The sequence below is a fragment of the Acanthaster planci genome, linkage group LG04 (assembly GCF_054643075.1).
Source record: "Acanthaster planci isolate LZ-2023a linkage group LG04, COTS_SCS, whole genome shotgun sequence".
NCBI classification, from domain to species: domain Eukaryota; kingdom Metazoa; phylum Echinodermata; class Asteroidea; order Valvatida; family Acanthasteridae; genus Acanthaster; species Acanthaster planci.
In genome coordinates this window covers 18,331,000-18,459,581 of record NC_141780.1, presented here as the reverse complement: position 1 = coordinate 18,459,581, position 128,582 = coordinate 18,331,000, and the positions used below count along the sequence as shown (strand labels likewise).

The window sequence follows — 128,582 nt, the reverse complement described above, 5'->3', positions numbered from 1 at the left end:
TCAGTTATGTATACCATTGTTGATTCAGTCCAAACCTATAGTTATTTTTCCCACTTATTACTCGGGGGTACCATTCCGCATCAGTTGGATCCATTGAAATTGCCTTGCAATTACTTGGTATACCGACCTGCATCAGTTCATTAGATTGAAACAGAAGGTATACCTGGACCATATTTCTTGATTGCTTTGATTACAATCATAGCCCCTAGAATCTCCGAGAGTGTTGTGGGTCTCGCCAACGATGTAATTAGCTCCCGCCTGCACCGCCCATTCTATCTGCTCCTGTATGCAGAGAAGAATCAAAATCGCATCTTCAAATTGGAGTAGTCTCACGTGAACGACTTGCAATAAGATCATGCGGAATGTGAGACGAGTTTTTCGGAGAAAATTAATTTCTAATGGTTCACCTCACCGGAGTGACAAGAGGGATTTTGTTGCCAATTTCGGTATTTTATCTCGATTTTACAGTTTTGTTTGGAAACTCTCTGAAAACAGTTTCCTTATTTGATGGAAATTTGGAAGGAAAAGGATTGCCGGTGTGTGCAAGTGATATGTCATAAATAGAACCACTTTAATGTAGTTCTTTTCAAGTCTAGTGTTAACAACGGATCCCTTTCAATAAGGGCCCTATTGATATAACATCCTGCTTGCTATACGATCAAAGTTTGTTTTATTCCTGATAGCAGATGCGCTCTGTTATATAATATGGTACCTGGTATGGCTTTGGATTTCTCTAGGGGTTAACATCCTTACCTTGAACATGGTGTCAATTTCTGATATGCAGGCGGGATCGTCGGTATCGAGTACGCCGGTGTTGCTGATGTTTCCGGCCATGAGCAAACCGGCCTCCTCGGCCACTTCTGTGGCGATACGCAAGGCCTGTCCGCTCCAGGTCCCCTTTCCGGCCGATTAAGGCCAGCATTTTGTCGGTGAGCGTAATGCTGGAAAACAAGTTCAAACGCAGTAGAGGCCTCAAATGAGTTGTATTTTAACACCTTAAAAATACTGCGCTGAATATTATTTTTAAAAATGTACTTGGTAGCATGACTCCACGCTCCTTTTGTTGTCCTCGTGACATGAGAGTTCTCCATCCTCCTGGTTGGACAAACATCAAACTTGACACGATGACAAAGTTGTACTTCGAAGACGAAGGACTAAATCTTGTCATTTTGGCTATATGTAAAGTTCTCTAGGGAGGGAGGGGCGTATTATTGGTTTATTTGCTTGTATTTACTTCAAGGGGGTATAGGCTGGGGGTAGGGACACCCCCCGCCAGCAGAAGGGAGTTCCACTTGAGGTGTTCATATTTTTATTAAAAAAAACAAACAAACTTGAATCTCTCCCCATTTTTTTACGATTTTCATGGGTCACATTGGTCTGTAGAAAAGAGACTAACAGGAAAATTCAAGAATTTATACGAAGAAACACACTGAATGTATTCACATCAATATTTCACACAACTGATAATACCACAAATGAAGGTCTACACTGTTCGAAACGAATTATAATATGACAGGAAATTAGCTAGTTCAACCGCATCTTTACAGAGAAGGAATTTGCTGCAAAAAGAATCTCTCTACAGGACAATGTATCCGGAGAGCTATATACCACACATCAGATCCACCACACAGCACGTTATTTTGCAGAACTATTGGATTAGGCTGTCATTTCATGCTAGTTAACGGAAACGAGAGAAACTCCCACCCCCTCGGCCAAAAATGGCGTGTCTTTCACACAGCACTGTCAAAGAGTTGGGACACAAAGACAGACACGTATATAAAATGGGACGTCACTTCAGTTTAAACTGGGCCCACGGAACATGCACTGCACATGGGCTTACATGCATTGCTCGCTGTTACCATGGAACTGGAAGTTAACGCGCAATTTCAACTAGGCCCCTATCGTCGAATGGGAGCCTGCAAATCGTGACGCATCCGCGTGTATGACAAAGTTACTCATGAACCGGATAGACGTGGTCTGGGGACTTGCTCATGTTGATTCGGGTTCATTTAAGAGAAGCTGTCAGGGAGAGCATTTAATATTGACGACCATTGTTTGTGTGAAAGTGTATTTTCGCTTCGTGGTTTTTGTATTTCTGATGGCTTTCATAATTTTTGGATGGATTTTTTGATCTATTTTCTGTACTCATTCAGGTTAATTTTCTCATCAGTTGGGACCCCAATGGAAATAAGTTGGCGTTATCCCTACTTTTTCCACTTTGGGAAATATTTGAGCTTGCTTCTCCCTTCTTTATTTTTTGTAATAATATTTTGCCGAAATATTGAATAAATCCAATCAAATGCACTATTATCCAGCAGGAACAAAAGAGGTCGTGTTTTGAAATGAAATTGACATTCCTTTGGTACTCACGCACCAGATAAAGGTGCATTCCACTAAATGGTTGTATCTCTGCGCACGAGTTCATTAACCCTAACCTTCCTCAATCCTTCACCTGTTGGAGGATTGAGGAGGGTTAGGGTTAATATTTGGTGATCCACGGGGTTTTTACAGTAAGACATGCCATAACCAGGAGGTATCATAGAAATATTCGCGGTTCGGGGTATGTCTTTCACAAAAAAACCCAAATTGCGGGTCTATTTTAGATAGAGGCGGGCTGCCAGAATCAGAAATGAGCACCTAGTTTTACTGCTGTTTTGGGGCTTGAAAGGCGAATAAAAAAACATTTTAATGGCTAACCCGCATGAAATTGAAACGAAAAGTGATCTTCTGGCCATAATCTTGAATTTCCAGTTAAAAACCGAGGTCAACCTCTTCACGAGAGTCAACAGGCAGCTCTATTTCGGTCCGATTTTGCACTGTTTTCTATGGGCGCGTATTTGGTGTAATACAACCACAGGTGCACACGTTTAGAGGCGTTTGACGCGGAGCACGCTGAGTGCGCGCAACGATTTTATTTTAGAAAGTGTGGTCTTCGTGTGCACGCCGAACACGTGCTAGAACCCGGTTGGAAAACTTAATGCCATCCGTCTTTCTTTCGCCGGTGAGGGTGCACTTCGGCTCAGGGCGGATAACGTTTAATCACTCAGTATTTACACAGTAACATTCTGTGCATTAAGTTGAATGACTTTGTTATCTCCTTAATTAATAAGAACAACAAAAAGCAGTATCTCAGAGATGGCCGAGTGGTTAAGCTCGCGGTTGTCAGTTCGTTAGACGGTGGGTTCGAATCCCAGTGTGATTTTTTTATTTTCTTGAAGTTTGCTGTCCGCCAGTAGCTATAAGACACACCAATTCACCCCCTTCAAATACCAGCAGTACCTTAGCCTAACGGGTAAGCTCTGCGGCTGGCACTCTCCGCGAAGTCCAGGTGAGCGCCTTAGTACAGGTTCGAGACGTTATGGCCCACTCGGCGGCCAGGGCTTAGGGGCCTGTCTCGTTTCCTCCCTTGCATGGTCGCTCGAACCCTTTTGGGGGTTAAATGGATGGGCAGGGAGGAAGTGCGGTGGGCCGGGAACCCCGAGATCCCAGAAGAGTCCTATATGGAAGCCGGTAACTGCGATTCCTAGCGAATTTCAGGAGTCCGTGCGCCTGAATGCTTGGTCAACACCGCATAACTTTTGCATTTTTCCCTCAGCACATTTTTTCGTGTCCCTGGCGTAGAACCCACAAGGCAATTTTCAGGTTTGAATACAATGAGCTAAAGGATTGATGTTTATTTTCATTAATTTCCAAAATTTCGACAGTGAAACCGATCCCGACCGTGTTGGGTCCATTTCTTCTCAGTGATCTCAGTATAAAAGCTGTCCGGCGTATAATGTTTATTATTGTTGATTCAATAGTAAGAGATCCAGGGGTGGCACAGTCGGGCGGCACTCGCCTTCCTATTTTATTGATGGAAATATATTTTCATTTGTTATAACAACAGATTTCGTTCGCTTCCTACTGCAGAGTAATTTGACATTTTCGAGAGAAATTCCCACAAAAGATACGTCCCATAATCTTCTTTGGTTACCCCAAAGTTGCAACAAATGCGTTGCATCTGCCACTCTGCTGCTTGTGAATGGTTGATCCATCACTTACTCTAGTCAGACAGGTCTGCACGAAAAATACAAGCAGGAAAATATTGAAAACGACTGGAAAGAAAGGAACAATCCCTAGTTGCTAGAATTTCCAGAACAGAAAACAACATCGAGATTGCAACGGATGTCAAATCAGTATTAGCTTTTGGTTTTACCCCATTGTCGCCTGGAAAGACGCCTGGGCCATCCTGTCCCCCCACGGTAACCCACATTAGATTTAATTTTGGTCAGGCTGACTAAAACATAATGTTGTCATTTAATTAATCTGTGCCTTATTGTCAATAAGTTTAATATCGGAGTTTGGAGTTACAAAAATGGCACCACAAAAAGTCACCGTTACATAGTCAAGTGGATCCCTTCTCTAACTCAAATAGAATACTGCCAAATTGTACCTGTCATTTCTCAAAAGTTTATAAAAATCAATTTCAAGTATTGGCCATTCCATAGTTCCCTAGCTGCTTTGCGCGAAAACGGCACGATGGCCACCGTACGTTTTTTCTGTTCTCAAATGGGTCCTTCATATTGACAAAACACATCAATGAGCTTTGCACAGTTATGGGCTGAAATGTGTTTATAAGTCTGTGGTTGCAGAACACCATTACGTGCCAATAGAAAACAGCTGAAAATCAGACCGAAATAGCGCCACCTGTTGACTTTTGGGAAGAGGTTAGTCTCCCTTTTTTCACTAGAAATTCAATTATGGCAAGAACAGCACTTTTCGTTTCAACTTTACCGGGGTTAGCCACGTGAATTCTTTTTAATCGCATTTCCCCGAAGAAACCCCCCAATTGCAGTAAAACTATGTGCTCAGCTCTGAATGTAGCCGCCCGCCTCTATCCAAAATGGGCCCACAATTTGGGGCCTTTTGTGAAAGAAATACCCCGAACTGGAAACTTCCAGTCCCGATTTCGGGATTTATAGAAATATTTCTATGGTCCCTCCTGATTAAGGCATGTGTTATTGTACAAAATTTCCTGTGGGATGACAATATATTAATAAGCTCGCGCGCAAAAATCCAACCATTTGGCGGAATGCACCTGTAGGGAAGACATTTTAGGTTGCACCACACTAAATAAGGTAAGCGCCCATAGAAAACAGTACAAATCGGAAACAGCGCCTCGTGGTGCTTCTCAAGGAGAGGTTGGCCTCCCACTTCCCTTTTGAAATAAAGATTATGGCCAGCAACCCACAGTGGCAACAAAACCTCACTTTGGCATCCAGTATGATCAACAGCAACAAACCATGCAACTGGACACACTGATCCAATTTAATACCTACATAATTCAAGATGCATAGCAAACCCAAGACAAGTAGGCCTCGGCTTACAGGTACGGAGCTCCGAGTAAACCTCTGTGACTACTAGCAACAAGGCCAACAGGTTTCCCTGCAGCAACCCAATTCCCACACCGGGAACACTGCTGCACAAACCACCCAGCCAATGCGTCTCCCAGCAACTACTGCTCAACTCACATCCCAGCTCACTCCCACTTTAAGATAAGTGAACTAGCTTGCTAACAAGTACTCTAAACGTCTCACCATTTGGCACTCGGTAGAGCTGCTCGCGTTTTTTTTTTCTATACAGGTTAGGGGTAATTATACTGAAATGGGCGTATCTGAACCATTGTGTATGCCTTTTTTGTGGGAAGGTTGGGGCAATTATCATAAATGAGGAATACAAACTTCTAAGTATAAAACACAGCAAAATTGCTTTACTGGCAAACTTCTATGTTAGCTCTGTTAGAAGAGCGTTATACTTAGAACCAACAATCCGAGGGTTTGAGTCTATGTAGTAATATTTTTCTTGGTATACTAGGAAAGTAAAGCCTGACATGTACCTTAGCACTTCGGTTTTTAAGTGTCCACTAAATTGATCGAGCCTGCCCGTTTACCACGCCCATTTTATGATAATTGCCCCTGACTCTCCTGCACAATTGCTTGAGAGGCTGACTACGGAAACATCCGTCTCGACTCAACACTGCTGACTGCACGACGTCTGGAGACGAACTAAGAAAACTGACTACGCGCTAGTATGTGCTCGTGATGTTGGGGAACCAGGCACATCTAGACAAACTTGCCCCAGTCCACTGATTGTTTCGCTACGCTTGTCAGTCCTAAGTCATGTTTGATCTCAAAAAAAAACCAAAAAAAACCCCCCAAAAAACAAGTCAGCACACATCATGAAAAAACAAAATAATCTGTGATATGCAGAGTTAAATCTTTTTATAAATCTCAACAAATTAAAACAAATCATGATGCCCTACCTTTTATTAAATTCCAATGCGACTACCACGAGAACGAAAACTCTGGAGTTTGGTAGTACAAAGACCTGTCACAGACAGACCCGAGAACCGCTCTAGGGTGGCTATGCAGCCTGCGTATTTTTTTCCTAGGACGGTCAGGGGCAATTTTTATATATGGGCGTAGTTAACTGCAAGCTCAATCAAGTTAGTGGACACTTAGAAACTTAAGTTTGAGGGTAAGTTTCTTGCTTTACTTTCTTATTATAAAACCAACCAATTAATTCCGCGCCTCGGGAAAAACTTTAACTGCATATACATGTAGACTCGAGCCCTTGCCTTCCTACGTGCATGTCGAGTGCTCTTCTAACTGAGGTACTGTGCAACTGGCAGAAAAGGCAATTTTGTTGTATGTTGGGTTATGTTAGGATTTGTCCACCCCATTTGTGATATTTGCCCCCAACCTTCCTACGAAAAACGCCCATTTTTTATCATAATCACCCCTAACCCTCCTAGGAAAAAACTACGCGCACAAAAATAAACCCACCGCGCTCATAACCCAAAAGGCACCAGTCGGTCTACGAGCGCAACCGCTCCCGGCTTTCTTCCCACGACTGTTATGTTTACTGTTGGCTAAACATGTCGATATAGGCCTTTTAGAAGCATGGCGGGCACAATAGGAGGGCGCTATTTGGTTTGGGTAAAATCTTTTGTGATTGCTCCAAATTTACCCACTTCAAACAGCGCCCTCCTATTGTGTCTGCCATGCCTCTAATAGTTACCCATGATAATGTCGGAACAAAGCGTTGACACAGTTAAGTATAGATGAGTTTGGTTCTTTCGAAAATAAACAATTGCTTATAAATATTATTATATGGCATTAAAACTTTCTGGCTAATGCTCAAATCCCTTGCTTTCTACATTGCATTATAATAATCCCTCGGTAGAGGAAGCGGCCTCTTTTGGCGAGTCCATTGGAGCTAATTAACGTTTAATTTTTTTTTTCGTCAAAATGCAACGACTATTTATCATATCCTACCCCTGTACATGCTGAACAGCCTGGTTTAGTCACTTTACAGCTAGGGCCTCCCCTAGCCAGAAAAAAAATGAAAAAAATCCAGCCGGCCTTAAGCCAGCCTCAAGCCAATTCCCATAGGACTGCTAAGTGGTCCCTTGTGTACAATTTCAAGGGTTGTTTACAAAACGGTGCCTGGGGCAGGCAGTGGAATGTTTTTTATCAGTGACAGCTGTCTGGAACTTGTCAGAGGCCTCTTTCAGCTGTCTTTGAAGTGTTATTTTGGTTGGGGGGTGTTGTGGTGGTGGTATGGCTTGGCTGGCGCGTGGGGAGGCGCCCCCCCTTTCAAATCGGGATAGTTTGGGAAATCGACCCCCCCACGGTACTGTAATGTACTTTTGGTGGTTTGTAAGAGCTGTAGAGGCTAGGGGACAACCACTGAAGCATTAATATACCTTTAGGACGGACTCGGGGCTCTGCAACCCTGAAAAATGAAACAGACTCAACGGAATAGTCCACTCCAGCCACTGTGTGAAAAAAAAATCGTACTGCCTCGCAGGGTAATTCATGTGCAAGCTTGATTATGAAGTTTTTAATATCACTTTTTGCATTTCAAACACAACTTAATTAGGGAGCGTCCACGTGACATTTTGCCTTTCAATGTATGGCTGTATATGGAAGGTCGGACTATCGTAAGCACCTCATGATTAATTGAGAGTCGAATAACCCTCAGTGTAAACCTGTTTGATAAAATCGATCCAGCCTTAGCTGATGCCAAATGTTACCGGTCCTTGATTTCCTGATTATAAGTATTTTATACTAAAAAGTGCTATGATTTATGAATTTTCTCTTTTTTGAACAATCTACATCAAATTTTCTCATAATTACATCAGCTTTGAGCCCCCCCACTTTTTCATATATACTTGTGATTTTTGGAATATAGATGGCGCTTTTGACCTTCTCTCACTGACATGCCATTTGAAATCATTGAGCACAGTTACTGTAAAACAAAAAGGTCCAAAGAAAATCTTCATCTTTTTCATCTCACAACCCCTAACCTGGTAACAGAAATAAAGACGGAGTAAAGAGATTCAGTTTTGAGGCGTTGTACTGAACATGCGTTGAAACAAGGGCACCTTTTCAACTTTGGGCACTCCTTTCCTGTCACAAACATTCTCGACTTTCGTTGCAAAGTCATTAGTAATTAAATTTCAAATGATAAGGACGTGAAAGCTTGAGATTTCCCCAAGGATTCTCTTTTTAATGTCTGTCATTTTCCCATCAGTTTTTACGCATTGAGTTTTATTTCTGAATTGAACGTATGTATGTATAAGCATAATTTTGACATTCTTGGTATTTTTCAAAGAAATCTCAGAAAGTAGCACGAGATCAAATTAAACCAAATATACTCTCTTTTTGGGGGGAGGATAATGAACTAGCAAAGTGAACCAGTAAAGACACAAAATAGACAAAATAAAAAAAAAAAACTTATGCCCGCCTTAAAACGCCCGCCTTATAAGTCTGCACATATTCTAAACCCCTGCTTCATAGACAAAAATGGGTTACTTTCGACTGGAAATTGAATGCTGATTTTTTTTTATTTTCACCAATATCCAAAGTTTACAAGTCATGGAGTGATTTCTTTTTAGGGCAAGGGAAGTTAGGGAACCACTGGATTTTTAAAACTACAAAATTATTAATTGTGAAATGTCAGCTTTGGAAAGATCAGTATTTTTTGCTCAACTAATTTGCTTATACACGACACCATAAGTGATGTACAAGAGGAGAATGCTTTCGAGTTAGCATTTCTTGCCTTTTTTAATTCTTTGAACACTGCAAAATACCACTCCCATTTCGTCACTTTCCTTCTGATAACAATTTGAGGATGTACAAGCAGATAGCAATTAATTACCAGCGCTAATAATAGGCCTGTCATGCTCTATACACCAGTTACAATTTTAAAATCTATTTATTAAAAAAAAGCTCAGGCTAAAGAAACTAGCGCGCGGTTCATTCAAGGTAAAGTGTATTATGCGGATAATTATGGGTTTTTATACAATCGTCAAAGGATTCTTAACAAGAAGATTTGTAATTTGTGTAATGGGGGTGGGGGTTTGTGACCCTTGATTGCTGGCAGGCCAAAAAGGAGAGAACACAGACAAGGTGGTTGGAATAGGTAGTGAATGGTACAGCACTGAAGCATGTTCAACAACAAATCCTCATCAACAAAAGAACTTAGTCTAAGAATCATTACTACAAAATTAAACAAAGCATAAAGTGAAAAAAGTAAAACAAAAGTATATGTATAAACTCTCGAGATCTCATACACACACAAAAGTGAACTTCATCTGTCACTGGAGTCTTGCAAGGACCGTGCAAGTCTAATTAAAGATGGAGCCTACTCCACAAGCCAGAATGATAAAAAAAACCTTCTGGACCGTGCCCTAGCAGTGGCACCAAATCTGTTCACAAATCCAAACAAAACCCTGATAGATAAAAACATAAGACTCTAACCTCGAAACACTGGTGGGACTCCAACTTCCCAAGATTAACAATCCAGACACTGCGTAGCCTGGCACTTGCCTCTTGTTCAATCAGACAAAAGGGAAGCAGCAATTTCCATAATCAATGACACCGTCCCAGGCTAGCCTGGCCACTACCAGCTACCCTACACAAGCCCCAAGGCTATAAGCTAATTGGACTGGAATGTCCACCCAGGGGCTGGGCCATGTGGCCTGTGGTCAGTGTTTTACCATAAGGCTACAAGTAAATTTAGGATTCACAAAATGAAAAGAAAAACTTCTGAAATGATAGCTCGATGACACTAAGACTATTAAAAAGTAATAATCAAGAAAACCAATATAAAAGTAATCTATACATTATAATCTGCATGAAACTGGGGCTACCAAGGCAAAACATCATATGGTTTCAATTAAAAATCCAGAAGTAAATGCACTCTCTGGACCAGAATATGGTCAGATTTTGGTCGAGAGTGACCTGCATGTTACATACAAGCAAAAAGTATAGTTGAGCAGAGCATGGGTAACAACTGACAATAAAACTCGATTAACAAAACCCAACAAAAAATCCAAACTTTAAACAAAAGATTCTTAACTATCATTGGGATTCATCAAACTTCTAAATGATATCAAAAAGAGAGGAAATTTCCTTACCTGAAAAGGAGAGAACACAGACAAGGTGGTTGGAATAGGTAGTGAATGGTACAGCACTGAAGCATGCTGGATCACACCACCCAGACCAGTGCACCACCCCATCCAGGGTCACTCAACTTTCAAGAAGGGGATCTAACTGTCTACAGTAAGCACAGGTGTAGTGGGCTAAATCAAGTTGAAACTCCAAAAGCAAAAACAAAAAGTGGTTAGGGGTGTATCATACAAAAGAAAGAAAACAAAAATGAGTAAAATTTTAAAGGGGACTAGTAAATAAAAAAGAGGGGGGGCACACCTCTTACATCCTCCAACGCTTCTCTATTGGCGTCCCTGCCAATACATGTCTGAAGAATAATTTAAATGTTCACTAGTGTTCTTTGATTTCTTCAGTACACTAAACGCTCTGGAGCTTTACCGCGGGTGGAATTCGTGGATCTCCGCCTGGTTACAGGTTCTGGCATGGGGGAGTCCGCACGTATTGGTACCGGGGTCAGCAACTTTGCTGGGGGCTGTACACTTGCCTGAGAGGTGGGGTCGGAAGACGTCTTCGGGGAACTGGAAGCTGCTGATTTGGCGATGGTGGGACGTGTAATGGGGGTGGGGGGGACGGCATCAGTGCTGAGCTGTGTGTGCGGTTCTCGAATTTTCACTGGTGAGACAGGTGGCAACATGCGCCCAGTTGGTGTACTGGCCATCGGTATGAGCCAACCGTGGGCGCGGAAGACTGGAGCATCCGGGTTCAGGTTGTTTGAGGGGAGAGAACTATTTGTTTCCTTGGGGGCATCATGTGAAGAAAGATGGGACGACTCTGGGGAAGACTTGAATTTGCATAAGCCCAGTGCATTGCGATGAAGGATCTTGCTCTTCCTGGTCTGCTCCTGCTCCACCTCATAGACAGGAATGGCCGGATGAGGTTGTCGGGCAACTATGTAGGGAACAGACTCCCGTCGGTCACTCGTTTTACACCGCCCTCTCAGACCTCTATTGCGAACAAGGACGCGTTCTCCGGGGAGAAGGGGTAGATCTTTCGCCCTCTTGTCAAATGCCTTCTTCTGGTTGTCTGCTGCCGACTCCAGTGACTTCCTAGCAGTCTCATGGGCTATCATCAGACGATGATGATGTGCAGCAACCCACCCATCAGGACTCTCTTCTCCTTGTTTGTCGGGAAGGCCCATAGTCATGTCTATGGGGAGCCTGCAATGCCGGCCGAACATCATATAGTGAGGTGTGTACCCTGTAGAAGAATGGACCGAGTTGCAATAATAATAACAAAGCTCTGGGAGATACTCCGCCCAACGCTGTTTCTTCTCTGCTTCCATTGTCCCAATGAGGTCAAGTAGTGTGCGGTTAAACCGCTCACAGAGGCCATTCCCAGCAGGGTGATACGGGTTGCTCGGCTTTCTGTCACGCCATACAAATCGCACATCTCCTGGATTGTCACAGACTCGAAATTGGCACCTCTGTCAGAATGAATGCGCCTCGGCACTCCATAGTGGAGAATGAACTTTGACCACAGGGCCTTTGCAGTGGTGGCGGCAGTTTGGTCTCGGGTTGGGACAGCCACTGTGATCTTCGTGAAATGGTCGGTCATAACAAGAACGTGCTCATAGTCTCCTGATGACCTTTCTAGGGTGAGGAAGTCCATGGCTCTAGGGGAGCAGTTGTCTTGATGGAGACCAGAGGAGCTTTGTTTGTTGTCACCCGTTTCCTGAGGGAGCATCTCTTGCAGCTCTCACACCAGTTTCGCACCATGGATGCCATCGTAGGCCAGAAAAATCGAAATCGAACTGCCTCCTGTGTTTTCTCCACTCCCATGTGCCCAGCCTTATCATGCAGCTCTGTCAAAACATCTCTTCTAAGACACTCGGGTAACACCAACTGACTCCTCTCTTCAAGCTGTTTGGGATCTGTGGTGACTCAAAATAGAGTGTCGTTGATGAGCTGAAGTTTCTTCCTCTCTCCAAAAAGTATTCAGGTTTTTGGACTAAACATGCCCCGCTCTGAGCCACTCGGACACCTGTTTTCTTTGACTAGTTGCCACACAACTCCAATGTCATGGTCCTCCTGCTGTAGCCTAGACATATCAACAGCACTCACCCCAGTCAACATCTTGGTGGCACCAACTGTACAACGAGACACCTCAGACTCAGATGTACTCTCTGCAAAAGCCTCACAACATGCTCTGACAACAGCAATTGTGACATCAAAGCTGCTTTCGTCAGGTTCCTCAATCTCATCGGGTGCAGTGGGCCTCTGAAGCCTGGAGAGGGCATCTGCATAATCATTCTTCCTTCCAGGCCGGTATTTGATATCGAAGTTAAAACTCGACAACTGTGCTAGCCAGCGTTGTTCAACTGCTTGCATATTTGCTGTATTCAGGCGGACCAAAGGGTTGTGATCTGTGTACACTGTGAATCTGCCGCCCATCAAGTATTCCCGGAATTTCTCAGTGATGGCCCACTTCATCACTAGCAGCTCTAGTTTGAACGCACTGTAATAAGCATCATTCCTCTCTGCCGTCAGATGACCACGACTAGCATAAGCTATCACTCTGTCTCTGCCACCCTGCTCTTGAGAGAGAACAGCCCCAAGGCCCTCGTTGCTCGCGTCAGTGTAGAGGAGGAATGGCTTGGAGTAGTCAGGGTAGGCAAGAACCGGTGGGGACATCAGACACTAGCGAAGATGGTCAAATGCTTCCTGGCATTCTGCGGTCCAGACAAACGGCGGGGCCTTCTTCGTCTTCTTGGAATCCTTCTTGGGCTGCGATGTCAGAGCATACAGGGGCTTGGCAATCTTTGAAAAAACCTTCACGAACCTCCTATAATATCCTGCAAAGCCTGGGAATTGCCGTACAGCTTTGGCCCAGGTTGGGACAGGCCACTCCTCCAACGCTGAACATTTGACCGCGTCATTTTGGATGCTTTCTGCTGATGCCACATGCCCAAGGAAGTTGATGGAGCTCTTGAGCAGGTGACACTTGGAAGGTTTTGCCTTGACACCATGTTCTGCTAAGCGAGAGAAGACCATGTTCAACCCTTCAAAATGTGATGTGAAGTCAGCAGAGAATACAATAATGTCATCACGGTTAAACATCAGCGTCTCACAGGACTGATCTCCAAAACACCGCTCCATGAATCGCTGAAAAGTTGCCGGTGCATTACTCAAGCCAAATGGCATCCTGTTAAACTCATACAATCCCATAGGAGTTGTGAAAGCCGTCTTAGCCCGGTCAACTGGGATCCATTTCAATCTGCCAGTAGCCGCTCATCAGGTCAATGGTGGAGAAATATCAGGGGCCACGGAGGGCATCCAGGGACTCATCAATTCTGGGCAATGGGTAGGCATCAGAGGTGGTGACTGCATTAAAGCGTCGGTAGTCAACACATAAACGCAAGTCTCCACACTATTTCCTTACCAACACGATAGGAGAAGCCCAAGGGCTGGAGCTCTCCCTGATGACGCCGTTGCTCAAAAGGGCCTTGAGGTGGTCTTTCACCTCCTGGTACAGGTGTGGGGGGACTCGCCGATACCGTTCCTTGATGGGTCTATTCGTCTCAGTGGGGATCTTATGTTTTACTGTGGTGGTCTTCCCAAAATCGTGGCTGTCTTTGGAGAAAACATCCTGGTGTCAATGAAGAAGAGAGCAAAGCTGCCCGAATTCATCTGTGGTCAAATCCTCTCGACCAACATTCACTGGCACTGGCAGCTCCTGTGGTGTGATCTTACACCCATCCTCTGTCTGCTCCCGAAGACTCACTTTCACCTTATGTAACCCCAGTTCGACCAGCTCCAGCTTGTCCACAGATGGTGCACTCTGCAGCACTTCAGTCACACCACTCACTTGTGCTAGCCTCATTCCACTGTGTACCTTGACATCCCACTGATTAGGGTTGGCTACTCGAACAGGAACAAGGCCCTTTGTGGTTGTACAGACACTCTTGGCAATCATGAGATGTTTGGGCAGGAACTTCGCAGGGGTTGACTCAATCAGGACTGCACTCTCATGCACATAAGAGGGGTGGCATCGCCCAGGGATGACCATTTCTGTGCCGGCAGGTATAACTATGGGGCGCTGGTTGGCTGCACGGACGATATCAGATGGTGGCCTGGAGCGCCAGGACCAAGGCTCTGTCTGCATCGTTCTTGAAAAGAAAGACGCTGACTCCTTGAAAAGCAAATCTTGACACCTCCGCAGCACGTTCATACCAAGAATGGGTCTGGTTGGGGTCTCAGTCGGCTTGAGAATGAACAAGACGGCCTGCTCAACCTGACGGCCCATCAAGTGCACATCTAGCTCTACCACACCTTGGTATGGGATCTGCAGGCCATTGGCGGCTACTAAACGGATGTAAGGCTTTGCAAGGCTAATCTCCTCGATGTTAGTCTGGAAGTATTCCCTGAAGACCTCGTATGGTATTGTAGAAACCTGGGACCCAGTGTCCAGAAGACAGGTGACCTCCTGACCTCCCAGAACAACAGCGATGTAGAGGCAATCCCCGACGGCCTTACTAGAGTGTTCCAGTGTCTGGCCCTCGACACAGGAACATTGTAGTTTAACGGAGCCAGTCGCTGCCTGGTGTCACACTCCTTCGCCATGTGCCCCGGCTTGTCGCATCTCAAGCAGATCGGGTTTCCTTTGTCGTCCCATCTGGGTTGCAGTCGCGGGGGTCTCCTTATATTGGCAAATGAGGAACTGGAACGAAGCTGGTTTAACTCCAACCTCATGACTGCCATCATCTCTGCCATTTTCCGTTGCTGCTGGACAGTCCTCTCAAGGGTGGCGTGGAGGATTTGCATTTGAGAGGGGTCCTGGGGGATCTGCATCGGGGAGCAGGGTTGACGTTCTGCTTCAACCCTGCAAAGACATTGACCTTAAGGTCAATCGGCACGAAGCTGATGTGGTGGGCTGCAGGTGCCGGTGCAGCTCCACCATTAACCACATTCTCTCCTTCCATGATGTAGGTGCCAACAATCCCACTACTGACACATGTAATGGGGGTGGGGGGTTGTGACCCTTGATTGCTGGCAGGCTGAAAAGGAGAGAACACAGACAAAGTGGTTGGAATAGGTAGTGAACGGTACAGCACTGAAGCATGTTCAACAACAAATCCTCATCAACAAAAGAACTTACTCTAAGAATCATTACTACAAAATTAAACAAAGCATAAAGAGAAAAAAAAAGTATATGTATAAACTCTCATACAGGGACCTTCATCTGTCACTGGTCTAATTAAAGATGGAGCCTACTCCACATGCCAGAATGATAAAAAAACCTTCTGGACCGTGCCCTAGTAGTGGCACCAAATCTGTTCACAAATCCAAACAAAACCCTGATTGATAAAAACATAAGACTCTAGGCTCTAAACACTGGTGGGACTCTAACTTCCCAAAATTAACAATCCAGACACTGCGTAGCCTGGCACTTGCCTCTTGTTCAATCAGGCAAAAGGGAAGCAGCAATTTCCATAATCAATGACACCGTCCCAGGCTAGCCTGGCCACTACCAGCTACCCTACACAAGCCCCAAGGCTTTAAGCTAATTGGACTGGAATGTCCACCAAGGGACTGGGCCATGTGGCCTGTGGTCAGACAGTGTTTTACCATAAGGCTACAAGTAAAATTAGGATTCACTAAATGAAAAGAAATGATAGCTCGATGATACTAAGACTATTAAAAATTAACAATCAGGAAAACAAATATAAAAGTAATCTATACATTATAATCTGCATGAAACTAGGGCTACTAAGGCAAAACATCATATGGTTTCAATGGAAAATCCAGAAGTAAATGCACTCTCTGGACCAGAATATGGTCAGATTTTGGTCGAGAGTCACCTGTATGTTACATACAAGCAAAAAGTATGGTTGAGCAGAGGATATGCAACAACTGACAACAAAACTCGATTCACAAAACCCAACAAAAAACCAAACTTTAAACAAAAGATTCTTAACAATCAAAACTATCATTGGGATTCATCAAACTTCTAAATGATATCAAAAAGAGAGGAAATTTCCTTACCTGAAATGGAGAGAACACAGACAAGGTGGTTGGAATAGGTAGTGAACGGTACAGCACTGAAGCATGCTGGACCACACCACCCAGACCAGTGCACCACCCCATCCAGGGTCACTCAACTTTCAAGAAGGGGATCTAACTGTCTACAGTAAGCACAGGTGTAGTGGGCTAAACCAAGTTGAAACTCCAAAAGTAAAAACAAAAAATTTTAAAGGGGACTAGTAAACAAAAAAGGGGCAAGGCACATCTCTTACATCTGCACCAAACGCTCCAGGTTTTAATTAAAAATGTAGGCCCAAGTGCTTGTAAGCAAAAGCTTCATCTACACAGATTCCTCTCTGGTACCATTGAGTGGTCTCACAGCCTCGCAGTCCTGAGAGGTGTCAGCACAACGGCCGTTAAATTCTGGAAGATCAAGGTTTGGAATTTCTGAACAAAGTGTTTTACAAAGTCATTTAATCTCCATCATTAATTGAAAAACAGAGTGCACAGTTTGGGCACACAGAAACATAAATGACTTGGAAAAAATGAATCAAATAGTGTGCTTAAGTTTACTAAACAAAGGTCACGCAGACGAATAACTGTAATGTGCAGAGCGCTGCGTGGGCTCTGTTTTTTTTTCGCAAGTAAGTCAGTGTTCCCACATGGTTTCTGGCGATCTATTCCTCTGTGAGTGATTCCCATTTCCAACTTCCACTGTTGGAAATATTGCTGATGGTGCATCCATCACGACCTTAGGCACATGTTTTTTGGAGGGAGGGGGTAGGGCTGCATAATTTCAAATGGCTAGGACGAGAGGTTAATTCACAATACTCAAAGTCAGCGTGCATGTTGTTGACTTAGTAACGCAAGCTTAGTTTAATACCTTCATTTTCTGCAAATTTCTGAGCGTCTTTCTTACTCTGCAAAAGAAAGAGAACTTGATTTCAAAATTTAACCCTACGACATTGACAAAATTATACATAGATCTTCAAAAGTAGTTTAGGTCTCCTACACACAATTTTCCCAGATCTCTTATCATGGGTTTCGCCACAGTTTTCATGTGGGGAGGGGGAAAAAATCTTTTCCCAAGATGGACAGATCCGGAAAGGGCAGAGCAAGCACTCAACAGCAACGAAACAGTACAGAAGGAGTTTGCCGATTTTTAAAGGCAAATTGGTGATAATCGTACTCCTTTTCCTCCCTCTCCTGACATCTGTTTCTCAAATAGATTTTTCAAATCTAATGTGAATGATTCCACCCGTTTTAAAACCCTATTGCAAACAAATGTGGGCTAGTTTGTGGGCGGCAAACAGTAAAAGAGGCGAATCCCATTTGCCCTTACTCGACCAATCGGGTTAGCAGAGCTTTCACGACAGCTGCATGCCTTTGGGCTAAATGTCATTTTTGTCTCCTCGTGCCTTCCCAAAAGCCTCATATCCCCTCTGTGTTGATGAGATGGGGGTGGATGCGGGAGTCTTGGATGAGGTGTTATAAGACAGCACTGCGGTCACTGCTTCGAGGGATAAACCAAACTTATACCTTCTTGAGGGGATCTCGTGACCGTTGCCAAAGCTAAAGTCCGTCAGTGGTCATACTCATTATTGAAAGTGCCGAAAGATGTAGCTCTAACAACAGATGTTAAATGTTACTGTCAGAGTATGCTACAAGAAGAAGTAGTACAAGAAATCAGTAGCATGCACTAGTTTCTAGATCGCGATAAAATATAATTCACGACCCACATCTTAACATTCATGGGATATTGTATATGGGACTTAGTTTGAATCTGGGTTCTGAAACTAAGGCATATGCAAAACGTATTTCGTTGTTCTCGTACCTTTGTTTCATTTTTTCGTCTGGTGCTTTTAATCTAAAACAACAGAAAATAGGAAAACTAGTAAGTGTTTTTTTCAGTTACAGCCATATAGTTTTGTCATACACAAGTAAGTTGAGTTTCGTAGTTTTCGGTTTTAATTTTATATCGTACTCCATTCGTTTTCAGTGCCAAATATAGATTCTGAGGACAGGAACATTTATTTCTTTATGTTTAAAATGACGATATCTCAGACTTTTACACAAGTTTGACAATTAAAGTAAATGTCTCAAATAATACACATATTTTATCTCAAATATATAACATAAAGGAATGGCTGGAGTAATAGTGATGTTTTGTATCCCATTGAACTATTGCGTCTATGAACTCCAGGCTCAAACCCACCTTGCAAATGGCCATGGCCAAGAAAATGTTGACAGTGATTGACAGAGCAGCAGTAACTGTGACTGCAATCAAAGCATTTGCAATGCTGTCTGGCTTGTCGGTTGTTGCCGATATAAGACCCATTGCTTCCCTCATGACAGCTGTGGTCGTTTGAAGTGATGTTAAATCTGCATATCCAATCAGAAATTCGTTATAAAGTGACTCAAAGTGTGGCTAAACCAATCCTACTAACCGTCATTGTCATGTTTCCCACTGATAACAATTATCTCCACTGTTGTTGCATCGCTCCCATTTGTGTGCAGAAGTAAGACGTAACCCATATCACACATTTTGCACACAGACAAATTTTAAAAGAAGTGCAATTTCTAGGATTTATTCTTACAAATGGGTCATTAGCGAGACATTTTGTGGAAAATTTGTCAACCTTAGGGAAACATCGGTCACATTGAAATGTCTCCCTAATGCTCTAACTACCAGTAGGAGGCCGAATTTTAGCGTCCAAATTTTGAGAGATGATAGATTACGGTCTAAATTGAAAACATACAAAGTTTGGTTCAGATCAGATTAGGGAATATTTAATTATGGGGCAGTAAAGTTTGTGCACGTTCCCATGGGAATGTCTCCCAAGTGACTCATTTTCGGTAAAACAGTATTTCTGCAACTATTAACAAACTTTTCAGTGCATGCATTAAACATCATTGGTGTGAATACCATGACCCATCCTTTCTGAGCTTAGTGAGTGACAGCAAAGAACGCCTAGAATTTGTCCACTGTGTAGCAAAGGGCAGTTCAGGCTCAAAGAAAGCATAGGGATTGAGACTATCAGATAAAAAGCCGCTAAAAAGGTACGATCGGGACCGTCAATGCAAACCTGGGACGCTGGCAGCCAAACACAGAGGCAAGGGAAAAATTCAAAGTTGGGAAGCAGAAAAATTTCCATGTAGACTTTAAGGAGTGCCACAGTCAATATTTCTAACTTAAACCACACAGGACAACAATTGTACTTTCGACGACTGAAGAAATCCTTTTGTGGCTATGCGCCTGAGTTTGCGTTAAATCTTCTGATATATTAAATTGATTTATTAAAGAAGTTCAAAGATTTGACATATAAGATTTTTATTTTTAGGGCATCAACGGCAATTAAAAATGAGCAAGATTCAGAATTTTGACTTTTAGAATTCACCCTTGTGTTCCTGATCTCCAGTTCGAGTTTTGCATTGCTTAAAGTAGTAACAAAATTATAAGTTGAATGAAAAATGACCCAATTCTAAACTAAGTAATTTCTTCAAATATTGCCCCATTTGTGCTATTGGCTGGTTCACTGTTCAATAGACATAGGGTTTTTGTGCTATTGAACTCTTCGTTGTTCACAAGCGTCAACAACCTGAGTAGTAACACGTACCACTTTTCTTTGAAAAGAGACTTCTTTAAAAAAGTATGGAAGACAAAAAAGGATGATGAGACTGCACTGCGTTTAAAGATGCTGGAGATCTGCAATGTACTTTGAACAACCAGACAGACCATCCTAAAGCACAGATGGTGATAATACCAAACGAATAAGCTGTGAAATTTGACCGTGTATAAAAGGACTTCGAACCCACCACCATATAGCCTGTCACCACTGCCTACATTTAGAACAAATGTACAGGCTCACGTGGCGTTGTTTGGAGTACCGGATATTCCATGACAGTTGCCGTCACACGACTGCCATTCGTGGCTCCAAGTGCTTCCCCATACGCTTCACATCTAAACTTCTTGTCATTCACTTTGGTTGATGAGAGGGGAAGAGATGTTGAGGTCGTGAAAGTGTTTTCCAAAACCTCACCTGACGACAAAATAAGCCACAAGCTATCAGTGTTAGCGATGACAGCGTCTGAAGCTTAGATTACAAAATGTGTTGATGAGTAAGTCAACTGATTAACTATGGACAAAAATTGGACTTTTGCTTCCTCTCCAGATAGTGTTGACTAAATTAATTCTGTTTCGCATTAATTCATCTAGATCTATCATGAGCAACATGAAACATGGCGTTTCATTTACAGCATATCGATTACCCTAATCCATACTCTCTTGATCTAAACCAAACGGGGACAACTAACAAGGCATTTGCACACTGGTGTAATCAGTGAGGGCTAGGGCAACGCTGTACGTTGATTGCTTTTCGGTAACGCAGTAAACCCCCTTTTCAGAGAACATTCCTCACCCAACCCTGCACTCAAAATTGGATACACCACTGGCCTTGGTAAGAACTTCACCCGATACTCACTCTGTTCTACATCAAACCTATCGCTAAGAAGTTCTATCCCGCCGTCACTATATACGAGAAACCATCGAAGAACCACAGCTGGCTTGACGTTCCGTACGGAGCATGTCAACCTCGGTTTCATGACGTCGTGCGAAAACACTGCCTTGCATTCAGACTTTGGGGCTCCTCGGGTGCACTCTGTTACCTCTGGAAAGGGTTCCTTAGGAGAAACTAGAAAATGAAGAGACCAAAAAATAACTGGAGACCAATGCTAGGAGACGCCATTAACGCAGTGACACTGCATAGCGAGCGTAACACCGGTGTGCGAGTGCGGTGTCACCGCAATAATGACTTCTCTTTCTGGTTGCCAGATTGGCATAGACACACCTTATAACTACCCATGAGCAAATTATAACGCGTCATTTGTCGATTTTGCCTCGCGACCAGGAAGCAGAACAGACACGCGCCCATGGGTGGCGCTCTTCCCGGTGAGTATCCAGCTGCCTGCCGTGCGGTAGCTTTTTCAGGCAAGCACCAAAAATTCTCTGTGGTGCCTGCCTCGTAGACTTGTATTCTGTGGCATATACTTTAATTTTAACAGAACCAGTCCGTTACACTTCTTGCGAGACACACGGAGCTCTGCAGCTGCGAAAAAATTCTATGCTGACCTGGAATTTAATATTTTGTCAAGTTTGCTCACGAATGAGATGTAGCATTACAAACAAAACTTTGGGGGGGGGTCGTATTGGGAGGTAGTCCAGTCGACTTTCACCTCTGGACTAGCAATTCCTACTACCCTCAAACCATGCTGTTTTTGTATAATACCAATCAAGGACACAGCTTCAAAATTCGCCACATTTCAAAATTTCATTTTAAAATAGCGAATACGATGCAAAGTAACCAGCTGCAACAAATTTTAGCCAAAGAGAGACAAAAGTCAGAGGTAACAGAGCTGCCTAAGATAACCCTAAATGTAGTGCAAGAACATAACAATGTAAGAACAAGAAATTTTTCTTTTACAAATCCCCAATAAAAGCGGGGCGAGCGGTAGCCTGTATAGCCAATCTCAACATTACCAAGGAGCCCTTATCCCGCACAGCGAAATGCAAACCTAATGAAATAACCACACACCTTTGACAGCCACGGTGACGTGGCCGTCGACGACCATTCTCAGTCTCGGCTTGGCTTTGTAAAAGTAGATCCCCTCATCGGAGTCGGTGACGTTTTCGATGACCAAAGAAAAGTTACCGTCGATATTGTAGACACCCTCAGGGATACTGTTTTGTGGAGCAACCCTACCCCTGAAGGATGAGATTAAAAGGTTTCCGTCTTGCACTCGGGTGACGTACCAGTACTGAGCGGTGATCTCATGCAGCGGGAGTTGTCCGGACGTGACGGGAGGACACGGAATGACCCCACGGCTCCCTCGCTCAAGGAAGAGGGTCGAGGATGTGACTGGAATGAAAAGAATTTGTGTTATTAAAAATTCAGATCTATCTCAGGAAACCGCTGCCAGAAGTAAACAAATAAATGTATCGAAAACCAAATAAAGTCATTGAAACATCGGTTTTGTTTTTTTTTTATTTTGTGTATCCCTTGTAAGTAAAAATGTAAAAAGGACAACAGCCTCCACCAGCTAACAACACAAAACAAACCACCACCAATGAGAGAGACCAGAAAATAACAATTAAGATTATAGGAAAAGAAGCGGATATAATGGAAACATTGGGTTGGAAACTGCATATGAACTGAAACAGATAAACTCATTAAAGATCTGTCAACCTCTTAATTTGGGGGGGGGATTTGGTTCTCTTTTTAGATGCAAGATCAGGCAAACATAAAATGTATACTATCAGTCCGATACTTTGTTTAACTACATTGCAGGTCTGCAAGGTGTCAGGAAAAACTAAGTACTGAATCCAGTATGGCCAATTCAGTATTCAACTGCGCCTTGCAAATTGTATTTCCCTCTTTTACTTGAGCGGCCTTCCCCCGCCCCGGTACGCGTAGCCAACAGAGAGGGAAGAGAACAGAGGTAAAAAACGACACTCTAACGTACCATGCTAGACGAGTGAGGACTTCTAGGTTGAGGGTACAGACCCAAACACAGGGAAGTGTGGCGGTGACAGCGGATCCCTTTGCGACTTTCATTGTGATGAATGTCTTGTGACCCGAGTGAGTTTTACAAAAGAACGGCTTTGAATACAAAATATCTTGGCTGTGATCACGATTTAGCTTATCCAGAAGATTTGGATATAATGCCATAAATAAATGTTACAGACATTAGGTGATCACTTCTACTGCTTTTTAAATCGGTTTCTTCTTTATGGGAGGTTTGTGAACCGTATTTCAAGTGAGCGACATGTGTCTTATCGACCTAAAGAGAAATAAGTTCATGTGCACCAAGTTCTTTGCCGCCTGCTGTTAATACGTAACACATCTTTCACACCTATACATTTAGATTTATCCCCAGTCATCGCTCTTTTCCACCTACATCCCACGGTTCTCTACTTACACTCATTTATTGCCATTGATCAACTTCAGGTTTGTCATTTTGTCTAAACGTTTGGCTGACCTAACACTCTTATTTTTGTGTGAATTCAATGTAATGCGAAGGTCATCTGATGATAAGACAATGTGTGCTAATTTCTTTCCCTCCTGATCTCATGATCACCGATAACGAACAAGGACAATTTGTCGAAGGCGGAGGGATATCCTGCAGATGTGGCATAGATGCCACCTGTTTGCCAGCAAAGGGTCGGGAAGGCTAGAAACTGGAACCCTGATTCTGATCACTTCCACACCTCAATTCATGCAGCGATGTGCTTTATAGGATAATGCTTAAAATGAAGAATTCCGGAATTCAGTGGGAAGCTTTCTGACTAATTGACCTTGATGATAAGGACATCCACATGAATTATGACAGCCGTTCACCACGCTCGATTGAGGAAACTTGGATATACAAGCAATGAATCGTGCCTAATTTTCAATATGTAACAGCGGGCCTACGGTTGTGTGCACATTTAATTTTGTTGCAAGGGTTGTTATTATTTCTTTATTATTGCAATGTTTCTAAATGCACCGTGTACCTTCTAAAATTCAACCAAATGTTCAGTGATGTATAGTCGAGTACTTTTTGAGAACCAAGTTCTCTACCAAATATTTAACTAGTTAGGAGGGAACAAATCTGAAGTACATCGTCATTTTAAGGTACATGCATAAAGGTAAGATTACAAAGCAACATAATGACTTCAGACCATCACTGTTTGATTAAAATTAACTTTTTTAGGACAAAAGTACTCGGCCGAGTACTTTTCTCCTTAAAACTTAAATTTTACACAACTGGGAGTGTCTGAATTCTAACATTTATTTTGTAATCTTACCTTTGCACATTTACCATGAAATGCCAGTGCACTCTGGCTTTATTCCCTCTTACCCAGTTCAGTATTTTGCGGAGAACGTCGGTACTCGGAAAGTACTCAACTACAACACTGCAAATGTTGACATTTGTGGGCTACAGCCTCTGTCAGTAATACGTCGGCTGATCCATAATACACATTCAAATTAAAAGGAATCACTTGCAAGCAAATGGATACATGCGCACACAAGCGAAAAGCCCGTTTGATTTCGGTTGTTGATTCATACTCCTTGATATCAACAGCACTGCTGTAAGAAGCCTTAATCCGGAATGTTTCTGTGGGGAGGAAAGATATAACAATATGACAGTTCAGCGGGAAAATGAAAGTAATAATCTGCTCATTCACCTTATCTTACATTGGAACAGTAATTTCTCAGCTAACCAATTCTCTTTTATAGATGTAACTTGATATCCGCAGTGACATATGGCCACAACAGTGACATATGGCCACAACAGTGACATATGGCCACAACAGTGACATGTGGCCTAAGGGAACAGGCTCAAACTGTAGCTCAAAATCACTGCTACAAATGTTAATCCTTGCTACGTCGGTTGAAGTACCCTTTGTGTAACACTGAAGCCGTCTGCTCAAAGTGTCGTAGTTTTTCAAAATCACCACCCTTTAATTTCTTCTCTAGCCCATGAAATTGTTCAGAGTTACAATTGTCATTTTTTTGCACTCATACATAGTTGGCCTACCTCCCCCGGTGGCATCTTCGAATTCTGCGCTGTTCAGAAGTCGTTTTCGGACGTTGATTTTGCCCCATTAAATGAAACATCTGTCCCACACTGCCTTGGATGACCACAAATCGCCTTTTCCCAAAAAAAAGAAAAAAGTTCAGTAAGAAACAGCTAGTTTCTTTAAGCTACAGTAATCCCTCCTGCGGAAAGTAATCATATTCAATGAAAATGACACTATAAAACATTTTAAAGCTCAAAATGTAACAAATAGGTGTTGAAAGTTATTCATTTTATTTCTTTTGTACTCTTACATTTCGTCGCCGTTTTCACGAAGAGACAAAAGTATTGAAAATGTAAAATTCAGGTGTCGAGAAAATCGCATTTCTTTATTTGTCAGTACTACTGAATACATTTTGGTTGTCCGAAACAACACCTCTCACCATAAGTGGTGGATGCTTGTGAGGGGATCATCCAATATCCCACCCACTGGTCAAAACATGTGGGAGGGTATGTACACCCCCGGTAATCCAGGATTTTCTACGCCCGTGCTTCACGGAGTAGGCATATTATTAGGATTTATGGAATTGTCATAAACAAGAAAATGTTTCACTGAAAATCTCGCGTGTAACGCTATACAAACATTAAACGAAATACGTGTGGTATTTTTAAAATTATGTTCATTTAGCAAGTGCTTAAAATAACTCGTTTCGTGCATAAAAATACATTTATATTTATGAGTACATGTAAATGTTGTCCGAATACACCCTGGGAACGGCGTTGATATCACAGACCTTTGAACTTGACACTGCATTTTTTCTCATATTGCCTAGCCTGGCAATTTCATACGGCACGGTAGTGCAATCAAAGATTACGCATAGTGTCTACACCGGAGCTGTTACACGCTACGGTAGAATGAGTCTGGTATTGCTGACGTACATTGCACAGCCCGACATGTTTACATTATTACCTGCGTGGCAGTTCTGGCTCTATGCCAAATGACAGGGTTAGGCTTTTTTCGAGCTTCACAATTAGGTTGTTCACGTACAGCAGTTACATGACGGCACACGTACTTGCTTCCGCTGGCATAAAGCATTATGGACATGAACGGAGCGCTTAGTGTATTTAATTTCAATGCATTACTAAGTGATTAATTACATCGACGTTAGTTCATAATTTGATTATTAATTGTTTCGATATAGTTTATACCAATATATTGGTCCTGAAAAATATATGAAAACAATTAATAATCAATTGATTCCCCCCCCCCATTTTTTTTCTGACGAGAGAGGAGAACTTATTTTCCTTCGATATTTCTAACCCATATAACAAATTTAATTCAAGGTGTCTTCGTATTAGCTCCATGACCAGAATCGACGTCAAGGGCATAGTTTCGTGTTAGAAAGGGGTCAAATTTATTCAGCACCACTTGGCAAAAAGTCAATTTCAAAAACTGATGGTATTTTGAAGATGTTTCGGGGAGCTGGGATTTGTCACAAAAATTTGAACTCAACTGAGGCCTTATTACTCATTTATTTTTAAGTGTGAGATCGTTTGCATAGATTAATGGCAAGAATAGTTAAATTACACCATTTTCCTGTTCGAACAAATTGACTTCATTGAAACATCCATGATCTTTTTTTTATTCGTGGTCGTTTGGAAACTATCGTCGTGATAATAGTTTTTTAACCCAAGAAGTCAAGTACACACTTTTTTAATCGTTTAATTAAGAGACAAGAAGGTATACATATTTTGACGAACCTTTGGTTTAGCGCCTTTTGGCAACAGATTTTGTAAAGGACATCTTGAAGAAAAACACCAAGCCCTTTCCACTAAATGTCAAATGTTAAATGTAAAAAATGGCGAAAAAAAGGAGGTCGGATGATTTGCCGGGTAGCCAGCAGCTACTAAAATAATGTGTAACATCACTTTTAGGGTGTATATTGTATTGGTTGCAATGTACATATGCCAGTTAGTTTTAAAACAGTCGATGTCGAAGTGGTGCAACAGTGCAGGTCAGAAAATAAAGATCTCCAGAAAGAAATGGTACCTTTTGGTCAGGAAACCCAATTATGAAATTGAATGATGAGATTGATGACGTCCCACATTATATGACGGCTGTTCTTAATCTATTGGGTTAAATGTCTTTGAAAACGACGACTCAGTGAAAGCCGAAAAAATTCCTCTTTTGTAATCGCACATACCAGCAGTGTATGCTAATTTCAAGTTGTGTGCACTTGCGTAGCTACAGGTATTACACTTCCAGTACGGAAGTGTAAATCATGTTTCATAATAACACAAAAACTTATTACTCTTACGTTTTGCATTGTGGGAGTTTAATTTTCCAAAGAACGTCAACCCGGAGCAAATTTCTCTAGAGCTCTGAACGCACAACCAGTCCCTATTTATAGGCCTTTATTGTATTTATTGTCCCAAATCCGAATTAAAGGAAAATGGTAAGGCAACTTTAACGATGGCTGAAATCAACGTGTTGCAACTGGGCCACCGTATATTTATGATAACATGTTGGTTGACCTCCAACATCGGAAGCGTGAACATGAGCGTACATGTAAAGCGCCAGCAGTTCTATTGTATGATATACACGCTCAGCCAACTCAGCCGAAGTAGTCCTGTACATGTGCATGTACTGTATGTATATGTACACACGATTGGGTTTCTACAGTATTCGACATTGGCAAGTACTGATACCAACATTAATTTCAGAACAAAGCGATGGAGCCTCTCATTTTATGAGGATACAACAACTTATACGCTGCACAGGCTAGTTTGAAACATCCCCAAAATTACTTTAAAAAAGTGTACAAAACCTCTAAGTCTATCTGTTTCAATTAAATTGTTGGGTATTTCTGATCAGGCACCAATTTTTCTGCAGGCATTCGAGTTATCTGTGTGATCAGTATCCATTGTGTCTATCGGATATTCCGATTGTCAGGGTGTGTCATAAGTGAGACAGTATCTCTGTGTCAGAAAATTAGGACGTGTTTTATTTATTATTACAAATCGTATGTAGTCCAAAATATGTTCCAGGCTGCGAAAAGTGCAAGCAACAGAACGCGTTCGGCGTATGGTAGTCAGTGTTGCGCACCCACAAATCTTGGAAGTCTAGCGCCCCCTAGTTTTACTCGTTCTCGGTCCTTGCATTTCTCAGGGTCTCTTATTTAGCTCAGCTATGCATTATGGACATATAGCAGAGAGGCTAATTTTGTATTAAGATATTCATGCTGTACTCATGCATGTTCCTTCTCTCCTTTATCCTTGTGTTTTCTCTGCTCAGTTTGGCATGTCGAAATTCCCCTCCATGTGGCTGCGTGGTTGGGCATGGCAAGGTTCCCTGAAATGCTAATGTTCAGAAAACCCCAAACTTTGTCACTGTCAATCATTTGCCACAGATGACCGGGTAAGCACTTTCATGCGCCCGGCTTTACCCTTTGTACACGTGACTTCTTATTCTGTATTTATCTTTTTACACACGACACTGAGATTCTTGCACACGACTCTGGCAGGAAGTCATGTGACCCTTTGAGATGGAAGATTTTCATTGGTTGAGCTGTTCAACGACGCTCACGTTTTATTAATTCCTAAGCCTCTAGAATCCTAAAAATAGAGCAGACTTTCCTTAGCTCGTCGGTCAGGTACGGCGGACCAAACCCTTATTGCAAAAGCGGAACTCAACGTAGTGCGGCGGTTGGACCCTTTCCGAGAGAAGTGCGATAGTAACCCTTATGGCAAAGAAATGTAACCATATGAATGGCCAGCTAGCTTAGATTGGACCAATGCGAGAGCGGTACGAATTAGCCCAGGGTGCTAGTGAGAGTCGTAGCGGCCCGTCACCGCTACGTCCGAACAGATTGCCGGGCAAGGCACCCCCGTGTCCCTCGCCACCCTTGTCCTGCTAACTAGCCCAGTCCTACCCGTCTCTACGCTGAGCCAATGGTACACAGTGCGGCGATCTTATCATTGCGCTCAACTCATTGCGGTCTGGGCGGCAGTGCGGTCGGTACATACCGGCGCTGGCCCCGTTCAGCCCTTGCTAGTCACCGCGGTGGTCCGGGACAGCTCCCACGACGGCCCGGCCCGATGAGTGTAGCCTAGCTTTACGATGCTACACACACGTACCGTAACCCACTCCTAGTTAAGTTACACTCGTACACAACTTCCCTTTTCTGTAACTTTGCCTTTTGTGTGTTGTATGATGTTAAGCTACACCTTCTTCAAACCCACATTGAACTTTGATGAAGAGAAGTGAGAGCGATAAACCAACAATACAGTCTGACTGTCACCCAAACCCCTTGTTTCACGTCCACCTTTTAATAAATTGTTGACCCCAAATATCACATCCCGTAGACACTTATAAAGTCCATGCTACCATCGACTTGATATTTAGGGAACGCAACAGTACCCAGGACTGACCTGGAAACGATACAAAGGCTGTAAACGTAATGCACATAGCTAAGCTGTGGTAAGTCATTGTGCGTGGAAAGGGGAACGTATGAATCCTCGCGAGAAAAGGACTATTTATGGAGTCGAGGTTGAGCTGCAAGTAGCTGAAAATAATAAGGTGTTGCTTATGCTAACCCTGATAATAAAATAACCTGTGTAACACACGTACCTTGCTTATAACTTGGGAGATTGGTAACAGTTCCGTTTGAGGTTTGTCAGTATATCTGCGCATAAAATCACCCTACTTTGATGACCGAGAGGTGCCTAGATACAACCTCGTTTCCTTTTTTTTGCTATGCTATAGCCTTTGTTCGTGTCGCTTCAGTTTATTTCCAGGCCTTTTCATATACATTTTTATGATTTGTCTAATCAAGTTGTAGTATATCTCAACCGTCAAAAGAAAAAGGAAAACAAAAAACAAAACAACAACAGAAAAAGGCCAGTGGTCGTTAGTGGCGCAGCTGGTATTTTTGCTTTGTATTTAGCTGAAAACAGCTAAAACTAACAATTAGGTCCCTTACGCTCTATAAGCGTTAGTCCCAGGGTGGACTGTTTCCGCTGTTTACAATCTTCGTAGCATTGAAAAATAAAGGACAACATAGTCAATATTATTGGCTCCAAGTCCTTCATCTATGGTGTCTGGTGGAATATTGCTCTGTGAGGGTGTAATGATCCACCTTAGTATAGGATCGGAACCGAGTAAAGGTCATATTCTTTTTTCCGTGTAGTGGAGTTCTAAGACTCCATTTATTCACACCATCCAACGTTATACATAAATCACTCACATTCAAAATTTTACATCGATTTCCTGTTCAAAAATACGTCACAAAGATAACATTCAAACATTTACATCCAATATAATGGAAAAATATTTTTTTACAAATACGAATTTACAATATAAAACATCCAAATTTTCCTACTTTTGGAAAGTCATGTTTGTTCTCACAGCAAAAGCTCTCTTTGCTATTTGAAAATTACCCTAGATCACGAGCTTTGATTTGAGTGTTACATGAGCCTTCTCCCATGAAAATTGGGCACTCTGGCGCTATTTTGAAAACTCTACCCTTATCACTAAAATCCAACGAAGTGATTGAGTGGTACTGCCAAACTGTTTTGTATATTATGATAAAAGCACCTATTGTGTTACAGAATCCGACTAATGTAAGACTGAGTATTGAAACATAACTGGACCGGGGCGACTGTTGCAAGCATCTTTAGAAAAACGCCCACTTGCACAGGGTCAGAACTTTTTGTTACAATTTCAAGTGATGCATCTATATCCCCCATCTCTACAGTACAGTTATGTGCTTTGATAAAATGGCAGAATTAATGTAATAATTAATGTATCGCTTCAAAATCATTAGTATTCTTTGTAGTAAGGATGTACATGTAGGCCCTACATTCATTGGAATTCGTAAAGAGTTACAAATTGGAGTGCTGGCACGGGTAATTCTTCCCGACCATCATGTTCGTATCTGCCTTTGAGACGAGAGCCTTTGCATGGCCTTTGCATGTATTCTCTCGACCTAGGCATTCAGTATGTCGTTCTGTGCAGCGTCACCGCCCCCAAACTTCAGTGTCTCAGTGGGTCAGCAACCCTTGGCCTTGAACCCTGAGATTAGGTTTGTACTTTGGGTTTGGCGATGTAGACAAGGTACACAAGTACAACGTGGAGCAAGTCCAGAATGCTGTGAAGTAAAATACCAACCTTTGGGTAGTGCCATTGTATTCTGAAGGGCTCATATATTCTGGATGTACATGTAGTGATAGACATGTAAAGATAGACACCATGCGACTTGTGTAGATTATTGTGGATCATTTTTATAGAGCCTGAAAGTAGAAGGTCACGCAGCGAGCTTCCAGACCCCTCGCGCGGTCTGCGTATGGGGAGATTACATGGGGCCGTTTTATATTGTTCGATAATTTTAGGAAGGATTTCTGAATTAAACCAGCCCAAGAAATAGTTTTTGTTTTATAAATTACCCATATAAATTATTCCATATCGGAATTTTCCGTTTGTCGTCCTCAAGTAATATAATTTGGAAATGTCACATGGAGATGAGTGAAAACGATTTTCATTAGCGACATTTCACTTCCGGCAATATCTTTCCTAGGTTTCCTTGTTCGTGCACGTTTGTTTTCATTCCCTGTGCTTTCGTAAAAACGAGATGGTAAAATGTTGCAAAGATTTATCTACCGGTAGTGGATGGGTTCTACATTCAGTCGAGTTGACCTGACACAGTTCTTGTCAGCAACAGTGATATTAAACATTAGAGTTTTCTGTGAACGCGGAATATTGTATTAAGTTTATTTCCTTCTAAGTTACAAATTAGTTCAAATATTTTTGGTCTGTTTTTATTTTGGCTATTACCAACAGACTCCCATAAGGTATAATTCCGTAACTGTTCACCTGCGTAAAAGACCACAGCATTGGACTATTCATATATTTTACATTCTCGAAAGTGATAAGGTCAGAATTTAGCAGGATATTTCTCGTTTAGGTTAAGTAATGTTTCTATAAATTGATACGCGCGCTACCAAATACTCTACAAAAGGCCCGTTTACAAGTTGAGATTTTAATAAGGAACTGAACATAGATTTTACTAATTCTAAACTCTTTTACATGTTGTTAATCCCAGGGTTCTGGAAGTGCGCCATCAGGGGTTAACTTCCAGGCTCTTTTCCGGCCGTCAAAACATCCATGTTTGTGATACGGATCATTTGGAATAATTGTTATTAATTTGAAGATGTATCTAGTTTTTCTTTTTAGATTCGTTTCGTTAATCGATTTTTCTGTCAAAACTTATAGAGTTATTACAGTAATAAATCTTCAAATGTACATGTACTGTCCATTATCACGTAGTACGTGCAAAACATGTTACATTACATTTCATGATTACTTTTTTCCCCAAAAATATCGCAACAGGTTCAACCAACACCTAGCTAGCCATGATGTCTAAAGAATTAAGAATAACTGGATACCCATTTGTATCACTGTGAAGAGAGATGTACTCAATGAGTCATTCGTTGGTTTGCTGTAAAAAAAAGGTGACTTTTGCAGTTGAGTTCGGACTTAAGCCTAGTTTCCTGTGTAGTAGTAATAACGACCACACAATTAATCTTAATTTAGATGCAGACAGTGACGGAAGAGACAGTTATTTGACCAAAAATACTAACAAAGTGGCGTCCGAAATACTGGCACACAATGCCCATTTTGTGTTGTACCACTAAACTTAGCTAAACTGGGTACATGTACTTCAGAATCAAGGTATTTACAGTAACAATCGGAGTCTGATTTCTTGGTCATAGGGAATCAAGAGACTGAATATGTGGTACTTTAGCGGGAGACACAAGCTTGTTTGTGGCTTGTGGACCTATATTCGAGACAAACGGTAAAACTGCGCATGCTTAATCGAGCTTTGCCAACTGTGTATTCGTTATCGTGGTAACAGGGAACTTTGTGACCAACTCAATACAGGACACCTCGTTAATGGAATTCAGTTAATACAGCTTCAATGTTTGCCGACATGAACAGTAAAAAATTCCACTTGATCGATCGTACACTATAAAAAAACACAAAGTTCATACAATTTCAGTTCCATTCGTTTCAGTGTAGTGTTCCCACACTGCAGCTCCTTGTAAACTGCACCCTGCTTACAGCCAATAAAATGTCTGTAAAATCAGGTATGTGCAAGTACATAATTATAAGCTTGGGTTATAATTATTGTTCTGCCTCAGGGGGACCTCGTTGTTGACTGTGTGGAGTAATCGAACCCGGCCACGGCGTAAAAAACGCATACTGGGTCTTATTTTTATATAACAGGTTTTGCCCTTACCCAACGTATATCAGTAAGCACTGTATGCTCAGTGCTTGTCCGAGAGCTTGCGAAAAAAAACCTCACAAGCTTACTCGGGTGGGACTCGAACCCACGACCTTCTGCTTACTAGTGCAGATGTCTTAACCACTCGACCACCGAGCTTGCCGGGGTCGGCTGACCGGTCCGAGTCAAATGAAGCAGCGGGTACCGCGAACTATACAGGGTCAACGGGCAGTCGTACTTGACACGTACAGAACGAAGTTCATTTTAAAAGTAATAATTACGGTTAATTGACATTACTTCGCCACTACAGGATTGAAAGGTACGGGCTGTCCCGATTTGTTTTAAAATCGATGCACAGGCCTTTTATGTACTTTACTTTTCGGTGTTCATGTTCAAATACCAAAATACACATGACAAGTATTTGAAACTGAAAGGATTTGCATCATATTTTTGTTGGACGCGGCAAAAGAGTCACAAGCGTGGTGTATATCATACAAGTGGTACGACGCTATGTAAGGCGCTACGCTAAGGTGATGAACCTGTTAGGTACATAAACTATTATACTAATAACCTCAATAATAATTCCACTTGCGCCAATCGTGATTAATAGAGGGCATGAAAAGGATGCACCCGGTCATCTACCGAGATTGGTCATAATGTGCCGTCTCAGCAAGGTGTCTTTGAAAAACTCTTCGCAGGTTTCTAAAATTACAGATTCAGATTTTTTTTAACACTCCGAAGTCTTTGCCTGCGTAATTGGCCGTTAATTGTTGTTAATAGACGTACGTGCACGGTTGCGCTACTCACGCAACTGAAAGGGAACATTGAACATGCTGCTCGTACGAGATGGGTATGAGATTTCGAAAAACTTGCAGCAATGGAATGAGTTCTCATCATCTGATCGGTGCAATGAAAACACAGCCTACCTTCATAATGTCAAAGAAAAGCCCGGCATACTCCAAGCATTTTTGGAAACTTTGGGAGGAGCAAATAAGACACAGGAAAACTGGTTTTTGCATACCTGCTGTTATATCTACAGGGTTGCGGTCAAAGTCGGACGTAGTTCAACCTGTAAATTTGTTCTCTCATAAATGACTTTTGATGAACACACAACGGGCGATGCATCGTCATGTTTTGCCTCTGCAAAGGGAAGTTTTGTAAGTGCGTACTGCCTCATTCAGTGCTCTTTCTTGTCCATCATCCCAGGACTTTTAGAGCGATTGAGCCATGGAGGGCGAGTCATCTGCGCTGAGGGATACCTGTTTGTGTTTGAGCGTCGTGGGTACCTCAAGGCAGGCGCCTTTGTTCCAGAGGTTGTCCTGGAACACCCAGAGCTCGTCCGTCAGCAGTACCGGGAGTTTGTTCATGCCGGGAGCGATGTAGCCCTTGCCTTTACGGTAATATTAAATTCAGTGGCGGTTCAGTGTTACTGCTGTTGTATCATTTCTGGTATAAGCCAAGGATCTGTCTTTTAAAAAGTGCACTCTACATGTAGAATGTTGCTGAAATTGTTTAACAATGTATTCAAACCGTGAGTTGCTTTATCAAAAGTTGTTGGCCAGCTGGGACAATCTTACCACAGTGGGGAAGATTTACCTAAAGTCAGAGCTCAGTCCATTCTGAGTCACTACAAGGCCTACACAAGCCACCCATCCTGGGGACCTAGGCTACAGACTATACGCGTGTATGTTTAAAAGAAATATGAACCAAAAGTTATAATTTTTTCCTACTTCACTACAGGGGTACTGTCCTCAGAATATTAACATGCTTCCCCTCAGTATAAAAACAGTGCTTACCGGATGATTGCATCTCAATCTGTATGTTTATCATGCTGCAAAGCACTGAGATGGGGGCCTTTCCTATCTGATGCATAAGTTTCAACACCAAATAACCTGCTACAGAATATTTACTGGGTGCATTTAATAAAAATGAATCATGCCAGCGTGAACGCTTCAGATCCGGTACAATGCATTCTAGGTGTTAAAATATGCTTTATTTGAGAGTTTCCTTTGGACTTGTTTTCAAGTACTACGCTCATCGTGAGAAGCTGGCTCCTATCGGCTGAGAGGCGGACCTGGAGCGGATTAACCGACAGGCATTACGTATCGCCAGAGAAGTGGCCGACGAAACCGGTTCGCTCATGGCAGGAAACATCAGCAACACCGAGGTATTCGACCCGGACGATCTGGACTGCATATCAAAAATCGACGCTATGTTCAAGGTAAGGATCTTTAAAGTGTAGCTCCAATGATTTTTTTCTTAGACACAACTTCTCTGCAACTTCGTACTCTTCTTCAACGTATAATGCTCTTTTAAACTCCTATTTGATTTAATGCATCGAGAAGTGCACTTTTAAAAATTTAAAATAGAGATGTTTTCCAGTACAACTTAGGGTGCTGTTGCTGTGTTGCTATCCAAGGAAGACATAACTCAGTGCATAGGATTGTCTGTTTAAATTGCAAACCCAGAATATACTTACTGAAAACATTTCTGAGAAAGGGATTGATGTTTGCTATGCGAATATACAATGAATCAGCAAAGAAAAGAAAATTTAGTCCAGCAAAATGTATATGCAGGACTTTTTGTGTACAAACCAATGTAACACTAAATCTTTCTTCATATAAAAGGACCTCAAAGTTTTGTTCATGAATATGGAAATACTCAGCGAAAAATCTAAATTGGCAACAAAATACTATTCAAAATAGTGACAACAAAATAGTCAAACAAATTTTGACTGTAAGGTTAGATGCATTTTGAAAGTACGCATTAAAAACAAAGTGCAGCTACCTTTAACATACCAAAACGCCTTGACAACCTCCGTGAGGCTTTCCAAACTACATGGACTTAATTCCTCTTAATTCTTCGTTAATGTACAGGAGATTTTGTATAAGGATTCTTTTATTAATGGGCTTCAGCTACAAGCATTTTATCATGCACTAGGCTTGGTCAAATTTACCCGGAATCCGGTCCCTTCCGGCCTTTCTGGGTGATTTTGGCCCTTTTCGACCCAGAACAGTTGATGTTTTTGTCCCAGAAAGGAGTCAGGCTCTAAAATACCGGATTCCAAGTCAATCTGACCTGGGAGTCTAGTTGTGGTGTAGGAGAAACAACATTATGTCGGACACTAGCGTTGTTCAGTTTCCTGATGTATTTACGTATTCCGCAAATAATAGCTACATCATGGATATATTTGCATTCTATTTTCTTTTTTTTTTTGCATTTTCCTTTCATTAAAATGGAGATTCTTCACAAATTAACACTGCAGTATTTTACCTAGAGAGTCTTTTATTAACCAACGAGATTTATACTCAAACTGACATTTCGAAGAGATAAGCTTCAGAAACTAATCTTCTGTGGATCTGCTACACCCTTAACAGTCCTGTAAGCCGCAATATCTCGTACTTTGTTCGTGGTTTGGTGATCGCCTTTTTTCAATAGCATAATGATGAGAAACGAATTACCTGTCACTCAAACTGTAAGACTCTTCTTCTAACAACAGGAGCAGGTGGAATGGGCAGTGCAAGAAGGGGCTGATTACATTGTAGGAGAGACATTTGGAAGTTTTGGGGAGGCCATGATCGCGCTGAAAGCAATCAGGAAATATGGCAAAGGTACCTTATATTAAACCCACGTAAGGAGCTTAGACGTGTTAATGTGAAACAAGTTGAATTTATATCTAAACTTGAGACAGAAAGAATTTAAAGTGTCACCAATCGGAATAAACCAACGTAAAAAGCTTGGATCGTAACTGAAATATGGACGTCAAGGCGCCACAAATTTACTCATCCAAGCGTATTCCTCGAAAGTGACTCACTACTGTTTATTAATTATGATTGTATTACAATAGACAAAACCTGCACAGTCCCCATGCCAAAGGAGAACGTTTTTAGCACAGAAAGCGGTTCTTCCAAGAATGTGACTGCTTCTTAGGAACTTCCTGCTGTGTATTCTTGCATCTGACGGATGCAAATAAGGTGCCGTTACTGACACGCGTGTAGACTTGACTCCAGTCGAGATCCTCCATCCGCGACGTTGTGCTCGTTTATGCTTTGGATATGGAAGCTGCCCGGCGTTAGTTGCTTTGCGCCTTCTAATTGTGTCCAGAAATCCCGACTTTACGAATCTGCCCACTGAATGTACACAGCGAGTTAGCTCATCTACTTAAGGAGGTACCGGCCAATCAAATGGGCAGGCTTGTTTTTAAATCGTTCATACATTCATTATAATGAACGAGTCAACAAGTCTGACCATTGGGATTGGTGGAAATTACATGTACATTATGCCAGATCATCTAGTTCATATGTAATAACGAATAACTTCATTTCACCGACGAAGGGTCTGATTGTCTTATCTGTCTAGTCAGACTTACTTACCGATGACACACGTTGTATCTGTGAAATTTAGGCTGTCAAAATGAGGGCGTCTTATAAGAAGTTATGCAAGCGGCTGAGCGCGATGACTGTCTACTGCTAGTGACGGGTGGTCTGAGTTGGAGGCGAGGAGCAACGTCATTACGACTTGATTTAAGTCTAAAACGTGTGACGTAATATACAAAGGGCAAAGACCGCGGCGTCTAAGGTGCTAGAGAATTAGCAATTAAGCCTTTGAAGTATTTTGAAGCATTAATATATGGCGAAAGTTGTCAGAACAACGTGGTGCCAGCAACCAGTGCTAGATATTAATACAACAACTGCACACTGTTTGGGTGTAGGCCTTCCCGCCGTCATTACTCTTTCCCTATGCCACAATGTTATCAATGGTCAATTGTGCACTTTCGACGGTGTGGAGATGTACTCTGCCTTCCAGCAGTTGGAGGAAGCGGGTGCCGACGTTCTTGAAACTCAACTGTGCCCGAGGGCCTGAAACCACGGTACCTCTTCTGAAAGATATTAGGAGAGTACTAAAGGTAAATGACTGGCTTTGCATAGGGCATCTATAGCTTTAAGTAAACGTCAGATAATGAGTAACTATCCCACTCTTGTTTAAAACGGTCCCATTTACAGCAATTTTCCAATACAAGTTCAAATTCCTCTTCAACACTAAGAGTGCAAAACTAAGTTGGTTATCACATTTTCCCTTGTGAGGCTTCGGATCGTTAGTTAATCAGAGTGACATATATAAACACATATGATAGTGCTTTTGAAAAATCCGCTAGAATGCAATAGAACCTGGGTACTAAAATGTAAACTGACTCGATTCCTCTATAGAGATAGAAATATTTAGTTGACCAAGACTGTGTCGACAGTTGCGAAAGTACTGCGTCATTGAATGTGTGCACCAGGTTCTCCCCCGGCTGAGTTACACCACTGGCAGCCAGGCTGTACAAATAGATCATCAATTGGTATTTTTCAGGTCCCAATTGCTGCCCTACCAGTGGTATATCGAACAACCGAGGCTGCCCCTAACATGCATGCATTGAAAGATCCATTCACAGGTACCGTACTCTCTTTGACTGGGTAGTGGTTACTTAATGTCTCTCCCTATATTGGTATAAATAAACACATATATTTACTTCAACTTTTTTGGATAAAAAGTCCTTTTTAGGATGGGTTAGACTATAACTAAATAACCAAAAAATGTGGTAATTACTTAACAAGTTTTGATTGTAATAGTAACACTGCAAAGCATGGGCTCCGTTTTGTTTCATTTTTTACTGAGGAGAATTCTTTTAAAAAGTTCTTCACTGGCAAAATAAATGCAACCTTGAATTGAGTCTTAGACGTTACCAAATCCTGCATACACTGGTTAAAGAGCACTTATACATCTTTCATTAGAGCATCACCGAATGAAAAGTTTTTTATATAGGTCTTTGTTGACATTCCCCTGTGCTGGGATCGCAAATTAGTTTGTGTAAATACCAAAAAACTAAGTTTGAGACACCGATTTTCAAAAACATTGTATGTCGGGAGGGGGTCTTATGTTTTTACATTTTTTGCTATTAACTCTTGTGGGCCTACGAAGTTTCTGGAAAGGTTACATAACTAAACTATTCCAGATAATCTGGAAAACTTTTAGTTATTGTAACATTTCCAGGTGATACTGCTTGCTGCCACGTGGTATTTATTTATTTATTTATTTATTTATTTGGAGGGGGGCATTGCTCCAAAACTTCCCTCTTACCAGCTCTTACCAGACACGCAGTACCCCGCAGCTCAGAAACAGATTTTATGTTGCCATTGAATTTGTTATTTAGCCATTGCTCATTTTATGAAGTGTAGAAAAACAAATACAGCATGGTTTACTTCTGAAAAGTAGTGGGAAATACTCGTCACCTTGGGACCAGTATAATACAGAAGCGAAACATAACCTTGGTGTTGACTCTAAGCTGTTTTGCTTTGCATCACTTCACAGGTAAGCGACTCTTCCCGACCAACTTGGACTGTGCGGCCTGCTCTCGAGACGGCATAGTGGCCTTTGGTAACCAGTGTCTCGAGCTAGGCATTCAGTATGTCGGTCTGTGTTGCGGTAACGCCCCACACTATACCCGTACTCTCAGCCATGCATCGACACCCAGCATTGGGGGAGGAGGGCCCAACGAGATTTGGCAAGGATTTTCCAGATCCCGTCCACGGGTTTGAATCCAAAACCTTAGAGCGAGCAGTCTTTCTATTGTACCGTAGAACGAATGATGGATTAACCAAAAAAAATATTTCAAATGTTAGGTAATTCTAATTCCTTAACCTGTATGTGTGAAGAAATTGTATGGTCAACATATTTAAGAAAATCAAATAATTAGAAGAAAAACCTTGAACAAATTTCGAATTCGGGCAATATTTATAATCGACTTCAGTTCAGGCGTTGTTCTGGAGCTAGACCCTCTACTGTGAAGCTACATTGTACCTTTTGCTACTGCTCTTTCTCTTTGGGAGAAAAATAATGTATTTCTTGCATAATGAACCTGAACATTAATAAAAGAATACTCATTTAAATTATTTTGAAAAGGTTATTAATGCATAGTTGCAAATCCAATATTTAGCAGCTTTTTTAAGGGGGACCCTCCAGAACTGCGCTTTGTTCAGTTATACATCAAGTGGAAAGACAAAATACTACGAGAGCTTTCATCGTTTGTTTATTGAACATTGTTTGATTTTTTTTTGCGCAGTACAAGTTTCATCTAAAGCGACTACTTCCCTGCATAATTCACATTACAGGTTATTACAAATTTTAGCAGTCAGTTATCTTTTCACACAGTAAGCTTTTAAGGGAAAGTCGAATTAAAGTACATGTAAATTAATTTTGAGACTGTTATTCTTAACGCAAGTGTTACAGTACAAAACAATTAATAAGCAAATCTTTATTTCAATTGGTATACATCTGCGCATTAAGATTTCATTGTATATGAACATAAATATTTATTGTGTATCGTTTAATATATTTGTATAAAATATTTTGGTTGCATTGGCATATCATGAAAATACATGTAATAAGATAAAAAAAAACTTGAATTAAGTGGAGTAATATGCTCAAACCCAGTCACATTGTCAGTGTAAAATCAGCTAAACTGCTGATTAATTCACTGTAGCAGTTAAAGTAGCAGTTTTACAAAGTGAACAATAATCATCTGCTTCATACGATGAAAATTCTTCAAATTAGTAGCCCCAGGTCTTTTAGGGTTGATCCTGACAACTGTAAACAGCGCCCTCTAGTAATCGCAGTTTAAGTGGCGAATAACGTACTCTCTTCGTGCTCTTGGAGGCTGCCACTCTTACCTACCCTTAAGTTGCAACTGCTACTTTGTAAATGGGCCCAGAATACCCTCCGCTGCACTTGACCTACCTTTTAGGGTTAAGGTCGGACAGGATACAATTGTGATCCCGTCGTTATAGCCCTCTTCCCAAATCTACATTCCCTTCTACCGGCATTTAAATTGATCAGAGGGTGTCCCCAAGTGCCTACAAATAAAAAAACCCGCTTAAAAAAAGGTCAGAGTGCAGTCACGGTACCCTTTTTCCAGTCAAAGGGGGGGGCCCACCACAATCAACAAAGATTTGACACCCCCCCAACGCAGTGAAACTACTCAGACAGCTGTCTAGACAGCTCAAAGACACATCAGAGAGACTGACCATTGATATAAGACAGGCCCAGGCTTGCCCAGGCACTTGGTTTGTCAAGAACTATAATCAGCACGTGGCTCAGATATTTACATACAATCCCCATGGGACCTGGCTGGAGGCAGGCTCTGGAAAAGAATTACTCGGCTCGGGGGAAGTCCCCATGTTAAAAGTGACTAAACTAGGCTGTTCAGCATCTACAGAGAGACAAATTAACAGAAGGTTTTTGCATTTGGCCGATTTTTTTTTTAATTACGTCATTAGAAAAAATTGGATCCCCATGGGAGCCACTCCGCTCTACGTCAGGTTTATTTAGTTACAGTAACCTTTGTAATGCTTACGGAAGCATTATTTTTCTGACTTTTATCTCTGAGGAACAGATTAGAAAAAAGTCCCGCCGTTTTACAATTTCTGTTCAACCTCTTAGTAGTTATTTCAAGAATGACTCCTGTAGGAAGTATACCAACTCTGTTATTATCTTTCCACATGCATATACAGATTCCAGACAGTTTACTACCGTGTCATAAACAATGAATCCACCTATATGCTCAATTTAATCAGAGTTTTTACGACATTTCGTTTAAATATTACAAACTGTAAGACTTGCACAAGCGGAAGTTCATGTACAAAAAAAATTGTAGGGACAGAGGTTTAGGCAAGTACATCGTGATTTAATTAGCGGTCTTGAGCTTAGGCTTAGCTTAACTGAGACTTGTGCATAGAGCTGAATTACTTCCGCCCGTGGTTTTATCATCGGTTTAGTCGGATGTTGTCATCTTCACTGTATCCAGATGGTGATTTCAATATTATTGCGCAAGTGTATGTTTTTCTCAGTTTCGTTTTGGCATACAGGCTATATATACTGTGACGCCGCGCCCCTCCGACGAAGGCAAGGGCGCCCTCCTCGAGGCGCGGCGCGTCGGACGGCACGCATGAAGAGTCCCTGAGCGGCTAGAGACGAGTCCGTTGGGACCGAAGTATACCGTCCCCCAAGAAAGTTGGTCTTCATCGAGACTCTAATTGGTCGAAACTTAATGACGTAACCTAGACAGACCTGACTTGAAATAAACTTCGCCTGGACTCCTGACTTATATACATACAATATATACTTATATATACAATTAATAAGCGGCTGGTTTATTCATCAACACATTCAACCAATACACCAGTAGAGGGCACTATTGACGGGGAGACTGTAATTATACGTGACCGGACTTCGCCCAGAGCAGCGAACACCACAATTAGTTGTGTGCATCCAGTGCCGAGTCAGGAACTTTAGCAAGTCTACGGGGCTTATTGTCAGGGCTGCGCTAGCGCTACACGCAACTCACGTCACGAGATAGCAATCTGCCCTTGCATCGACCGCAAGCTCCTATCAGGAACTATACCGCACCACCAATCAGCCCCTCAACCTACCGAGCCCCTCAACAGCACACGCACCACTCGGACTTAGGCACAGTCACACTAGGCTAGGTGACTTTAACCCTTGCACAGGATTCCCGACTCTTACCCTCAGGACCAGCCCTTGATCAGCTCGACTAGGCTTAGCCTACGCGCGCCTTTTATAGCTTTCGCGCTGCCCTGACCACGCCCGCGCACGCGCTCACGTGACCAAGCATTGACTTCCGTTACTCTATCGCACAACGCACAAGGCGGAGCCTATGCGCTGCGCTTGCTTAACACACAGCTATGGGCGCCTAACATCTGCCTCTGTTACTGGGCAGAGTGCCAGCTATAACTTTGCACCCGTGCCTAGTGACTAGCGCCCTCTGTCACGTCACAATACCAAGCAAGGAACGGGCTACAAAGAGGTAAGAAACAGAAAACCACTCGAAAGCATCGCTAGGCTGTGGCTTGTAAAGTGCTAAGAACAAGTGTCCCTGGTGAACCTGAAAGTTCAGCCTTTCAACGCCTGAAAGTTGCAGCAAACATGAACGGTCCTTATGGGTCAGTCAATTGGAAAATAAAAGGTGCGTTTTCAAATTTGAAATAACAACCTCATTCGTAGCTCATTAAGTCCACTGCCTAACCAGTTCTGTTATAGGGCAATGTTTTACATGTATCATCCCTAAAATTTCAGTTTTTGAAATGTTTTCCTTTCAACTGAAGCACTTGAATTTTTAAAGGGACTGTATATGTAACACCTCACTTGCTGAAAACGCTGTTTTCTTTTACGGATGATGTAGATCTGACGAAAAGGGGTCTAGGGTAAACGATTCAATCTACTTTAGTCCTTTATACGCACATGGAGCACGAAAAGTATTCACTGTGGGAAAATGTTTCGTTCAGAGAAATATAATTGGGAAGTCATTGCCTATTTCAGAATTGTGAAGATAAACTTTACATCAACATCTGCTTTGCTGCAAATCTAACGAGGAGTAATAATTGCAATTCCGTTTCTTGTTACATTATAAAGTCAAATGTGGTCAACATCTGTGTGAAATCCTATTTGGAACACTGTATCATGTATGACATTTTCCCACCTCTGTTGTTTTTTTTAAACGGCTAAACCTAGGTCGCGAAATGGAACTAGCAGGACATCTGTTTTCAGAATAAAACGGTTTGCAATTTGAGGTTTTTAATTAAACATTCTGTAAGACCAGAAGGTACCGAAACCCCAAGGTGTTTTGTACTAGGTACAGATCACGGTGGGAAATTAACCAGCTACGATTATCCCCTAAAATTCGAAGTCGTTAACACAAAACAGTTTGTGTGTCTTATTAATGCTTCGAATGGGAGACTTTTCAGACGCTTGGCTGCGACAGACATACCGTCCAAGCCTTAGCTTCCTGGGTTACATGAACAAACCTTTCGGGCACATTCCACTATATGGCAAGATCCCTGCTCCCATATGTTGTCTACAATAATAAAGCCAGCTTTCAGGACCTTTGGCTTCCACTGAAGTCGGTGAATTTCACAAAGTCCTCCAACTTGTTAACCTATTTTGCAAAGTGGCTACATTCAGACCTAATTAGCCTGGAAGTTGAATACTGTTTTAGGTTTTTAAGAATTACACAGTCAACGCTTGTAAAGTTACAAAGAAAATTGTCCTCGAGGTCGTGATCTTGATTCTCAAGTGACGCTCTTGCGACAACAATCTTCCTGAACGACACCAGGTGGTACAGTGTCTCTCTCCGATTTTGCGTTGTTTTCTATGTGCGCTTATTTTGTGTATTAATGTAACTTTCATAAAGATTGCGAAAGGCATGGTGGAAATAGCACCGCAAGATCATACCAGTAGGGAACGAGGTTGGACAGGTCAAATGTCACCTGCGTCTTTTTGCTCATTAGTGCGAGAAAGATTCAAAAAGAAGCGAGCCGTTCACATTGAAGGAGAATATTTCCCGCAACCAAGCCCCCAGAGTCTCATGTCATGGTGTATGAGGTTTAGGGGTTGTTGTTTAAACAGACAAAAAGACGCACACCGCAGCAGACACAGCTCTAACCTTCTAAGTCACACTATAACACAACTATTACAAAACTTAGCCAAAAGGACAAACCAAAAATTGAACTCCAACTTATACAACAAGACCTGTTCGTTTTTATAAAGTATATTTTCAGCTTTGTTCAACGAGAAACGTTTTTCCAAAGTTCGTTCTTATGGGATCAATTTTTAGAATTGTGTCTTTTATAAAGAATAAATCATTTTTCGCCAAGTTTTGGTATCACGTTTGTTAGAGACATTTTGTCGAAGTTATCTGATAAACATTTTCAAGTTTGAATTTATTGTAAAAAAAATTCAAAATAATAACAACAAACTTCAAAAATATATTTTCTGACGAGGAACTTGCAAAAATAATTTTCCTGAAAACCAACGTGAAAAATTTATCCCCTTCGACAAAATATACTTCACTTTTTGGAAATATTTATGCATGACACTTAGGGCTTTCAACATAACGATCAATGAAGGACATAATTAAGTTAGATAAACTCGACGATTCAGGTTATGCTTATGGAAATATGCAAGGCTTTTGCTTTTGAGGTATTGGAAAACCATACTTCAGACGCACCAAAAAATGAAGCTTTTCCAAATGAGATTAAAAAAAAAGTTGTCAACAGAGCTTGAAAGGTAGTAACCCTTGACGGTGCATTTCAGTTACTTTTAAAATTCCAACTGAGAAAAGGACCTTTCAAAAATATTTGCCAGTATATCAATTTATTGAAACTGAAAAATTACCTGATTAAAAAAGTAATATCCTGCCAAAAATTGAGCCATCACTTCAAAAAATTAAAAAAAGGGAAGAAACAATTCAATGTAGCGGTCTCGTATACAGGTAAAAATTTACAGTTTAATTTTGTGGTAGTCTGTCGGTAAAGCCAAAATAAAAACAGAAACCTTTTTAATTTATAAGGTAATGTAGCGGTCCGGCCCCCTGGCCGATCGCTCGGGGGCGGCGGTCCGTCCGCCACTGAAGGGGGAATTGGAGGCCAGGCAGACAAAAAGAAAGTTCAGCAGACACTGAAAGACTTGGGTGTTCAAGCGGACAGGATTTCTTTTATAATCACAACTGCTTGGACAATTAAGCCGGTGCTTATCTATGTGATTCCCGGCCGAGCCATCACAACGTCCATTCACCCAGTCGTCTCCCACAGCACCTCCCGCTTTCCCGAAAAAACCTTGGGAAACTCGCCCAACTTCAATGCCGCCAAAAAGTATCACATTGTAGGCCACTTCCGGCCGAGAGGCAAGACTTACAGAGAATACTTGTACTGTACATTCTGTGCACCCACGTGGGCCAATCACGCCTTAAAGACGTGCACAAGGTTCAAAGGTCACACAATTCGCTAAATTAACGGGGAATTCCCAGATCCCTACAGTAATAAACTTATAATTTACTTTTACGAAAATTCGAATATTTTATATAACCTTAACTGACAACAACTGCGTGATGTCAACTTAACGGAATCCATCAACCGCAGGTTGCGGAAGTGAAAACAAACGAACATCAACAAGGAGGCCTTGGTACGATATCGTCCAAAAATCATTCTAAAGGTCCAAAATATTACTTGAGGAAGATAAAGCTAAAATCCCAACATGAGTGTCTCATGGGGTGGTTTCAGCTGGGAATTATTTTCCCAAAAATTATCGAACGTGATAGGATGGCCTAAAGTAGAATCCCCATAGGCGGGAGGGTTCCAAAAGCTCGCCGCTCACCTTTTATTGTCAGGCCCTATTCCTGAAAATGCCTTTCTATAAAATATGTGCACTATACCAACAAGAACCACACAGTCAATTGACAGTACTACAAACCACACTGGTTTGAAAGAGTTTATTTGTATGACATGCATAAAGCCTATCAACATGTTTAGAAATGTTAGAGATCATTGTCAAGTGACGTGTAAGTATCGAGGCCCCGCGCACACAAACGGTAACCTAAAGTTAAAAGTCGTCCCGTATCAAACGTTTATTCCAGTGATTTTACACAATTTGGAGAAATACGACGCACATTTAATCATGCAGGGAGCCCACGAGTTTAAAGGGGAAGAAATAAAATTAATCGCTAAAAACTCAGAAAACTACATTTTGTTTTTGTTTGGTCAACTTAGGTTCTTAGACTCGTTTCATTTCATGGCGGCTTCGCTAGATCGACTGGTTAAAAATTGTTCACCAGAGGGTTTTAACTTACTTCGCGAAAGGTTTCCAAATAACACCATGCTTTTAGAAGAGGGAATTTACCCGTACGAATACATAGACTGGTTTAATAAATTTGAAGAACCACAACTCCCTCCCCAATCGGGTTTTTACAGTTCTCTAAAGCAGTCTACCATAACCGAGAAAGAACACGCCCGTGCCCAAACAGTGTGGCGCACTTTTGGTTGTAAAACCGTAGGCGACTACCACGACCTAGGCCTACATGTGGAAACGGACGTGTTACTACTAGTGGGTGTATTTGAGAACTTCCGCAAAGTCTGTAAACAGAACTACGGCCTTGACCCAGTTAACTAGTACACGTCACGAGCTGTCGTGGGAGGCTCTGTTGAAGCACTCTGGCATAACATGAGAACTATTGACAAATATAGACAAGCGCTTGTTCTTTGAAAGGGCCAAACGAGGCGGTATACCAAGCGTTGGTGCCAAGCGCTATGCAAAGGCGAACAATCCGAGCTTACTAGACTACAACTCAAATCAACCAGAGTCGCACATCATGTACCTGGACGCCAACAATTTGTACGGCTGCACCATGTCACAATCGTTACTCTGGCATAACATGAGAACTATTGACAAATATAGACAAGCGCTTGTTCTTTGAAAGGGCCAAACGAGGCGGTATACCAAGCGTTGGTGCCAAGCGCTATGCAAAGGCGAACAATCCGAGCTTACTAGACTACAACTCAAATCAACCAGAGTCGCACATCATGTACCTGGACGCCAACAATTTGTACGGCTGCACCATGTCACAATCGTTACTCTGGCATAACATGAGAACTTTTGACAAATATAGACAAGCGCTTGTTCTTTGAAAGGGCCAAACGAGGCGGTATACCAAGCGTTGGTGCCAAGCGCTATGCAAAGGCGAACAATCCGAGCTTACTAGACTACAACTCAAATCAACCAGAGTCGCACATCATGTACCTGGACGCCAACAATTTGTACGGCTGCACCATGTCACAATCGTTACCCGTGGGTGAGTTTCAGTGGCTTTAAAAGTTAGACAAATTTACTCCCGAGTTGATTCATAAAATTCCACCAAATTACACGCGTGGATACCGTGTTTGAAGTCACTTTAGACCATCCGCAAGACTTGCATGACAAACACAACGACTTCCCGTTGGCACCCGAAAACTTGAATGAAAAGCTACATCGATAAAAACACTGAGCTGCGCAAATTAGTCAAGTCTGATTTGAGAGAGACTTCTTCAAATTAATGATTAACTCGGTTTTTTGAAAGACTATGGAAAATGTCAGATTCCGAATGGACCGTCATTTATTGAGGGATTTACAAGACGCAGATAAGTACAAAAAATTTACCTTTAAACCGAATTACAAATCGACGGTACCATTTAAAGAGTGCAACCTTTCATTTGTGGAAATGTATCGAGTAAAGACCAAATTAAATAAGCCCATTTACTGCGGTGTAAGCGTCCTCGACCTATCCAAAACCTTAATGTATGATTTTTACTACAACGAACTAAAATCCAATTTTGACGATAAAGTAATTTACGGATACGGAGAGTTTACTCGTTCAGATTCAAACTGACGATTTAAACGGCTACTTGAGTAAAAAGCGTAAACTATTTGACTTTAGCAATTACTCACCCGATCAGAAACTTTACGATTCCAAAAACAAAAGTCATAGGCAAGATGAAAGACGAATTTGGAGGTAGGGTCATTTCGGAAGTCGTTTGCATTAGGCCTAAAATGTACTCGATCTTAACGGAAGACCAAAATTTAAAGAAGGCAAAAGGCGTGACAAAAGTCGTCACCCAAAAAAGGCTTACCCACGAGAGGTATAAAAGCTTGCCTATCTGAGCGGGTGCAGCATTTTAAACAGCAGCTATTTAGATCAGATAAACATCAAGTGTACACAATTACGCAAAATAAGCTGAGTTTGTCACCGATAGACACAAAGCGCTACATATTATCAAATGGCATAGACACGTTAGCTGACGGGCATTGTCAATCGTTAATTCGCGGTTTTAAGGCGACTGACCTAGAGCGCGCCAAGCAAGCGTTACCCTCTGCACATAAGTCAAAATCAAAACGCCCACCCCTACAAACAGAGTCCACACGAGCGAAGCGGCCGAAAGAACCCTGCGATTCATTCATAGATGAGTTGGTGAACAACTCAAATTTTAAAGACAAAGAAAAAGCTCTCAATTCGGTTTTTGCGCAGTTACGTTTAAAAAGCTTTCTTGGGTGGTAATTCCGTGTCATCGGGTACAACCTGAAGCTCTTCTTTGACGAAACTTCTATTTGGCCCGTTTAATAAATAATATAAAGTGGGACCTGTTATTACCCACCTTCCATTGACTCGTTTAAATTGGCTCGTGCGTTTGTCAATTTGATACACGTCAACGGACCAGACGGGATCTGTTGCCCTTCTGACGGTTCCACCCTCTTGCTCGCCCGGGTAACAAAGGTGGTGAACGCTAACGAATTTACTGTAGCTCCTCCTACCATCATTAAAGCACTCGCCATTTTATTTTATATTACTTTAGAATGGAGCGAGAATTTTCAAAATTATTTTACAGCCCACAAGGCTAATGGCGAGGTGAAAGTGCGGTCGACCATTTACACGAAAATACCGGTGCAGACAAATCAGTTATTAGAAACTGGCTAAAAAAGCAAGCCGTTTGGCAAATATATTTACCCGCACCTGCGTACTACCCGGCCTATGACGTTGCAATCGGAATCTGTCACCCCTAATTACGCCCACCAAATGGATATATTATATTTACCCTGGGATCGCGTTAGAAGAAAACCGTTTAAATACACTTTGACCGTAGAAGACGTCGGTTCGCGATATAAAGAGGCAGAACCGTTGACCAGTAAAACGGCTTAGCAAACGTCTGAAGCCAGGAACAAAATTTATAAAAGGTCACCTCTGACTTGGCCTAAAATTATAATGATAGACTCGGGATCAGAATTTAAAAGCGATTTCAAAAATTTAATGACGAAACACGGAACCCAAGTGGGCGAGCTGGGCGTTCATAGGTCGCAGGGCATTGTGGAGCGATTTAATCGTACATTGGCCTAGCGTTTATTTTGTCATCAATACGCGGAAGAAATGTTAAATGAAGGCGTTCGAAACGTGGAATGGGTAGAACGTTTGCCTCGAGTCGTAAAATTGTTAAACGAGGAAAACGCGTTTAATTGACAAAGAGCCCACAGAAGCTATCAAATTAGACCGAGTGAAGCAAACACCGAGTGCACCTCCAAGAGCAAGCGAGCGAGAATTACCTCCAAGCGTGGTCGTTAGGTAGCGTTTGTGAATTTATACCGACGACGATATTTTTCTATGTGACCTTGATCGTGAAAGATTTGAATTGAACGAGGCGATTGATTTATACCAAAAGCTTGTTGACGGCGTGAATACTTTATTTATTATCGATGATTGTGCCTCGGATCAAATTATTGAATATGGCAAGAAATCTAAAGGGAGCAATATATGCAATTTAAGTAGGATGGCCTTCAGTGGGCGTCATTATAACCATAGTTGTTGGTTACTTACACAGAAGTATAATTCGGTGTTAAAAGACGACAGAGAGAACACGGCATAGACCGCTTTGTTCCATTGTAAAGATCGAAATTCATTTGATCAATGTTTAACCGAGAACGATGTGGTATCCGATGAAAAAAGAGAACAGATTAAAAAACATTTACGTGACGTTAAATTTAGTAAGTTGATTTTAAACACAGAACCGCCAGTAAATTATTTCATTCAAAAACCGAAAAATTTTAGATATGGAATAAATGTTAAAATACTGAATAATAAAAATGAGTAACGCTAAATCAATCGACGTAAACGGAATCGCAAACACGGTTTATCACGGTGTCGTGGTCTCAGCCATTTCCATGGGTTACGCGATGTTGTCGAGTAAGCTATTTGAAATTAAACCGCCAGATCTAAATAAATTTACAGTTAAAGACGCGTTGAAATTGACCGTGGTGTCTAGCGGCGCCTTGGCTACCCAGGGTTGGTTAGTGTCAATGAATTAATTAAAGACGTCGATCCTCTACACGAAACGGAACTGGAGAGACAAGTAAACTTAATGGAGCTTAGGCAATTGTTACGCGAAACTAAAGTGAACGATTTTTACTCTGCTATTAGGAAAGAAACTGGTTACGAAACAGCAATTAAAGACCCAAACATTTTAATTTAGATAGTAAAGATTACCTGTACGTAAAGTTCAAACGTAAAAAAAGTTCTCTTAACCTGGGAAAACAATAGTGAAGTATTTCGTAGCCTAAATACTATCAAGCAAAAAACAAATACCTTACGCGACTACGTTTCTGGTAAAACAAAAGAAGAAGCCGCCCTTGTGTCTCCTAAACTCGCAGAACTTCGTCCCGAGAGCATAGAATTAGTAGAACTGCCCCAAGAAGCAGATCTAGCGAGCGACATCGCAGAAGACCTCACACGAGGTGTAGACTTCAACAGAAGGGTTAAATTACAGAGAACTCGTCGCTTTAGATAAATCGTTACAAACGGTAAAAGGAGAATTAATTTTAAATCAAGGTAAATAAGATCAGTTAGACGCGAAAATTCAATAGGTTGAAACACCAATCAATTAAGGAGCCAAATTAATCGCATTAAGGAAACAATTGAAAAGGTCATGAATTCGCATTTGACATTACGTTGTTAAGGGAATAAGGCGTCACGATAGTAAGCATTTTAACAGCTTTTTCACTAGCCGTAAGTACGATCGTCAGTAGTATCGTAGCTAGCGTCAGGGCTGCCGGAACGCCTACGCAAGAACCCGCGCCATAACCTCCTGAACTACCGTCCAAAGGTTGCGTAACCGATTGGATCAAAAGGCAATCGCAAAATTTGTCAAACGTGTTGAAGAAACTCGGGTTGAAAGCTTTAGGCGCTTTGCCCGGAATCATTGGTAGCGTTTTAAGTTGGCTGTTCAACGTAGCTAGTAAAGCGGTTGGATGGGTAGCAGATCACGTGTGGACTTTGTTTTTAGCGGTAGGTTATGTAATTTTGACTTTTGTACAAAAAACAAAAAAAGGTTAATAAATAATTTTAGGCAAAAAAAAACCCTTCTCAAATTTGCGAAGGGGTTTTCTAAGTTAATACTTTATACAACATAAAATCGAGACCACCTACGGAATGGCTCCGATAGTTTTTCTTCGTTGTGTACGTCTAAAGGTTTTTATCTGGTACCAGTTGCTTTGGTTGAGTGGGTAAAAGTTCTGATTGCCTTGGTTCAGGTACTTTTTCTTCCACTTCACCGGCAAAATCATCTTTAACCTCAGCCTTCAAATTAAAATTCTTTACGTAACCTGCCCTCATATCTGCAGTCGCGATTTGTAAATTATTCTAGTAACCTTCAAAAGTGCCGATGAGTAAGTCCATGTCCGAGGGCACTAGGTATAACCCCGGTGCGACTACAAAATTTAAAGGCGTTTTGGCGTATTGCAACGAATCTTGAAATTGGTCAATCGACTGTTCGAGATCGGGGCTGAATTAATTAAAGATTCCACGATCGTAATAAATTGCCGTTGCGCGTCTGATCCGGTGCCAGTGGCCAAAATGCTAGTCTTTTTTGTGCTTGTGCACCGAGTAACGCATACACGTAAGCCATAGTAGACTCATTTACCTTTGTAACGCCCTCGTCCGTCAAGCTACTCTTTTTTAGGAATGAAATCCCACCAGACCAAAGTGACCGCGTCCGACTGTGAAATCCAATTGACCGTGTAAGTACTCGCGTGACCCGAGCCTTTAGGTTGATCAGCCCAGCCAAAGCCCATCTAAGTAGACCCCGCGTATTTACCATTGGTGACGTATAAATCATGTGCATCATAATTTTTATTAGGGACAGGTACGTAACCGTTGTCGTAATAATAAGCAGTGCCTAATCCGTTTGATACCTTATCGCGAGTTTGTTTATACGATTTACTCAGATCGACTCCGTATAAAAGACACGTGTCTGTAAACTTCCAATGATCGTAATTGTTGTGTAACGCGTCAAATACGTCGTCGCTTGGAATGGGCATTACGCAGTCGTAAAATATTTTTCCTACCGTATAATATACGTGAAAATTAATAAAGCCGACACGTATGGATTGGAATCAGACAGCAAATCAAAACCTACACCGCAGGCCATCGTCGCGCAATAGTCGTCGCCAGTTGTTGACAAAAAGTGCGCCGGGGCCAAAGGTCAAGGTGAGTGAACTGGGAAACCTCGGCAGAGAGGAGGAGACAGAGTGGAAAAGGGGGTGGCGTAGAACGGTGGCGTTGAACCGACTATTTCCTTACTACTAACCCCTCAGGTGTTTGTGTAGAAGTATTGAGGTACCAACTTCTACGACAGTGTGCTGGTAATGTGTTTTGAGATACATTGTTAAAAGGAACTACCATAATGTAGCGGACCAGCCCCACGTCAGTTGGACAGTGGGAGGAAGGAGGAACGGTCCCCTAATTAAAGCAGACGAGCACTTGAAGAACACGTGAACAATAAATGATGTCTAACTCCAGAACTACAATTTATTAAATATGAAAACAGTTGGTGTGGTGTAATGGCTAGACGGCACCGTAGATAAATATAAAGGCTAACACTGCTAGCTAACCACTACACTGTGGCACGTTGTAGAGCAGAAAGCAGTTACCACATTGGGCCCCGTAAATCGTACAATTTCTCCGACAGAAGATCGTGTGAAGTATTTATACAATGATAAGAATTACTTGGGGTTTCTAGCACTAACTCTCTCCCACACTTAGTAGTATGGCCAAAGCCATGCTCCCTGCAAAGTAATAAAAGCAAAATGCAGAGAGTACAGTTCTACATTCGAGACCAAAAGCAAAGAGATTACATTCACACGGCGTGCTCGGGAAGCCTATGTGACAAAAGTATCCACTTTATGTTAATTACCTCCGTGACGCGTATTGGAAGGATGAGGGCGCCCTTACTCAGGTACGGTTCCCTACAATAAAATTTAGGGATACTTTTACTCTCTCAAAACGGCATTTTTTCCATGGATAATGCAGTTTTTAAGACAAAAGACCGTAAAGGCCTACAGTAAATGACTCATTAAGGACTCTGATATAAATGATTGCGTAGAAAACAACATAAGCATCCACACGGAAACTGACTTTGTTCTACGAAAAGATTCGAACAGACTGCGTTATTCTAAAAATATGGAGATTAACTGTGGATTTACATCTGTTTTGCTGTGTACTGGGGGAGAAATAATTATAGTGACATTTTTGATAGGCCTATTACAAAGTCAAACTTATTCAACATCTGTATGAGATCTATATTTTATGCATTATTCAGAGATAGTTCGTGCCCCCAAAATAGCCAAAATTGATAACTTTCCCAAAATTTATCAACTGTTATTTTCCCCGTATTCAGTGTTGCACCCAGGGGAAGGGAGGCTCTAGTATCTGTTGCTTGCTTTGCGTTTAATTAATGTGCACATGCGTATGCTTCTGCTGTAAATTTATTTATTGTATTCTTTTATTTGTTCGGATGGTGGTGCCCATAATGCAGATAAGGTACTAGATGTACTGCGATTGTTGTGTAAAGTGCACATCAGAACGACGAGCCTTTAACGCGATCAGTAGCACTTGGCAGCAACAGAGACAGAATCTACTCACGGGCAGTGTATAACGGGCAGTGTACAACGGAAAATGTTATCAACATCGAGCTCTTAACTCCCAGGTATCTGCTTGCACAGTTGGCTTCCTTTGGTGTGAGACGCAGAGATTCTCATATTATAGAGAATTATAGCCTTGCTTCCCCAGAGTAAGTCAGTAGCTATATAATTTAACGATCCAGATTATTTGGGCAAGGTCATTGGAATGTGGAGACCTGGGTGTCCTGAGAAATGAAATAATCCGTCTTAGCAGTAGCGTCCGTCGGACGGTTTGCATTTTTGGGTTCATTGGAGTAGTTTTTCAGATAAACCCATCTCTTCCCCTTTCAGCCACCTGTGAGACACACCATACCACCAGACTGCCATTTAAAAAAGGGCATTTTGCTCGGTCGCACAACGAAGTGGGGCCGGAGCAGAATTACCTCCTTTATCCTCGATACACATTGTCAGAGCGAAAAAAATATCGGGTTTTTTACGGAGATTTTCGCCTCTCCCAGGATTGAGTCCTTGAATTTTGCCGAATTGTTTTCTTGACACCAGAATAGACCTCGGGCGAGGTTTCTTTGAACCCAAACTTACTGTATTTATTGTAATGTGTTCTTCTAATCGCTTACTGAATTAGGGTATTGTCTGATATTAATTTTGCAATCGATTTTCCCGAGGGAATTTAGTTTGATATTCGTTTCTGGTCCAGATATGCATGGCATGAAATATTCAGGATGTGGCAACATGTTTTATGTGGCACTCTTCCGCGGGGGCTAAAAGACGGGGAACTTAAATTGATTATAAATGATTAGTATGGATTATAACTTATGAAAGTGTTCCTCGGGGAGTATGACAACAGGGAACATAGTTATATCATGACTTAATATGTGTCGCTGTTCCGCGGGGGGCTTAACAACCGGGAACTTGCCATAATTTTGACTGGTGCTGTTGTTCCGTGGGGGACATCACGACCGGAAACTTAAAACAGGTCCGTGAGGGCTTTACGACGTTGAACATACATTGCTATGTATGGAATATCATGATTTCGAGTTTGTGCTACTGTTCCGTGGCGGCGCAACGACCAGGAACATACTGAGCTATGTATTTTATTGTTAGAGTTGTTTCGAGGGGGGCATAACGACCGGAAACAAACTCATTATGGTCCAACCTGTATGACAACAAAACTGCTTTAGCCTAAAGTAAACAAATTAAAATTCAGAAGTCAGTGTCCCTGTCTTTGCTGTATGTGTATGTGGCAACGATTCACTACGGTTGCCACCAGAGTTGGACATGTTTTCTTGGCGAAGGGTAACACTTGTCTTTCGCTGACACCAGGTATTTATTCTATCACTTTTTAGAACGAAGGAAAGGAAGCCCATCGAACATTGCTCAACAGGTGGTAGGCTTATACTGAGTCTCAGGATTTTCTGTCGTCCCAGACTCTCCTACAGTTTGGGGAATAGATTTGAGTTTAAGGAGTTTTCCAGTGGGTGAGTTTGTTAATCATCTGCGTCTTCTCTTTTTTCACGGCATACTATGTTTACCATTTGTCGCGTAGTGCAAAAGGTTATATTATAGTAGTTACATGAGATTTTAGGTAACAACACGGGCTATTCACAATAGTGCGCCACCAAGAGTTTGCAATATGTTGGCCAATCATAACGTGCGAAATTTGTCGACCCTTTCCAAACGCGCATTGGGTCGACAAATTTCGCGCATCGTGATTGGCCAACGCGTTGCAAACTCTTGGTGGCGCTCTATTGTGAAACGGCCGTATTACTTGTACATGTGTAGATTTCAAGTTCATATATTCCTTGGGTGGTAAACAATAGCTGCAGGTAATTACCACATTCGTTCGTGCATTTTATTTGAAACAACTTTTTTCCAGTATATATTACAAAGCAGTCATCCCTATTTATTTGGCCAAAGCCATCTCACCATTTGTATGCATATGTTTGTGTACCTTGGTCCAGAGGTAATGACAACAAATGGAAACATTGGAAGTTTAATGACCAAGTCACCATGTGGTATTTTCTGGCCAACAGCTTTGGGAAAGCTGCCTTCAGGCAAATATCGCATTAGCAAAGTCGTTAAAATTACTCCACATTATAGCAAGAACAATCACGCGGTTACTGCCATAAACGCACTTAAGTTTTGGGCCAACTCATTCAAGTTTGGATGTCAGAATCGATGCTTCCATTGTTTTTTCTTACCGGTATTACTTTACGCCATAATATTAATCAGGCTTTTGTAATGTCTCAGTCTGAGGGAGATTAAAGTATTTGGCAAAGATTTTTCTATATAATGTCGTGTTTGTGTTCACTCAAACATGTTAATGTTACTCGAAGTTCCTTTACTGTCTGCCCACTCACTTTTCATTACTGTACCTTTAAAGGGGATGGGCCATGTAGGGCAAAACTGATGTTATATGATAGTTTTCAACCGTATTATATACAATAAGTTAGACTAACCCATCTTTTATTTTATTAAATCAGCAAAAATTGGCGTTTTTTGTGCTTTTTTCAGTCTTCGCCTGGGCTCTTCGCAAAAACTTATCGAAATTGGTCGATGAGGGCAGCAGACAAATCTAGGCAAAAATGTGACGTCATTGGACAGACTTGACTTTCCAGATAAGAATGCATAGTTCCGGCAAGACAGTTGATCGGTCCGCGCAGGAATAATCTTCTCTGCTCTGACGCGTAGTCGGGTACGCAACTTCTACGTGTCAAGTCAACCACATTTGGTCTTGTTTCCCCATGCCCTTCCCTTAACACGAGGCAGAGCTATTGGACAACTAACTTGACGCGTCACGTTTATGTTGTTTTGCATCACATCGTACATGTGTAATAATTTCTATAGTGAATTGAGAATTTCGAAAGAATGCCGATAAAGTGTATTGTCGGTGGTTGTTGTCGCAATCAAAACAATTCCCGGAGAGCAATTTTTTGTTGATTACCAAGCAACTTTTCACACCAGCGTTTGTAGGTTAGATTTGTGGATAACACACAATCAGATTTTTACGAGGACTCAAAATTCCCAAATACATGTGCATGTTTACATGTATGTACACGTACCAGTACTGACATGTACATGTACACCAATACATGTACTACGCAAAAACGATGTCAAATGGGACTATATTGCACTGGCGCACATAGACTACTTTCTGGTGCAATTAATGCCGTACGGTCTTCACGCGTTCGCGTCGATGCCAAACAAGTGACTTGCAGTGCACGGTGAAAAGATTGTCGGAATTGAACACCAACTTTGGCGAAATAGGCTAGTCTATAACCATGGACCAAAAAACAATTCTTCTACTATACAGCTATCGAATCGCCGATGGTGGAACAATTCCTTCTTTTCAGAAAGACAAATTTCTATTACGGTGCAGGAAAAATAAAATGATGACCATGCAGTCAGTGCTTGGTTGTTGATCATCCGGGTCGCCGCCATGCCCGTGGCCAACAGCCTCGAATTGCAAAATCTCTTCTCGAGTGTATTCTGGTTCGAACTGACAAGACAATATTTCTTGTTCCTCATCAGCTCCTTCGCTTTCTTCGTCAAATAAATAAGACAAACATGACAACTGATTGCTGCCATGATCGGAAAAAGCATCGATGCTGGAATTATCGTCGCTTGAGTCTGACACACGCTGACGCTACTACATAACGCACATGTCGACGCTTCGTTGCGTAACAGTAAACAGTCACCGGATAAAGGACTGCGTCCTATGACGTCACGATTCTAGGAAATTTCTTCATACAACTTTCTGTACCCAACGGCTGTTGTTTAGCTTTTGCTCCCAGAAGGGAGTGAAAGAGGGTCGTGAACACAATAATTTTTTTAACATATTTCCGCGCATTTTGAAATTATGCAGATGTGTTTTCTTGTTCTATATATTTGCTTAATGTGTTCACGCATGTTTTACAAGATATTTCCCCAGCACGGCCCATCCCCTTTAATGTCTCATATGTTTAGGTTTTATTTGAAGTGGCGTAAAACTGTGTTAGTGGGTGGGGGACGTGCGTCAACCACTGAGAGTGGAGGGTGGAGCTGGAAACTGTGCGAGACCCAAAACGTATGCCTGAGCAAACCTGTAAGGATTTTCATTTTTTTTTTGCTCAGGGCAAAAAGGGGGGGGTCTACATTGCCCATCATCTCTTCCAAAGGTGGAGAGGGGACATGGCGTCTATACGTCACTGGAATTTTCGCCGATGGGACTTAGATTAAATGTTGCCGTTTGTACCGCACTAAGCCTTGCCCGAGGCGGTCCCTGCAGTCCATTAATCAGGGAAGAGAATTGACCCATGGCGGTGGAATCACCTGAGCAAAATATAGTGAAATATTTTCAATTACAGTGATACACAAAATGGACGCTAGGTGTGTAAAATCTAGGTGACCAATGAACCTCAATTGAGGCCTTCAATGTTGTTGTCTACGGGGCCTGGCTATGTCCAGCCTGTCCGGCGACAGGTCAACTTGGCCGTAGACACATACATCACAGTAACACAAGGCAAGTCCGCATCGCGGGTTGGTCAGCGCATGGAGGAAACACATGTAACGTTGCGAGTATTATTGGAGATCTTTTTTTATAATCGGCAGGTCAACAGCTTTTATACGCAAGCAGACAAGGCCAACACCTTAATCAAAGTCTCCCTGTTCTCTGTGTGCACAGCTCAGTGCTCACCATACGTGCGGGTGTTGTGTGTGGGAGAAAGTTCAGTATATTCTCATTCCGAATTTGGGAGAGAGGTTTTCTTTTTCCACCGCGTGGACAAAATGACAAATGCCCTCTGATACGCCTCACTCACTTAAAAATTTTGTCCAAATGTGTAGCGGAGTCGAGTCTTTACCTGTCAACACAACACCTTGTCCAACCTGTCAGTTTTCCGTAACTCATAATGGAGGAGCAGACCGCAGCGCATTTTCACCACCCCTGGCGTTGGATGATATTGTTCTCTCGTTTCTTCTGGACCTTCATGTGCCTTGGTAGCTTCAAGTCCATGGGGGTGTTGATCCCCCACTTTGTAGACAGCTTTTCCACCAGCACCACAGTAGCTGGCCTCGTCAGTAGCTTCCTTCTCGGCTTTGGCCTTCTGACCTTTGGTGAGTCAAAACTGGCACCTGCCGTTACTATTCGTCCGAGATGGGGATATAGTTTTAATAGCCCTGGAGGTAGTTATTTGAAAGCAGTGAATTTTGTTCACAATGCTAGTAACGAGACTCTTGCTCAGATAATTAAAGCCAAATCCCTAGACAAATCACTGAATAGGTCTTCCCAGCCGAATTTGTCATCTTCACAGTCAAATTCATTATTGTTCATTCGTATTCCAACGTTTTTTTCAGCTCGTTGTTCCCTTGTTTCTTTTTCTTACAGTAGAGCCTCAAATTCGGTTCCAGGCGTCGAATAGCCTGTAGCAAATTCAATTTAGAACTAATTTCATTCAGTTGAACAGTGCAAAACTATCATTCGATTTCCCGCTGGGTGACTGGAATGAGAAATTCCTCCCAAATTTTACTTTCGTTTTCGTCAATATATGGGCAATTATCATATTCGCATCTGAAGCCTTCAAAATGGAAAACTTCAAGGTAACAGGGACATACGACAATTAAGATGCGTATATAACAGAAAGAAAGATGACAAAATTAAAAACACGTTAGAAGTATGTCCCACGTATTGACTCAATGTACATTTTCATATATCTCAAACAAATTACACATCAAAAATACGGTGCATTTGCTCCAATACTTATTGCCTGTTTAATCGAAATGTAGAAGCGAAACTCTCCCTGGGCCTTCATCACGGATGCTGAAAGAAAAATCCTTTAGATGCAGTTTACTGATTTGTAATTTCTTTATTTTATACCAAACAAGAAACAAACTTTCTCTCCGTAAATGTGCATGTATGCTAAGACTTTTAGAATTGTCTTAAACAATGGCTTATTTTGTTCTATTTTTCACATTTTTAAAGCAATGTGTTTGGCTTTCATGTTTAATTCTATTTTTCTCACCCTTTTAAGAAATTTCCCCATTTTGTCAATTTGCGTGATATAAATAAATTTACCTTGCTGTTATTCATTCTTTTCATTTAATAATTCAAACAGAAAATACATATTAGCAAATTAGCAAATAAACATTGATAAATCATTATTTTTATAGAAATCTCTATCCGTGAGCCAAACGTTTTCTTTCACGAAATATTTTGCATAAATTAGTCGTAAAGAAAAAAGAGTTAGAGGATTTAACATTGCATTGAACAGCAATGCACGAATCTCACAAATGCTTGCCGATTCACGAAATTGAACGCCAAAACACATACCGCAGGAGTATCCACACGAATTTGAATGGTTTTTGCTTGTTTTTTCAACTGAATGCTGACCCTTCACTTTTTTAATAAAACGATTGTGCAATCGCATGCTCTTAGAATGAAATTGAAAGATCAGTTTTGCTCTTTGAAAGGTGATGTAGATCGTCAATTTATTTCGTGCTAATTTGAATGAAACTGTTGCTAATTCGTGTGCGAAGATGATAAATTCGGCCAGCAAAACCTGTATTTAACAAAAGCAATTTTCCACTTAGGCCTATCCTTTTTATTATGTCTGTCTCGGTATGACATCCTTTGCGAATATATTTTTTTGAGTATATATATATATATCTGAAGTAACAATTGGTGTACAAATTCTCAAACCGTTCAGGTCTTAGCCTTTGAATGTTTTGTTGTCAATATCACTTACGGCGTCTTCGTGTGCGACCATCACACTCGAGCAATGGTATCAATGCCTACAGACCCTCTCCGCACCCGAAAGTGTCATTGAGTACATATACACCTGCATATACCCTCAGAAAGTGAAGCATATTGTAAAATAGATCTCGTATAAGAACGAACTGGAGAATAAATCGTACAAAAGAACGAATGTTTTTCACAAACGAAATTAAAAACTTCTTCATAAAAACAAACTTTAAAAAATGTATTATACAGGGTGTCTACATAAAAGTATACCCAGACAAAAAAATGTTAGATGTGCATATTTGACAGGAATGGCGGCCATGTGGAGGGCAAGGTACATTAAACGTATGAGGTAAGTAGCGAAACCAAAGCAGAATAGATTGATTTAGGTACATTCTTTGTTTTCAGGAATGTGCAAAGGCATTTGGTATTCTGCTCACTTGCATGGTTGAGCCTTGTTTCAAACATGCAAACCTGTCACAGTGCCGATTCCAGTACCATTCAGTTCACTTATCTGTGTCAATAACATTACAAGCCGTATACAGTGGCATTCTTCCCATTCTAGAGATGCATGTATATATCTCTTTCCCATTAAACACGTATCAAATAGTTTTGCTTTTACAGTAATTGTTATCTCGGTATATGTTTTTATATGGACACCCTGTATATCACCTTTTGAAAACATAGACTGTAGTTGCTGGCACTATAGGGCTTTCGTATTTGATGGATATAATCTTTCCAACTGATAAACACAACTATAACCTCATTCCTCTATTGAAATTCAGCATTATTCCCTGACCTCGCGCCCACAGTAAGCTGGTATTCAAACCATAAAAGCATGCATCGACCTCGAAACAACTAAAGAAAAGCTAGTCAAACTTTGCCTTCGATGAGCTGTTCCGGTAGATTAGCCTCCACAGGCACGGCGGGCTAACCATATCAAGTAAGATGGGACGGAGAGCCCCCCCACCTTTGTGTTGGTCATTGTTTGATCGGAAGCTCAGGAATTCTGTACAGACATCTGGGGGGGGGATGAGATAGGTAACGATGATATTCTAGAGTGTGTATAGGGATTAGACATGTGGGGGAACCCCTCCGTCCCATATCTTGCTGGAGCAATCGGTATATGTAACCGTGTCGACCATGGGGAGCTACTCAAACCATAGCACGCACCCTTTGCGATAAGCTACTCAAACACATCCGCTGAAACTATTGTTTCGAGTGAGGAGGCTGACGCTCTGCAAACAATAGCACAGGCATGCAGTTTGCAATACCTTTGGCATTTCTTTGGGAAATGGTCTGAAAACGAAAACTGTGGTCAGCCTTTTCAATTTCAATCTTACGTACATACGGAGGATAAACATCGAATAAAGTTCACTCCTTTGTGTATTGGAAGAAAATACAAACCAAACGTGTTTATGAGTTGAACACCACGACTCCCTTGAAATGTTCATAACACGTTCCACAACTTCACGGGGAGCATACAGCGTAAATGAACCCTACGTGGTAGAACCAATTTTTGGCTAATATCTTTGTTTATTATTTGTCATACTCGTCAGCATGCTGGGTTGGCGCAAAAATACAGATCCAAAAGAACAACGTAGGAGTACATGTTTCAATTCTATACCACTTAATTTCGGTGATGTTTCATTTGTTGCGACTCAATCTAGTTATTTCTAAAATATTCCAATTTTCCGGCTGTGAGAGACGAAAGGATGATGTGATTAAACATTTTACTGCTCCCGGAACCGTGTCAGCACGCCATGAAAGCTCTGTATCAAGAGATTTCAATTTGAATACCCGAGATGTTACTAGTGCCATCCCAACGCGCTTACAAAGTTCAGACAGTTGTTCAAAGCTGGTTGAATCTGGTAGGGGCAAACATGGTGGTCCAAAATTTCCTTTCTTTCAGTGGGCCACTTCATGCAACTAAACTGCGGCATTGAGTATGGGTTGAGTTTGCTTCACGTGTTACCTCTGCCTTGTCTGCAACACTACATTCAAGAAATTCTCAACCTTGTGCTTCCATCTGATTGATCTGTAGGTCCTTTCATTGGCGCCATGATGAAGGTGTGGGACTGCAGGAAGCTTTTCATCGTCGGCGGGTTACTGGTCGGTATCTGTATGACAGCTGCGCCTTTCTCGAACACCATGACTGTTATGGGAGTGTTCTTTGCCCTGATGAGTATGTCCAACATAGTGGGATTTAACATGGAAATAATACACTTCGAGAAAGAGCCAATTGATAAACTTCACTATAAGACGACGATTTGTTTCATTACGTCCCAGGCCAAAATTGAAAATGAAAACGGCAGTAAAAATTAGTTAGCCAACAACGTAATGGAACCATTCCATTTCACCCCTAGATAAACCGTATTGCATTTGTCGTGGGGCACACATTAAATACTGTAATTTGCCCTTAATGAATAGTATTCAAGTCCCGGCTTGGCCCAGGCTTTAAGTGCATTTGGTTTCCAGTCCATACTCGCTCTCGCAGGTTTTCTCCGGGTACTCCGGTTTCCTCCTGCCCCTAAAACTGGACTCTCTTCCGAACTCCGTAATGTGGTGCTGATTAATAAAGTGTATGAATAAACGTACAGTTATTGGCGCAAATAGCCTGAGTTGCTGAAAGCGCCATTAAAGCAAAACAACAACAACAAACAACTAATAAATAGTAGTCCCAGTGTTAGCAGTTCAAACATGGTCTCTACAAAGTATACAGAGCTGTTTTGGGAGGCACCTTGCAAAACCATCCTCAAACGCCCATGTTATGGACAGGGCTACAGTAGAGAGTCTGGGATTTTTCTTTCTGAAAAGCGAACTTCAGTTTTTCTTTATGACTCACAGCTCTATAAGCTCCAGGAAATTGAAACCCCTTAATCACAGTGTTAGCAATTTTAACACGAAGTTTATTGTTATTAGCCAAATTGGGTAATATTACAGCATCACACAGCAGAGTGAATCTCCCCCGTCCAAGTGGACAGATTTAGCTCAAGGTTAAAAAAACAATCCTGGAATTTGGATGATTCCAAGCACCTTAGCCAAAGGATCAAGCATCCTTTGGTTTCACTGGACCAGTTAAACAGAAGGAAATCCGCTCACACTCCATCCTGTAGGCATATATAAACTGGATTCGATAGACTTTGAGGATTAAGCGTTTAGTTTAGATGCGATGGTTCAAGTGTCTGCCCTGAGCTCCCTTACTATCCCTCTGCTATGCAAATAGCAAGTACCACCACTAAATGTATACCAAGCACAGTGTAATGTCAACGAAGACGCAATGATTAATAGGCAGAGTACGCTGAATAAATCTATAAAAAGCAACATCTTGCCCAATTTTAAAGTACTTAACGGACCACAACAGTGAATAAAACACTTGAATAGGAATGATGATTGGGTTAAAGTTTATAGAGCAATAAAATCACAATTTTGTTGTGATAACTTCTGTTGTTCTGGTGCTGAAATTACTATTTTAAAAAAGAATAATTGAGTGATTTTCCTCTTCCGTTCTGTATTTAGGTATTGGTTTCGCTTTCATCCAAGTGTCGTCTGTCAAGCCTCTGATGGACTACTTTCCAGACACTTTCGCCACTGCCAATGGTGTGTCTCTTTCCGGGGGCACAATTGGAATGATGATAATTCCACCGTTGATGGAATATCTCGTGGAGTGTTACGGATGGCGATCCGCCCTTGCACTTCTGGGTGCTTTTTCCTTCAACCACGTCGTGTGTGGGGCACTTCTGAGACCACTACATAGTAAACCAAGAAAGTATGATCTGTTGCCTAGTCACAATGATGACGTGGACCCAAAATATTTGAAGTCCAGTAGCCAGTCCTCCAACAGTCAACGAGAGAGAATGACGAGTCGAGTGAGCGTCAAGAAGATCTGCTCCATTCTCCTGGAGTTCCTCCGAGATCGTTTTGACACCGAGGTCCTGACAGAGCCAGTGTTTGTTCTCTACCAGTTAACCACTATACTGAACGGAATGGTTTACAGCATGTGGCACTTGTTCCTTATTCCCCAAGGCATAGAGCTGGGCTTCGGGGATAGACCAGCAGCTTTCTTAGCAACGTACGGTGGGCTGGGATCTCTGGTTGGTCGCTTGGGCCACGGGACTGCAGTTGATCGTGGCCTCATCAAGGCGTCCACGCTACTGGCTTTGTCCGCATTGCTTTTTGCAGTTACCTGCGGGCTCAACCCACTAGCTACGTCTTCCTACACAACCCTGGCTATTTATGCTGTCGTATCAGGGATTGCAATTGGAGCTATCTATCCGCTGTGTTTTGTGGTGATGAGGGAAATCACAGGAGATCAGCAGACATCAGCCTACAGCTGGCTTTTCCTCTCACATGGTGGAGGCCAGCTACTTGGTGGTTTCTTCGCCGGTAAATTTATATTTAGTTGTACTGTACTGCGTTTCTTTATCCGTGCTAAAGGCAGTAGCGGAAATGTGTACTGGAAAGGGGGATGGAAAAAGGTGGGTATATATGGGGCGGAAGATTTTAAACACGACAAGTGACACAAAGTGACTCTATCTAAAGATGATTGTTCTTGGTATTAATGTACATGTGTAATGTGTATTCTGAGAATGGCATATTTATGGCTGTTTTATTTGTTCTTCCTTTTTGAATGATACTAAATGCAATTAGACGTTGGAAGTCTACAAAGTTCTTTACCATCCACTTTAACTTTTTTGCTCACCACAAAAAACGGGGGGATGATTCAATATTCCATCCCCACCTCAGAACGGGAGGGGGGACAAATTTCTCCATCCCCCAGGATTTACAGCCATGGCGAACGGCTTTCCCTATTCATTATTGTCACACTTTAACCTGAAACACTACTGCAAGCCTGATCGACTATGCTAAAATAATGGTTCGTGTAATATGTTTCCATCAATTTTATCAGAGCTGTTGTGTACAAAACAACATGTGTCTCTGATCATCAGGTTGATGCAAATTTCGTGGCTCAAAAGTTATTTAAAGTACAAGCTTTTTGGTTTTGAAGTAAAGTCCCACAAAATGCATGCTAAACGGGGGATTAAATACATAAGTTGAACTAAAACATATGGTCTTGGTTTTTACCTTAAAAATCTAAATTGAGTTTTTTTTATTATGACAATTCATCAATCAAATTAGGATTGAATCGTTTCCCTTTGTTTTGGTACAGTAAATTAATTTAGGATCAATCGAATTCTTTGAGACACGTAATCAAATGAAAAAATAATTATATTGATTTATTGTTGGTTCAACAGGTTGGATCCATGACGTAACTGAAAACTACGAATTCGACTTCTTGGGAATGGGAGCACTTGGTGCGCTCATGGTTATCAATTTGGTTTTGACCCGATGCCTTACGCATTGCTGCGAAGCACGTGACTGAGATGCGTGGAGTTGACCCCAGTATACGGAAGGTTTAACAGTCACATCTGAATTAGAGTGGATTGGTGTTTATTAATACGAGTTGATTATTTAATGTTCAGACAGATTCTTACTTTTTTCCTCAGAGCCCAAACAATTAAGTGCAAACATTCATGCTGCACCGTAATCAGTGTACTCACTGCGTCAGCAGTTTTATATTCGTAAGTTATGAATATTTATGCCTGCAGCGGTGAGATTAATTATTCTAGGAGACAATAGATGCAGTGTCCCTATTGCTCAATACGAAAGATTTCATTTATTTAAAATAAATGGCCGCCTGCATAGTTTATTACACTTCCAACGAGCGCAAAAATGTCATGTGAATATTTGACTTAGTTCGCATTCACCGATGGCATTTGAAACTTCTGTTCTGTTTCTGCTGTGAGACTGCGTCATATTTGGGATCCATCATTCGTCAACATGCAAGCGATGATTTGATGAGGGAGGCTATATTTAGGCGTAGGGGCTATATTCAGGCGTAGTCGGATCTGTATGTACCGTTATTGCGGGCCAATATTCGTCTATATGCTTATTTCTTGTTTGTAGTTCATTTCATTTAGAAGCATTAAGTTTCCATGTAATTGAGATTACGTGTAACAAGTAAGAAATATGGGCTTCTCTTTTTATGGTGTAAGGATTTACCGTGCGGGGCTCCTCAAGGATCCCCATGGGGAGCACGCAGTTTTTTCTATACCTATATTACTGCATGATTGTTACCGTACATAATGATTGTGACAGGATTCAAGGGATCATGCCGTATGTGTTTATTTGCTCACGATTTCAACTTCTTTCATTGTCTTATGAAAATTTGATCACAATGGTAAACACGGTCACAATTTAGATCTCGTTGGTGTTTCCAAATGGATTAAAGCCAATAAATAGAATTTACCCTTTGGTAATCTGAATTCTGGGTCTATTACATAATGTTAAATTACCATGGAAAAGTCATGCGAAGTATATATGTAAATTTATTTCCAGGACTACAGGTATTACTAACAAATTCAGATAAATTTTCATTCTTTGATATATTTACAGTGCATTAATTCTGTCCTCGGTGCTGTATGGTATTTGCTTAGGACAATATGAGTTACTTGTAGTTAAAACAGAATTCTTGTTTGTTGTTTAATGAAAGGCCCTGCATATCTTTGAGCCAGCAGATTGTAGGACTCATTACAATACATTAGTAAAAACCATGATACCCTTAAGGATAATGACATTTATCATCTCCGGCTTGGAATCTTTATGCATCAACTTGTGTACTAATTCATTTGAAAGAATGTTCCATATCGATATTTATATTGTTATCTACTGACATCAGACTAGACAGTACAGACAGCTCTTATTTAAGAGCTTAACCCTGAGTGCTTGCTCACATACTGTAATGTTTAATCTGCACTGATTATACAGTGAGTATATTCCTATAATGATGTCTCTGTAGGTTTTTACGCCGTAAATTGTTTTAAATTTGTTTTGTCTTTCCTGTTCGTGCTTGTCCTGTGTCAGATGTGTTACGTAAAGTTTAATTCTGTGTGCAGGGTAAGGAAACTATTGTAATAGCTTTCATCAAGATTTTCTTCCTACATGGACTTCCCTATCGACAAGGTTGCTTTAGCATTCTTGTAACATTTCTATTTAGATTATATTAAGTAGAAATAAATCTGAATGAAAGACAGAATCGAGGAGGCTGCCAGTCTACGGCAGTAACTTCACCGCTATGTTTATACAAATTATAGGGTCGCCTGTTTTCTTTACATTCAAAAATATTGTTTTTTAACCGTCTAAGCAATCCTTCTTAAATCATCGATCGGCCATGCCATACAAACTGGATCCACAACATGGTTTAAGAAGAAAAAGAAGTTGTCCGTAAAGCAGAAAATGTTTAACTCCCGTGGTGATCCGTGCGACGCCACAGCGGGCTAACGACGACAAAGAGGTCCAATGATTGATTGGGCAACCGGGATTGAACGCCATTACTGCTGTGACACATTCTTACTGAATTTGGAAATTTAATGACCAATAAACCATGCTGTTGAAGTTTCTCCCCTTTACTGCTTCAAGGAAGGTGTAAAATAGTGGTAATGTTGCAATAACGTTTCAGACATGAATGTAAGTCATGCAAGTCCAAATTTGTGTCTCCTTGATCGTGCGTTTGCATACCCATGGCAATTTGCATACCCATGACCTTTCACACTTTGCGCGATTATTTTCCATAAGACAATAACTTGGTCGCGCCTGTAACACGCTTGGCACACAACACCACATACAAAAACAAGTCTGATGACAGAGAGATACTTATTTGTTTAGCTTTGTACAAAATCGACACCAGTAAGAGGCTTAGCGTCTGAATAAAGTTCGCTGAATGTAACGAGGCAAAATTGACTACATTTACAATTTTAGGTTTGCGAAGATAATTTAGATTGATGAAATAGCAGAGGTGTACACAGGCTGTACACTAGAACTGCTAGTTACGATATCATTCTAAAATCAAGACTACATGACTCGGGTCAATAGGCCATGTTTGTTATCATCTGATCTGTTAATTCACTTCAAAATTCAGTCTAATTATTTCTGTTATAAAAAGTACAGTGGTCTCATGATCATGGTTGCATGAAATACACTATCTGTCGTTTGCTCGCTGTTGTACATGTAAATGTATTCCTGCAACGCGTACACTGAGAAAATGCTGTGAACGACACGTTTTATATTGATAGTTCATCAACAAAGGTTTTGTAATATCATTGCTGGTAGTTCCTGAAACTTGCAAATTTCAGCTGCACTCAGGAATAGTTATGGCGCGTGCACACGCCAGTACGGGTTGGCAGTGGCTCTGTGGAATAAACTCTACAGACTTGGATAGCTCGGGAGGTTTCAAGCTCGTCAACGGGCACGACAACACTTGTTTTGTAGACGCATTGGACTTCATTCCTCACCCGGGATTTATCCTCCTGTCTTCTGTCGTCCTATTCTTAGGATGCTGCAGCAAAGGTAGAAGTTCGGACTACCTCATCCGGTTTCCCGGTCATTCCGCAAGATGGTCTGTGTCCATCCTCCTGCTATTCCTCCTCCTTGCCTCCTTAGCTGAAGGCATCCTGACAGATGAAACTTATATCCAGAGTCTAGGGGCTACTCAGCCCCATCTGTATGCTCCGTCAATCTGCGCACTAGTCGCTGTGATCGTCTCTCTGGTCTTCTGCCAACAAATGGAGATTTGGCAAGTTGGTGGCATGGCCTTCCTCCTACTTTTCTACTATGCAGCGGTGGCTCTGACAGAGATTGGAAGGCTCTTAAACTTACTTGAGCTGGACCAAGGATCAGTGACGATTACCCGGTTTGACCTGGTGGTACTAAAACTGATTTGCTTTGTGGTGCTTCTCATGTTGGAATTAAATGTCATCCGGGTAAAGATGAGACACTTAAGGGTGCGAAATCAAATTAACAAAATTAAATAGGGACAAAGTTGCACTTTGTGTTACACTGTACAACGTGAAATTATTAAATGATTAATAATGACAGGGACGAAAATAGTTAATTAAGGTATTAACCAAATATTACTTCACTTCAAGCTTTTATCTATCGGGGATAGAGAATGTACCCCTCCAAGATAACATGCTGTACTTATGTTCCGTATAACTATAGCATGCAGGGCCGTATTAACCAGCATAACTGTGCCAAGGGCCTACAAATATTTTGAAAAAATTTGAAAAAGCTTCAAATTAGCTAGGTCATACAGGCTCACTAGTATAATTATCAATGTAAAATGCAAAGTGCCAGCGGTAAGTTAGTGTCGGTGCATATGATTCAGTAGGGTCCGCGGAACACTAGTGTTTAAGGCCTGTACAAAATACCTCTATAATCTGGCTATAGTTGCTGATATTGTCAAGTATAATTATAGTTTGTCTCTCGAAACTGACAGGCGTCATGTCGCAGATGGCGTAGGATGGACGAAACACCTGAGGACATATCTCCCCCATGTCCACTCTATCGAAGCGGCTACGTCAGCTTCGCTTCACAGCTGGTCTTCTGGTGGCTGGATTGGCTTTTTTTCTTGGGTTACCATCGGTCAATAGAGATAGACGACTTGGGCAGGTTGCTGGAGGGAATGAGCGCCGAGCATCTCCAGCAACAGATCAAGAAGGAGTTCCAAAGAGAGCAGGTATTGTCTTTCTGACGCAATAGTATAGGCTCATATTTTCACCACACCAGTAAAATTATGAAATTTATATATAATCCATCAACTATGCATTTTATAACATTCCAAGAATGGTATAACTTTGGGTACTTGTGCATATGAACGTCAAAATTTTACTTTCTGTAATGTGGGCATGCAGCATAGAGTCAAGTGTACTTACGATGCAATTACAGATGAATTTTAACTGTACAGTGTATTTCTTTGTGATGTCAATCACTCTATATTTCCCCGAGCGAACAATCTAACAGTTTAATTCTGACTTGCAAAACTGCGTCCCGTATAATGTCACTCAGGCATTTTGATAGCAATACATATCAGTTGTTTTAAAAAAATTGTTTAACGTAGTGAATGTGCTTTGGATACTAAGTCATTCATTTGTCAGGGGATTTCTTCAGCAAGCAACAAACAGAAAAGATATTTTAAGAAGCTGTGTTGTGCTGACCAAGCATTCAAGTAAACGGACTCTGTAAATTCGCAACGAATCGCATATTCCGACTTCTTCCTGCCTTTCCATGTGACCAAAAGGGAACGAGCACAACGTGCGGTAGGACGACGATCAATGGGGTTCCCACTTAGGGCATTGGAAAGTTTTACACATGCAAATAATAAAATATACGATTACCATTGCCTTCAATCTTGGTGTGATGTTGCAACTGGTTTTAGCTTTGCAAATTACTTCAAAATTGCCAGTTCTCCCTCCCATTTCCCACGTCAGCACAAGGCAGTGGTCAAAGGTCACCAGCCCTCGCTCGGTAAAGTCATCTTCCGTATCTGCTTCCTTAAGATGGTTTGGGTTGGGATTATGAAACTGGCCGGCGACTTCGCTCGCCTTATCGGCCCACTCTGCGTGTCTGGTATAGTTCTGTATGTGGCTAAAATTTACTACAAACAGGACACCGGTGAAAAGGTAGGTCATTGAGAATTATACGAACAGAATTACCCGAATTCGTTGCCAAATAATCCCTTCCAATTAGAAAACAGCAAATTTGAAGGGCTCCTTAATTCAATTTTGTTTTACCAGATAAGTCTCTACATGTACCAATATTTGCAATAACAGTAGCTTTTAACTTCTAAGTAACACGTAACGGTAGCTTTTTCTAAAGCTTAGTTATAGTACTAAAGAGCAATAAAAAAATCAAATAAATAAAAATTGTCAACATAAAAAGAATGCAACTACAGCACAATTTCAGGTAATTACAAAGACTCAATTTGATAAGCCAAAGTGCATCTCAGGAAATTCATGTAACGCTGTAGCTGGCAGCCCCGTCTCCCCTTTTTGAGGCACATCCTCCCCTCTTCATCTGTTGTCTATTGGTAAGGGTGAGCAGTCAAATGATTCTCACACCAAGTATCCAGATGATTTGTAATTTTTCTAGATGGCTTATCCAGTTGCTATGTCCGTCCAATGCAGTTCGGGTTTTATTGCCACTGTGCACCCCCTCCCTTGGTAAATACTGGATCCGCCTCTAAAAGCGCGTATAACTTTATGGCGTAACTGGGAAGAAACTTCTTAAGGTGCCTTGAGATTGCACACATTGTTTTCAAGGGGCACTGGAATATGGACTGTGGCTTGTACCCTAGGCCAGCTGTGTACATTTCAAATTTTAATTTCATGACACTCCCACAAGCACGGCAATTTCTGAGAAAGGGTACGTTCCCATGACCCCCTCCCCCACCGCCAGCCGCCCGCCACTGGAACGTACCAATAAAGAGCTGGTAGAATATGCATGTTTCATACACTGTTTCCAGCTAACTGATTGAATTCCTTTTTTTTATTCAAGTAAATCGTCATTTTATCGATATTTCCGAATTTGCAGCCAACAGTTTCGTCTTAATTTGCATCACATTTATTGCTACGTCTTTCCAGTTCATAGCATTCAATAATTCACTTTTCTATTCCATATTTTACGGTATGTGTCTGCGATCAAACGTGCAGGTAGGTAGGATTTATTTTTATTCTAGCTTTTTTACTTTTTTATTACGGTTTTAGAATTTTGGACTTAACAAAGCGTCGCTCCGAGCGTAGAAATGCGTTAAATGTTAAGTACATTGTATTCTGTGGTACACAATGGGCGATTTGAGGTGAAAATACAAACGTATACTTGGTCGATCCTTCTCAGCAAACGTTTTCACTCGCAATCGAGCACTGTGTAATAAAGAATATAATAATAATTCCTGGCAGTCCCCCAGGAATCGGGATGACTGCACCGAAGAAGTGTAGGAGGTCTCTCTTAACTCTTTCTGTTAAAAACAAGACAGAGAAACTACTTCATGTAAATTATGTACAAAGACTGCAATAATATTGTAAATGTGGAAATTGGTCGGGTTAAAATTCTGCCGCAGTTAAATTTTTTGTATGAATGAAATGAATACGTGTATATATACGATAGGTTTAAAGGTACAAAGTTTAGTATGCGTGACCTTTGTGGAGTAATGTATAGGGCATGTACAGGTATGTGATTGGTTCAGGTTGACGAGTGCTGAAGGTATAGCAAGCATGGGAAGGAATGGGCGGAGGGTCGATAATCCCTGCACAATAACAATGGTCGAGAGGTGGTGGGACATGGTAAAAGAAAAAAAATAAGAAAAAAGGCTCGATTTATTCATTGAGAGATTAACCTTCAAAGATTGACAAGGAATGTTATTTCCTGCAGTCAAACCTTTTGCTTGTAACCAGTGTGAAAAAGATTTGGACGGAAACGATTATCAGCTTCAGTTCAATAGCCACTCGCTTCAGGGATTTTCCATCCACTGTTGTTTCCCATGCTATCGGACTATCACTTGCAATACCTTCATTACTTAAGTCAATGTATACCGGTAGTACCATTTTCCAAGATCAAGACGAACCCTGCGCTGTAGTTTACATCACAACATCATACCGTTATTAACAAGTATCATCATACATCTTCAACGTCAAACATGTTACGTAATGAGAGGAATATAATGTACAACGCCAGTCAATACAACTTCTTTTTATTTATCTTATCCAAATACCCCCTTCTTGATTTTTCTTCATCGCCCAACGCCAAGATAAAAAGGACGACAACTAATTAGGCGCAAATTTATCTGCACGTTGATTGATGTAAATTGCCATATGCAGCAAGGTACGAGACGGAGAGAACCCCCCTTGCTTTGTGTTGGTCATTGTCTCGCAGGAATCTGGGGAATTCCTTTCAGACATCTTGAGCGGATGTGTTAAGTAACAATAGTCTGGAGTGTGTATGGGGATTGGACATATTTGGGGGGGGGATACCCCTCGGTCTCATTTCTTGCTGGGTATATAAATTGCGCATATATGGAATAGCCGGGTTCTGCTGCACCTTTGCCATTTGTATGTCACGTCAAGACTTAAATGTAAGACAATTTAGACAAACAGTACAAAGGCGTTTAGTGCAGTACTAACTGAATTAGTTAAAACAGCATTCAAATTCATGAAAGTGCATTTACATTCGAGCGATTTCTCGAAGCCCGTTATTCCCATGGTTGATTGATTTTCCAAACTTTGCGCATTCAGTTTCGTTTGTGGACGTCCAATCATGCACTTTCAGGGATTCAGTTTAGTAATAGTATCATTCAATTTCACGATGCACAAGCGTCACTCTATTTCGCTCTGGGTGCCTGGGAGGTGGATTCCTACCCAAATTTTACTTTAAATCATCACGAGAAATCACAACGTGCGCAATAAATTTATACAAGTCTGCAAGCCGCGCACGAGGCACCAGTTTGCTGCTGACCGTTGCTATCGACACATCGTAGGTTTCACCTTTTATTTAAAAGCAGTTTGTTTTACGTATCAAGTTCTAGCGTTTTGATGCCTGGAGAGTCATCCCAGAATACCTAATTATTTTATTTCATCCCTTTCAATTTCGCAGATATCTCATTCGTGGTGGTCTGCAGAAGGAGAAGAGGGTTGTGCAAATAGCTGGAAGTACCATTTCATCAAGACATAACTCAGTTAGAAATGTATCCTTTAAATCAATCTCATGAATTAATAAATTAATAATGCTTGATTCAGAATTGATTATGAACATGATATTGATGAAACTACAAGTGCACAACCAATCGCACTACATGTAGTTGCGTATTCTTTCGTGCATTAATATTGTGAATTGAGAAATATATGTCAATAAACGCATGGTTTCCCTTTATGGCCTGCTAAACACTTTTATGCCACTTTCATTCTTTTATTTTGAGCGTCGACCTTAACTTGACGATGCATCTTGTTCCTTCACAGATGTTTTCTTGCGACATTTGCAACAAAGAATTCCATTTTCGTGGCAACTACAACCGCCAAGCAGCTCAGCATAGGGATGCCAACAATGCGGCGAATGCGGCAAGGTATTTGCTAGACGAGACAATTACATTTGCCACCTCAACAGTCATCATGGTGGGGGCTTAGCTACGCAGAAAGGTTTCGGGGACGTCGATGATGCCTCTACGTAGGAACCAGCACCAAAACGCCAAAATATATCGGGCGATGTGCGTGACCCCAACCGCGTGACGATGGTCCGGGAAGTGAACATGAAGAAATTCAAGACAACGGGGCAAGAATACACCATTTTAATGACGACCCCGACATTTACGGTCAATCTACCGTTATGGAAACATTAAATCAAGAGTTTCAGAGTCTTATCGACACATTAACAGAGGGGGCAGAGCCTCAAGATTTGATACGCATGGTGGTCGCGTGTCCAGAGCTGGACTATCCCAACACGTTCACCCTTTATGCACAAATCTCGATTAACGGCCGAACGATTCCTGTATAGGGTGGAGACGGTGCTACAGTCTTACGAAGAATTCACCATCAATGGAACCCTCGAAATTCAAATGAAGCAAGTTGCCATGCAACAAGGTGGTAAACGTCGACGCAAAATGTACGCTAATTTGGAAAGGTTTTTAAGAGAAAAGCAATGTATCATTCAGATCGTGAATAAAGATAAGCTGTGATGTGCTCAAGCCATCGTCACGACCAAAACTCGACTCAAAAAACACCAAAAATGGGATGCCGTCCGCAAAGGGTACAAGCTGCAAAGTACAGTCGCTTCAGAATCGCACCGTCAGGTAGGGGTACCATTAGCGAATCGAGGAAATAAAACTGTTTCAGAAGGTCCTCCCTGGCTTTCAAATCATCGTAGCATCCAAAGACTACACAAACGCTGTGATCTGCAAAGGCCCCTCTGCCGATGAACAGATTTACCTCTATCATCATGATGAGCACTATGGCGTCATAACCAGCATGCCGGCCTTCCTGAACAGAAGTTATTTCTGCGTGAGATGTCTCAAAGGTCACGACCATCCGGAAGACCACAAATGTCAAGGCTCTCCCAAACTTTGTTTCCAATACAACTGCGAGGAAGGCGAGTCAGTATATTGCGCAGACTGCAACAGATACTTCAGAAGCGGCTTGTGCTTCGAGAACTACCAGAAACGAAACACACGAGGTTCGTCCATTTGCAAGTCCCATTTCAGATGCCAAAATTGCGGTCAGTTTGTCAGCTGTAGACATCTCAGAGGCAACGACCACAGATGTGGAGAACGGCATTGCAACGTATGCCGAGAGTTTGTCCTTTCCTGTGTTATATGCGACCGGCTGCGGGTAATAAAAAACAAATCCAATGACTACTGTGGGGAGGCTGAGGAAGTAGGGGATTAAGAAGCCGCAATTACAGTAGGAGCTGATGATGACAGTGGAGATGATGACGCCATGAGTGAATTCTTCTTCAATTTCGAATGCGTGCAAGAAACGGGTGTCCACCAGCCAAATCTCTTCATCACCCACAAAATTTGTACCAAATACTTGACTGATGAAGACCTGGCATGGTGCTCACAATGTGGACAGCTCGAGCGACTTTTCACTGGGCCCACCACGGGGCAAGAATTTTGCCATTGGCTTTTCAGCAAAGAGAACCCGGGTGCCATCGTTCTCTGTCACAGCTTCGAAGGGTACGATTCCTATTTCATCCTGCGGTATTTGTACGACAATGCCGTCCTACCCGAGGTTATCTTAAATGGACCCAAGGTGGTGAGCATTATTGTACCTGCGACGGCTACCAATTTCATAGACTCTTTCACCTTCTGCCCATAGCCCTCTCCAAACTCCCCGGTGCTTTCGCTTTGAAGGAATTGGCGAAAGGTTACTTTCCTCATCTGTTTAAAACTTGGGCCAATCAGAATGTTGTATTGGATCACTTTTCCGACATGCATTATTACAATCCCGATTCCATGAAGCCGGCAGACAGACAGGTCTTTGGTCAATGGTATCAAGAACAATATAATGACTCCTTCGACTTTCAAAGAGAAATCGTCAAAATTGCCGTTCTGACGTCGACATTCTCCGTCAATGCTGTCTCAGCCTTAGATCTCTCTTCATGAACATGACTGCCGACGATTCAACTCTCGGTATTGACCCGTTTCGTCATTGTATTACAATAGCGCCTACTTGTACTCTCGTGTAGCAGACCAAGTATTTGGCTTCAGATACCATCGCTATCATCCATCCTCAGGGATATCCTGCTAACGATTGTCAATCGGTCAAGGCTCTCAAATGGCTCAAATGGATGGCCGATGAGACTGGCCGCCACATTCAGCATGCAGACAATGGCGGTGAGAAACACATCGGTCCCTATAAATAAGATTGACGGTTACTACGAGTCGAACGGATTGAAAACCGTACTCGATTTCACGGTTGTCTCCATCACGGTCATACTTGCCTGGCTCAGGATACCAAACATCCCCGAACGGCTTCACAATGGAAGGGCTTTACCGGAAGACCATTCACAAACGTCGGTACATCACGGGTTGTGGGTTTACTTACATCGAAAAATGGGAATGCGAGTTCCATACAGAACTTTTGCAGAACACAGACATGAAGGCGTTCGTGTCCTCGCTTGAGATTCAGACACCTCTCGTGCCACACGATGCTTTCTGTGGAGGTTGCACTAATGCTACTCGACTGCATTACGTGACAGGGACTGGTGAAAAGATGAAGTACGTTGACTTTACCCCCTTGTACCCCTAAGTCAACAAGTAGGCCTATGGGCGGTATCCCATCGGCCATCCCACAGTAATCACCGACAATTTTGGCGATGTCAGCGAGTACGAGGGGCTGAACCCTGGGACGCGGTATGAATTTTTTACACGGTCTCTGAACCGGCCTCGCCAGGTGAGTCCATATCATTTCTCAGGGTTGCAGAGCCCTGGGTCCGTCCAAAAGGTATATTAATGTTTCAGTGGTTGTCCCCTAGCCTCTACAGCTCTTACAAACCACCAAAAGTACATCACAGTAACTGAGGGACGTTTCCCCAGGCTATCCCGATTTGAGGCGGGGCCTCGCCACGCACCAGCCAAGCCATACCACCACCACAACACCCCCAACCAAAATAACACTTCAAAGACAGCCGAAAGAGGCCTCTGACAAGTTCCGGACAGCTGTCACTGAAAAGAAACATTCCACAGTCTGCCCCAGGCACCGTTTTGTAAACAATCCTTTAGATTGTACACAAGGGGCCACTTAGCACACAGTCCTATGGGAATTGGCTGGAGGCTGGCTGGAGGCCGGCTGATTTTTTTTCTTTTTTCTGGCTAGGAGATACCCTGGCTGTAAGGTGACTAAACCAGGTTACTTTTCTGGTGCACTTCATGTTGTTATTTAAAAAAATTTAGAAGCGCTTTCGATTTGTAATTTTCTTCCTCTTTCTTTGAGAATTTGTTAAGTGTTTTTTTATAATGTAGTATTTTTGTGACATAGAGTAGTACATTTGCTTAACCACTGTTTTAAACTTGAATAGTTTGTGAACTTTTATCACCTTCATCTCCACGAGAGTTTGATGTGTGTTGTATTACAATATACAAATAAGATATGACGTGGTCGAACTTCCTACTTTGTGTCAAACGCTTCTTTCTTCTGGCTTGTTTTCAAATTATAGCAATGTTGAAAAACAAATTATGTTTAACAAATTCATAAATGTCTACACACTTGAAGTTAAACATTTATGGATTCATTGCATTCATATAAAGTCTAAATTTCTAATCGAATGCGAAATGGGAAAAACGTAAGTCTTATAGGACTGCAGTCCGGATGGAAAACAAAAGCACGACCTCATCTGAACCTTACAGGGATATTCACACAGTCCACGCACCAGTAACCACACTCAAAAGTCTCACAAGACTGCATAACTGTTTGCTGATTTGGGGCTGAAATCGATAGGTTAACACTACCGTAATGTCTTTTATTTCTGCTTCTTTTGTGAACTGGGAATACAACGGAATTGTAAGGTGAATCGGGTACGGTTTGTAAGTTATCGTGGTCGGGGATGAGGGTGACGCTTTCTTTAAACTGCACACTGTACGCACTTGCATGAACTCTGAAGTGTATAAAAAGGGTAAAGTGTTAACTTCTTAGTAGAAAGAACCAGTTGTTTTGGCACAGCTTGAAAACTTTGGACCAATAACGTGCGGTAATTCAATGCGGAAAAAAACGCTTGAATGTCTGACCCTCCTGCGGCATGCTTGACATCTCCGATCGGACTTGTTCTCCAGCTGTTTGCGACCATCGATGACTCAGCACCGTGACGTCACGTAATCGCCCATTGAGTATACCACAAAGGCTACTGTATTTGCGCGCAGTGGGGGTACCCTTTTTGCATCGTAGGTTTGTGTGTACATACGTTTCGGTGTATACACATGTAGTAGTAGTAGTACGCCATTCTCTTTGGTACTTTTTTGGCTGTGTTAAAAATGCACACCCAAGTTGTGCTTGACATACAAAACATACCGAGTACATATGTAAAAGCAAGAAAGTACTTACGCTGCATACAACAAAACGGATACAACGTTAGACCTGTATTGAAAACGATACCACGCCAACAGATGTTTCACCATGATTGCACCAGACTTTCGGTTGTTCAGTATTGAGATGTTTAACCTTAAAGAAACAACGGTATTACTGTCATTGGTGCTGGGATCCTTTTTAATAACCCTTCATGATTGTTTTATGAGAAATTAAATTTACACGCACATTTCTGTAATGTAAATATGCAGATTCGCGCCTATTGCAACCAGGTCGAGTTTTCGTATTCTTTACTCTTATCCGACACCGGTTCCTGCCAATTTTTCTTCTGTTCTTAGTCCCGCCCCACCTTTCTGTACGTGTACGCTGTAGTGCATGTACTGTGTGCGGCGGCGCTTCTTTCTCAATCGCTTGCGCGCAAATATTTATAGCGCCCTCTAGCGATAAATAAACTTTTTGTTGTCACTGCGCGTGTCTCCAAAATTTAAGAATGGTGTTCTTTTGTTTAAATTCAATACTGGGCATTTTGGGGTGTCAGCTGCGTACCGGGCATTCTAGGGCGTCGTTTAGTTAACTTGTAACTTGTAAAGTGGCGCAGTAGCAGAAGGCTGATTTCGATCCAGCTACCGTACGTCGACCTGTTTGCTCGTGCATCTACACAAATGTTGTGCAACACTTGCTATCATTTCCGCCGCACTTGAATAAAGCCATGAACGGCCAGTCCGGGTGGTAAGTAGGACCTTTGAATAAAATACTTGTACATAATTTTTTATGCCGTTTCTTATGCCATAGCTTAGTTTAATGCATTTGCCTTTTCAACTTGTGATTATGGAATGACTTAACATGTGCACTCTATTATAATGTCAAATTTTCTTCAATTCCAGGAGACTGGTATTGATAACATCTCATTGATTTGTCTCTTGAGATGGGTAAACTCTTGTGGCTATATGCTCTTCTTCAGAAACTCTTCTGTTTGAAGAAATTACTGGCTTAAATTATCTAGTAAATTAAATTGGCTATTGGATAGCATAAGTTATTGATTATTTAATTTTCTGTATTAATTCTCTGTATTTTGTCTAGGTGATCGCCATTCAAGCCACCACGCGTCTGTCGTTTTTTTATACCCTTTGTACATAGAATAAAACACAGTACATACGAGACAGAAAACTCAAAAAACTTCACCCAGAGTTTTTATTAGTGAAGCCACCCGGTCAAACTATAAAGAAATCTTACCTTATCCTATTGAGCTTATATCGATCACACAACCTACCACAGTGGTACCATCCAGTATTAATCGACACCATCACTATCCCCTCACAAATTTCCTTCACCCCTGCGGGGAATGGAATATTCCCAGCCCTCATTTTATGCAAATGAGGGTCACGTGGGGCCAAATTCGGCCTTCTGATTGGTCGAGAGCCATGCAAAATATCCTGGTTGAGTGAGACGGGCTTCACAACTGACAATCGTTTTTTAAAGGACAATTTCAAAGGCCATTTTACACTATTGTTGTTTCGGAAAAAAATTGCAAGGGAGGTTACCTCAGAAGGCCTATATTCAAAGTAGATGTATAAAATACTCATTTCAATGATCCGTAAGACTGGCTCCTAGACGCTACAGAATGTATCAACAATGCTGTTGTTTACGTCGTTGTCAAAAATACAACGCGCCTGCTTTTACTTCCATTGTGTGGATAGATGAAATGTCAGCTGTCTACAGCTAATGCATGTACACATACGGCCATGAGCATTATCTTCATACAACGTATACTGTGTATGTACATGTACGTTATGCATGTGTTTGCTTGAGCAAACGGACAAGGATTTCTGTTGCACATTTGAGTAAAACGTATACGGCAAAAACTATAGGTGTGTGGGTAAAAGTTGTAGACTCAACGACATCTACAATCTGTGTGGAGATAGACAACTTACCCTGGGGAGGCAGGTTTTGCAGGGGAATTCACGTGGTTTGAGGATTTTCCCACGCAGTGGCCCTGTGGCTGTGCACGTTGGCAACTTTCTACAAACTTTTCATAGCCACCGCATGACAGGCTTACGAGACATTCCTCTCGCAAGAAAGTAAAGGCCTTGTGAATTATTCATAAGTGAGCTATAAAGGGTTTTGTGTTGTGCTTAAATCTTAGTTATATTGTCCCTCAAAAAATCAACTTCACTGGTTTCCACTGTTATCAAAAAACGTCTGCAACTGTGCAATATCAAGTTATAAATTATAAGTAATACTTTTCAAAAGAAGCAAAAGGCCTGTTGTTTTTATTTAAAAAAAACTACGAAATTGATTACAGTTAACGCAATTATGACAGCCATTTGTTCCCGCTAAAATAACGAATTAAAACTGTTCACCTTCGGAAAGTGACCCTTAATCTGAGCTGAGCACGTGAAGCCTTGGTAGAAGGGACTAGAATTATGCCCAGCGCTAGCGTCACGAATGACCAAATCTTCGAAACAAATTCAGCACACACTCAGTTTACGCTATCAGTCAAGAATGAATTTTGACGATCAGATGCCTGTAGTGTGCGGCAGGATCAGAGCAGGAAACGGGGTTCTTTGGGATAGTGATTTTCGGGCCGGTGTAGGACATGTAGTGATTATTTTGAACACAGCTCTATGTTAGTACAGGTTGTAGTGAACTTTTGACTTTATGCACAGTTCTATGGTGTAGTGATTTTCGGCCAGTGTTGGAACGTTCGGTGATATTTTAGTGCACGGTACTACGGTGTAGGGCTTGTAGTGATTTCATCTCCTGCAGGAAAGACTTTTTTGACTTGTGTGCACTTTTCTTCGAAGTAAGGATTTTCTGCCATTGAAGGGACATGTAGTGATATTTTTGTACACGGTTCTATAGTGTAAGGGTTCTCCTTCAAAAAGGCCACTGATACACAAGCCACAGAGATTGCCACAACAGCAGATTTTGATTCTGAGCGGTAGCTTTGATTTTTGAGTTTGATGACAGCGGCCGCTTTCGAAAATGTTCAAATGGCAAAAATAGCTCAATCTTCCCACTTTGATGGTTACAGTACTTGATTACACATCTACACTTTTATCACTTTTCTGCTGCATATTTGAAGCCTTCCAAACTTGTCATGGGAAAGAGAAAGATCGTGACCTTTCCCGATAAGCAAGAAATCATCAAGAGGATTGATGGTGGGGCCCACATTGCTTTAATTTCCTCTTATTATTTCCACCCTCCTGAGGCCCACTACAGTCTCTGAGTAGAAACAAATCGCACAATGACACACCCTCAACGTGTTTCATTCGAAGGCACTCAAAGTTTATTCGTCAAATCAATCTATAAATACGAGAGAGGGTCTCTGAATGGGCTAGAGCCATCACTTCTTATCGACTACAGATGTGTCTCCACCTTGTTAGATGAATTATGCCCTTAAGGTTTTATTAAACGGTTATTGATTAGTGTTTCTTTATCCCAAATGTAATCCTGATTATTGTAGTAAATGTAATGCTATTGACTGTAGATCTTGAGTGTTACATTTTGCGAAAATATTTCATCATGGTTGGGATATACAAAACTTGTTTTGGATTTCCCATGCACACAGTGTTACATGTTTATCCCACAATAACTAGATGGTCTTCACGACACAGTGTGTTTTGGTTTTTGCTTTTTATATTTATAGTCAAATCTGAGCACCAAGACTTCCAATAAACTGTAAGGCATCGGTGCCGGATGACCAGTGTTAGCGTGAGCAGGGATCCACGGTAGAGCCATGTGGTGGGCCCCTACAGGTAAGCCTGGGAGACCCGTTGCCCGGGCGCCTGCGCAGTAGCATTTTCTGAGTCGGATTGTCTGGGGCATGTTTTGGAGTTATGCCAGACAAGAATGGCGAAGTGATAATAAACGGCCAAAAGCCAGAAAACCCAAGTAGAACTTTTTGAGGAAAGCCCTTGGAGGCGGTCGGCGTTACAATACTGTGTTGTCAAGTTACTGAGAGCTAGTGCTACTACTTGGAAACCATGATATATGCTGCACTAGACCAATCAACCTAACACAAGCAACTGCACAAGCAATAAATTTAATGTTGCTGTGAGACTATACCAAGCACCAACAGATTCATAATATTCAATTTCCTATACTTCAATACACAAAGTTTTACAGATGCAGATTACCAGCGAAAAGTTGCCGCGGCGATCATGGGGTATAATTATATTCATCGCGGTTGTGAAACAGAGTAAGTGCGTAGTAAGTGCTCGCTGTGCTATGATTGTGGACATACTGAACATGTTAGAAAGCGGTAATTGGTAAGATTTTAAACCCTTGGCAGCTCAATCTCCTTCCGTGTCGTTCCTGTATGGTATCAAACGCCAAGACAATAATTGCTCGTATTGAGGTTCGAGAATATGGTCCGTCACCCAGACCCACCCCCACCCCTTTAACTTCCTGTCTTTTCAAGGCCTCGGTTGCGTGAGAACGCGAACAAAAGTTTTCACTTACTTCGTCATCTGTGCACTTTGCCAGAAAAGAAAGCAATGTATGAAAAGGTTATCTGGTCATGCATTGCGATGACATGCATTTGATTCGCATGCATTTTCCATGCATTTAAAAACTCGACCTGCATGCATCATAGTTTCGGGCAACTTAACAGTCCACGCATGACAACACACCACCCCGACAACAAAGGACATTTTTACACATAAAGGGAGGCGTTGGGGAAATCTTTCGTTTGCACTGCCGTTCGCTTCTTTTGTTATGGAAGCTGTCACTACAACATGAAATTCTGCAGGGGGAAATGCCATGTCAATTTCTATTGAACGCGACCAGCAAATCTAAACCTTAAACCCAATGAAAACAAAGGACAATCCTAAAACACAAACTAAATTGACTAAACCAATGACTCTAAACTGATCTTTCAGGGAAGGGACTGATTATGCAAATCCAATGGTTTCCCTGTCAGTCCATTTATAATACTTAGTATTTATTCTTGGAAAAAATAAAACATTTTGATTACTAAGAAAACCAATCCAATGGCCTCCAACCCCTAGTCGTTTTTGCTATTGTTTTCATTAAACAAAGGTTTCAACGCAATCACCTCCCATTTCATCCTACCTCTCATGCCGAACAGCTTAGTTTAGTTGCCTTCATCGTCAGGGATTCCCCTGAGCAGTGAAAAGAAAAAACACCAGCCGGGTCTGGCAAAGTGTCACTCAACCGTGCACAAACAACTCACCCAAGAGCCCCCCATGGCATTATTTACACAGCTGGCCATAATTTTCGACCAGTGCCGTGCAAGATTGTACCAGACTATTGTGCAACCTCATCGTGGCTGTTAAAGTGTATTCCCGTGCGTGAACAGAATCGGAAGCACCTGCATTCGTAAGTAATGCATGCACAATTAGTTTCCCCCAATTGGTGGGGGGGGGGGGAATTTGACCATCATCCAAGATGTTGCTGGCAGGGCCAGTTGTTTTTTGTGCGTTCCAGCTATTCGTTTTGTGAGCGCCCTGTTGCGTATCAAATAACACATGTACAACGTACGTTTTGACCAAGACCAAGTTTAAACCTGATGCCTAAAAACTATAAACCAAAGTCTGTGGAAGTACTAAAACAATACATTAAACCACTATGACCGTAAGCACATGGCCTGAACCATAAATGGAAATGTGGGGAGTTGCCCGTATATTTATCATGTATAATCTACATGCACATGGTATACGCCTTTAAGATCCTTTCAATGTTTACGTTGTTGCATAGCAACTGAGAGGGTCCCCTCACCCTTCACGTTGACGTGGCCTTGCGCCTCTATTGGAATTAGCTCCATTTAATTTCTATCGTGATAACATAAGATTTAGCCGGAATACCTTCCGCCGACTTCATTATCTGTTTAAAAACGCTTGGATTCGTTTTTATTGTAATTACGGGCATTGTCAACATTTTTACTATTTATACCGCGCTTGGATATGCCGGTCTGCCCAGTGTGCGTTACCGACCCTTCGACCACGTCTAGTCCTTTTTCTTTCCGTGGCCATCTCGGTGGAGACAGCGCAACATTTCGGGACCATTTCGGACAGTTTTCAGCCTGTTCCCTTGGAGTTGCTGGGCCCTGCAGACCACTGTAGGTCTCACAACCCGTGGTGTCTGGGTGAGTCGGGGTTTGGGGGGTATTTGGCATATCCTAGCGCCGGTATTTTGTAATTTCATCCATTATACGTTGCCATTTATGGTCACTTATAAACGTTCGACATGTACATCGTCTTCGCGCTGTACCGTCACGTGGTCAGTGCATTTGCATAAAGCCCCAAAGCCACCGTGAATAGAAATTTGGGTTGTGCTGTTAGCTTAAATAGCATATTCGCTTCCATGTATTATGTGTGCTATGTATAAGCAGTACGCACTCATGCCATTGCAGAACACCATTGCATTTGATGTCATTGTTGTTTAATTATTGTCCATGAATCAACTAAAGCACTTATGTAATTAATTAGGGTTCATGCCTTTTGTATTAATTTATAGGGTTTTCTTTCCATTGACGAATAAATTGGAGGTGATTATTTGACGACCTGTGTTACAAGCTGATCCAATCCATCCCTTACCGGGAGACCAGTCTCCCCCCTCCGGATCGTCAGGGTCCGCCCCCAGCGGGCGCGCAAGCGCTGCCGCTACAAGTTCTTGGCGTCGTAGACAGGATTGGATGAATGTGGAGCTTGATGTTACTGTACCCCAGATACCGTCGTGTGATGAGGGACGAGACTGCTTTTTGTTAAGACACGCTGTGGTTATAGTTTGTTATTATTATTGTGTAATAACACCTTTTTGCTTAAATGCACTTTCTACTGTAAAGGTAATCACATGTGAGTGCCTGCCTTTTTTTTAATCCTGTGCGTGTTCTTAAGGCAATTTCCTGATTTAATTGTCATTTTTGTTACATGTTACATGTTTATTGGAGTACTTGTATATCTCATTTTTCTTGTAACTGCCCGGGGTGCCCAGCAGTTTGTCAGCACATGTATTTTGATACCATAGTGCTTGTATTAGTACGTAGCTCTGTTGGTGATTGCATTTTAAGAGGTTTTGCCTCTCTTGTTATTTTTGGTGGCCCGTACGTGGTTTGTTTGTCACTCTGACGTTTTGACTTTAGTTGACTTCAGGCTAGAACCATGGCGACACCTGAGGGTTTGGCTGATGTAATAACAAGGTCGAACCAGGCATTGGCAGAAACTCTGGCCAATGCTTTTAAAGGGCTCAAATACCAGAGGGCCTCGACGGTTAAGCTCTCGAAATTTAACGGGCGCCCAAGGAAATCTGGGGACCCGACCCTGACTGAGTGGCTTGACGATCTTGAAACTTATTCCCGTCAATTGGGCTTGTCTGAGGACGAGAAGTTGTCGGTAGCAATAGATCACCTCGGCGGTGACGCAAAAGAAGAAGTTCGCTGCTGTCCAAAGACCGAGAAAGACCAGTTTAGCAAACTTCGGGCTCTTCTTAGGTCTAGATTTGGCACCAAGGAGACAGTGCAGTCACTGAACTGCACATTTTACTCCCGAAATCAACTAGAGGGAGAGAGCCTGGAGGACTATAGTAGGGTACTCATGCGACTATATGACCGCATGGAAGCGGCTTCCACAGACCAAAGTGAGAAAGAGGCACTGGGTAAACTCAAACAAAGTGCTCTTAAGGAACAACTCACGCGTGGTGCGCGTGATGTGTTAACGAAGCGCGAGCTTCGTCGACTTATACATGAGAACCCTGAACTCCCTTTCTACAAGTTTAGGGAGCTTGCTTTGAACATCTTGCGCGATGTTGATGGTGAACCAGCAAGAACATGCCCACCGACATGTTCTGTGCCTGACATGAATGGTGCGGCTCCGCATGTGGATGCCGTGACCTCTTATTCGAAGACTGCGCGTATAGGGGGCGATCACGAGTTACTTACTGCATTGATCGAGGGCCAGAAGCATCTGCGCGAAGCAGTGGAGCGCCTCACGCAACAGCAAGCGGAAACCTTAAAGCAGATACAAAAGTTGACAAACACAATTGCTTGTCAGAGTACTGCTGACCAAGCAAACCAGAAACAAATTCCGAAGAATCGGAAAACCCCTGTGCAGTGTACTTATTGTAAGAAGAGCGGGCATTCAGTTGAAAAGTGCTTCAAGAAAGAGTACGACTTGAAGGCTAGCGCAGAGAAAGAGCAAACTGGTAGCCAGGCAAAAGCATCTGACAGACATGTTCAGGAAAACATGTCGCCTCCGTCGTAGAGGGCGAGACGTCGGAGGAAAGTGTTAATGAAGAGCCCACATTCAGTCCCATTACTTCTGATACAAGTAGGGTTTGTGTAGAAGCTGACAGGCGTAAGCTTTTTGCCAGCAGTCCTACTGCTGTGATTTTGATCAATGGAGTTCCGGCAAGGTGTATTTTGGACACCGGAGCCGAGACTTCGATGATATCATCACAGTTCTACCATGGCCATTTGGCTAAGGTAGTTGGGGGGTTGGATGATGTGGGTGGGTTCTTCAAATTGATGGGTGCGAATCACCTCGAAATACCACTTGAGGGTTACTTGGAGACACAAGTTGAGATTTTAGGCCAGAGGTTCTGTGCCAGTTTTGTAGTCTCTAGTAGTAAACTCTGTCCCGATCCTGGGGACAAGAGTAGTAAATACCCAGTTTTGCTGGGGTGTAACATTCTTAGGAAGGTCGCATCCAATGCAAAGTTTCTGGAGGTCTGTCGGCCAAACTCGGACTGGGATTTGGCCATTCGTTGGTTCCGATCCATGACGTCTGCTGGTGCAGATGAAGGGGTAAGGGAACCTGTGACCACCATTTTTGATGTCTTGACACGTGGTGAAGAGACAATCCAACCACGGACCGTGAGAGAAATTCACTGTGTACTAGGTGGGTCAGTAGTCGACCCGCAAGGTAGACTTATGTTAGTCCAACCTTACCCAATTAGTTCATCATTGGATGAAATTCATTGTGGAGTACGTGATCTAGAGGGTGCGTGCCACATTGTTGAGGGTCTGCAGCAGGTGGATGGACCTCATTTGTCATTGTTGGTCGCGAATACAAGCCCCAATCCATTGGTAGTTCCACCTTCCACTAAAATAGGTACTGTGAGTGATGCTTGTTTGACAGAGCAGGTTGTGGTTGATTCTATTGATAACTGCTTCCATGTGTCCGTGCACAATGTTGTGGCAGGTGTGCCAGACGTGACGGATGTTGATGCTGAAAGTTCTGGGCCGGTGGGTTCGGAATCCCCTGGGCATGGTGGTGTGCAGGGTTCTTGTGATCAGCAAGGGGAGTTGTTTGTGTTCCATGATGGTACAGAATTCTTGTTGCCTCCTGGTATTAGTCTTAGGAGTCTAAATGCCACAGATGCACTGTCAGCGGCCGAGTTGATTCGGAAGCACCAGAATGTTTTCTCAAAGGGTCAATTTGATCTCGGCTACTGTGATTTGATCCCGCATGAGATTCACCTTTCAGATGAAAGGCTGATTAACTTGCCTTACCGCCGAGTAATACCAAGTCAGATATCAGAGGTGAAGAAATTGTTGCAGGATCTGCTTGACCGTAAGATAATCCGGCGATCAGCGAGTCCGTATGCTAGCCCAATAGTGCTGGTTAGGAAAAGAGATGGACAGTTGCGACTGTGCGTCGACTATAGGTGTCTTAATGCTAAAACGCATAGAGACGCTTTTCCGCTACCTAGGATCGATGAGACCCTAGAATCACTCGGAGGGGCCAAGCTGTTCTCTTCTCTCGACCTAGCGCATGGCTACTTTCAAGTAGCCATGCATCCTGACTCGGTAGCCAAGACTGCGTTTAGAGTGCCTTGGGGGTTGTACGAATTCCTTCGTCTTCCCCAGGGGCTCTGCAACAGTCCAAGTACTTTTCAAAGGATCATGGAGCTGATCTTTGGCGACATGAACCTTTCAGAATGTGTATTGTACTTGGATGATTTGCTCGTCTTCTCGGATACTTTCGAGGAACATTTAAGGAGGTTGGACAAAGTGTTCAGTAGGCTTGAGACCCATGGCCTGAAGTTAAAAGGCACTAAATGTCAGTTGTTCCGCACATCCGTTACCCACCTTGGTCACATTGTCAGTGACCAGGGTATTGCTGTAGATCCTACCAAGATCGAGAGAGTCAGAGACTGGCCGACTCCAACTAACCTTGATCAGCTTCGTTCATTTCTGGGACTAGCGTCCTACTATAGGCGCTATGTGCAGGGGTTTGCAAAAATTGCAGCACCCCTGCATGCACTGAGCGGCAAGGCCCCAGAAAAAGTAGGGAACTCTAGGGGGACCCTGCCTTGGTCAGAGGAAGCTGATGAAGCCTTTCAGACCTTGAAGAGCGCGCTTTGCAGTACACCAGTTTTGGCCTACCCTCAGTTTGACAGGGACTTTGTGCTTGAAGTTGACGCGTCCCTTAAAGGACTCGGGGCATGTCTATCCCAACGCGACGATTCGGGTTGTCTTCACCCCGTAGCATATGCCAGCAGAGGGCTCAGGGGAGCGGAAAGAAATTATTCCGACCTCTCTAGCTTTAAGCTAGAGCTTCTTGCCCTAAAGTGGGCTGTGTCAGAGAAATTCAGAGAGTATCTTTGGGGTAGGCATACACTGGTTTTGACTGATAACAGTCCTGTTGCCCACTTGCAGACAGCCAAACTAGGTGCAACTGAGCAACGTTGGGCTGCTCAGTTGGCCCCGTTCGACTTAGAGATAAGATATCGATCAGGTCGAAGTAATAAATGTGCTGATGCACTCAGTCGGAACCCCCCTGAGGTGACTGATGTTGGGGCGACGTGTGTGTTTCAGACTTCAGCGGAAAGTACCTCTGTCCCCGTAGAGCTGAGGCCTGCCTCAGCAGGCCATTCCGATTGTGCAGGAGGTGTGAGCGCATCTGATGATGACGCTCCCTTGGTGACACCTTCGGTGTTCCCATCATATTCCCACTCTGACTTGGCGACAATGCAGAAACAAGATGAGGCCCTTGGAGTTGTGTGGGGTCTTTGGAATCGCCGCTGGGACCCTGGGCAAGGTCACGCTGATGCTGATAGCTCTAATGCAGAGGTAAAAGGATGGGTCCGAGAGTGGTCACGCTTGATAGAGTGTAAGGGTGTGCTATATAGGTCTGTTGAGGACCCCGGACTTGGTCAGGTGACTCAGCTCTTAGTTCCAAAGAGGTTGCGAAGGGTTATTCTTGAGGCGTCACACGATCAGTGGGGCCACCAAGGGGTTGGCAGGACCCTTAATTTCATTAGAAGGCGTTGCTTCTGGCCGGGGATGAGTTGCCATGTGCGGGAGCACATCCGTAACTGTTATCACTGCACAGTCTCTAAGGCTCCAACACCAACAGTACGTCCACCGATGAGGCATCTACTTGCGTTTCGCCCACTCGAGAGGTTGGCGATTGATTTCCTAAAGCTTGACCGCGGTCATGGTAATTACGAGGACGTCTTGGTGATGACCGATTCCTTCACAAAGTTTGCGGTGGCTGTAGCTTGCAAGGACCAGACGGCACCTACGGTTGCTCGAGTCCTGCGGGACGAATGGTTCACACGTTATGGGGTCCCTGCACAAATCCATTCAGATAGAGGGAGGAATTTCGAGAGTCACCTGGTACAGGAGATTTGTGACTTGTATGGTATCAAGAAGACCAGAACGTCCCCTTACCATGCGCAAGGAAATGGGCAGACCGAAAGGTTCAATAAGACTTTGTGTGGTCTTATAAAGTCGCTGGATAGTCATAGTAGGAGCAAGTGGCCAGAACTGCTTCCGTACCTTGTCTTTATGTACAACAGTACACCCCATTGTGTAACTGGCTTTGCGCCATATACACTAATGTTCGGTAGGGAACCTCTCGTACCTCTTGATCAGCTCATTAGCAATACGGGCAAGAGTTGGAGCGAGAATGTTGCTCAGCAGCAAGCAACATTCCTAAAGCGTGCGCACAAGTTGGTTAAGGATCGTATGATCAGCGCAGGAGCGGCTAATAAGCAGCGCTATGACAAGCTAGCCCAGGCGAGCCCTCTTCCGATTGGGAGCAGGGTATTAGTGAAGCGGTGTGCATTCACAGATCGCCATAAGCTAAGCAACCACTTCTGTAAGGAACAGTACATAGTCGTGAAGCGCAATTCTGCAAAGGACTTGTATGCGGTTAGGCCTGCTCTAGGAGGTCCGGAAAGATGGCTGAACCGGAAAATGTTGGTTCTTGACCCTAGAGGGGAACTCACCCAGTCAGGGGATCCATTTCAGAAGTTGCCAACCATAAAAGATTGTTCTGATTCTGATACAGGATCAACTTCAGGTGACTCTGAGGATGAGCTGCTGATCGCTGTTCCAGGGCGGTTGTCTGATCGTGCTGACAAGTCCGTTGCGGAGTTGCCTTCTGGTGAAGAAGCTGTTCCCCAGCTCAAAGAAACGACTGGACCGCGACGTTCTGAACGTCTGAGGCAGAAATGCCAATCCAGCACCCTGCCTACTGGAGTCACCTAAATTAGTTCCTGTAGTTTCATTGCAAAGCCTTCTAGCAAGCTGAGAGGAGGGGTCGCCTGTGTGTAGCAGGACAGTGGCATTTTGCCACCTCCTTATTCATGCTTGTCAGCTTGGTCGAGCTGTAGTGGGCTTGTGCTGTTTCGATCATGTACATTATGTAATTTGATCTAGGTGGGGCACATTGTATGCCCAAAGTACATGTATTTTGCCTGTACGTATATTTTTGCATTCAGTTTGTTATACATGTAATATATTGGTACATGTAGTTTAGAGTTAGACTAAGCACCTAAGACCAAGTTCTGAAGTACCCTTGTTACTTTGTTATTTTGCCCTCGTTTGTTTTTCGACGGCTTTGCAATGTCTGAACCGCTCAGTGTATATTTGTTTGGGCATTCTTTTGTGAAAAGACTTGATAGGATGGCCCGTCAGGAACACCAGTCCGTGGAAGAATTACTTGGGCTTGCTGCAGAAATTAACTTGACTGTCGAGGGTCATCCAGGTTTGAGTTATGACCGTCTATTTAATCATGTTGATTATTACTGCCAAAAGATGCGGTTGTTGAATTCCATTGACGTTTTGGTACTTGATATTGGTACAAATGATCTCTGTCTCCCTGAAATTACGCCAGAGGTTCTAGTTGGGAAGAGTTTTGAGTTCCTAGATGTGTTGGAAAGTAGAGGGATATCACCCCGAAAGGTGGTATTCCTATCTATAATACAACGATCTAAAATCACTAGATCTGGACAGGTCGCGGTGACGACTTTCAATCATAGAATGAGAAGGTTCAACTCACTCTTCAGTAGGAGACTTAGGTCGGAACGTCAGAACGTGTATCTGTTCACGCAGAAGCGTGTGAACTACCCTAAGTATTTGAGTGATGGTTGTCACCTCAATATAGAGGGTATGAACAAGTATTGCAAGGGTCTCCGAGCGGCCATTGTTCGCTATGGCTTTCACTAGTTTGTAGAACTAATACATATATTTTTCCCTTGCAACTACGATTTTAGCTAGGCTATATCGAAGAAGATCAAAGGTGTCCACTCTTGAAAAAGAGACAGGCTGTGCCTCACCGATGATCACGCATTCTTTTGCATCACTTTTATCGGATGTTGTTAACATGTTTTATACTTTTGTACTTTAAAAAAAAGTGATTGACAGCCGTTAAGTGATCACCAATGAGTGTCTTTTGAGGATAAATCATTTTAGACAAGTTTGCCCTGGAAAGGGGAATCCCATTTTGGTATTATGTCTCCAAACTTTATCTTACATCAGTGATATATTATGTGAGGCTATTCCCGGCGTTATGCTGTTAACATCACCATCCTGGGGCGTATGGTGTCAAAGTAGGGAACTTGTGGGGAGTTGCCCGTATATTTATCATGTATAATCTACATGCACATGGTATACGCCTTTAAGATCCTTTCAATGTTTACGTTGTTGCATAGCAACTGAGAGGGTCCCCTCACCCTTCACGTTGACGTGGCCTTGCGCCTCTATTGGAATTAGCTCCATTTAATTTCTATCATGATAACATAAGATGTAGCCGGAATACCTTCCGCTGACTTCATTATCTGTTTTAAAACGCTTGGATTCGTTTTTATTGTAATTACGGGCATTGTCAACATTTTTACTATTTATACCGCGCTTGGATATGCCGGTCTGCCCAGTGTGCGTTACCGACCCTTCGACCACGTCTAGTCCTTTTTCTTTCCGTGGCCATCTCGGTGGAGACAGCGCAACATTTCGGGACCATTTCGGACAGTTTTCAGCCTGTTCCCTTGGAGTTGCTGGGCCCTGCAGACCACTGTAGGTCTCGCAACCCGTGGTGTCTGGGTGAGTCGGGGTTTGGGGGGTATTTGGCATATCCTAGCGCCGGTATTTGTAATTTCATCCATTATACGTTGCCATTTATGGTCACTTATAAACGTTCGACATGTACATCGTCTTCGCGCTGTACCGTCACGTGGTCAGTGCATTTGCATAAAGCCCCAAAGCCACCGTGAATAGAAATTTGGGTTGTGCTGTTAGCTTAAATAGCATATTCGCTTCCATGTATTATGTGTGCTATGTATAAGCAGTACGCACTCATGCCATTGCAGAACACCATTGCATTTGATGTCATTGTTGTTTAATTATTGTCCATGAATCAACTAAAGCACTTATGTAATTAATTAGGGTTCATGCCTTTTGTATTAATTTATAGGGTTTTCTTTCCATTGACGAATAAATTGGAGGTGATTATTTGACGACCTGTGTTACAAGCTGATCCAATCCATCCCTTACCGGGAGACCAGTCTCCCCCCTCCGGATCGTCAGGGTCCGCCCCCAGCGGGCGCGCAAGCGCTGCCGCTACAGAAATATCATAAGCAAACTAAAAAGTATTTGAATATATAAGGTCTTTGTCTTGGTCTCGAACTCTAGAAACCTAGAATATGTAAACAAAACTCAAAGAAACTTCAAGAAACTAGAGAAAATATTTCCAAAATGTCAAAGAAAAAAATATCACGGTTATGCAAATAAAAGAAATTTTTTAAATCAAATACAAATCCTTACAGTTTAAGTAAGATTTATCGGTTTACGATGAACGAGCCTTAAGGAAAGACTTGGGATAATTGGGAACATAAATGTTAGGATAAAGAACAGAAGTTGATTTGTTTGTTAAGGAAAGAAGCCGGGATATCATTGATAAACTCCAGTAGATAAAATGAACTTAAGCATTGGCGGATAAAATATATGATGGGAGGGGGTCACTCGTACCAACTCTAATGTGATTTGACCGAGTGTCTAAGTTTTTGTTACAGTGGGGCAAGCTAAGGCTAACATAAAGAACCACGGGACATATTACCAATTAAAGGTTGAGGACATTTACTGTAAAGGGAAATTACATGTACTATTTTCTTTTTCACTAGAAAGTAATTTAAAAATTCTCACAATTTGTGGCTTTGTCAAATAACTAATAACGCCATTATGTTATACATTGTACAATAAACTATGTAAGATCAGCCCCCATGGGCAAAACCTTCCTTTTTAATCATTCCTCCAAAGTTTTCTTCCAACATTTTCATGTTAATTTTAATTTCTGCTTAATTCTTTCCAGCCTGTGTAAACAGAAGGACCGTACAAGCGATTTGCTGCAAACGTTATAATCTGCAGAAATTGGTCAAACCAAACCTTTTCATTTCTTGATCGGACCACCATTAAAAAGCCAAAGGTGCAAAGTTTTCGGAAACATTTTTACTGAACTGAGTACACTTAGAGAAACTACGGGGCAAGGGCGCGAACCTATGTGGAGTTGAAAATGCCACAAGCCGAAATATATTTTTAAACGAGAATAACTGGAAAAAGGCATGACAACGACGTGAAGAAATATAATGGTGAGAATAAAAGGGGGAAGATATAAAACGATAAAAAAGCCTATTGAGTTTACAATAGGAATGAGGATGAGTTTACTAAAGAAAGGCGACCTGTTGATATTATATCACCAGGCCTACTTCCATGGAACAAACGATTTTAAGGAAGCTTTCTTAGCAAAGACTCCGGGCAAGCTTCTGCAACCCTTAAAGTAGCCACTATTCTTCACCACTTTAAACTGAGGGGGTGGAGCCGCTGTGAAGGGTACAACTTTACAGAAAAGTTGTGAGTCCAAGGGCGGGTATTGCCCAGTTTCCAACCTACCGAATTTTCGCCAAGCATGGTACGTGTTGTACAGGCTGTTGTTGGAGTGAAGGAGTTGGAGATAAGCTGCCAGGGCTTCAATTGAGTTGAAATCGCCGATGTGAATAAAAGACTTTGGAGGTAGAAGTCGTTGGTATGTTTCCTTCCTGCCTCCGTAAACTACTGGCACTGCTCCCGCGGCGAGAGCGTTTTCCCAAACTTTCCTCGTGATATATTCATCACACTCGGAATTCTCGAGTGAAAGATAAAACTTGTACCGTTCCATGACACGCGTACAATTCTTTGCAAAGGCGTCAAAGACTGGAAAGCATTGTGCGCTTCCACACTTTCCGAAGACATCGACGGGGACGTACCTCTTCAGCTCGCTGACGAACTCTAGGCGAGGCCAGAAGGTGTATTTACAATTGCTGGCCATCCAGGCTATCATGCCAGTCTTACTAGCCGACCAGTCCCGCTCAGTTGACCTCACGCGTTCAGGGTGGTTGGGCGAGTATTTTGCAGCGAGAAGTTCGATGTCCGCTTCAGAGTGGTACGTAATTGAATGATGATACAGAATCTCGCCAACTGACTGGTCCCAGAAAGTCATCATTTGTGGGCTCTCTACACCGTAGAAAAACCAATGAATCTTGGGATTCAAGACTTGTCTGGAAAAGAACGACAGGGTATATGAAAATTCTACTTTCTCCACAGACAGAATTTGTCAAACAATCATCAGTTAACTAAGAGTCATAAATTCAAGAAAGTCACTCTTTCATCACTGGCTTCCAAAAGCTTTTACGTGTATTATAGTTTCGTGGCAAGTTTAACATTTGTGTTGAATAGTTGCAGATTATTTACGACAATTCGAGAATGTTTTAAATTTTTTTCTGTGTTCCTTGATACCTGCATGGCGAACTGTCCTTTAAGTAAAAAAAACAAACCTTAGATGGGGGAGGAGTTTCGGATGTTTCTCTTTCATATGCAGTGGGTGCATGTTGACAATGATTGCATCAGAACCATTGAGATATCTCGCTTCTACTGTGACTAAGACGTGAACATCACATTTCTGTCTCGGACATTTCAAGTGAAGACTTTTCAGTTTCTCTCCACTTTTAAATTGGGCTGAGTGTTGTTTGAACTGGTCCACGAATTGTTTGTACTCCCTCCAATCAAGTCCGGGCAGCAACGACTGCAGCAGAATCGCAACAGTAGTGTTACACCTAGGTGCTGTGTGAACGTTCCCACCGCGATTATGTCCAAATTCTGGCCTGTTGCCATGCTGGTTTGAGATTCCTTGCTTAACCACAGTGACTCCATGATTCTCTTGCCCCTGTGATTCGTTTCTGACACGCTGTGCGATAGACCCCCTCTTGTCCCATTCCCATGGTGGGAAGACGACTGGTAGGACATTGTTGACGATCAGCCATGTTAGACTTATTGTGATTGCAAAGAATACTGGGATGTGATGCATTCTCAGACGGTAAGGAGCCATTCTGTCAAATAGGTTCCCTTCTCCAGTTCGCTCCTTCGCCCTTCGTCACTGAAAGCCGACCACTGGTAGGCGTAGAATGTTTGAACTAAATCAAAATGCTTCCTCTTAAGGTTGAGAGTATTTCGTCCTTTGAAGTATTTCTATACGAATTTTCTTTTTGTGACTTTTGACGTTTTTTCTTCTTCTTTTGTTCTCGCGGCGTGACGGCTTGGAGGCACATTTACAGAATATATAGCGCCGCTCATCGGTTAGCCTGGGATCAACTCGTCACGCTGAACTGAATGCATTCGCACAATCGGACTGTACAAAGGACTGTAAGGGGATTTGCACCCGTACCAGACTGCTTTATACTTCCGTACTTTCCAAGCGTCCCTTGCAATAATTTTCAATCATGAATTTGAAATTATTGATCAGAGTATAGACAGGTGCAAATTTATCATGAAATTTCATTTTGTTGCTTCATTTGTACTCTCAACATTCAAAAATGAAGAGTTGACCTCGCTTTCAAATTCAGTATGGCCGGCCCCCATGAATAAAGTTTATAATTATCTTCACCCTCACCCAAGGCCGAGTTCGGGCAGCTTGTTCCCGTATGTTCACGAACAGCTCGATTTGTTGTTCGTTGGTCGGCTGCTCGAACGCCGGGAACAAACAACTGGTTATCGCTGGTAGTTAGTGACAAGCAACATGCAACATGGCGGCGTCCATGTAGGCTAAGTTATTCGAGAGTTAATATTTGGATGGGCTGAATTCTTTTCTATAAAAACAGGAATATTCATAATTAATGTTAAATTTTGCAAAACTTCCCATTGTCTTTGGCTTTGGAAGCCATCTCTCTACTTTTTGCAGCTGTTCAAAAATCAAAATCTCACGAGTTTTTCCGTGTGTTCCTGTAAACCCTGACGAAGAGGTGGTGTGTGATTCTGTTCCGAGAACAGTGTTCTTGAGTCGTGTTCCCGCCGTTCGAGCGCGAGAACAAGAAACCCGTGTCAAGAACAGGCCGCCCGAACTCGACCCAACAGAACGTCCTGCACGCGCTAACAAAATAGAGGGCGCGCTCTGATACATACAAGACACACTGCCAACAGTGAACCACAATACATCATTAATTAAACAAGTTGAATCTCCGCTCCCCTTGGTTTTTTAAGTTTTTCTACGGTTTTCATGGATCACCGTCACACTGGGATGTAAAAAAGGGACTAATGGGAAAATGCAAGAATACGAAGAAACACACTTATGGTCTGCAATGTTGAAAACGAATTATTAATTAATAAAACAGAAAAAGTGCTTGTTGAACCAAATCTTTATAGATAAGAATTTTGCTGTAAAGAAGTTGTCTTTACAGGACAATGTGTCGGAGAGCTATATACCACACATCAAATCCACCATACAGCACGTGTTATTTTGCAAAACTATACAGGGTTAATTAATGATTGGGCTGTCATTTCATGCTAGTAAAGACCACCCCCCCCCAAAAAAAAAGAAAGACAAAAATGGCAAGTCTTTCACATAATACTATGAAAGAGTTGGGACATGTAGGCAGGTGTATCAAGTGGGACGTCACTTAAGTTTTAACTAGGTCCTAGGAGTTACGTGCATACGCACAACTTCAACTATCGTCCAATGGGAGTCTGCAAATCGTGACGCATCCGCGTGTATGACAAAGTTACTCACGAACCGGATAGACGTGGTCCGGGGACTTGCCCATATTGATTCGGGTTCATTTAAGAGAAACTGTCAGGGAGAACATTTAATATTGACGACCATTGTTTGTGTGAATGTGTACTTTTGCTTTTGCTACGTAATTTTTGTATTTTTGATGGCTTTTATAATATTTGGATGGATTTTTTATTTATTTTACTGTACTTGTTCGGGTTAATTCGCTCATTAGTTTGGACGGCAATGGAAATAAGTTGAATTAATTTAACTTTTTCGTTACCCCTAATATTTCTACTTTTGGAAATTGTTGGGTTTGCTTTTCTTTCATTTAGTTTTTGTAATAATATTTCGTTGAAATAAATCAAATCAAATACACTATTATCCGCTCCAAGCTGGAACAAATGAGGGCGTGTTTCGAAATGAAATCGACAGTCCTTAACCCTTTCAGCCCCAGAAGTGCCACCCGGGCTCAAAGTGGCATGCGGGTTCTTTACCAATTAGCCTTTGTGGCACACGATTTCAGTGTCACTTCGTTACCAACGTTCCTCTTTGGCACACAGACCAAAATGCCAGCAACAGGAATGTAAATAGCGCTCTCTCCCGCCGTTTGACATCGTCTCGAGCGCTCTGATTGGACGAGATGGCTTTGGCACGCGATTGGCGCGTCCTTACAACCACAAGAGGCGAAATGACCGGGGCTTCGGACGTTATCGACGAAATTTTAGCAGATAGTGGCTCCAAAATATCCTCGGATGAAACTTCTTCCTCATCAGAAGAAAGTGATGATGAATTAATGGCGACCACATCATTCGCCACATCGAAGCCACCGGGCACCCTCAAGCTGATCTTCAGGTAGGCCTAATTTAAGGCATATACATGTACACATGTACAGCCTTGCAACTAGACACTCGAGTCTCAATCATTCATATCATTATCATTACAATGTATTGCATTTTACAACCACTAGCAGGCTTGCCATATTTTTTCCGATGTCCCGAATGTGTCACGAATCCTAATTGTTATTAAATCGAGGAAAAGGAAGGATTTCAATCTTTATTCCTTATACCCTGAGATGTACTGTGCCGTCTCAATGCAGAATAACTTGTCATTGTTTCCCCGCAGAAATTAAAAATGCTAAAATATTACCCTCAATTGACTGGTATATTCTACGGAAAACAGAACACGCTTTTGGGGGGAGAATGTCACTTTGAGATTGTGAGTGTACATAACCAAAGGTCCGGTGAATACAAGCAGTGTGTGTGAATAGTCATTTCGGTCCAATCGAAATCAGGGAAGCCCCATCTATTGCCACTTCAATGAACAGCTGAATAAAACATACTTATACCTAACTCCTAGTTTTTTCATGTACAGTGCTTTGATGTCTCGCATAAACACTTTGTAAATATTGTTCTTATTAGTTCTAATATTATTCTTCAATAATGCAACACTGGATGGCCAGCAACCTCCACTTACCAAAAGCCACTACCTGTGAACTTTACAGAACCGACTGGGTGTAGCCAGAATTTCAGTCATCTGTCACCCTTACAGGTATTTCAACTCTTCTTCTGTGAAGCAGTTTGGCAATTGCTGGTGAGGGCCGGAGACCAACCGATATGCAGATCAGACGCTATCTGCAGAATCCGCAAACTCTCAGTGTACTTGGATTCCAACGGATGTTCCTGAAATGATGGCCTTTGTCGCACTGCTGCTCTCGATGGGCATCAACAAAAGGCATAGCTACACAATGTACTAGTCCAGGTGCGAAGTTCTTCGAAGTCCTTTGTAGCCGTCGATAATGTCTCGCAACTGATTTATGGCACTCCTTCGATTTTCTCCACCTTGCCGAGAACACAGCAGACACTCTCCCCGTGACTAACTGTCTAAAGTTCGTCCGCTACTGAACATTGCCGTTTCGTTGTTTCGTAGCATCTATAAGCCCGGACGAAACCTCTCACCGGATGAGACTATGATAAAGTTTAATGGTCGACTCGGTTTTAAACAAAACATACAACGCAAGTCGGTCAAGTATGGCTTGAAATGTTTTTCCTTGAACGAGTCTCAAACCGGTTCCACACGTGACTGGAAGATGTTTACTGGATCCAAGGCGCCATCAGAACAAATCATCTGGCACTCTGATGCGTACGCTGAAGCCAACCATCCACCCAACCTTACAGCATCAGGCCAAGTTGTCGTCGACCTACTGAAAGGGCTGTAAAACAAGGGACATTTGGTACACTAGCCCCGCTTTTGTGCGCAAGTTGTCCCGGCTACGGTTTGGAGCTCGTTGAACTGTGCGCTATACCACACAAAGCATTCCAGACAGTGCAAACCCTAATAAGGTCCCCATGAACCGACATGATCCACCTAATTATGGCGACTGCAAAAGTGACACTAAAAACATTCGTTGCAAAACAAGTTCCACCAGATGTCGTACAATCGAAAGACCTGCCGTCGTCAACGATTATATAATAAGTACATGGGCGGAAGCGACTTAGCATCACAAATGTGTCAGTACTACACGCATCATCATAGATCCCCAAAATGGTGGAAACGCATTTTCTTTGCAATTCTTGACATCTGTTTGGTTAATGCTACCGTCGTGTACAGCAGCATCCCTACAAAGCGTCCGCTCACTAGCTTGGATTTCCGGGTCCAGGTCATTATAATGAACGGTTGTCCGCCTGCAGGACGAGCAACGTAACACCACGTGCCCCTGAAACTGAAACTTCTCCCCTTCGACCACTCCCCTTCGACCACCCCCATTCCAATGTTGCAATGGATCACCCTGTGCGGACACCAGCCTTTGACGCAACATTGGATGGGGCGGGGGGGGGTGGGGTGGGAGGCTGGGAGGCAAAGGCTTTCATGAAACCTGAGCCGAAACTCATGTGCCATAAATGTGGTGTCATCTCCAATCTTGTTGTAGACAAAAATAATTGTAGCACAACCGGGAATGAAAGAAGTTTATTCCTATGATTTTATCAATGGTGTTTCATGATTAGGAAAGAGTTCCACGTAAAAATTTTACTCATATTCCTCTTCGGTTATCAAATGGTTCCCAGAAAACAGAGTACAAGCTTTTTCAATGAAAACACAATTTGTCAGACCAGTCTCAGAGGGCATGTACAGAGGGTGTAAAATGAACTTCGTGTATGGAACTCTTTCCCGTGATTTTTAACCGAAATAACTAATATTCTCCTTATTGGATATCATCACTATTACCCAATGGGGTGTCATTGTAAGAGAGGCCTTTCATGATCGCGACTGGTGAGGGCGCTATACACTAAAAGTTGCTTAATTATGGCTGGTAAACAAGGGAACTTGCATGTAAAATAGTGTGGTAAGGGTGAACCCCTACAACTAAATTCCCATAGATGCCGTGATAAATCCCCATACTTCACAAATATTTTTAAAATACAACTGGATTACGGTGAAGGTAAGTACGAAGTGTCTCATTTAAATTATCAACTGGTTCCCACGAGTTCTAGCTCGATGGAAAATCTTTCCACTTAATTAAGTAGTACAATTTACCGTCAATAAATTTACCTCGCAAAACCTTTTCCACATGATATTCTCTAGTATTGGGTTTCGTAATGTTAGGTAAACCAGGTATTTTTGAACTCTGTTTTGATTCATGAGTTGCTAACGGTGGTTCAAATGAATTTTGTGGCCAATCACCATCTTCCAAGTTCTGCAACGGATTTCTGAACAAGATTTCGAGGCATTTCATTGTTGGAAGGTCTGATAAATCGATTGTATGCAAACTTCATCCGGTTTACATGAATAGGCGTACGAAGTAACTTATTGTTTTCAAGGTTTCTAACTGTGAAATTCACAGGTCCTGTTCGATGAACAAGTAAATATGGACCACACCAGTACTTCTGCAACTTTCTAGAAAGACCCTGTTGTGTAGTTGATATATAAATGTAAACAACATCTCCTACTTGATAGGTACATCTTGTGCACGACTATTATAACGGTCTTTGATGGCTACTTGGTTCGATTCCAAATGCTCTTTTGAAAACAGACCTGAGTTCCTCAACAACCTTTGTGTAATCTGTCTTTATGCTGTCTGGTAAATAAGCAAACCACAAGGCAGGAGGACCCGACAACCGTTACGTAACCCTAATGACAGAACTTCCTTATCGTTTACAAAATCTAAGTTTGGCATAATTATCACGATCACTGAGTCGAGAACGTCCAAAACGGCCCTCGATTTATTTAATATAAGGCACAATATGATAATTAGGTACTATCAACCTAAAGAACGCAAGAGTGTAATAGTTTTTGCAGTTTTTCCGTTCACCCTTTCTTCTGTCGTAATGTACAACCGTCTGGCTGATTTCAAAAAAAAATGTCTAATAGCTGTCGGCATGTATGCTGACCCGCACCATGTTCCCACAGACGATGGATACAAGGCACAAGTGTTGAATACATATACCAGCATGAACCGAAAAGTCCCGGCTGCCTGATTCACTAAATCGCGATTACCCAAAAACCTTCACTCGTGCCCTAAGCTTGTGATTCGGGGCAAGCTTTTGCTTAGTTACGTAAGAGCCATCTTGCAACAATACACAGATTTTCAACGGATGAGAAGGGCACAAAGGAACCCGTCCATTCGCGAAATGTTTGTCGCTATGCCATATGCAGCAAGGTATGAGACGGAGAGAACCCCCCCTGCTTTGTGTTGGTCATTGTCTCGCAGGGAATCTGGGGAATTCCTTTCAGACATCTTGGGGGGTGTGCTAAGTAACAATAGTCTGGAATGTGTATAGGGATTGGACATACCTTGCTGCATATGGTAGGCCTGTAGCAACAATGTTTTTAGTCTGGGGAATTCAAATCGTTATGTTTATGTGCAGTCGGATAAGTCAGTGCACATATTTTATTCAAATTTAACTCGCAAACGGCTTATTGGCCAGATGTTATAGTCCGGGCAGTTCAAACTCTTTCTGTGGCCCTGGTTTTAATAAGTGATCCAGCTGCATTATATCTAAATCGAATTCTCATCTGTGACTGATAACTTAAAAGTCAGAAAAAAAACAACTTTTTTACACTGCTAATGCCCCACGCTGCGCATCACAAATAAACGATATAAAACTAGCTCTAACCATGGAGGACGGACACAGAAGGAGTTTACTTACTTCGCATCCTCATTAACTTTTAACCACGCAACCCTTTTGTATATAGCCTATGATCGCAGCCGCTATGTTTCATTGTTAATTTGTATCCATAAAACTTTGTGCACTGAAGTACAGGAAATTCAATGTTAGTGCATGAATTTTGTTGGTGCTCGCGTATGTTCATGCCCCATAGAGACACCGTGTATAACAAGCACGCATGCACTCTTTATTTTCAGGCAGACAACAATGTTTTTGTGTGAGCAAACGACATCATTGTGCGGAATTTTTCAACGACTGACTTCGAAAAATACCAAAGTGTGCAACAAAAATAAATTTCGAGAGGACTTTTAACACGACACCACGAGCAACAAACAATTTCTCTCCATTCGTAAGGTTTTTAAATAAAGGTAAATCTCAGATCAGTATAAAAAGGTGGATTTTAGGGACCCTGTCTACCAACCTAATTGATCAAATTGCAAACTTTTGCACTAATTTCATCAATTAATGTGTAATAGAAAATACGTTTCTGAGACAAAAATCTTGAACATTGATTTCAAGCATTTATTTTGAATCAGCCTGATAAAATTTTAATAATAAGGTCATTTTGTGAATCACCTCAAAATCGTATCAATCCAACGGTTTATAAAAATTCAAAGGCAAATTATATCCACTTTATTACCAAAATGGTATATCCAACTCTAGGATAATGATTTTTCTGTTAGACTGTACTAAAAATGTCAGTTTTGAAACCATTTCATAAGGTAGAATCACGGTTACAAAAACAGTTTTAAAATGAGAGAGAGGATTCGAACCTGAGTCGGAGGATTTCAAGCCGGGAGCACTCCCAACCAATGCACAGAATTATACCTTATCATATAACCATTCCTTGAACAGAATTGCGAATAATACAAAACACAGAGGGCGCCCTCAGAGTGTGGTTGCGGCATGAGTGAAACACAAATTGAGTGCTGAACCTATTTTATAGAAATTTCGGCGACAGAAATGCTAAAACTATGTGTGAAATCGATGATTTTGGTTTAGTTGGGTATCATCAACGTCACTTATTTAATTCCTGACGTGCCTGAAATGTGAGCTGTTCGTATATGTACATGTAGTTTGACGTGTCTTTGCCTCTAGCTCAAAGGAGCGAATTACAGAGAACCACAGAAAAAGAATGGATTGCAAGGAACAAAAACCCCAAATTCCATTTTCATACACAATGCACAAAAGTGTCATTACTATGGGCACGTACCGTACTGACGTACACACTTCAACTATTGTTCAGTTCAACAGTTAAAAGCTTTTGTTATTTCTGGTGTTGCATATCTCCGTTGCTGTGGTAATTGTAGGTTGCGCACACGGCAATACGTCAACGTTTCTATAAATTGTTTTCAAGGTGTAAATGTTGGTTCAAAAGTTGAAAATAAAGACATACAGAACACACCGTGTCTTCAAAGACTTACATTAAAAGGTATGTTTTTTGTGCTTAAGAGAATTCGCTTAATGTCGTCATTGTATGAATTTCTGTCAAAAGAAACTGCCGATTATTAAGGAGAACTATGCCTACTGAGGATTAGTTTGTACAAGAATTCTTTGTAGATAAAGTCACAAGAAATTGTTGTTTTGTTTTAAAAGTATGCCTCTGTTTCCCCTCACTATTATAAAAAATCCCATTCTGTTATAAGATGCTGTCTAAATCAAAATTCGATGCACTTAACTGTTATGGTTCTTTTCCTCTTTTAACCACTCAGACCAGTGCAAGTAAACAGCACATTATAGTTGCGTTTATCTGTTCAAAATAACCCTGAGATTACAACAGAGGGCGCGTACACACAAGGAAGTCTCAATCGGTGATGAGAGCTACATTTTGTGAAGCACATCCGTTGCAGTAGAGCTTGCAGACAAGTGTAGAAACTATTGAAAAGTTTCTCAAGCTTCTCAAGCGACAAGGGTTTTGCAAACTTGGGGGAACAGTGGCATTGGGATATTTCCTTCATATGGGCACAATTAAGGTAGAATTGCAATTACATGTACATATTTCTGCCGTTTGCTTTTACATTCTCAAAGGTCATCTGGGAGAGCCAACAAAGAAAGGCTTTAGCAGAATTGTCGAGCCACGAAGAGCTGCCTTTTGTGGCTTTCATAAAGCATATGGGTCACAGCATGACCCGAATGCAAGGCACAATAACGCTTAGGGCACGAGTGAAGGTTTTTGGGTAATCGCGATTTAGTGAATCAGTCAGCCGGGACTTTTCGGTTCATGCTGGTAAATGTATTCAACACTTGTGGCTTGTATCCATAGCCTGTGGGAACATGGTGCGGGTAAGCGTACGTGCCGACAGCTATTAGACATTTTCTGTTAAAAATCAGCCAGACGGTTGTACATTATGACAGAGGAAAGGGTGGACAGAAGTTGTGTATCGGAACGCCGTAGATGGAACTGACCGGTGACGCCCTGCTGTATCAAGGTGTGGGTGTGCATGTTTGTGTGACTGATCCAGGAGACCCTGCTGGCTCGTTTGTCTGCCAACACAGACGTAGTTTTGTTGTGCACGGATGATAACTTCCGATAACCAAGACAGAAACACCTCAAGGCTGAGGCGACACCACACAAGTGCAAAATTCAATCTACGCCAGCGCCACACATCAAACGTTACACCATGAAGAGTTGGCAACAGATGCTACTAGCCTGGTTGCTGTTTGTCTTCTACCTCCTCGCTGGGGCGTTCCTCTTCAGGGCCATCGAGCTCCCCCAAGAGCGGCTTGCAGGACAGGAATTTAGCCAGACCGTGGAAGAGTTCCTGCAGTCTCACCCCTGCCTTTCCAAAGAAGAGCTTCTTCGTTTTGGCCAGCTTGTGGTCGAGGCAGCAGACAGCGGTGTCTATGATTTCGCGCAGGAAAAGTTTGACGACCGTCAGGTCACCGGTGTTCATATGGAGCAGAAAGGAGTCTGGGACCTTCCCAACTCTTTCTTTTTCTCCGCCACCGTTGTAACTACAATTGGTGAGGAGTTATTTACCTTGTCCTCATAGCAGATTATCGACAATAATTGCTAAGCATATTATGTCCCCTCGCAAAAGGCGTTTGCGTACAGAGGAAACGGAAAAAAAATTAACAAGTTTCGAAACCAAGCATCCAACTTTGTTTACTTGATATTTCCAGGCAGTTCTTTCCGTAGTCGTGTCACCAGGCTAAAAAAGTGGGACGTGCACCGTCCAAATTTCAGATTGTAAACCAAAACGACTTGACTTTACCGTCAGGTGAAAATGGTCAAGAAAAGGATTCTTTAAAACCAAACTAAAACTTCGTGAAAACCAATGATCTTGTCTTCGCCTAGTTTAGCGTTAGAGATTTCTGGTAGCTACCGGTACAGAGTGAGTTAAAATGGCCTGATTTTTAGGGTTTGTTTAATTAACTAAAATTCTAAACTGGGCCATACTCTATAGTAAGTTTTCAACAGTGTTATTGTATTGCTGTCAGTTTTACTTACGATGACCTCCCATCCATATTTTGGTCTCAAGACAGCAGTATAAATTACCGTAAGTTCCAGGAACCCACTTTTCCCGAATTTGTTGCGTTGTTGATTAAAGGCTGGTTCATGCGTGGAACAAAACTGAACACACGCGAATTTTTGACGTCAGTTCAAAATTCGTGCTGCGGATTCGCAAACTGAACGCATTTCAACTCCAGCGTGATTTTGCCGCAAACCTTTCGTGACGTCAAAGTCGCCTTGCTTTCACCTTTGGCTGTAGGATGAAACAGCCCTTAGGCTTATAGGGATGAAACAAATACGGATATCATAATCGTTGCTTGAAAGTTTTGTTCATGGCCTTCCCTCCTCCGATCATTACTGCAGTTTCCATTTTTCTCATGCAGGATATGGTGACCTCACGCCACAGACGTCAGTAGGCCGTGCTGTCTGTATGATTTACGGTGTGATTGGGCTGCCCCTTACTGCATGGGTTATAGGCGTCATCGCTCGCTCTCTGACTGCATATTGGACCAAAGCTTTAGACAGAGCCGACAAAATCCTGCTTCTCTGCGTCAAGTTTGCCCGGTTACGAAAAACCATCATGATCCTCATTACCATATTGGTGTTATATGCGATATTGCTCCAAGTGCCCGCCGTCCTTCTTGGGCACATTGAAAACTGGGACGTCTTGACAGGGGTGTATTATTGCTTCATCACTCTGACAACGATAGGATTCGGGGACTTGGTGGTTGGGAATCATCCAGATTTTTCACAGGCAGCCAAATGGACTTTGAAGATGTGCATGGTGCTATATGTGATGCTTGGTCTCAGCCTCTTGGTGGCGCTAACTTCAGCCATATCAGAACGTGCCAATAAGACTGTCAAGAAGTCAATGATGCCCGGAAACAGTTATCGGATAGAACGCAAACAGAGCAAGAAAGAGCGGAAACGACTGGACATGGTGCTGGAAAATGAAGTAGCGCTCCGTTATGTTCCCGATCTGTCCTTTGCTAGACTGACGGAGTCTAGTGATGACAGTAAGGTCCTTGGTGCTGATGTGAAAGATAAAGACACGGAAGTAGAGGTAACAATTGAGATGCACTCGCTTGGCAACATGAAGGAAGATGTGCTGCCATATTACGAGGAGATCTTCGCAGACATGTCAGCCTCCACTGACACATTGTGTATTAATATGTCAATGAACGGAAGCAAAAACGGTTTGCCAGCGAGACCCACAGAGCAATCTTTACACTGTACGTCACTCGATAACGATAACAGTATGCAAAACGCTGGGAACGTTTCTGCTATTTCAAGGAACGAATACGGACGCGTTGATTTCCACAGACCGTCAATTCAATAAACGTGAAAGTGACCTCATAATTCTCTCAATTCTCTCCAATACCTACCGTTTCTTCCCTTTGTTATTCGGTACAGTGTACGCATGGGCGTACAGACAATAATGAAGAAGGCAATTTTTTCCTTCTTTAAAACTGTACAGTTTAAGGAGTACTTCTTAATTATTGCTTTTAATCATAAGATATGGAGCAGTTAATGCACACTTAAACCAAAATGCTTTCAACATGTTTTTATCAATATTTGAGTGAGGCCAAGGATTTTGCCAGCTCAGTATTAATACTTTCAAATTGATAATTTTTATATTTACTACCTTCAATGAACAGTTTTGCTTTTTTAGTTTAAAACAATAATTTGATACCTACACCAACTCCAGCTTCTAAGAGGAAGCCATTTTTAATCTGGTTTCCCGAATCTGTTTGATATAATAAAGTGGGAGGGTTCCGGACTGTTTATAAATCACGCGTGATCCGTACCTATATTCATGTCGTTTTAATTCTGGCTGTGAATTTACTTATTTTTTAATTTATTATTGTTTTAGTATAAAAAGATATTAAGTTGTCATATTCTATTTTAGTACCCTCATTTCTGACCTCGTTTCCAAAATTAAAAAGGGAGTTCCTCACTTTCAATTTAATGTGAATGACTCCGGAGTCGAGTCTATAGAATGAGGAATATATAGTCAGCTAACTTTTATTTTTAACACAAACGCGAACTAATTCACACAGACCTATCTACGAAAACATGTTATGCCCAATAATGATGCCATACACTTCTTCGTGATCCTGTGAAGTTTCTTTTACAAGATCAGTACTCCGTTACCTTCATTAATGCACGAAGCCAAGCCTATACACCTCCGCAAAGTACATTGCCTAGTGTAAATGCGTTACGTGCGACTTCTTGATTCTTGAAACTAGCGTTATTATAATGCCATGCCTTCATGAAAAATCAAGTTTATGAAATTTATCAAGACTTAAGCTACCAGCTGCAGGGTAGTGCAGAACAATCGGTTAGCAGTTCGGATGCCAGAGAAATCTCCATTCGGCGAATGAAGTCGACTGAATACCCACTGCTTTCACGTTGAATGGCTCACCGATCCCCTTGCTCGGTTCCATGAGGAGGCCGGTGGACGCGTCCTGGGCCCCGGCGCTGATTTGCCCAGCATCCGGGTCGAAGGAGATCCAAAGTCCCCGGAATTCCTCTGGGCTAAAGACTTCAGCGGTTAGGTCGATACTGATGATTGTTTCCAGATCTTTCGGCGCCGTCTTCTTTATAGAGGCATTATCAGCATCGGTTATTTCTGAAACGCCAATTTGTAGATGGAACAAAGTGATGATGAGATTTAGATTTTCAGTTTTCTGAAGAGATGGTGGAAATGAAGGGAAAAGAAGCAAACTAGAATTGCACGATAAATATAGTCATTGCACATGTTGGTCGTCTCCCTCACAGAGAGGCAACCTCGTCAGTACAAGTGATGCACAGCACATTAAGGTTGACTGCTCGAAGCACACCTTGTCGCGTCGTATGTAGATCGTGTCCTAACCTCGTCTCAAAGGCTAACCTAGGCGACCACTGACCGGCAGGTTGTTGCCACCTGCCTTCTCATCCTGTTCTCATTCGATACCGCAATGGCATTTTATTCTCGACGTATACTATGGCGTGTTTTGCGTTGTGACCAGTGGGCCTGCTTGTTTCGTACGGGTCTGGATCTCGATCAGTGATCCCAAGGTTGGTTCCCTCCATCTATGAAGCGGGTTCCAGTGCCAGTGAACCAAGACGGATCACTGGTCTAGATCCAGATCTGTGCAAAACAAACAGGCCCACATTGCACCTAATTCTCCTCCCAAGCACTACCCTTTTGGTTTTGCCCTCTACCCTTTTGGTTTTTCCGGCGAGGCAAGGGGCAGGGCTAGGATCGGTGCGATCACACCTACTAAAATACTCGCAAGTCACTAGTCAGCTAGGAAGAGATACATTACATATGGCACTATAGTATTTTTGGAAACGCAAATCATGCATTATCATTGCGAGACTGCAGCTAATGAACCTTTTTTCTGGAGCAAGTATTACGGATAGAAATTTGTGATAAAACTTACTTTTTCAGTTTAATACAGGACAAAAAAGGAGGCTTGGAACCCAGAAAAACCCCAACAGTCTAATACCATCCCATGTCAGGAAAACGTCCATGGCAGCTTACTCTGGACACTATGGGGATAAGGTTGTCTACTTTAGGCATCCTTCTACTTGAGCGACTATAGTCAACGACTCTGACCCGCAGATGATGCGTGTCAAACGAGTAACCTCTACTAATAGAGCACATTTTCTTGATGTTGTTTCTGCTAAAATGTTGTAACTGGCATGTACTGTTATTGTTCCAGTCATCACTGATTTTAGTGTGTAATCGTGTTATGATGTCCTTTATTTTGTATTTTGTACACTGCACAATTGTTTTTGACTCCTCTGTCAATATTTTATTCTCTTTTAGCAGGGGTCTGGTCTCATGCACATCTCTTTTTTTAAGCAACGGAGTAAATCCCGGGAGATAAGGGTATATATCCCCGGCACATTTTTGACCGGGGATGGGCTTTTGAATTATCCATTCACTTTTTTGTGGTGTGAAAAAAAATTCAGGCGGATTGGCGAAGAATTTGGCGGACTTCATAATTCACCAAAATTAATTCAATAGCAGTCAAAAAGCTATAAATATAAGGTTTTTCAGGAGGGTGCAAATGTATTTTGTATTATGAACATTGCCCCCATGGTGTCAGCACCCCCTTCCGGCTTTTGAAATTTCTACATCCGGGCAAGTCATCCCCACTCCCATCCTCCCATCCCCAGTTGTATGGGCCTACGTTTGTTCTTTCTTTATTCTTTGAAGTTAACTTCTCTTTTGTCTACATCCAACCCTTTGGATTGCGTACACTGGATGTGTTCTTGGGAAAGAGCTTCCACGAGTTGACTTGGGTTTAGCGTCGTCTCCACCGCCTTGCTTGTTAACACACTTCACACGTAAATTTCGAAGTCAGGGTTGCGCATTGAACTGTAAAAACATCGTTTAGAGTTTAAACACTATTTGAACCCACTGTTTCCACATGTTCAACGCATGACATGTTAGGCCTAATTTAAATGTGTTTAAACTCTAAGCGTTAATTTTACAGTGTAACTAATGGAATGCACCCAATGCGTGATCATGAGTTGATGTGCTTTTTACAAGAAACCAAGGTGGACACGTTTTGTGCGCGCATCTTCTTGTAAAAAGTTAAAGGGAATATTAGAAATATAAAGAGAAGTCCAACAATTCCCTACTTACTTATTTTGTAGAACACGTCCGATGAATCGGTTTGCAGGTACACGGTGACCCCCGAAGACGCTGTGCGCACGGCGAATTCGATGGTGAACGGTGTTTCGGGCAAGGATAACACGTTATCTTGACTCACTCCGTCATTGGTGATGTACAAGGGACAACCTACACGGGTACAGATCAATCCGAAACCGAATGACTGTTAAAACACCTAGAATAAGGTACCCAGATATGGGAGAAAACACCAAAGTTGGCTAGTGCTTCAGTCATTGATAGAGAGCCTGGCAAGAAATGTCCTTCTGTTTTTTGTGCTTGTAATTCAGCGGAGCCCAGCATGTGTGCACGCACGGTACGGATGAAGCACGCAACCGCGGAACGCGCAGTGCAACGCTGGAGAAGTGCACGAGTTAAGTTCCCACGTACACAGCGGGCAGGGCGCACGAATTTCTGAGAAGGACGCACGCTACAGATTCACATGCAGAAAGTGTTGTAGGCGGCTTGATCGAGTATCAGTTTGGCTTCAAGAGGCGGTAGTGGCACACAAAAAGGCAATTAATGCGAATATTTTCCGAGTTTCAGACGCCTTTTTTAATTTTGGTTGAATTAAACGTCATACAGCGTGTCTTTCGGGACTGAGTATTCACTCCTTGCGTGCATGCCGCCGGCGTTCGTCGCGATCATATGGAAACCAGGGTATAATTACGCCCGGGACCCACAGCAAACGCTAGAAGTTTCTTTAGCATCAATTTTATACATGTTACTTGGTAAGTTTACATTTCCAGTTCGCATGTTCATAACATTGCCTAAGGGCACTAACCAGAAACAGAAAATACAGTGAGTCGCCACAATTATTCATTTTGTGGTTGATTTAGGCCTACGCCTCTACAAACAACCTTAATAGACCCATAATTCATTGCATGTCCTGCGTTTTCCGTTACTTAAAAGGCGTTAATATTAAGCTGGCTATTTAATTCGTGCGAGTGACTTATATATAATAAAGTAAAGCCCACACCAACAATTGATTGGCTATAAAGCGCCCGACAGAATTCTTAAGGAAGTTGGATAAACGTCTATAATAATTACCTATTTCAGAAGCAGGGTCTGGTGATAATGGAGATGTCGACGGTGAGTAACCCGGCTCCAGTGACATTGAGAGACCAACTGTGGGTACATCTGATTACAGTAACACAGGGGATTCAATTAGCAACCCACTGGGCAGTGGCCATTCTATCACAGCCAATGTCACCACAGTCGCCAATGGCGTAACTATAGGGCCCGTAGTACCCCCACATATATTTGATATTTCGAAATGTGCGCAGCCTATATAGGCAAAAGCCGCAGTTCATTGCCTTTCGGAGCCCCCATCCCCTGAACTTTTTTCACACCCCTTTGATGTGCCCTAAATTTCACCCTATTTAGGCCACTCCCAGTCGTTGCGAAATGAAATTTAGGAACGCATTATTTTGACTTCGGTTTGTTGCACACATTACAAAGTGCATTTACATGGCATGAAACAATAACAGAATGAGTATGTGAAATCACCTGGCCACAATGAATAAACAATGTGATAAATACGACTGTATCTTATGCTGCCGGCCTTAACTAAATAAGATTCATTATGTCCGACAGTATGTAAAGCTAAAAAGGATATACAATTTTGAAGTTTACCTCCATCAGAAGTAGTGGTAAGTGCTGATATAGTCGTCGGCGGTGAGTATTGCCGTTTCGATGACTTTGAGGGACCACCCGTACGTGCATCTGATACGAAAAAAGAGGCAATATAATGATGCATTCGGCTTCTTTATAGCTAGATGTGGATGCAGACAGATAAGGCCAAGGTGTTGGTTCAACCTTATCTCTTCCTCATGTACTCTGCCTGGGAATACGTTAACTTTGGGTGTAAAACGTATAACAGCTGTGCTGTGGACGGTGTGAGATACTAGGGATTTTTTAGCAGATTGTTGTGATATTGTGGCATAATAACTATTATAAATTGTAATCGATCGGTTAAGAATATGGAAATCCTGGATTCATTTTGATAATTACCTGTGTTTTGAGCCGTTTCAGTTGTCTGAACAGGCGATGATTGGGGCGGCGGTGTTTTAGGAACTAAAGAAAACAAAAATTAATCTGTTTAGCGCTTTAGTGTGGTGGTCCTCATAGTATTCTTGTAACTTCCGGAGAAAGTGGAAGGCCTACAACTATTCAAAATGGAGGAAATCTTTTGAACGATCGTCTAAACGTCTGTACTAGGACCAGCAATAAAATTTGAAACCCAATGATTCAAAGAATGGTTCTTTAATAAAAAGGAGAAATTTAATGCTAGAAAGAGTTATACAGGTGCCGGAAATGCCAGGCTTTTATCCCCTCTGTCTAACAAAATGGGTTAATCCAAATAGATGTAAATTTTTAAGTAAGTTGGATAAACGTCTATAATAATTACCTATTTCAGAAGTAGGGTCTGATGCTAATGGAGATGTCGACGGTGAGTAGCCCGGCTCCAGTGACATTGAGAGACCAACCGTGGGTACATCTGATTACAGTAACACAGGGGATTCAATAAGCAACCCACTGGGCAGTGGCCATTCTATCACAGCCAATGTCACCACAGTCGCCAATGGCGTAACTATAGGGCTCGTAGTACCCCCACACATATTTGATATTTCGAAATGTACGCAGCCTATATAGGCAAAAGCCGCAGTTCATTGCTTTTCGGAGCCCCCATCCCCTGAACTTTTCTAACACCCCTTTGATGTGCCCTAAATTTCACCCTATTTAGGCCACTCCCAGTCGTTGCGAAATGAAATTGAGGAACGCATTATTTTGACCTCGGTTTGTTGCACACATTACAAAGTGCATTTACATGGCATGAAACAATAACAGAATGAGTATGTGAAATCACCTGGCCACAATGAATAAACAATTTGATAAATACGACTGTATCTAAGGCTGCATCCGAATCTGTTGTCTAGAGCTAGGTCTAGGTCTTCACTCCATTGGAAATGCATGGAGACGCGCAGACAACAGACCTAGCCGTAGCTCTGGAAGCCCGTTCCGTACACGGCCTTATAGTGCCGGCCTTAACTAAATAAGATTCTTTATGTCCGACAGTATGTAATGCTAAAAAGGATACAATTTTGAAGTTTACCTCCATCAGAAGTCGTGGTAAGTTCTGATGTAGGCGTCGACGGTGAGTATTGCCGTTTCGATGACTTTGATGAGGGGCTACCCGTACGTGCATCTGATGCAAAAAAGAGGCAATATAGTGACGCATTCGGCTTCTTTATAGCTAGATGTGGATGCAGACAGATAAGGCCAAGGTGTTGGTTCAACCTAATCTCTTCTTCATGTACTGTGCCTGGGAATACGTTAACTTTGGGTGTAAAACGTATAACAGCTGTGCTGTGGACAGTGTGAGATACCAGGGATTTTTAGCTGATTGTTGCGATATTGTGGTATAGAAACTATTATAAGTCGCAATCGATCGGTTAAGAATATGGAAATCCTGGATTCATTTTGATAAATACCTGTGTTTTGAGCCGTTTCAGTTGTCTGAACAGGCGATGATTGGGGCGGCAGTGTTTTAGAAACTGAAGAAAACAAAAATTAATCTGTTTAGCGCTTTAGTGTGGTGGTCCTCATAGTATTCTTGTAACTTCCGGAGAAAGTGGAAGGCCTACAATTATTCAAAACGGGGGAAATCTTTTGAACGATCGTCTAAATGTCTGTGCATGCTAGGACCAGCAATGAAATGTGAAACCCAATGATTCAAAGAGTGGTTATTTGCAAAAAAAGGAGAAATTTAATGGTAGAAAGAGTTATACAGGTGCCGGAAATGACGGTTTTTATCCCCTCTGTCTAACAAAATGGGTTAATCAAAATAGGTAAGTCGGAATACGACGAGTTTAAGTCCAGAGACTGTGTCAGCATTGAGCATCCAATTCAAAACAAGAGATACTAATTACACGTGCATCAAATTGCAAATGTAGAGTTACCTATGTCAGGGGTAGGAGTCGTCACCTGGTCTGGTGGTGGTGATTGACCAACCGTAGTAGGTGCATCTGATAATGGATGTTGGGAGGATTAATTTTATTCAGCAGGGTACGAGAACGTATGCAGCAAGGTATGAGACGGAGAGAACCCCACTTGCTTTGTGTTGGTCATTGTCTCGCAGGAATCTGGGGAAATTCTTTCAGACATCTTGGGGGATGTGTTAAGTAACAATAGTCTGGAATGTGTATAGGGATTGGACATGTTGGGGGGGTACCCCTCGGTCTCATTTCTTGCTGAGTATACACGAGAACGTGGTTCCCAGTAAACGAGCTTCCGTTGCCAGCTTGGTCCAGCTCGAGGCCTTTATGTCACCACAAAGTGATATCATCGTTTGTATCGGGGAGTGGGGAGACTGGGGACAAGCATGCAGTCAATGAAAAAACGCCCGGCAATGGAAATTTGAAATGCTTGGATGCGGATGTTGATTCATACGACACTAGAGGACGCTGTTCATGATAATGATGTAAATTTGTTATCATGTACACTTACACCCCTGAATCGTACAACAAACTAGCGTATTTCTAAGGCTTTTTCTCCTCTATCTCCCCTTTGTTTTTTCGAATGGAAATATTTTGGTTGCTGGGGAGTCCAAAAACTTCCTGAGATGGGCCTCAATTTTGTTTTTCTTACGAGAAAGTGGGGAATGATTCAATGGCCCATTCGTCCCAGGTCAAAACTGGAGGGATATATTTCCCTGTGATTTACTCCCCTGCCTATACCGGCTAATAATATAATAAATATAATGCTAGCCATTAATTCATTACATACGCCATGACCTTCAGGGAACTTCCCTGAATTTATTACTGAGTTCATACTAAGATCCATGGCTTGAAATTGGAATTTCTTGACAGCTATTTGAGATAAACACGTTTTCGTTGATATGTTGCCTTCCTTTAATCCTGTTTGGAGTGCATATGAGTTAAAATGTCAACATGTTCAAAGCCAGATGACGACTGGTCCAAGATTTGGACACTATACCTTCTAATTGTTTATGCTATCTCACGATTTTCTCTGTGCGGAAGCAACTAAATGCTACACTGATATATTGAATTTTGGCATATGCAGATTTTTTTTAATTTCTTGGCCTTCTAGATACTTCTAGTTTAATCGGTGTAAAACTCAGTGATCATTTTTTATTTGTTCTGCAAAGAAATAAACTAATATATACAGCAACTGATTATCTTTGGAATATCGTAGGGGACGCGTGTTTTGAAATTAGAGAGTGTTAAAGAATATGCATGAAAAAACATGAAACGTCGGGCAACCCAACCCACGTGTCATCTGCCTATCCCGTGAAAGCGGTTTACATGAAACGCGGCTGAATTTATTACAGGTATTACTAATTATTTCACCAAGAGACTAAAAACTCGAAATTACATTGTGTGGCTTCAAGGATGCACCTGTAAGCAGTGTTCGTCTCCTCACATCGATGTAACATGGGACACGGGCTGGCCATGCATGCTAACAACCATGCAGAATAAAAGTAAGAAAGAGGCATCAGACCTGTGTTGTTGCCATGAAATTGAACTGGTATGACCTATGATGCCCAACACAAGTATATGGACCTATAATGGTGTCCTTGGAGAATTATAATGACGTTTCCGACTGCCTTATGGGGAAAACGGTTATTCACATCTGTGATGGAGACATCTCCGGTGCCAAAAACACTAAGTCTTGTAAGATGGATCTTATCCTTGAGACAAGAGATATTCCAAAAACAAAATAAAAAATGCTGTGACTTTCACATTCCCCTCCAAAATCCTACGACAAAAGTGCAGTTTGCATACGACACTTGGAAAGAATGGCTATTAAATGTGAACATTCTCCTGTACCGCTTGTAGCCGTTTCCCGCCTAGATTTGGCCCTCATTAAGTTGAGTTTGTGATCACAATACTTCTAGCTCACCTGGAATTACGCACTGGGGCAGCTGGCGGAGATACCTAACGCGACCCGCTCGTTTGACGACCATGTCAGCAGGTCGTTTGGCCACCAACTGTACCTTGTTACCGTCAATCCACTTGATAGGGCAATTCAGATTCAAAGGACAGGATTCAAAGATGGAACTCGTGTCTCGTTGAAAGCTCTTCACTGATCCAAAGGAAAGCAAAAGAGGCGAAGAGGTTAATTCCATAACTTGAAACTCAGACTGTGAACATCCCCAAAATCTGCCCACAAAGGAATGTATTTACAACGTAGTTTGTCAACGGGCGAGAGTCATGCATAACGTTATCATTTCTGATCTCTAATTTGATCACATTAAATAATAAAGCCCTTATGCAAGAACTCATAGTCATAGCGGCCTTGTTATTATATAAAGTGAAAAAGGACCAAGCATTTTCTATACAATGATGTTAAATTTAACACCGCAGTTGCTACGCAATCTGGAGGATCTACCGATTGTTCGGCCGTAAAGACATCACACTCACCACTTGTTAATAAGACTATCCAAATGAGCAGCAGAGAAAAATTGCGCTCCATCTCTACAATCGATGACAATACGTTTACAGATATTTCAAAGAACGTATTTGGAACTGTTCGCGGACGTTTCAATTGGGAGAGTTAAAGTCCCCCAGACACTTCACTGAAGGATTCATCTCTGCCTGTACTGGTCACACACAAGTACAGGGACAAAAATTGACTTGGCATCTTCCGACACAATCGGCAACCTGATTGCATGCTGATCTTCTGATCTCGCCGCATCAGATAGCTTCAGGGCGGATCATCTCTCTCACACAGAGCCTGCAAAATGGCGGCATATAGTCTATTCCATAAATAAAACAAACGGTGAATAAATAACCAGTACCCGGGCTTTTAGTCACTGAAATATTTAGGCCTACCAAGCGCATTCTAAGGAGGGTAGGTATACGGCGATCACATGTCGAGAAGTCGATTTTAAAAGGACAAGGTTCTTTTTTTAACGGTAAACAACTGCCCAAATCATCCGAGGTTTATTTGGTCGAAATTTTGGTGACAAAGTCCGCTGACAAATCTTATTCACTTGGCATTTAAACCAGTGTTGAACACATTAACCGGTTAGGCTTTTTGAATCCTTTTCTATTCCATTGGGTTTTGTGATTTTTAGACCCTAATTTCAGCGCGCCGAGAACACATCTAACAAAACACATTTTGTTACTGATATTGGAAATACGTGTTACACAAAGTCATCGCTGTTTTTCTATTCACAGTGATCTGTCTTGGAATATTTCAGACCTGTGTGTGCCGCTGTCGAGATAAGATATCCCGATGTACACGACGCACGATTAGTATGCACGAGACCGCGCAGATGGGCTTCATCAACTACATAGCCCATGACGTCACAAGAAAATAAATTATAGACCTCGTAGTCTAGGGTACGCACGGTATCCAAGCACACGGGCTCTAGCAATGATAGCAGGGCTAGGCCAGGCGCTGAAGCTTTTTATAATCATCATTTCTGGCTGACGGGTTTCGCACAAAATGGCGAAATGCCAAGTGCCCGAGTGCTACAATCGCCGCGACAAGGACAAAGGGAGGAAGAGCTTCTTCCGGATTCCCGACCCTGCCAAGGGGTACCGGGACCTAGCCCAGAGGTGGCTGGCCAACATCGGCTCGGGCAAGAAGGTGGAGGGCTTTGTCTTCTCCAAGAACAAGCTAGTCTGCGAGGACCACTTCGAGTTGACGTGTTTCAGGGAGGATCTGCAGGCCCGGGTGCTCGGATACCGTCCCGCGCGCAAGAAGCTCAAGCCGGGCTCCGTGCCCACCCTATTTGAGAGCTGTCGGGACGGAAGGCGAGACCCGCAAAGACTCTGGCCGAGTCAGCATCTGAATAATGTCGCCCGCAAGGTGGGCAGAGTTAAAATCAAGAGTTTTCCCCATCTAGTTTTGCATAATTGTGGTTATGTGATGGTTGTGTGAGTCGATAATGAGACGATCGTTGGTGATGACACGTAAAAGGAAACCAGGTCTTCACTGAACGGTGAATCTTCACTTTTCCATTGTTGAACTGTAAATTGTGATCACTAACCGTAGCCAAATACCTTGATAAATATTGTAGGACTGTTAGTTCCCGAAAATTTATTTGACTTCTATTTATTTATTTGCTTACTTGCTTTTCCCTGATATTTTGAAGAAAAAGTCACTGTTTAAAAGCAATTATCTTCGATTAGCCCAAAATGCACCTTACGACCTCTCCTTATTGAACACCGTACCATCACTCTTTCGCTACCTGGAAAAGTAGACTTTGACCCCTTAAAAAATTGATAACGCTCGTATTAAAATGTCGTCTTACAAAAGCCAAGGCGAAGGTTCTCATGACACCTCACGACATGCCTCCTGAGGCATTTTGGTTCAAAACTTACTGTGCAGTTGACATTTTTCTGCTCATGCTTATATGCATAGAAATACATGCAGATGTTCCCCAAAATTGCAGGGGTTTTGGTTTCCCCTAGGAAAACTGTTCTGAAAAGCAGTCCAAGAGTACTTGGGGCGCTCTCTAGAAGCAGTCCCGAAACTGTAACGTTCACGGGCGCTCGCACTTTATCTCAAATGTTGGCAAATCCATGATGTCAACCCTGCATGTGCTAAACTTGTTGGGACTTCCTAATAATTCGCTCCTTTCCATTATTACGATACGGTACATCAACTTTTTTCTGTGCAGATTGCAAGAAAACGTTCCAGGCCCAAAGCAGAACCTTCCATTCCGCGCCCATCAGAGCTGCTGCCGTCAAGTTGCGGTCCTGCCTACAGTCAGGGGAACGGACAGCAGGAAGCGCCTCCCTCGCTGGTATGCCATGCTTGTCGGTGGTACACAGTGATACGTGATAGCTCGCCCTCCTTTCCATAAAGCTTTGTATCAGCCGTGTTGAAATACCAGACCCTCCCAAACCCAAGGGCAAAGCGTTAGGCGCGAACGTGGATGTTTTCGCACACACATGGTCAATTCCAAAGTCTGAGGTATTCCGTGTGAGTAGGCCTAAATACCACGTTCCTTGGGCGAAAAAAAAAAACATGTACGGCGCATTCATTAACACATCAGATGGTAACAGGTTTACTGTTGAGCTGAAGTGGGGAGTTCATCAGTTGGAAGTAGCTTGTCGTTCAAACCCAGCATCGATAAGCAAACTATCCCGAAAAAAGTATAAAGTTCACCAACTTGTCTCATCTCCCCGTAGCAACCAGACTCGCCACCTATCGTGATTGCTGAGGACATCGTAAAGACGGAACGGGACGATGGCACATGGCAGCAGGCTACCAGGCAAATTCTTACCCCAGTGGTCAGTACGCCATTAAGTGCACCTGACACTTTACGTCTGGCACCCGGGAACCACCTCAAAGTAAGCTCTTATGTTTAAATACATGTACAGGCATTGCTGTTCCTTCTCTCTCCGATTACGATGGCTCTGAAGGGCCACCAGTGCCCTTGAAAATAATGCAACAATGTCGAGTAATGACTGAAACCTTGGGGAAACTAAAATCTCTTCAAAACACTCGATAAATTTCAGTCTACTGTACCCCATTCCGGTTTTTTCAAGTACACGTACATTTGAAATGTTTACATGTAAATAAAGTTCTTTTCCCCTTTGTTCTTTTGGCAGGTTCGCTTGGTAGAATTTGCAGACAAAGAGGTCCAAACGGACCCCGTTCTTATTTTGCCGATCAGACGATATGACTGTTTGCATGGCAACAGAGTGTCATGGTTCAGGGGTCAAAGATGAAAAACATCGAATTACTTAAATACTGACTCCATCCGAGAGAAATTTCACACATATCCACCACTTTTTTAACAAGATATTATTCGCTTTTATTTATGTACAAAATATCTTACATAGTTTTACTCTGCCAAAAAAGTGTTAACCTCATGTAGTGTAATTTTGATTTATGGGCGCGTTTATAATAACTGTCCGTACCGTTTCATTGCAAGAACATCCAGCGCCTTTGCCTAAATTCCGTGAAGATGTATACGTCGTCAGGCAAAAGTCTAAGAGTTTAATTCTAATATCAGCATTATTTTGACATTGATCAATATCGGTTACAAAATAGCACCTCATTTTTTGCTGTTGATTTCTTTCCTAAATGCTCAGCATCTTATTCCCAAGAGGATTAAAGGCAACAGTGGAGTGGCCATAATTTGAAAGAGTTAATAATTCCCTACAATTAGTGCAAATACAATGTAGCCCTGTCATATGCTGCCTACTACTCGTATGGGCGGTTGGTGCCTGGCATTCCCTTGCAATGTACATGTGTCCTGATATTTTAAAGAGGGCCGTATCTCCATTTTCTATATTGTAGTAGGGTTTCTTACCTTGATAGCTGTCTAATTTTTGTGATGATTCATTTGGTGAATTAAATGTATTAGTTTGCTTCTGTGCCGATAGTCAACCATAGTTCACCGGCCATTGGTACGCTAAAACACGACGGTAATGAAGCAAAGGAAAGAGTTTCATATACAGACAACATTAATCTTCCCTTAAAATGTCATCACAGTTATCAGAAAGTGATCACATATCCCAAACAGTGAAATTTAGCTGAGAAAATTCCAAAGCATTTGCTTAGAAACCACTTACGTTTTCTCAGACAAGTCTCATAGGTTTGTGCACGCACAGAGGCATCAAGTCTTAGTCCGTATGCGCTCTTTCCGAAATGAGCAAGATCATTTCTTAATGCCTAGCTATGTTGGTAATTTCATCATTGCCTCTTTTTGTATTTTGAATCATTTTCTGGCTAAAAAAATCCTAGTATGTACTGTTCCAAATTTAATTCCGTCCAATGGACTGTTTCATCCAAGATTTTGAAAAAAAAAACAATAGTCCAGTGCTTGCAATTTACGGAACAAAACATTTCTGCACTATTCTACATACATGTAATCCATGATGGCGACATCTCAGAATTTGATCTTGGTAATTTCATATTATTCCCAGATTACAAGCAAAACTAATTCCATCTGTTACGTTTCCTTGGATGAATTTCAAATGATTTCGTTCTTGGAACAAATGTCGTGAACGAGACAATATGGAAATAAAATGAACAAATAAAGTATATAAAAACATAAATGAGCAATCAGCATAACGTCCTTTGAACCAGGAGAGTAAGTCGTTGTTTCCATCATAGGGGAGAGGAATCGACCGAAACATTCAATATTTCCAGAGAAGTCAAACTAGTGGAACTAAGCCGTCCACTCTGGCCAACTTTAATACGTTCCAAGCACGACTGAAACATGTCTCCAGACTTCCAAAGGTTAGTCGGCCACAATTGCAATTTTCCCATTTTTTTGTGTCTTTCATTCGAATCCATTGTGAATGAAGCATTACTTCTCGTACAAAATCTCGGTTACATGTACTAGACTTGTCTACCATGCTGTATCAAATAAGCAAGCTTTGTGATATCTCACTCCAAATAAAAGAACATCTCTTTCATGGCAGAAAACATACAGGATTTCTTTTATAATATAAAATATAAATAAATTCACATTGGCAAATTTCCACTGCTTTCCAAATATTCACGTCTCAATAATAATAATTTCCATTCAACTATAAATGCTACAGAGTGAAATAAGTTTGAGCTGTTGACAACAGCCGGAAAAGAAAAAAAATCTGCAAGAAAAAAGTCATGCTAAATCTTAGTACGAATACGTGCCTTCATTTTGACTACAATTCAGACTTCAACTCTGATTCAGCTCGAGTGGTACTCTGCGTCCTGAAGGAAGTTCCTTGTGACGTTCCTTGTGACGTTCAATGCAGTGTATTACAAACTCCATGCCCGCCGGCACTGTCTCATTTTGGGTGGGTCTTTGTTTTCTATGCCTTGAGATACTGCGGCAAACTTTGTTTAAAGCCAAGCCATGGTGTAAAGGTGAACATGAATGCCCTGGAGTACGGATGTGGTTAATGTTTGGCTTGAATATCACAGGATCACTTGCAATGAAGTGAGAGCATACAGTGAAACAAAATTAGTCCTACCCCTTATAAATTTTAGGTTTTTTGCATTTTTCTCAAAATGAAAGGTGGGCACATAATATTTGGGCCAAAGTTGAATGATTCTAGCTGTCAGGTATAAATGACTAACGGTTTGGGTTTTACCTCATTTGCATAACAAGGAGAATGCTACATTGGTTAAATTCTGACATGCTCAGAATTAATCATCCCATTCTACATGTCATGGTAGTTGGCCACATTCCTCTGAAATGCACTTGCTCCAGACATCCGAGATCCCTGATTATTCATTCCAGAATAATATTGTTGTTAACTGTAAGAATGTACTGATCATACAGACTCCGTAAATAAAGGAGAGATAAACACAGGAAAAACGTCCCCCCTGGGAAGAAGCATATATGCCTTAAACCTGTATGGCGTGGAGTACGCTTGATGGCTTCCCATGAAATAAATCAGCGTAAAACAATGGGGTTTGTGTTGGTGCTTGCACACAGCATAAACCTCATTTAAGAATAGGCCCAGGAACTTTCCTTGAACCAAAACATGTAGAAATGTCAAGAAAATCACGAGGAACATTCAGAATGGTTGTGTTTTCAAGTACATGTACATATCCAACAGCAACGTTTGAGTAATTCACAACTTGGAAACTTACAGATCCAATGTGAATAATTTGATGGGAAAGGACCATGTTTTCAATCGCATTCCCACTTAAACATGGGCTTGTCTCAGTACAGTTGCACCGGCACTGTATTGGACCATCTGCCACATGACACGATATCACTGTATCAAAAGTGAGGAATCTTACTAGGACAGTTGGTTCTCTTAGTGACACGAGCAACACGTTCTTTGTTTCAAGATGCTACCTTCTGGGCTCTTTGTGGAAAATGTAAGAGTTGCTGTGTGCGCTTGCAGACATTTCATGCATGAAAATGGCATCAAATAACCGTAAGAAATTTTTCAACAGAATGCGCACAAAAATGTGGCTTCGCTGCAGTGCACTTATTCAAAGTGTCATAGTTGAGTCCACAAATCCTCTCATGGTAATCCCTTGTCATCCACGCCCACATCACATCACAAGCTATTCAAATGAATCAGAACCAAGGCAGTCCTCTCTGTTTGTCCCACTACGTGTGGCCACAATAGTGAATGGACTTGACCTGTGACCTGTGACTCGACTTCAAGTTGGCGTAACGTCACATTGTGTAGGTCTGCAATTCAACAGAGGTGATGCCTGCAAGACCCTGTTTCAAGGTACAGTTAGAGGGGGTCGCACCATTCTTCAAGGAAATCAAAACACTAATGCGGCTTTCCCGAACATTTTAGGAAAAAATTCAGCAGCCTGAGGGACAATCTGCTTGCCTTTTCATCGGTATCCATACAAGAACGAGGAGATTTTACCATGGCCAGGTGCCAACGAGCAAGTTGCAAAATGAATGTGAAAAAATGTAACCAATGTCAGTGCATCCAAACATGTTGAATCAGCTGCAGTCTTCAACCAGCTTTGAAATTTGGGATTCGTGTCAGGGTCAGGTAGACAGTACCTTTCCACAAGTCTCAGTGTGTCGGTTCCGTGGCTACGAGTAGGAAGTCTCATTTCTTTGCCTGCTGGTTCAAGTGTCTTGGCGCGTCCGCAAACATGTATTTGAGGCTGTAGGCTTCGGCTAGCAAGAGGCTGATGTCTTGATTGGTCCAGTTGGCTGTCGGTAGGTTCTGAAGCAATAGCATAATCCCCTGAAATGACAAGAAGATTTCTTTATTTAATTCAATAAGCAAAGTCCCTGTGAGACAAAGTCTGTATGTATTGCAAGTAACCACTGGCCTTTATCCGAACTGTGAACATCAGCAAGAATTTGACAGAGAAGAAAACCCTGAAGTCTTTAAAGTAAAAAGCAGCCCCCACCAACAGGTGGTAGAGAGAACTCCAATATACCTGGAAGTCTTTTTCTTTCATGGCGGCATCGGCAAATTTGATGAGGAACGCAGCACAGACGTAGAGATGGAACACTGCAAAACCCTCAGGTTCGCTCTGACAGGAAAACAGAAACACTCAACTTAATGTTTCACACGACAGGATTCCCTCTTCCTCTCTTTAGACCCTTGCTTTACAACATCATCCAAATTACTCCAATATTTGCCTCAAGAAAAATGTCCAGCATTTACAGCATCAACACTTTCACTATAGGTAGGAATCCAGACACTCCAAGAAATGACAAGCTAATCCTCCGACATGCAAGTGGGTCATTCTATTAATTTGGGGTACCATTTTTCCCTTTACACCTGAAGAGTGAATAAGTAATGCAAATTACCAACCAAATAAAAATACCTGTAGTATGAAATCAATTTCAACAATATCCCTTGTCATGCTACACAAGTCATTAGGAAGAGGGACAGGAAATGTCACCAGTTGGTCCCCAAATTTATAGAGTGACCCAAATGGCACCCTCCAATTCATCTTGAGTCTGGGTTATGGCATTGCCTCCCCCAAAGTCTCCCACATGGAGAGCTGTGGCACATCCAGCTACCTGCATAAAATGACATACAATAGCAGTGTCTTGACTCTGGAGCCAAATTCATTCTGCATATGAAATAAGAATGCAAAGGTGACTTCAACAGCGAGAGTCAACCTTCAGCTGTTTACCATGTAGGTGTCCCAGAGGCGTATCGTTCCTTTCAAAGGCAGTTCCCTCATGAGCAAGTTGTTCATCCAGCGGAAGGCAAACTGGAGATATTCGACTTGGTGGTTGAGCAGATGATGGTGCAAAGGAGCTAAGATGAAAGTAAAGGCACAATTTTTTTGGAATGAGTTTTGACTGAGTATCTGAAGTGCAGCTTCTGAAAAACACATTCTGTTTGGAAGTGACTTTAGACAGATCAGTAAACTCAAAATGTGACTCTGTCCATTCAAAAAATGGATTTTACTTGCTGCCCATGACGCCATGCGGCACTCTCAATTACTGTCACAGAAAGGCTACACAAATTTTAAAAACCAATGCCTGCATATTATTAATGACAAGACTTGATGTGCTTGAGCAGACCTCCATTTGAAAGGAGAGTCAGTCTTTTTTATGATGTTGGGGGCACAAGTTGTGGCACTTGAACACATTTATGGATGGATACAAGGAGTCTCTCTGAGATACAATATGTTGGTTGCAAGTCTTTGAGTTGTTCTGGGGTGTTCAGATGCATTATGAAGTTTTCAGCACGTTTTTACAAATAAAACAACTGGTTTTGCCGTTAACATGGAAACCAATGAATTTTCTATCAATTTTGAAATTGAGTTTTTTTGTGGGGGGGGAGGGGCAGCAGTCTCATACCGTTGACTCTTTGCACAAGCTCTTTGAGTGAGTTGATCTTTGCCTGAATTCCCGGCTGGGCAAAGGTGTAGTTGTCTTGTATGCCGTCCAATAGTTTGCTCATGCACCAGAATGTATCCGCCTCCACCTCGCGAATCTTGTCTGATGCTAACGTCAAGATGTCAAAGTCTTCTGTGACGTCTACATTCTCAGCTATAAAAGATTAATTTGACGACATAAAATGGTGGTATTCAACGTCAACAATCTTGCCTCTTCCCTTGCCCTGCACTCCTGTGGTACCTACAATAGTTATGTTCCACTTTCAACCATTCCCGTGCATTCTCTGGAGCAAATGTTTATGAAGGTTTCCTCACAGTTCAAACACTTTCAACTTTCATCTCATCTCAACTCCAAGTATGCCCAATGGGTGTGGAACAAAAATGAATTGATGATGTTGAAAAGAAAGAGACCCCAGCTGATATGTACATGTAACTTGTGCATAACTTATAACTTGAACCCTAACCCCCTGGGACCTTTTTGCTACGGACCTTCCTAAATCCTCCTGAATCCTCAAATTTGGGGGTGAAAAAAATTGGATTCTTCCTCAGTCCTCGATTCAAAAGAAATATCGGGCTGAATTTATGCATGACTGAGCAGGAACAACACAAGGTCTAACCCACGACCTTCACTCATGGCATCCTTCGCAATCCGCCATGCACTTTTGCCATTCACCCTCAATCCTCCAAAACCTCCTGAAGGATTTTGGAGGATTGGGGAGGGTTAGGGTTAATGTGTATCACGACACATGAATGGAAGATCAAACGGGCCTCTAACAATGCTATGGCCAACTCTCTTACCAACAGAGTGAGTCGCCCACAGAACAAAAGGTAAACATACAGATGTACTGACAGTCCAACCAGCCTACATATATTTGGAATATGAGGAAAGAACCTGACAACACAGATTTCTACTACAAACAACTACTTAGAAACAACTAATGCTCGGAAGTACCTGTATGTTCAGTAAGGAATACCACAAAGAAGGGTGTGACGAGATCGTTGATGCCTTGCACATACCCACTGGCAGG

The 128,582-nt window shown here is 42.1% G+C and overlaps 7 protein-coding genes and 1 pseudogene across 15 annotated transcripts in view; 4 read left to right on the top strand and 4 right to left on the bottom strand.

Annotated features, from left to right (window-relative positions):
- Positions 1-9,084: 9,084 nt before the first annotated feature.
- Positions 9,085-29,749, bottom strand: LOC110986942 (uncharacterized). 2 transcript variants are annotated; one of them, XM_087135665.1, is made up of 10 exons: positions 29,646-29,749; positions 25,037-25,150; positions 24,565-24,613; positions 22,051-22,374; positions 20,941-21,150; positions 20,329-20,499; positions 18,675-18,841; positions 18,294-18,326; positions 17,343-17,379; positions 9,085-16,882 (listed from the first exon to the last, which is right to left on the bottom strand). In XM_087135665.1, exons 2-10 carry the CDS (start codon positions 25,049-25,051, stop codon positions 16,800-16,802), a joined length of 1,089 nt encoding a protein of 362 aa, XP_086991791.1. In that variant the 5' UTR covers positions 25,052-25,150; positions 29,646-29,749; the 3' UTR covers positions 9,085-16,799. The 2 variants fall into 2 exon arrangements, with proteins under 2 accessions (XP_086991791.1, XP_086991792.1); XM_087135666.1 differs by lacking the exons at positions 9,085-16,882; positions 17,343-17,379 and adding an exon at positions 17,397-18,120.
- Positions 26,998-40,052, top strand: LOC110990180 (betaine--homocysteine S-methyltransferase 1-like; annotated as a pseudogene). The gene is made up of 7 exons (XR_015425008.1): positions 26,998-27,714; positions 34,504-34,694; positions 35,324-35,518; positions 36,797-36,908; positions 38,009-38,203; positions 38,650-38,731; positions 39,649-40,052. The product of XR_015425008.1 is annotated as a betaine--homocysteine S-methyltransferase 1-like (transcript).
- Positions 40,053-47,365: 7,313 nt separating this feature from the next.
- LOC110990179 (monocarboxylate transporter 13-like) lies at positions 47,366-68,797 on the top strand. 4 transcript variants are annotated; one of them, XM_022255042.2, is made up of 7 exons: positions 47,367-47,974; positions 54,513-54,683; positions 55,962-56,093; positions 59,440-59,709; positions 63,375-63,515; positions 64,850-65,716; positions 66,586-68,797. In XM_022255042.2, exons 4-7 carry the CDS (start codon positions 59,505-59,507, stop codon positions 66,711-66,713), a joined length of 1,341 nt encoding a protein of 446 aa, XP_022110734.2. In that variant the 5' UTR covers positions 47,367-47,974; positions 54,513-54,683; positions 55,962-56,093; positions 59,440-59,504; the 3' UTR covers positions 66,714-68,797. The 4 variants fall into 4 exon arrangements, with proteins under 4 accessions (XP_086992211.1, XP_022110734.2, XP_086992210.1 ...); XM_087136084.1 differs by having other exon boundaries at positions 54,513-54,767; XM_022255043.2 differs by lacking the exon at positions 54,513-54,683.
- A 25,751-nt stretch (positions 68,798-94,548) lies between these two features.
- LOC110990168 (core alpha-(1,3)-fucosyltransferase-like) lies at positions 94,549-97,488 on the bottom strand. Its single transcript, XM_022255026.2, has 2 exons — positions 96,784-97,488; positions 94,549-96,507 (listed from the first exon to the last, which is right to left on the bottom strand). Exons 1-2 carry the CDS (start codon positions 97,332-97,334, stop codon positions 95,676-95,678), a joined length of 1,383 nt encoding a protein of 460 aa, XP_022110718.2. The 5' UTR covers positions 97,335-97,488; the 3' UTR covers positions 94,549-95,675.
- An 8,852-nt stretch (positions 97,489-106,340) lies between these two features.
- LOC110990177 (potassium channel, subfamily K, member 16-like) lies at positions 106,341-109,400 on the top strand. The gene is made up of 2 exons (XM_022255041.2): positions 106,341-107,119; positions 107,993-109,400. Exons 1-2 carry the CDS (start codon positions 106,777-106,779, stop codon positions 108,946-108,948), a joined length of 1,299 nt encoding a protein of 432 aa, XP_022110733.2. The 5' UTR covers positions 106,341-106,776; the 3' UTR covers positions 108,949-109,400.
- A 136-nt stretch (positions 109,401-109,536) lies between these two features.
- On the bottom strand, positions 109,537-119,043 carry LOC147799438 (uncharacterized). 4 transcript variants are annotated; one of them, XM_087136229.1, is made up of 12 exons: positions 118,722-119,043; positions 118,201-118,383; positions 117,673-117,756; positions 116,238-116,303; positions 115,770-115,832; positions 115,391-115,483; positions 114,686-114,775; positions 114,289-114,351; positions 113,911-114,000; positions 113,326-113,415; positions 112,252-112,407; positions 109,537-110,241 (listed from the first exon to the last, which is right to left on the bottom strand). In XM_087136229.1, exons 1-12 carry the CDS (start codon positions 118,771-118,773, stop codon positions 109,952-109,954), a joined length of 1,320 nt encoding a protein of 439 aa, XP_086992355.1. In that variant the 5' UTR covers positions 118,774-119,043; the 3' UTR covers positions 109,537-109,951. The 4 variants fall into 4 exon arrangements, with proteins under 4 accessions (XP_086992355.1, XP_086992356.1, XP_086992358.1 ...); XM_087136230.1 differs by lacking the exon at positions 116,238-116,303; XM_087136232.1 differs by lacking the exons at positions 113,326-113,415; positions 113,911-114,000; positions 114,289-114,351.
- A 582-nt stretch (positions 119,044-119,625) lies between these two features.
- LOC110990176 (uncharacterized) lies at positions 119,626-123,293 on the top strand. Its single transcript, XM_022255040.2, has 4 exons — positions 119,626-120,117; positions 120,932-121,057; positions 121,446-121,607; positions 121,869-123,293. Exons 1-4 carry the CDS (start codon positions 119,752-119,754, stop codon positions 121,986-121,988), a joined length of 774 nt encoding a protein of 257 aa, XP_022110732.2. The 5' UTR covers positions 119,626-119,751; the 3' UTR covers positions 121,989-123,293.
- Positions 123,294-123,410: 117 nt separating this feature from the next.
- LOC110990175 (TBC1 domain family member 22B-like) overlaps positions 123,411-128,582 on the bottom strand; it is a 10,143-nt gene continuing 4,971 nt past the window's right edge. The window contains exons 7-11 of the mRNA XM_022255039.2: positions 128,507-128,582; positions 127,517-127,708; positions 126,841-126,968; positions 126,133-126,228; positions 123,411-125,933 (exon numbers count right to left, since the gene is read on the bottom strand). The exon at positions 128,507-128,582 is cut by the window's right edge and continues 39 nt beyond it. Coding sequence (XP_022110731.2) covers positions 125,793-125,933; positions 126,133-126,228; positions 126,841-126,968; positions 127,517-127,708; positions 128,507-128,582 — 633 coding nt within the window. The 3' untranslated portion in view covers positions 123,411-125,792. The remainder of the gene's footprint in view (positions 125,934-126,132; positions 126,229-126,840; positions 126,969-127,516; positions 127,709-128,506) is intronic.

What these genes read in the sequence shown, in the direction of transcription:
- LOC110986942 (XM_087135665.1), bottom strand. An exon ending in AGTGCTGTTGATATCAAGGA is followed by an intron (nt 22,375 to 24,564) that starts GTATGAATCAAC and finishes TTTTCATTCCAG; the next exon opens with TCACATCCTCGACCCTCTTC. An exon ending in TAGGTTTGATGTAGAACAGA is followed by an intron (nt 20,500 to 20,940) that starts GTGAGTATCGGG and finishes TTTTGTCGTCAG; the next exon opens with GTGAGGTTTTGGAAAACACT.
- LOC110990177 (XM_022255041.2), top strand. Translation starts at nt 106,777, where the DNA reads ATGAAGAGTTGGCAACAGATGCTACTAGCCTGGTTGCTGTTTGTCTTC. An exon ending in CACCGTTGTAACTACAATTG is followed by an intron (nt 107,120 to 107,992) that starts GTGAGGAGTTAT and finishes TTTCTCATGCAG; the next exon opens with GATATGGTGACCTCACGCCA.
- LOC110990168 (XM_022255026.2), bottom strand. Translation starts at nt 97,334, where the DNA reads ATGGCTCCTTACCGTCTGAGAATGCATCACATCCCAGTATTCTTTGCA. An exon ending in AAACTCCTCCCCCATCTAAG is followed by an intron (nt 96,508 to 96,783) that starts GTTTGTTTTTTT and finishes GTTCTTTTCCAG; the next exon opens with ACAAGTCTTGAATCCCAAGA.
- LOC110990176 (XM_022255040.2), top strand. Translation starts at nt 119,752, where the DNA reads ATGGCGAAATGCCAAGTGCCCGAGTGCTACAATCGCCGCGACAAGGAC. An exon ending in TGAATAATGTCGCCCGCAAG is followed by an intron (nt 120,118 to 120,931) that starts GTGGGCAGAGTT and finishes TTTTCTGTGCAG; the next exon opens with ATTGCAAGAAAACGTTCCAG. An exon ending in CACCCGGGAACCACCTCAAA is followed by an intron (nt 121,608 to 121,868) that starts GTAAGCTCTTAT and finishes TTCTTTTGGCAG; the next exon opens with GTTCGCTTGGTAGAATTTGC.
- LOC110990179 (XM_022255043.2), top strand. Translation starts at nt 59,505, where the DNA reads ATGGAGGAGCAGACCGCAGCGCATTTTCACCACCCCTGGCGTTGGATG. An exon ending in AGTGTTCTTTGCCCTGATGA is followed by an intron (nt 63,516 to 64,849) that starts GTATGTCCAACA and finishes TTCTGTATTTAG; the next exon opens with GTATTGGTTTCGCTTTCATC. An exon ending in ACTTGGTGGTTTCTTCGCCG is followed by an intron (nt 65,717 to 66,585) that starts GTAAATTTATAT and finishes TTGGTTCAACAG; the next exon opens with GTTGGATCCATGACGTAACT.
- LOC147799438 (XM_087136229.1), bottom strand. Translation starts at nt 118,773, where the DNA reads ATGGAGCGCAATTTTTCTCTGCTGCTCATTTGGATAGTCTTATTAACA. An exon ending in GACTCCTACCCCTGACATAG is followed by an intron (nt 115,833 to 116,237) that starts GTAACTCTACAT and finishes TGTTTTCTTCAG; the next exon opens with TTTCTAAAACACTGCCGCCC. An exon ending in TGAAACGGCTCAAAACACAG is followed by an intron (nt 114,001 to 114,288) that starts GTAATTATCAAA and finishes TTTTCGTATCAG; the next exon opens with ATGCACGTACGGGTGGTCCC.